The sequence below is a fragment of the Leptopilina boulardi genome, unplaced genomic scaffold (assembly GCF_019393585.1).
Source record: "Leptopilina boulardi isolate dan_hultmark-lab unplaced genomic scaffold, ZJU_Lbou_2.1 LbouV2_366, whole genome shotgun sequence".
NCBI lineage: Eukaryota > Metazoa > Arthropoda > Insecta > Hymenoptera > Figitidae > Leptopilina > Leptopilina boulardi.
In genome coordinates this window covers 13,286-155,952 of record NW_026137936.1, presented here as the reverse complement: position 1 = coordinate 155,952, position 142,667 = coordinate 13,286, and the positions used below count along the sequence as shown (strand labels likewise).

General features: G+C 26.4%; 18 protein-coding genes across 26 annotated transcripts; 9 read left to right on the top strand and 9 right to left on the bottom strand.

Annotated features, from left to right (window-relative positions):
- Positions 1-33,531: 33,531 nt before the first annotated feature.
- LOC127286985 (transient receptor potential cation channel subfamily V member 5-like) lies at positions 33,532-39,252 on the bottom strand. The gene is made up of 8 exons (XM_051313656.1): positions 39,068-39,252; positions 38,561-38,726; positions 38,188-38,449; positions 37,686-37,867; positions 37,361-37,477; positions 34,814-34,939; positions 34,289-34,443; positions 33,532-34,095 (listed from the first exon to the last, which is right to left on the bottom strand). Exons 2-7 carry the CDS (start codon positions 38,693-38,695, stop codon positions 34,291-34,293), a joined length of 975 nt encoding a protein of 324 aa, XP_051169613.1. The 5' UTR covers positions 38,696-38,726; positions 39,068-39,252; the 3' UTR covers positions 33,532-34,095; positions 34,289-34,290.
- LOC127286968 (transient receptor potential cation channel subfamily V member 5-like) lies at positions 39,250-42,647 on the bottom strand. Its single transcript, XM_051313636.1, has 9 exons — positions 42,557-42,647; positions 42,184-42,362; positions 41,810-41,897; positions 41,545-41,721; positions 41,176-41,365; positions 40,609-40,762; positions 39,917-40,171; positions 39,751-39,833; positions 39,250-39,586 (listed from the first exon to the last, which is right to left on the bottom strand). Exons 1-9 carry the CDS (start codon positions 42,645-42,647, stop codon positions 39,250-39,252), a joined length of 1,554 nt encoding a protein of 517 aa, XP_051169593.1.
- Positions 42,234-55,647, bottom strand: LOC127286983 (ras-specific guanine nucleotide-releasing factor RalGPS2-like). Of its 4 annotated transcripts, XR_007843822.1 has the most exons (15): positions 55,471-55,647; positions 54,778-54,935; positions 54,198-54,394; positions 53,872-54,112; positions 53,392-53,555; positions 53,101-53,296; positions 52,610-52,782; positions 52,227-52,424; positions 51,513-51,587; positions 50,265-50,447; positions 49,596-49,781; positions 49,295-49,416; positions 49,039-49,162; positions 42,557-42,693; positions 42,234-42,362 (listed from the first exon to the last, which is right to left on the bottom strand). XR_007843822.1 is itself a non-coding variant. In XM_051313654.1 (14 exons), exons 2-14 carry the CDS (start codon positions 54,850-54,852, stop codon positions 42,878-42,880), a joined length of 1,941 nt encoding a protein of 646 aa, XP_051169611.1. In that variant the 5' UTR covers positions 54,853-54,935; positions 55,471-55,647; the 3' UTR covers positions 42,863-42,877. The 4 variants fall into 4 exon arrangements, 3 of the variants coding, with proteins under 3 accessions (XP_051169611.1, XP_051169610.1, XP_051169612.1); XM_051313654.1 differs by lacking the exons at positions 42,234-42,362; positions 42,557-42,693 and adding an exon at positions 42,863-42,884; XM_051313653.1 differs by lacking the exons at positions 42,234-42,362; positions 42,557-42,693 and adding an exon at positions 44,309-44,453.
- On the top strand, positions 43,686-45,940 carry LOC127286987 (uncharacterized). Its single transcript, XM_051313662.1, has 4 exons — positions 43,686-43,852; positions 44,045-44,160; positions 44,263-44,396; positions 44,638-45,940. The coding sequence occupies exons 2-4, from the start codon at positions 44,052-44,054 to the stop codon at positions 44,806-44,808; spliced, it is 414 nt and encodes a 137-aa protein (XP_051169619.1). The 5' UTR covers positions 43,686-43,852; positions 44,045-44,051; the 3' UTR covers positions 44,809-45,940.
- On the top strand, positions 55,629-60,247 carry LOC127286986 (uncharacterized). 4 transcript variants are annotated; one of them, XM_051313660.1, is made up of 6 exons: positions 55,629-55,764; positions 56,157-56,283; positions 59,064-59,163; positions 59,322-59,432; positions 59,572-59,721; positions 59,977-60,247. In XM_051313660.1, exons 1-6 carry the CDS (start codon positions 55,755-55,757, stop codon positions 60,031-60,033), a joined length of 555 nt encoding a protein of 184 aa, XP_051169617.1. In that variant the 5' UTR covers positions 55,629-55,754; the 3' UTR covers positions 60,034-60,247. The 4 variants fall into 4 exon arrangements, with proteins under 4 accessions (XP_051169617.1, XP_051169615.1, XP_051169616.1 ...); XM_051313658.1 differs by lacking the exon at positions 55,629-55,764 and adding an exon at positions 55,774-55,900 and having other exon boundaries at positions 55,977-56,283; XM_051313659.1 differs by lacking the exon at positions 55,629-55,764 and adding an exon at positions 55,781-55,900 and having other exon boundaries at positions 55,998-56,283.
- A 79-nt stretch (positions 60,248-60,326) lies between these two features.
- Positions 60,327-62,639, top strand: LOC127286980 (odorant receptor Or2-like). The gene is made up of 6 exons (XM_051313650.1): positions 60,327-61,012; positions 61,106-61,512; positions 61,651-61,750; positions 61,935-62,036; positions 62,117-62,275; positions 62,538-62,639. The coding sequence occupies exons 1-6, from the start codon at positions 60,719-60,721 to the stop codon at positions 62,589-62,591; spliced, it is 1,116 nt and encodes a 371-aa protein (XP_051169607.1). The 5' UTR covers positions 60,327-60,718; the 3' UTR covers positions 62,592-62,639.
- Positions 62,493-64,823, bottom strand: LOC127286982 (riboflavin kinase-like). The gene is made up of 4 exons (XM_051313652.1): positions 64,478-64,823; positions 64,102-64,250; positions 63,412-63,514; positions 62,493-63,195 (listed from the first exon to the last, which is right to left on the bottom strand). Exons 1-4 carry the CDS (start codon positions 64,563-64,565, stop codon positions 63,092-63,094), a joined length of 444 nt encoding a protein of 147 aa, XP_051169609.1. The 5' UTR covers positions 64,566-64,823; the 3' UTR covers positions 62,493-63,091.
- A 285-nt stretch (positions 64,824-65,108) lies between these two features.
- LOC127286981 (3-oxoacyl-[acyl-carrier-protein] reductase FabG-like) lies at positions 65,109-66,722 on the bottom strand. The gene is made up of 4 exons (XM_051313651.1): positions 66,519-66,722; positions 65,955-66,286; positions 65,608-65,809; positions 65,109-65,502 (listed from the first exon to the last, which is right to left on the bottom strand). Exons 2-4 carry the CDS (start codon positions 66,269-66,271, stop codon positions 65,260-65,262), a joined length of 762 nt encoding a protein of 253 aa, XP_051169608.1. The 5' UTR covers positions 66,272-66,286; positions 66,519-66,722; the 3' UTR covers positions 65,109-65,259.
- A 243-nt stretch (positions 66,723-66,965) lies between these two features.
- On the top strand, positions 66,966-69,440 carry LOC127286979 (uncharacterized). Its single transcript, XM_051313649.1, has 8 exons — positions 66,966-67,357; positions 67,470-67,559; positions 67,644-67,785; positions 67,896-68,140; positions 68,403-68,572; positions 68,629-68,788; positions 68,871-69,004; positions 69,099-69,440. The coding sequence occupies exons 1-8, from the start codon at positions 67,330-67,332 to the stop codon at positions 69,438-69,440; spliced, it is 1,311 nt and encodes a 436-aa protein (XP_051169606.1). The 5' UTR covers positions 66,966-67,329.
- A 14-nt stretch (positions 69,441-69,454) lies between these two features.
- LOC127286967 (uncharacterized) lies at positions 69,455-71,563 on the top strand. Its single transcript, XM_051313635.1, has one exon. It carries the CDS (start codon positions 69,455-69,457, stop codon positions 71,561-71,563), a length of 2,109 nt encoding a protein of 702 aa, XP_051169592.1.
- Positions 71,564-73,627: 2,064 nt separating this feature from the next.
- On the top strand, positions 73,628-82,175 carry LOC127286978 (uncharacterized). The gene is made up of 19 exons (XM_051313648.1): positions 73,628-73,818; positions 74,171-74,393; positions 74,455-74,620; positions 74,704-74,929; positions 74,994-75,273; positions 75,380-75,645; positions 76,031-76,214; positions 76,372-76,611; positions 76,696-76,786; positions 78,116-78,366; positions 78,473-78,647; positions 78,798-79,069; positions 79,135-79,246; positions 79,316-79,402; positions 79,523-79,657; positions 79,777-80,051; positions 81,542-81,666; positions 81,776-81,934; positions 82,025-82,175. Exons 1-19 carry the CDS (start codon positions 73,788-73,790, stop codon positions 82,132-82,134), a joined length of 3,408 nt encoding a protein of 1,135 aa, XP_051169605.1. The 5' UTR covers positions 73,628-73,787; the 3' UTR covers positions 82,135-82,175.
- A 1,612-nt stretch (positions 82,176-83,787) lies between these two features.
- On the top strand, positions 83,788-90,211 carry LOC127286973 (isovaleryl-CoA dehydrogenase, mitochondrial-like). Of its 2 annotated transcripts, XM_051313644.1 has the most exons (9): positions 83,788-83,940; positions 84,064-84,258; positions 84,872-84,961; positions 87,104-87,325; positions 87,399-87,726; positions 88,719-88,812; positions 88,876-88,966; positions 89,366-89,534; positions 89,834-90,211. In XM_051313644.1, exons 2-9 carry the CDS (start codon positions 84,139-84,141, stop codon positions 89,965-89,967), a joined length of 1,248 nt encoding a protein of 415 aa, XP_051169601.1. In that variant the 5' UTR covers positions 83,788-83,940; positions 84,064-84,138; the 3' UTR covers positions 89,968-90,211. The 2 variants fall into 2 exon arrangements, with proteins under 2 accessions (XP_051169601.1, XP_051169600.1); XM_051313643.1 differs by having other exon boundaries at positions 83,788-84,258.
- A 185-nt stretch (positions 90,212-90,396) lies between these two features.
- On the bottom strand, positions 90,397-94,201 carry LOC127286974 (uncharacterized). The gene is made up of 5 exons (XM_051313645.1): positions 93,736-94,201; positions 92,878-93,384; positions 92,707-92,808; positions 92,410-92,568; positions 90,397-90,515 (listed from the first exon to the last, which is right to left on the bottom strand). The coding sequence occupies exons 1-5, from the start codon at positions 94,015-94,017 to the stop codon at positions 90,429-90,431; spliced, it is 1,137 nt and encodes a 378-aa protein (XP_051169602.1). The 5' UTR covers positions 94,018-94,201; the 3' UTR covers positions 90,397-90,428.
- Positions 94,202-95,641: 1,440 nt separating this feature from the next.
- On the bottom strand, positions 95,642-98,299 carry LOC127286975 (uncharacterized). Its single transcript, XM_051313646.1, has 6 exons — positions 97,873-98,299; positions 97,312-97,718; positions 97,136-97,235; positions 96,475-96,576; positions 96,162-96,320; positions 95,642-95,833 (listed from the first exon to the last, which is right to left on the bottom strand). The coding sequence occupies exons 1-6, from the start codon at positions 98,158-98,160 to the stop codon at positions 95,768-95,770; spliced, it is 1,122 nt and encodes a 373-aa protein (XP_051169603.1). The 5' UTR covers positions 98,161-98,299; the 3' UTR covers positions 95,642-95,767.
- Positions 98,300-98,450: 151 nt separating this feature from the next.
- On the bottom strand, positions 98,451-104,392 carry LOC127286907 (putative odorant receptor 92a). Its single transcript, XM_051313539.1, has 7 exons — positions 104,127-104,392; positions 103,565-103,971; positions 101,629-101,728; positions 101,423-101,524; positions 100,872-101,030; positions 100,726-100,787; positions 98,451-98,466 (listed from the first exon to the last, which is right to left on the bottom strand). The coding sequence occupies exons 1-7, from the start codon at positions 104,301-104,303 to the stop codon at positions 98,451-98,453; spliced, it is 1,023 nt and encodes a 340-aa protein (XP_051169496.1). The 5' UTR covers positions 104,304-104,392.
- Positions 104,393-110,101: 5,709 nt separating this feature from the next.
- LOC127286976 (E3 ubiquitin-protein ligase TM129) lies at positions 110,102-114,402 on the bottom strand. The gene is made up of 6 exons (XM_051313647.1): positions 114,044-114,402; positions 112,921-113,173; positions 111,498-111,687; positions 111,096-111,290; positions 110,802-110,950; positions 110,102-110,667 (listed from the first exon to the last, which is right to left on the bottom strand). Exons 1-6 carry the CDS (start codon positions 114,240-114,242, stop codon positions 110,544-110,546), a joined length of 1,110 nt encoding a protein of 369 aa, XP_051169604.1. The 5' UTR covers positions 114,243-114,402; the 3' UTR covers positions 110,102-110,543.
- An 83-nt stretch (positions 114,403-114,485) lies between these two features.
- LOC127286972 (mitochondrial nicotinamide adenine dinucleotide transporter SLC25A51) lies at positions 114,486-116,274 on the top strand. The gene is made up of 3 exons (XM_051313642.1): positions 114,486-114,724; positions 114,991-115,245; positions 115,335-116,274. The coding sequence occupies exons 2-3, from the start codon at positions 115,024-115,026 to the stop codon at positions 116,043-116,045; spliced, it is 933 nt and encodes a 310-aa protein (XP_051169599.1). The 5' UTR covers positions 114,486-114,724; positions 114,991-115,023; the 3' UTR covers positions 116,046-116,274.
- Positions 116,275-116,602: 328 nt separating this feature from the next.
- Positions 116,603-127,619, top strand: LOC127286971 (gamma-1-syntrophin). Of its 2 annotated transcripts, none has more exons than XM_051313640.1 (10): positions 116,603-117,084; positions 118,306-118,410; positions 119,235-119,430; positions 119,796-119,921; positions 120,234-120,395; positions 121,024-121,208; positions 121,544-121,702; positions 121,850-122,074; positions 123,149-123,352; positions 123,468-127,619. In XM_051313640.1, exons 1-10 carry the CDS (start codon positions 116,995-116,997, stop codon positions 123,573-123,575), a joined length of 1,560 nt encoding a protein of 519 aa, XP_051169597.1. In that variant the 5' UTR covers positions 116,603-116,994; the 3' UTR covers positions 123,576-127,619. The 2 variants fall into 2 exon arrangements, with proteins under 2 accessions (XP_051169597.1, XP_051169596.1); XM_051313639.1 differs by having other exon boundaries at positions 119,232-119,430.
- The last annotated feature ends 15,048 nt before the right edge of the window (positions 127,620-142,667 follow it).

The window sequence follows — 142,667 nt, the reverse complement described above, 5'->3', positions numbered from 1 at the left end:
TAAACGTATACTTATATATCTTTGTCGATTTAGAAAAAATCATTTTTTTATGCTGAAACACGCGATAAAGGACATTTAGTGATAAATTCAGGTTATGTTAAAAAAAAGTAAATATTCTCGTTGTGAAACGAATTTTTTTAGACAACACTCCTTCTCAATGAGCGAAATATTCTAAAATTGAGAATATGTGCTTGGCACCTGTTTTAGAATATTTTAATACAATTTAATGCAGGGTTGCAACGGTCAGGGAAAACCTGGAATTGTTCGGGACCGTGTTATTGAATTTAGTGGCTAAAAGCAAGTTTTTCATAATAGATAATGAATAATTGGGAAAATTATATGAGGGAACAGGGAAACATTATTCAAAGTGGTTGTATTTATAAATTATTTTTAATTTTTTCTCGAATTATTTAATTTTTCTATTATTTAATTTCGTTAATTTGTGTAAATCAACTTTGAGAATTAAAGTTTAAGTATATACGTTTCTTTATAAAAATAATTATTTTATTTATTATTTTTCTAAGTATGTAATAGGGATGGGAATCGAAATGAAGTAATCGAATGTCGATTAATCGATCGAATCTTCTACAACAGTAAAAAGAAGTCGATTAATCGACACTAAAATTCGAATATATTCGACTTTATTCGATTTTTTTAAATCCATAAATAGGTAAAAAATTGCGTTAACGAAAAAATTTTCAATAAATAAATTCATAATTTATCATTAAGAAAGCATTTATTTCAACAAACAATTATAAAATTAAATTATTAACATTTAATAATTTTTTATAATAAATCTGAAAAGTATAAAATTATTTAGTTAATATTCAAAAAAAAAATCTGAAAAAAATTGACTGGTTTTTTTTCATAATTTCTTGTTTCTACTAACCAATTTTAATAATAAAGTGAATGTATCATGATTCCGATAACCTATTATTTTTAAGTTTAAATTTTATTAGTGTATATTTTTCTCGAAAGTTTTTATATGTATTTAAGAATATACTTACCTAAAAATTTTGGAAAACACCACTGTGGTAAAACACGGGTAAAAGCTTTGTTATCATTCACTTGTCTTCTTAGTTTAACCGGTTTAACCATTAAAGTCGTTAATAGACATTTGACGGTCGTTGTAGAATCTGATTGTGGCAGGGACGATTAACCGCTCATGTTGTGAGCCAAAATGTGTTTCCAAAACTTGCCACGCTTTTTTGCCGATTAATCGAATAGAGTATTCGACTACTGTCGATTAGTATATCTTACTAATCGATTTCTATTATTCGATTAATCGACACCTACTATTCGATTTTTGCTTATAATCGATTTCGATTTTACCATTCATACTATGTAATTATTTGTTTGTCCACGATAATAATTTGAAATTAATCTCGAACTCAAAATGAACCTGACCGGATTCAATTTGAAAAAATTTCTCTAAAAACTCAAAATGAGTCAAACCAGATCATTTTGGCTGCACTCATTTTGTGTTCAGTTTTTTTCTGTGACTGCCTTTTTTTCTTTTTTAAAAATTTTTAAAAACTCCAATACATAATTTTTCAATTTAGATACAAAAAATTTTTTTTAATTAATAACCATATAAATGTTTTATTGTTAATATCATTGATTTTTTTATATAAAATAAACTAAAACTTTATTACAAAAATTTTATATTTGGTCAGAGAATTTTGAAATTTTGAAACCGTAATGAGCAAAAAGTTTTGAACGTTCAAATGAACAAATTTTTTTTGTAACTTCTTTAAGTATGAATTTTATTACAAAATATTGTTTTAAATATCTAAAAAGAAGTTATTAATTTAATATTTGTAAAAATTTCCATTTCCATTATAATTTTTAATATTTATAGATTAGAAAAAATATTTTGTTCATTTGAACGTTCAGAACTTTTGGCTCATAACCGTAGCAACTCTGTAATAGATCATGTTAATTTAATTAAGAATATATTTTTATTTTTAATTATTGTATAAAACTATAAACTTTCAAACAGAAAAAGAAATAAAAAATTTTTTCTAAAAAACAAAAAATATGGTTTTTCCAAAGAATTATTTTTTAATTTAATAACGAGTGTATGTCTAGATTAAAATTATTAAAAAAAAATAACATTGCCATACAGTAAAATGATAGACATATGATTAGAAAAGTGTCTAACCTAAAAGGGTGTGAAAATTTCCTAACCTAAAGTAATATCTGTGTGTATATAGATTTTTCATTAAAAATTAATGTGTTTTCTATTTTATAGGACTCGCGAAACTTGGCAATTTGAATTTTTCGAAATTGGAAGCTTACATACTAAAAGCTTTTTGATTTTCATGCTTTTGTAAATGAAAGTGACATGTATAACATCTATTTAAATATGCAAAAACCCTTCTATTTTATTGTATAAAAAATTTCCGAACCTTTTAGCTTTCTCTTTGAATTATACACTTAAATTCAAATGCGTATTGTAGTTATAATCAATTTTTATTTTCTATTCAAAATAATTTGTTAAGTAATCCTATATCAAAAAAAGTGCCGTTAAATTTCAAAAAAAAAAAAAGAAAAAAAAATACATTGCCTTAAAAGCTTTTAACCCTCAAAATTTGTTTGCCGAAAAAAATATTATATTGAAAAAATGAAAAATACTTTTTTCCATACTCAAATATATGTTTTTTAATAAACTATTATTTTTTCGGGAAATTCTTTACAATAAATAATACACTGAATTATAATATTCTATAATTTAGTATAATAGAACTTTGTAAAGAAATTTTTTTTCTCCTTCCTTAATCAGCTGAAATTTTGTTTTTTAAACATTATTGACTCCTACGTTGTCAGATAAAATATTAGTAGGAAGTCATTTTTACTTCTCTTATCCATGTGGATAAATTTAATCTTCCGAGAGGTTAAAGGCAGTAGATATATTCTGCGTTTGCGCAGAATGTTTGTATACAGCTTCTGCGCAGACGCAGAAAATATCTACTACCTTTAAACCTCTTGAAAGATTAAATTTATCCACACGGTGAAAACGGGCTCATAACAAACAAGTATTACTCTCAAATTAAAACGATTTTTTTTTGGGTAAACTTTTTTTTTCTTATTTAAAATAACTAAAAAAAATTCTATACTTTTTATTAAGCTATAATTTTTTTGCAGTGATATTTCTTTTACCCCTAATAAAATAAATTTGTAATAAAAATGAAAAATATCAAAATGTATATATAAAATTATTCTCTCTGTCTGTTTTTGGAAAATTCTAATTAGTGCGAATACATTAGACGGAAAATTTGTACTGTGAAATGCAAATATTAAGTGGAAACGTTAAGGTGACATATTAAATGTATTAATCTTGATGTAGTTGGGTGTATATGGTATATGTATATGTAGAAGAGTATATGTGTATAACATGGAACCCTTCGTGTGAAACTGGTTAGATGTTGTAATCAAGTTGGCGCCCGTGGACGGACGGCAAACGACCTTTTCCTCTCTGTCTCCCATCGGTGCGCCTTGACTCTTGCTCGACCACAGTTTCCCATTAAGTATTCACGTTGATCCCAATTTGCGTGCAAGAAGCGTTCTAGGTGGAAACTGCCAATGTCGCGCCTCTAGCTAAAACCCAAAGAACTCAAGTACTTAAGGCCTCAGTTTCTGAGGACGACTGGATTATCGTCGCTTGGTCGGATTTAATTTTCCACCTTCTGAGTAATGCATGTTTTACTCAATTCACTTCGATTCGACACTATAAATGAATTGTATATAAAATGTCGTTTCAAAATATTTTTATCATTTAGGATTTAGGAAAAAAAAACCATTTTGACCAGTTTAGAAATTAAAGTCTTAAAAAAAATTAAAATTTTCAAAATTGTACTTCTTTCAAAAGTGTTTACTATTTTTTTCCGACAATTTATTTCCACACTTTTCTAATAACACAGGAAAACAAATTCGAGTCAACTTTTGGACCCGCGGAAAAGTAAGAACGTTTTTTAACATATTTTTTAACGCTGAATTCGAATCTGTCGTTAGATTTTCTCTAACACGTCAAATTTCAAAATAAGTGATCCAATGTGGCGGGAAAAAAAAATCAATACCATTAGAATGAAATATATTACTCGATGTGTTTCGTGGTGTCTGATTACAAATATGCAGTCAGATTTAAAAAATTCAAAACGGCGGATCCAATATGGCGGACAAGAAAAAAATCAATTTGATTATTTTGAAACTTGTTACGAGGGGTTTTTTGAGGTCTCTAATTACGAATATTAAGTCAGATTTTACAAATTCAAAATAATAAGTTTCAAACAAATCCGTTTGATTTTTAAGGAAGTTCTCCCCCTCCAACGTCAGTCAAATCAATGCCCATTTAAGTTTTCATTTGTATCACGTAGTACTAGCTCAACGCTTGGCAACGTTGGATTATATTTCCCCCGTTCCGTTTCGTGTCGTCTGCTATTGTTTGATTTATTTTCGTTAAATAATAATAATAATAATTTATTATTTTAAAAATCTTAATTTTTTATAAGCAAATTCAAATTATTATTCATTATTATGAATCTTTGAAGAATATACTATTATATGTATATACTACTTATATTACTTTCAAATTTCGCGCTTTTTCTATACCTAACCTACAAGACGCAACGTTGCCAAGCGTTGTGCTAAGTAATTTCTGATTGTCAAAATACGGTGTTTTTTTAGACAAAATAATTAATTGTGAGTCTCCTAAGCCAGGTCTGATCAATTTTATTAAAAGTAAGTGAACATTGGCTATTAAACTTTATGTATATAAAGTTCCAGTTATATCTTTTCGTCAGATTTTTCACAATTTGAAATTTCAGATCAAAAAATTCAATTTCCCATAAGAACCCGTGTTAAATGTGAAAAGAGAAAATTATTTATATCTTTTGTCAAAATCCACCTAGACCTCTAAAAATTTAACTACATCTTCTTTAAACCATTATCTATCAGTTTATCAAGTTTGATAATTAACTCTTCGTCATTTCTGTTTGCGAGAGAACTTCCTTAATATTTTCGTCCGTCATATAGGGTAAGTCCGGGGGAGTTGGCCACAGTTTTTTTTAAGGCCTGTAAAAATAAGAAGAAAGTGATTTATGTATAAATTTTTATTGCTAATTAAACATTGAACATTTAACTTAAAAATAATAATAGAAATGATAAATTTTTTAAATGTAAACAATCTTAAAATTAATATTTTTAAAAAACACGTTTGGCCAATACTTTAAAATCATTTTTTGGCTTTTCGCTTTATCAGAATTCTTTATTTAAAGTGATTAATGTCTTCTTTTCTTCTTATGACCACATTTCGAACATTTATCATTAAATTCAGTGCAATTTTTATGAAGCCAAAGGTGACAATCATTGATTTGAGAGAGGAACGAAAAAAAAATTAAAAAAAAAAAATGACAAGGGTGGTGACGATTCGATTGGTCGCAATTTTGCTAGTTATACACGCGAGCTTCCACGCCGAGGGACCAAAAAAGGAGTTGAATCCGAGCGTTAACATAGCTGGCATTATCGCGGAATATATTGGTGGGGTGTGTATACTGGTGACGGTAGGGGGAGAGGGATGCTTTTGCTAAGCCATCCCTTCGATCCCAGGTTGAAAACCCCTTTAACCCCGTTTCCCCGCAGCCACAGTACTGGCACCACCATCAGCTCAGTGAGCGAAGCGAGGAGTTGGCGTCCCCAGCTCACTCGCCTCATGCCATATTCATGGTTCATTATCATAGCGAATCATGGCCCATCAGCTTTTGATTGTCCGCCAGCGTTGTTAGTCCTAACTAATACGACTGCAGTAACCGCGCGATGTTCTATACAATCGCCCGAAAAACGTTATTTTCGGATAGATTATGGCACCTCATTTTTCCTTAACGAAAATTCACGCAATTTCTTCTACATATACATATGTACGCAATTATTAAATATTCTCATATGTGTCGCTCTCCGTGAGAAGGGACCTTACTTTAAAAAAAATTTTTTAGGTTATGTTCAGTGATAGGTTTACCTTGATAAAAAGTTTATTTTCAATTATAGGTAAAATCAAAATTAGTTTTTATTGAATTTTTTTTAATGTAATAGAGACTTAAACATAACTGTTTTGTGTTAAGAATTAATTCTCTACGAGTATTTTCACTCTAAAAATGTCGAACATAACCTAAAATTTTTTTTGACGCAAAGTCCTTTCTCTAGTGGAGCGTCACATATATACGCACAAAAAAATTCCAGTGTAATTTTACAACGTGGGACGTTGGAAAAAAGTGACCATGCAGTGCAGTAAAAAAATTGTCAGCACACTGTAAATTTACAAGTCGGAAAACTAAAAGGCTACATAACCTAAAAGTTGGTTTTTTTATAAATTTTTCACTTATTCTATCTTTTTCAATTAAATAAGTTCAATATACCATGTTTTGATATTATGATACATAAGTAAAATAAACTGATAGAAAAAATTTGCTGTGGCAGCAAATAATTTGCTGTCACATCAAATTACGTTAGCTAATATAGAGACAGCGAACAAATTTGCTGTGGGGTCAAAAAAGTTTGCTGTGACAGTAAATTTTTAAAAGTTAAGACTGATATTGTTTATCATAGCACACGAAAAAAAAGTAGAATTTTTACCCCAAAATCGGTATAAAAATTACCTGCAACAAATTTTATCCTAGTTGAGGGCGCCACCGTCTATGTGAATTAGCATTGGTTAAAATTACCAGCAACAAAATTTACTCTGCGTTTTTTCTGTGAGCAAACTTTTTAGTTGTCATAGCAAAGAATTTAGCTATGGTTACTAATATTTGCTATCGGATCAATCAAAATTAGTAACCACAGCTAAATTCTTTGATATGACAACGAAAAAGTTTGCTATGATAAACAATATCAGTCTTAATTTTTAAAAATTTACTGTCACAGCAAACTTTTTTGACCCCACAGCAAATTTGTTCGCTGTGCCTATATTAGCTAACGTAATTTGATGAGACAGCAAATTATTTTGCTGCCACAGCAAATTTTTTTCTATCCGTGTACATCTTACATTACTTTAAAATAAAAAAAGATTTTTATAGAAAATTTTGGTTTTTAAAAATTTTTTGAAAAATTATTCTAAAATTTACATATAATAACCTAAATATCACTAAAATTTTAATGTGAAATTCCACACAGGTGTTGCACCATTGGGAAATTCTATAGAGAAAATGATATATGTGAGTCTTCATTTGGAATTCCATATAAACTTCTATACCAAAATCCCACATGACAATCTAGTTTTGAATTTCATTTAGAAACAACCATGTTGACTTTACAGCATAAATATTTTGTCAAATTCATCTGGAATTCAAAGTAGTACTAGGTTGCTTTTAAATCTCTGAACGTGATTTTCATTGTATAAGTGTTACAATAATAATTAAATGCGTGCTTTTTGAAAATTTCTCTAAACTCAATTACCTTTTATTAACTTATATGTTTCATATTACTTTTTGTTATATGAATAAAAAGAATTTTTTTATTTCATTTTCTAGAATGAGTCAATAACTTTCTGTGTCTGAACAAAAATGGACATTTCCACTTAAAACAGCTACTCCACTTTTCGTCAGATCATTGAATTTTTTTTTCTATTTGATCCCTACAGATATTATTGTTATTATTTTTTTACAATACAAGAATATCGGTATTTTTAAAACTTTTCTGTTTAACCTAATTTATACTTTTTTACTTGATTTCTTTCTACTTATTTTCTGATCATTAACGCTTTTTTCTTTTTGCTTCCTCTGGAGGAAGCTATGTAGTCCTTCAAATTATGAAATTATTAGAAATGCACCAAACAAATTTTTTTCTATTTATAAATGTCATATATAAGTCCCTGATCAATTGTCCGGATGTATGTATGTGTGTGTATATATGTGTGTGTGTGTGTGTGTGTGTGTGTGTGTGTGTGTGTGTGTGTGGATCCATTTTTTTGTGAACACGATAACTTTAATACGTTTTAACGGATTTGGCTAAAATTTGATACGTATATTTGTCACATCAATATCTCAAAATGGACACAATGATTTTAGAAAATACCCACAAAAAAATTTTTTTTGGCATTTTTTCAAAAAAATCGATTTTAATCGAAAAAATTTATTGAAAGCAAAATTAAAGGCAATACATAGTAAAATCGTATTCCTCATATCAAGACGAATCGATTGGTATATATAAAGTTTATATTTCATTGAAATTTAAAGAATAAATTAAAAAATTCAAAATTCAAAAATTCATATTTTAGTTAAAAAAGTTTTTGTGAACACGATATCGTTAATACGTTTTAACGGATTTGGCTAAAATTCGGTATGTACATTTGTCACATTAATATCTCAAAATGAACACAACAATTTTAGAAAGTACCCCCTAAAAAAAAATTTTTTTTTACTTTTTTTCAAAAAATCTATTTTAATAAAAAAAATTGTTTCAAAGCTAAAGCTTATTTACCCATGTTTTATTTTCAAGAAAAATCCTGTTGAAAAATCCTGAGCCGAATTTTTTAATAGTAATATAATTTGATTTTATAATATTATTATTATTTTATTTTTTATTACTATTTTTTAATTTTTATAAATAAAGCATATTTTCCATTTACAATGTGCAGAAAAGGTTAAATGATTATACGTTGACAAACCGATTGTTTTTTTTTTTATCTTCTATCTATATATTTTTTTCAAAATTAAATTGTATTACTTCTTGTTTATTAAAAAATTAGGGTCAAGATTTTTCAAAAGGATTTTTGTTGAAAATAAAACATGGGTAAATAAAATAAAACATTACATTTATTATTACATTATTATTATCTACAATAAATAATTGAATTTTTCAGTGTTTGAATTTATAACAAATTTCTTTTATAAACAAATTCAACAAATTCAAACTAAAAAGATTGAACCGGAATCTGCTGTAACGGAAAAAGCGATTATACCGGAATCAGTCGATAACAGCAATAAAACGGTTGAAAGAGTGGAAAAGGTGGAAAAAGATATATTTTTTGAAATCATTTATCATATTTTAAAAATAATATGTATATAAATTATTAATTTATTGCTTCCTCCAAAAGGAAGCAAATCTTTTGCTTTGCGCAATGAGGAAGCAAAATGTTCATGAAATGAACATAAACTTCTTTTATAAAAAGGGACCCCCATCTTGTTTTCTATTTTATCTATTTTTTCTATTGTTAGAAACTATATATAATAAGATAATTATTGTATTATTTATATAATGATTTTTAAATTGTATTTTTATCAAAATTATTAATAATATAATGACACTATAGTGTCGTAATTATTAAAACCATAGTTCTATTATTATTATTATAAATAATTATAATAAAACATGAAAGTAAAAGGGAAAATTTTGAGAATAAAAGTTTTACAAACACTAAAGAATATGTAAAGATTTTTAAGATAAGATTAAAGTGGTATTTAAAACAGTCGGTGGACGATAATGGAAAGGAATTAATAATCAACAGAAGATAAAGTGTTCATTATAAATTTAATATAGCTGTAATGAATTGTCTTCGTAATAAAGTTTCATTCAAGTTGTTTAAATCGTTTTTACTTTTTTTGCATTATATATATATATATCAATTTTTTTCAACTAATAAATATAATATTGTAAAAAATGTATGCATATTAATCTTTGTTTTAGATATATGTATAGCAAAATAATTGAGAAACTATATTGATATATGAAGTAATTTGTTACGATAACTTAGATTATTATCAAATTAGGACTAAATCATGTCTGCCCTTTCACCAAGTTTCTCAACATTTGCTTCTGTTGAGATGAAGTTATGGCAATTTAGCTCGCCTACATGTGTTGATATGTTCTAATTGGCCAGCTGCAGCTGGGCGTTAATAAACCATCATATTGGTCAAAGGTAAGCAGCACGCGTGTATTTTAGACTACCTTCATGAATTCCATGTAAGCTAAAATGAAGACGTAAATTCAGACCACTTCAGGAAAATAAATGTCTATCAAAAAAAAAAAAAAAAAAAAAAATGTCAAAAATATTCCGCATTATTTTTCATTTTTTTTTTTTTTAAATCTTGTTCCACTTAATAATTTTTATTTTTTTCTGATAAAATAATGCAATATTTTATAATATTTTTAAAAGCAATAGTAATTTCAAATAACTCTTCTATATAATTAATAATGATAGTTTCAAATAATATAGGTGATGCATCAAACATAAATGTTTTGTATTAAAAGTTAATGGCTAAAGTTCTGAATACGTTTAAATAAATGAAATGATTTTTTGGTCTATTATAATTTTCACTCCAAAACTCACAAACATAACATAATTTTTGTTTTCAAATTAGTATAAATTTTCACTAATTTTTATTAAAATATTAATATATTTGGCTTATTTAACTATTTTTCTTTTTAATAAAGTCATCCACTAATTCGTCCATCCCACTAATTCAAATTTAGAAAGTAATTATATGCATATACACACTAAATTAAAAGTATCAAATTAATACCAAAAATATCTAATTATTATAAAAATTTATATATCAATTTGATATTTTCAGTATCAATTTGATACTTTTAAATTACTGTGTAATCGAAAGTGATACTTATTTTCAGCGCTCCTTTACAATAATAATGCTCAAGAATTTAAATTTGATTTTATAAGTAATGTGATTTGTGAAAGACATCCCTAAATCTGGTAAAAACGAGGGCTCAACTAAGCTTTGGCATCCCTTTTTGTGCTTCTGTCAAAGGAATTCATTCAAGATGGATCGACTCTATACTGTAATTTGAATTATATGACAGAAAACACGATCTTCCTGTATATATTTGAAAACGATACAGTATTCTTATTTCAAAGTGAAAATAATTTTTTAGCTTATCTTTTAAAATTCTGTAAAATATTATATTATATTTATATAATAATTATTATTTTATATAGGGTCAGTTGGGGTAAATGGGGACAAAATCGCTATTTTTCAGAAATTACGTAAGTTATTTCTTCCTTTAGAAGGTAATACTTGCGGGTTTATTTTTTTTAAGTTGTTATTTACGTTCCCAGGATTTTTCTAAGAAAGTTTTAAGAAAAAAGTTTCCTTAACCCCTTCGCTGTGAAGCAAAAATCGTGTTTCCGTGCCACCAGTGTGCAAAAAAAAATTTTTTTTTTTTAAATCTTATATTATCATATTGTATGTTTTTATTAACATTAATATTATATTAAATAAAACTATTTTATTTTTAAGATGCTGCTATAGCGGTCATGCACACTGGTGGCACGACTTATTTTTGCCTCTATAGAGGTCAGTAACAGTGAAGGGGTTAAGTATATTACTGTATTAAAGGATGAAAAAAACTTGAACAAAATTTGTAGTAGAAATATATATAATAGTTGAACCAATTGAAATTTTTTATTTTTTTTTTTTATTTCAGTATTTTGTCTCGCATTTGAAATAAAACAGACTTAAAAATTTAACCAAATTTTTTTCTTATTCCTTATAACTCCCATAACAGAAATTAATTTGAATTTTTTATTTTTGTTAATTTGGTTAATAATGACAAGCTGTCTCCATTTACCCTGAGTTTTCAAATTTTTGGGGTAAAAGAGGACAGCTTATCGCATTATTAATCAAATTAACAAAAATAAAAAATTCAAGTGAATTTCTGTTATAGGAGTTATAAGGAATAAGAAAAAATTTTGATATGATTTTTAAGTCTGTTTTCTTTAAAATGCTCGACAAAATACTGAAACTGTTTGACTTTGATTTTCAAGTTTTTATGCATTGAGCGATAACTTTTATTATCTTGCTGCCAATTGTCAAGATAAAAGCTTGAGTGCAATACTCAAAACTTCTAGCAAGTGATCTGAGGTTAAAATATTGACGTTGAACTTAATTTTAAAACTGTAAATTAAGATCCAAAACCTTTTGTCCCCGCATTTACCCCAACTGACCCTATATTATACAATAATATATAAAATATATTATATTATAATTTATAAAAAGTTCTATAATAGATGTTTTCTATTTTAGAATTCTTATTTTGACCCGCAAACATCAGTTACCAATCTATAAACTCATTTCTTTTTTTCTTTCCCCTATATAAACTATATATATAATAAAAGCTAACATATTCTAAAGATATCTTCTTTGCACGGAAAGAAATAGATGGAAAGAATTTATGATCTTAAGATGGTGAAAAGTAGATGTTATCCGGTACTATCATTATGCTACTCGGTACTATCAAAGAAGTTACAAAAAGTATGGTTATGTTACCCACTGCAATCAAGATGTTACTCCGTACAATCTGCATTGTAACTGATAGAATCTAGCTTGCTGTCCGTATATGAGAGATTCTTTTTCAATCGCCCCAGCCCAAAAAGTCAATGTTCTGGAATTGGCTTCATACTTTGGTAAATTGTTGTCCTATATGATAGTAATAAATCCCTAAAATATAAACTAATTAAAAAAATATTTGTAGAAAGTAGATGGGGTTGAAGTTTTGACGTTAAGGGTAACATTGTCATTTTCAAATCCGTATAACTAATATGACAAAAGTTAATCATGGGAAAAAACCTCAGCTTTCCAATGAAAATAAAAAAAAAATCCCGAAGGGGTGAAAATCGAAAAATAAGGATTGGTTTTGAAAAAAGAAGGGGTCAAAATTTTTTTTTTTTATTTCGTAAACATTTTTGAAAAGAACTGAAAAATGCATTAAAATTCATTTTATAGATAAATTAAAATCCATTAACTTTTGTCATAGTTATACGGATTTGAAAATGACAATTGTTACCCTTAACGTCAAAATTTCAACCCCCTCTACTTTCTACAAATATTTTTTTAATGAGTTTATATTTTAGAGATTTATTATTATCATATAGGACAACAATTTACCAAAGTATGAAGCTAATCCCAGAACATTGACTTTTTGGGCTGGGGCGATTGAAAAAGAATCTCTCATATGTAAGATAAAATATGGTACCTGGTACTATCTATAGATAGTACCCCGTACCATCTATTTCTCTCCGTGTGATACTAATTAAAAAAAAATTAGTTTTAAGAAGAAAGAATTTCAATCTCAGTGTCCCTGAAATCAAGTTTACTACTTTTTGCAGTGACAGAATAAAAACTTAATTATTTTAGTAGCAAAATTCATATATTTAATATATCACTTTGAAAAAATTCCGACAGACTAGATAAAATTTTCATTTCCATAAAATAAAAATACTAAACTAATTTTAAACATAAACAAGAAAAAAACGAGAAAGAATAACATAACAGTTACACGAAGAATGAAAAATTGGATTCGGGATTTAACAATGAAAGAACATGTGCTATATAAACGTCAGAAAGAAAAGATGTCAAAGAGTTTATATATAGGTATATAGAGATTGAAGAAAGGAAGCTTATTGTTGATAAAGAGAGAGAGAGAAGAAAAGAGAAATAAAAAGTTGAAGAATGATCGGGAAGTGAAAGTACGAGAGGGTATATATATATATAAGGAAGAGAGGGTGAAAAAGGTAATGGGGATGAAAGTGCGTGACGATAGCAAAACGCATGAGGGCTGTGGGAGGTATACATATAGGAAACTATAAGGTCGCTGCATTGCGTGCTCCTCCATTTTGTCTTAACGCGGTGTATGCGGTTGCTAGGCAACAGCCCTTCATTTATAATTCAGCAGCCAATGCGGGCCACGCGGCCCGCACCCTCGCTTTTGCTCATTCAGCTCACTCTGCTCTCAAACGCTGGAACAACCGTTCCACCTTGTTTTCATAGTAGTCCACACCCGCACACGCACTCACCCACGCACGCATCTCTCTCTCTCTCTCTCTCTCTCTCTTTCACCTTTCCCCACATCCGATTCCACACACTCACAAGAATCATATATGACTCTTTTCGTCCTTTTTAAAACCACTATACCCTTCCTTTATATAGTGTGTCGTTATCGTCTCGTTTCTCATATCCTGGTTCTGCTGTTGCTACTGTGTCTCAATTGCACCAGGCCTATATATATACACCTACTACCTTCTTTCTTTCTTCCTTCCATCACCACCTTCGGCTCTTTTCATGGGGTTAAGTAGAAAGAGGGTCCAATTCAAATGCTGAATAAGGAATAATATTTAATGTTTGTTTCAGTGCCAAACTTCCATCTTTTTAATATTAATATGTACATGACATTGAATGTGCGATGAGATTGAGAAAAACGACGAAAACAATTTGTTGACAGTATCGTTATAAGCTTATGCAATGACTCTCAAGATAGATCTTAAAAATTGACATTTGATATTTGACAAATTGTAGATTTTACATTAACATTTCTGTAAACTTCATTTATTCATTTAAAACATGATGCAAAATTCCTTCAATGTTCATTTTGTAATACAAAAAAGTTAAAATTAAAATTGTACCCTGGTCGAAATAATTTGTGGAAGGCGAGATACATGCTAGCGCCATCAGTGGAATTGTCATGGCAGTTTAAGGCCTGAGCAGAATAGAAACGTAACCGGAATCGCAAACGCAAACGCAACCGGAAGAATGAGTTAGAGAAGGATAGACATATTATTTGTCCTTCTCTAACTCATTATTCCGGTTGCGTTCACGGTTACGTTTCTATTCTGCGTTGGCCTTTAGCTCGCCAATATCTTCTAGCCTTAAATCTTTCTTATGTATAAATTGTATCAACAACTGTCTTTTATAGTGGTTTTTTTCGTCACAAAATATTTTGGCATTGTTTTTTAAAGCAACAATAGCAACGAATTGTGAGTAATTTTATGGTTCTTGGTTATTAATTGACATTCTTATTCATAAAAGAATTTTTAGTATGTGAAAAATTATTGATCAACAGTTACAAAATGTGACTCAATTCTCTCTACGATAAATATTAAAAAATGATTGATTGACAATAAAAAATATTAATGAAATTTTACTAAAATACAATATAAAACATGACTGAAACAATAAAATAATTGAAATACTTTTAGTTATTTTAAACATAACCTCAAAGTAAACTTATTTTTAGTTTTAGTTATTTTTAATAAACAATAATATATAATAATAATAATAATAATAATAAATTATATATATATAATAAAAAAATAACATTTTTAATAAACAATAACGTTAAACGAAACTCAATCACAAAATCTGGAAATACTGAAAGTTTGTTTACATAGAAAAAACCGTGAACTGAAATATTAAGAATATATTCGTGGCGCATATTTGAGAATATTTTTTACTTAAATTTAGTATATATTATTCTTAAAATAAGAATATATACTTAATTTCAGTATAAAATATTCTTAAATATGCGCCACGAATATATTCTTAATTTCAGTTTACGCCCCTGGCGGATTGGGAAAACCGAGTTGTAACCGAATTGGGTTACGATTCGGTTACGTTTCGGTTCATTGTGAAATATTATCGTTAATCGACGAAATATGTAGTAAATAACTATTAGGAATGGTTAATATAAATTTAGAGTGTTTATTTATGCAATAATAATAATAAATTAAGATATAATTAATTAATAATAAGTGTTTTAAGTGTACAGTGCATACAGTTGTTGAATTACCATATATATGTATATTACCATCAGCGGCAGCTGTGATACGCGCGTTAAACCCTAGATGGCGTTAAGGATGACTTTGTGAATGAATTTCTAAAATTAAGCCCTTAAGTGTCAAATTTGTAAGTGAATATATAAGTTTTAAAAAAATAGATGAATTTATTAAAACAACTTTTTTGATTTGTACAAATATAAAAAAAAATTTTTATAACGAACAAAAACTTTTTTTCATTAAAAACTGAAATGAGAAAGATTAATTTTGACACAAAAAAAACTTTTTCTCATTAAAAAAATTTTTGTTCGTTATAAAATTTTTTTTTTATGTTTGTACAAATCAAAAAAGGTGTTTTAATAAATTGATCTATTTTTTTAAAACTTATACATTCACTTACACTTTTGACACTCAAGGGCTTAAGGCCAGGTCCAAGTCGTGTCAGCTGTTCCATTGAAACTTCAAAGGAACAGCTGACTCGACTTGGACCTGGCCTTAATTTTAGAAATTCATTTACAAAGTCATCCTTAACGCCATCTAGGGTTTATCGCGCGTATCACAACTGCCGCTGATGGTAATATACATATATATGGTAATTCAACTGTAGTAAATATTTAATATATAAACACCATTTTCTTGATGTCTTACACTTTTTATTTAAAGTCATCAAATGAAACAACATGTAATTAACTTTTTAATTCGCAAGATAAAGTTTTGACAGGTGAGGTTATGTTCATTCTAGCACTGCAAACAGATTGCGTTGTAGGTGCTAGACTACAAAAGTGGGACAAATGCACCTAGCGCCATATAACAGTTGAAGGGAACGCTAGGATGGCTCCATGCTAACGCCTCGAAATTATTCTACCAGGGTAGAGTAAGCATTTTTTTTTAATTAAAATTTTTCGATTTTTTATACAATTTATTTATAAAAAATATGTACATTTGTAATAACTATCCAAGTATACATTCACAACTCGATTGTCAATAAACCGGCTGTGCTCGGGAGAGGTTTTCTGTAGTTTTCCTCTCCCCTGGCCAAAAGTCCAGGCAAATGCGAGTGCTTCTAATAAAGTCGGTCTACAGCCGCAAAATTTAGAGTCTGTGAGTTACCTTTGTAAGGTTTAATAATGTTGTGAGAAAATTAAAGACCCCTGAGGGGTATACAATGAAATCAATATTATTTATTATTAAAAAATACGGTATATGCACCATTTTTATATATATCCTAAAATATTTGGATACTATACACTGAGAAAAATAATTTCGTAATAATAAGAAAATAATTTAGTTGAGCTTTTTTAGTTGGCGTTACTAAAATATGGTTGTCACAACAGAATAGAAAGTGGCAATAAATCGGGAAGTTTAGTTGGCTCGACCAAAAAATATATTTGAAGCTTTCATGTTTACGAACTAAATAGTTTGGTTCCCAGTACTAAATAGCTGACATACTGTATTGCGCACGCGCTCTTCTCGTAAATATGGCGTCGCTTCCCATTCACGGGATGTCAACATTAACCATATGTCGTTCGCGTCGTGAAGTTTCAGTGTTGAAGTTTTTATGTTTTTCAGACATTTTTTTAAAAAAAAAGTTTGTGTAGTGAAAATAAATAAATAAAACTTGTTACAAGAACGAAAGTTTTTTTCCAGCTTTTATACATTGTGAAAATGATTTAATCTCAAATTGTTAGTAGGATTCGTAGAGTAGTGGTCAGCGTTCTCGACTAGCGTTGCGTAGTCTGAGGGTTCGAGCCCCAGCAGTGTTAGGTTTTTTCCGCGATAGAAATTAATTTAAGTAGGCATAGGTAGGTTATATAAAGAGAAAAGGGTGAAACAAAAAAATAAGTTGGTTGAGAAAACAAAAAAAAATTTTCATTTAACTAAATTTTTTGTTTGCTTAAAAACAATAAGTTAGTTGTGCAAAACAAAAAATTTGGTAGACCGAACAAAATGATTCAACGAAAAAATTTAGTAGCCCGAACCAAACGGATTAGTTGCACATATATCAAATAAAAAATTTGGTAGAGAGAACCAAACTTTGGTAGATGATACTAAACATTTTTCTCAGTGATGACAGAATTCGAAAATTCAAATATAAAAAAGGTTTTTTGGTTTGCTGATAATAAACCCGACATGGTCATGGACCCAGAACGGATAATTCATCATATTCATATCATTTCATCATTTTCGAGAAAATCCGATTAGTTTTAAAATTTTCGTCCTCCATATTGGATCCACCATTTTGAATTTTTAAATTCTGACATCATATTCGTAATCAGCGACCCCAAAAACCCCCGAGTAACAAGTTTCAAGTAAATGCAATTGATTTTTAACTTTCATGTCCGCCATATTGGATCCGCCATTTTGAATTTTTTAAATCTGACATCATATTCGTAATCAGCGACCCCAAAAACCCCTGAGTAAGAATTTTCAAGCTGATTTAGTTACTTCTGCTTGACTCATTATAACCTTTTGATATCAAAACTTTAAACGCTTTTTTCTCAAAACACTATATTTAAAAATGGTAACCAGTAGAACTCAAAAATCGTTTGACCGATTTCAAAAATTCAAGTTGCATTCGATTCAGTGGAAGTTTTTGCAGGTCCTAAACCTCTAATATATTTAAAATATTCAATAATCAGGTTTTTGTGAGTGATTGATTGTCAAAAAAATGGTGTTTTTTCGGTTCCAAAGCTTGCCATTTTTTTAATTTTTGATTTTTTTTAATATCTCGAGGTTTAGGGCCTGTATTAGGTCTTAAACTTTAAAATCACGTTTGATTTTTTTATTTTAGATGATTCTGCGATGAGCTACAGTGGTTACCGTAAAGGACCTTGATTTTGACCAGTGTACATAGCGACCTCTGTAGAAAGAGCATAATAATATTTTTTAAGATCGCAATTTTTTTTTGAATAGTTCTTGACGTATATAGTAACATGTAAAAACTTTTGATCAATTATATTTTAAAACTTATGAGTACACGATCTTTTAAAAATCTTCTATTTTAGGGCAAAAAAATTTAGGAAACCCCTTAAAGTTTAAGTTAACACTGTTAACTTGTTGCAAGTTAGAAAAGTAAAGCTGAAAGATTTCCTTTGTAATTTTACACAAAATTTTATGGTAAACTTAAAAATCTATTTTCATGCACAGATGTTTTCTATGGCAGCTAGGGGTACGCAATACTTTTTAATTACATTTCCCTACAGAGAAGCTATATAATAAAATACATACATCTTGAAAAAACATAATTTTTTTTTAATTTTGAATTTATCAGAAAAAACTTGTTGAAAAATTTATGCATACTAAAAAAAACTTTCGACAAATTTAGCTTTATAAATTTCAGCAAGTTAACACTGTTAACTAAAACTTTGAGGACATTTAAAATTTCTGGGAAGTTAACGGGAAGTCAACAGTGTTAACTTCCGAACTTATGGCCGTTAACTTCCTGCAATTTCGGTGCTATATCTGGGACTGCTCTTGGATTCCGAATTGCATTGCAATTTGTCATAGAATAAATTAACTTTTTTTAAGATTATTAATTTTAGTAATAATATACTAATTAGTAAATTACTAATTTATTGTTATTTATAAAATTGACTTTGATCATAATATGAAAATTGAAAGATTAAATTAATGTTGAAAGTTTAAATTTTTTCGAAATGATAAATTTCTGTTTATTTATGAGATTTCTCACAAGTGCAAAAGAATTTGAGAAGTTAGTATATAAGAGCAGTTCGGAATACACTGAATATAGCGATTGCAATATTATAGTGCGTGCGTGTTTATACTGCGTTAGTTTAAGTTGGTATTAGGATATACATATAAGTTAGCGAGGATTAATTATAAGCGAACGAAGTTAAATGAGAGTGTGAAGAAAACTCCGAACGCAGCTGAATTCAAGGGAGGTTCATACGTCAATTACTTGAAGGAAAATATTTTTTGCTTCTAACTTCATTATTGATTATTGTTATGATCTACTTAAATTACAGAACTGTTCTGTGCGTAACAAGCTTCATTCGCGCAGGCGTCTCGGCTTCTTTATTTTACAGAACTGATCTGTAGCGAATACATTGTAAAAAGAAAGTACTGAAACAGTACCGATTTTAGGTATCAAAATAGAAACAAATGACAATTTCGTACCTGAAGTTGGTATTAAATTAATACCTTTCTTTTTACTGTGTAAGTGCACTGAAAAAAAATTCTGGTTTGGCTATATTTAACATTACTTTCTAGTTATGTTAACCAGAATTCTAGTTGAATTAACTAGAATTATCGTTAAAATAACCAGAATTCTGGTTAACCTAACCAGAATCAAAATGTTAAATATACCCTAACCAGAATTCTGGTTATTCTAACTAGAATTTTGGTTATTCTAACTAGAATTTTTTTTCAGTGTGTACGCTCATGTGTTTCTCCACTTCAGTTCTGTATTTATTTAAAAGGAAATTTTATTTAATCTTTATACTACGTGGCATTTCGTCCGAGCAAAACAGTAGCAGTTCTGTAACTGCTACAATTAGAATTTTCTCCGTGCGTACCAATACAAATGCTTGGTATGATTTACAAATTTTTATCTATAAGAAGTTAAAATTTTGTATACTACTTTTTCCAGAGTATATTACACGAAAATGTTTAAATTTTTAAGATTTTATTTTTATAGCATATATCTTTAAGTTTTTCTTTGATTCAAGTTTATTTATGAAAAGAAAAAAAAAGAGAGAGAGTGGGGGAAAGAGAGCAATATACCGGCGAGGGGTTGTGGTTTTCTTCATCCCTAGACTCGTATTTCGTATATATAAAAGCGGCTTGATCCTTGTCTTGGATTTCTGTGTTTTCCACCCTTATGTGTATCTCTTTTGGAACCGCACTCACCCGACCGGTCAGGTAGATAATTCGATCGACTGCGGCCGACTCGAGCGGGACACAGATTCCGCACGATCCTGATCTTATTATATTGTCGTCGGCGAAAGTCCCTTGGATTTAGTTTGTGCGGATTTCAGCAAATCCAGGCGTGAGCAAAAAGAAAAAACATCAGGGACATTTTCCAAGAAGGATATTGGATAGTATATATATATATATATATAGTTATACATATAGTTGCGAGCGAAAGAGGAAGCATCTTGAATGCGCTTGTCAATTGAAACAGACAAGATCCAAAATAGATTACCGCACTGAAGCAGAATCTTATAATAGAGAAGTCTCGAATTAATGTCTAATAAAATTATCGTCAAGATCATCGCCGCAGTAAAAATCGAAACTCACATTCTTTGATTTGCTATTCACATATTATTACATTAGGATTTTCGTTACGATTTTATTGGTGTGTATTGCAAATAAATATAAAATTATTATGTGGCTTATTCAAAAATTGATTTTGCAATGTATCTATCTTATGCTTGTTTTTATGTGAAAAAAGGAGACACGTATTTTTTAAAAATTGAAAATAATTTTCGAAATTCTGTCAAAATTTTGGTTGTCCCAAAACTAAACTTTAGTGAAGACAATAAAATTCATTTTCTTTCTAATTTTGGTTGTATCAACCAAAGTTTAGAGATTGATGGTAAAATTAATTGTGGTTAGTTTTAATCACTTATCATAAATAGAACCCTATATATATATATATATATATATATATATATATATATATATATATAAATTTTTGAATATGAACGCAAATTGCTTCAAAAGAATAAAATAGAATATTGGTATCTTAAAAAATTTATAATTTGAGACACATTTGATTTTGAAGTCCTGAAAAAAGTTTTTAATTCTCTCAATTCTTTGAGGTTTCAGTGGTTCATTATAGACTTTGTCTTTAAGGGGGGAACACCAGTTGTAACTTTCGAAAAATCGATTTTTTTTGTGCATTTTCTTAAAGTATACATATTTAGAAATGTGTCTGTAAATTTCAAAGTTGATCCGGTGAAAAATAAATGAGATATACAGAACACTGCAGCGGCGCGTCCCGTGGCTTCATACAAGGTGGCCAGCCATACCTGACCCTAACGACAGATGGCCTTTTCCTATGATTTAGAAACGGCAACCACTGCGGAAGAGTTATTATATGGTCCAGGAATCGATGACTCTTTGTAACTTGGAAACAAAATTTCTTCTAAAACAAAAAAAAGTAAGTTGAAACTTTGAATGCGTTTTTCTCAAAATGACATTTTCCAAGTCGGTGACCACGATTACTCGAATACCATTAAACCGATTTATTTAAAATTTAGTGTGCTTCATTTACACATATAAGTCTAGTTCGTGATCGAAGGATTTTTTTTTTATGCAAAACTTTTTTTTATATAGCTGAAAATCGACCGTATTTTTTTAACGAAAATCATACTTTTGACTTTGACAGGTCGCCATTTTGTCAAATTTTTTTTTTTTAAATCCTTCGATCACGAACTACATAATCTTATAATAAATGTAAATCAATTTCATTTTTGTATTTCAGACGAAGTATACTTGCAGAATGCTGGTCACCGCAATTCGCCTTTTTTCTTAAGACGCCACTTCAATGGCTCATATCTCCAAAAGTTTTTGTTAAAAAAATTTTTTTTTTCTTTTAAATTACAGCTTTTTACATGTACTTTTAACTAATAAATAGTATTCTTTAAAAAGATTTATTGTTCTTTTAGAAAATATTCTTGAAAAAAGCATTATTTTTTGAGTTACAACTGGTGTTCCCCCCTTAAAGTTTGGAGCCTTAAAACTTAAATGCTCTCTTAATTTGAACGTTTTAAAGTTGAAACTAGTTTCCAGCCAATGGATCAGTGTTTGTAATGTGAAAAACATTTTATTTCTTTCGACTTTTTTGTAAACAAAAAAAGAATACTGGGTCAATCCATTATATTTCGAATGAAATCATCGCTGACTAATTTTTAAAAATTATAAGACTTTGCAGGAATGATTTTGAAGTTATCAAGATCACGAAATGAAAAGAATTTTATTAAAATTTTAATTATTTATTGCAAAATATGAATTTAAAGTTTATGAGGTGCTGAAAACTGTCAATTTTTTAGCCATTAGAAAATATGCAAAAATACGTAGAATTTACCATAAAAATAAAAAATGTTTTTGTAATTTACTAAAAATGAATAAATTTATCATCAATTGATGTAATTATTTAAATATGTGAAATAATATATAAAATATGATTTTCAAGTTCGCCTGTCAAATAACCTAAATTTGCAAATTTCATCTATTAAATTTGAGAAAGAGAAGTCATTAAATTGAAAAAAACCTTACCAAATATAAAGTACCTGTGACTAACTTTTAGTTTTTCTTAGCACTTTTTTCCTTTTTTCTTCATAAATGTGAAATAAAAAGCAATAAAAATTGGCACTTTGCTTATTTTCACTATTTTCAAATGTAAATAACTTTCTTGGAGAAAACTGAAAAATTACAAAACTTGGGCAATATCTAATTGATCACTAAATACACACACTGGAAAAAAGTTCGCTTTGGTCCCGAAGATACTTTTTGAGATAATTATGTTTAAATTTTTCACAATTTTTATGAGGTTAATGCATGTGATTTTTATAAAATTGAAGTTAGTTCAAAATGTTTAACTAATAAAACCTAACTTCGTCCTTAAAAAACTACATGTATTAACCTGATAAAAATTGTGAAAAGTTTAAACATAATTATCTCAAAAAGTATATTCGGGACCAAAGCGAATTTTTTTCCAGTGTGTGTATTTAGTGATCAATTAGATGTTGCCCAAGTTTTGTAATTTTTCAGTTTTCTCCAAGAAAGTTATTTACATTTGAAAATAGTGAAAATAAGCAAAGTGCCAATTTTTATTGCTTTTTATTTCACATTTATGAAGAAAAAAGGAAAAAAGTGCTAAGAAAAACTAAAAGTTAGTCACAGGTACTTTATATTTGGTAAGGTTTTTTTCAATTTAATGACTTCTCTTTCTCACATTTAATAGATGAAATTTGCAAAGTTAGGTTATTTGACAGGCGAACTTGAAAATCATATTTTATATATTATTTCACATATTTAAATAATTATATCAATTGATAATGATAAATTTATTCATTCTTAGTAAATTACAACAATTTTTTTTTATTTTTATGGTAAAATCTGTTTTTTTTTGCATATTTTTTAATGGCTAAACAATTGACAGTTTTCAGCACCTCATAAACTTTAAATTCATATTTTGCAATAAATAATTAAAATTTTAATAAAATTCTTTTCATTTCGTGATCTTGATAACTTCAAAATCATTCCTGCAAAGTATTATAATTTTTAAAAATTAGTCAGCGACGACTTCAGTCGAAATGTAATGGATTGACCCTACTCTCCTTTATTTTAGAGAAAATTATTAGTATTATTAAGTTTTTCAAGATTAATATCATTTTTCGGCACTTTTTTCAGGGAAAGAAGATAGGGGGAGGGGGGGTTGTTAGAAAAATGTTGTGAAATATGTCAAGGGACACTACTCTCGCCCTCGTTTTGATACATGTACCAACAATATGTTTACATTAGATGGATAATGAATTCACAGTAACCTATATATATATATATATATATATATATTTGTGCGAACAGGTTGCATTGAGAGAATAGTGAGCAACGTGTATTATATACATATATATATATATATATATATATATATATATAGATGGAATCGCACAGATGCTCTTTTGTCAGCAGATGAGCATGAGTTCCGGAGATGAGACTGGATGAGATCAGAGAGATCAGAGGTTGAAAAAGGGGGGCTCAAATAGAGGGGGTTGGAATGGGGTTTGTGCTCTCGACTTATAGTGCACGGAGTCAAGGGAATCCCATGGGTCCCACTGGGGAACCACCATGGGGGGTCTCAACGACAATTCTTACCATTCTATAACGCTCAAAAGCTCGTTGACGCTTGTTTGTATGGATTATAATCATTTGTAGTCATATATACTTTTCCCTATTCGCTAAACTAATGAGACGAATAAAGGCCGAACCCTTGACCGGAAGGAGAAAGAAAGAGAGAAAAAATATATATATATATAAATAAACATGCGAATCATTTGAAATTAATGGAGTTCATGTTTTTTGAAGCAAACACATGTTTCCTCCCCTTCTCCTCTTTTTGTAGCAAATGTTGATGATTTTTAATTTACTTTAGACCTAAAAAATTGTCATCTTAATAATAGTTTTTGAAAATTTTTTATATTTTTTTACTTTTTTATTTACCTTTTTCTACACAATTTCGTCGGAAAATGTTTCTTTCGAGCACTAAACCGACGAATGTGAGTTTTCCAAAAACTACTTATCAAAAATAAAGTATTGTGATCGTTTTATTCATCACCGCTGGATGAAGCTACTTCCATGCGTACAAGAAAGAGTTGATTTGAAAAGTAGATGCGCATTCGTAGAAGTATTTTTTTAAAAACTATTGTTACAGATGATACACAAAGTAACTTTTTTCTACTTAAAAAGTAAAACCTAAACCATCCGAAATTTCTTAGCATCTTTGGCAACTTTTACTTCGGAAATAGAAAAAATTACTTCTGAATTAGTAACTCTCTAAATCTAAATTAATGAAAAGTGAGCTACTAATTTAAATTAGTAAAAATTCTTACTAATGTGAATTAGTCGCTCACTTTTCATGAATTCAAATTTAAAGAGAAAATTTACTCCAGAAATAGAATTTTTTTTTCCTATAATATTTTAGGAAAAAAAATGGCCAGACATTTCGCAGAAATTCCGGATAGTTTAAGATTGACTTTCGTATAAGTATTAGTAAAAATTGGGTCAGTATTTTTTTGGCATAAAATTTTTTCTAACAATATTATGTATATTGTACAACCGACGATATAATGTTGTTTTGTACAACAATTAAAATTCAAAGCGTTAATTTGAGCTATACAATGTGAGAAAATTGGACATGATACAAATATATACAATTGAAATGCTATTGATTAAATTGCTGACAGAAAGAAAATGGTTTATCGAATTTAGTTTCAATTAAAAGTGAGTAAACATTTAGTAATGGTGGTAATGAAACCAGCACCGTAAATAAAGGCAGAGCGCGTTGCCGATATTTACAAACGTGAAAGTCCATTCGTATAAATCGAGTTTACATATATAGATACCTCTTCTATACTGTATAGCATATATACTGGCAGAGAACAGGGTTTTGGCCTCTTGGGATAGGAAAATCCCAGGCGGTTATATCGACCCTCATAATATTTACGACTCGCCACGCAACGTTGCTATACGTTTTCATAGTACTGTAAAGAACGCACAAAACGCGTATAAAATCACACTTGAAATCGAAATATTAGAATTTATATGCAACGGAGATGTTATTCCCAAAGGTCACGTTCCCATTCCAATGTTATTTCGAATAGGTTTCGTTTTGCGATCACCTAGAAAATGGATCTACTTCTTTACTAGCTTTTAAGGGTCCTCGCAAAGGTAGATGCTACATATATATACTGCGTCAAATAATCCAAACTTGGAAATCGAATTTTTCTTCTCAATAGTTTCAAATTTACGGTATAGGTATGTACTTCAGAATATTCACCAAAAAAAAACAAAAAATTATTCTTAATTTTAAAGGAACTGTTTAAGTTTAGATACACGGAAAAAAATTGTAAGACGTGAACGAACGATTTTGGGAATATATTTAATATGAAAAAAGACACAACCAACGCTGGGAATTTAGCTTCACCGCAATAGTCGAATGTTTAGCCAATTCGGCTAAAGTGAACATAAGTTGAATCTCATTCGTCAGCCATATTGAAAATATTTGGAAATTTACCGTTCTTACCAAGAAATATTTCTTAAATCACAAATATCAAGTTTTGTGATCTTTAATTTTAAAACAGTTTTAATTTGAATTTATTTTCAATTGTTTGTAATATGAAATATAAAATTGAATAGATTTAAAAATACGCATTTAATATTACTCTCTACATAATTTGTCATATTTGTCATTTTTCGGTTATGTTGTTCTTTAACTAAAATGCAATATCGCCAGTCCGGTGATATTGCCAATAACGCTCGTTCATTTTCGACTAAATGTTTAGCTGTTTTGGCTAAAACATTCACCGCTTCAGTTGTAGTTTTTTTTCCGTGTAGGAAGACAATGTTAATTTTGTCGGGAAGTTGATTCTTAAAATATTAAATTTGTCTAAATTTTTCTGGCTATGTCTAAAATGTGATTAGAAATGGCTCGTATATGCGAAAATTGTGATATATTTTGTTTAATTAATTATTAAAGTAACATTTTATAGTCACCTTACAATTTTTAAATCGTTATAAAAGTATATTATAATAATAAATTTAAGAAAATATCACAATTTTCGCACATAAGAGCCATTCATTTCAAAAAATGTTTCCTGCCTTTTTCCTTTTCAAAGACCAATCAACTACAAAATATTGGATTCTAATTAATAATTTAAATGTGTCTGAAATTATTAACTACTTGAAACTTATTACTTCCTATACTTCTATAAGAGACTCTAATATTTCTAAATAATTAAACAGCAAACTTTCTCTAGGTTGTTTTACACTTTATAATATATAGTTTACTCTCAGAGAAAAAATTTGATTCAAAGAAATAAGGTCAATAGATTTTACATATTTTCAAGCTAAATATATTCTTGATTTAAAGAAAATTCATTACACAGTAAAAACAAAATCTGAAACCGAATGTAAGCTTACTTTAATTTTTAACTTATTTTAAGCAAGAAACTTTATTTAATAATGAAAATTAGCTTAAAATAAGAGTTAGTGGTTCTCTTACTATAAATAAGCTTATAATTCGACTGATTTTTAATTCACTGGTCTTAAGTAAAAAAAAGACGACAGTGACTTTTTAAAAGTCTTTACTTGAGCTGGGTGTCAGTCCGCCGAGTCTTAAAGTGGTAGTTGTGACGTCACAGGCAAAACGTCTGTTGTGAAAACGCCATAGCATACGCGTACAGTGAAGCGTGGTTGAGAAATGATTTTCTCGTGTTTTAATTTTGGTTTTATTCATTTATAATTCACAAGAATGGGTTTTTTTACTGGGTTTTTAATATCGAATATTCCAGCAAAGCACGCATATCTTTCACCTTTTTCTCAGCTATACTATTTAGAAAAAAAGTCGCTAAATATTACCAAAAGTACAAAACTGTGTGGAACTTGTTGGAAGAGCTTAAATTATTCTAAACTGTTAATTCCTAACTTTATATATATATATATATATTACGTATAATGTTATTTTTTAAATTTAGTTTGCAGAATTGAAAATGAAAATGACAAGATTTTTTTAAATATAAAAGTTCCTCGTCATTTTCATTTAAATAATGCAAATTTATAAATTAGAAAAAATTGTTATAAGTAATATAAATATATATATATATATATATATATATATATATATATCAAAATTCTAATATGCTTTTAAGTCATAATTTAGGATTATTATCACACCAGGTTAACGCTGAAAGACAGTCTGTAAGGAAGCTTAATTTCAGCCCTCTTTTAACATAAGACTAAATGATAGTCTAAAACCTAACTGAATTTCAGTTCTTCAACAAGCTTAGAGCTAAATTTCAGCTCGTATGACATCTTACTTATAGTAAGATAAGGGTATTCTTTTTAAACATTTTTTGAGTACTGATTTTCAGTCAATATGATCTACTTCCGTTTACATCTTGAAAAAAGACAACTTATAAGCTTAAAAGAAGATTTTGTTTTTACTGTGTAATTTTAAAAAAAAAATTAACTTTAAAAAAGTTTTTTTAAAAATTTTTTTAATTTTCAAAAATGTAACTAAAATTTACATTCACTACTGGGTATCGAAAAAACAATAATATACAAAAATTGTATCAGTTTCGTCTGACTAAAATATACTTTTACTACTGTCCAAGCAGCACGGTATATCTCCTGAATATCCCTTGAATACCACCGTGGAATATTCCCATGATCTTCCAGGAAAATTAAAATGTCCGCATCATGGGAATATTCCACAGTGACATTCAGGGTATATTCCAGTGACATTGAGGGTAATATTAAAGAAATATTCCAGTGCTATTGAGGGAATATTTCACGGTTATATTGAATTTTTTTTAAGTGTTGAAATAATAGAAATATGTTATAAATTGTTATTTGAATAAGCAGGAAGATTAAAAACACATTTAAAAAAAAAAATTAAATGTAACCGTGCGGAATATTCTCTCAATATCACTGGAATATTTCCACAATATCACCTGAATATCCCCTTAATGTCACTGGAATATACCCTGAATGGCACTATGGAATATTCCCATGATGCGGACATTTTGATTTTCCTAGAAGATCATGAGAATATTCTACTGTGGTATTCAACGGATATTCAGGGAATATACCGTGCTGCTTGGGTGATACTAAACTTACACAAGACATAGAGCCTCAATGGGGAAAATCGCATCGACTTTGACCTGTCCTTAAAAAATAATTTCGTGAGTTTTAAATTTTCGAACACTCCCGAAACAAAAGAAATTATACTAAAATGACAAAAAAAATGTTTGATACTCTTAACATTTTTTTTGTTCGCAAATTAAGAACTGCGAGCACACTCAAAGCTTTATAAAATTACAAAATCTACACTTACTTTGACAGCAGAACTAAACAGGTCAATACACGAATTGCAACTAATTGAATTATCTTTGAGATTTTCCAAACACATTTCTATAACCTTCGGCATAAGGTATATAATATACCCGGGAAGTAGAGGACAGTAGTCAGGGTTGGACAGTGGTTAAAGATGAGCCATCGCGTTTATTTTGTTTTATCATACTAGCTCCATCTGTATTTGTATGTAAATACAACGTTCAACAAAAAAAAATTTTCTTGTTTCAAAAAAAGACAATTAAGTGCAGAGAAAATATGTCAAAGACAAAGTAAATTGACTAAAATTGTTCATTAAGATATGTGAAAATAATTTAAAGCGTAATTTGTTGTTTGTATCACGCGTTTATTTTGTGTGTGATATGACGCTAAACGACGCGTGAGTCAGGGTTGAGCCACCCAAAATTTTGCAATTATAAAGCGTTCTTGCAATGTAAATTCATTTGTCGACTTAAAGAGGAGTCAAAAACTTCATTTCTATTGGAAAGAAAGGAAATACAAATTTTTGATAATCATTTTTCACTTTTCAGACCAGCTTTGCGATACAAGCGAAAATCTAATCGCAGAAATGTCGACATTTAATAAGGGCTTTTTATTTCAATTTCGGGGTTCCTTTACTCATTTCCAAGTGTATTTGAGCGCCATTCTATCATTTGAAGATTATTATTAATCATTTATCTGCACATTTCATTGATTTTCTACAGTTATAACTATGTCCAACCCTGACTATTCAATCACATGACTTTAAAAATTGATAATGAATTTAAAGAAATTTTTTAATTATTTATATTGTTATATATGAAAAAAGAAAAAAAGGGAGGAAAAATGTTGTCTATACTTTATGTAGGGCAAAAGGTTTAATGAAGAGGTTTTAGTGCACATAAAGAATATGCGTGAACAGAGATCTGTATCAGTGCAAACAAACGCAAATGCACATGTATGACAATATACATCGCATATGTTCACCGTATCATAGACGAGCAACAAGCGTTTATTCCCCTGGCTTTTCCCGTCTCCGCCCATCATCCATCGACGCCCTTGGGGTTGTGTATCCCTTATTCAATGCGCTTTCCAAGCTTTTAAGATACACCCTCTCTCAAAATCTGCTGCTGCTTTAAACAAAAATCAGGGTCACGTCATGTTTCGTTTTGACGTGAAAAAATTCTTTGAAAATTAAAGAAAAAAAAAAAAAAAGTTAACCAACCCTTATTGTCGCTCATGCATATATCAAAAAGAAAAAGTATATTTCTTTTCAAAGAAAAAATTTATTTATTTCAAATAAATTATTATTTAGTTTAAATAAAAAAAAGTTATTTTCTTCAGAAATAAATGTTTTTGTCCAAAATAAAGAAACAAATGTGACGCTCCACGAGAGAAGGGACCTTATGCCAAAAAAATGTTAGGTTCCCGGACAGCACCGAAACTTCCCTGAACCTTTATTGAACCTCGCTTGACGAGGTTCGGGAACTTGAGTCGCGAGGTCCAAACGAGGTTGAGTTGATGTTTAAATGTCCGCGCATAATAAACGTCAGTCACAGAGGTTGGCTGAATATTGGATTTGAATTTCTGTTAAATATTAAAATTAAAGATTCTTGGCATATTGTGAGGGGATATTTAAGGAAATTAAAAATTCAAGACTTGTTAAATGTAATCGTTAAATATTCTGGAAATTTAGAAGGATCATAAATACGGGAAAATAAAAAGAAAGCAAATGAATTTAAAAAACTATTGAAAATTACATTTTCTATGACAAGGGAAAGTGTAAATAAAACAGAAATTAATAGACAATAATAAATACAGTTATATTTAATAGTAATAAATTATTATTACATTAAATTACAAATAGTGTTTAACTCTTTTGGCAAGAAATATTTTCAAATAGAAATGTTGTCTACAATGTGTGGTGAAACAAAAACTCAAATAAATCAACGATTTACTTAAAAAGAAAATTTTGTTTATTGCAAAATTTGTACTATAGACAAAAAAAAAATGCATTTTCGTAATGATTTACTCAGAAAATTCTTTTGGATGAATTTTTTTCGCTCAATAAAATTATTGTTGAGAATATTTACTAGGATTTCTGCCAAAAAAATTCTGATAACTCGTTTTAATAAAATTTGCATTTAATTTTGATTTTAATTTTTTTTTTTAATTTTAATTTTTTATTAACACATGAAATGTGCCTGAAGACTCTCAAAAAGACCTTTAAAAATTTAATTTTTATGTAACTACTAATAAATATAACTGAGCACCTGGAAATAAGAACTCGCCAAGCGTTCGGCTGCACGCTACGAAGCCAGTCAAACATACAAAAATGATGAAAAAATAGCTACAAAGCCAGTCAAACAAACAAAAATGATGAAAAAATAAAATTCGAAATTTTTGATTTTTGAAAAATGCTATCTTGTAGGAAATGAAAAGGCGCATCTTTTTTTCATCTGGATTTTTCTCGTCAAATGAATAGTTTACTTAATAAATGTAAAAAACTAATAAATTTTTATTTCCAAATTTCATTCAATTTTTAAACATAAATCATCGTATCTTCGACAAATATTAATCAATTCCAATGAGATTTTACATACTTCCGCGTTTGGGTCCATAGATGACGATAGTCTAAAAAAAATTTTGAAATTTTTTCAATTGTTGACCAATTTTTAATTATAAACAAATACCTGTCGGTAATCATACTCAGTTATCTTCGCCGACAAAAAGTCTGTGGGCACATTTCATGTGCTAATAAAAAATTAAAATTAAAAAAAAAAATTAAAATTAAATGCAAATTTTATTAAAACGAGTTATCAGAATTTTTTTGGCAGAAATCCTAGTAAATATTCTCAACAATAATTTTATTGAGCGAAAAAAATTCATCCAAAGAATTTTCTGAGTAAATCATTACGAAAATGCATTTTTTTTTTGTCTATAGTACAAATTTTGCAATAAACAAAATTTTCTTTTTAAGTAAATCGTTGATTTATTTGAGTTTTTGTTTCACCACACATTGTAGACAACATTTCTATTTGAAAATATTTCTTGCCAAAAGAGTTAAACACTATTTGTAATTTAATGTAATAATAATTTATTACTATTAAATATAACTGTATTTATGATTGTCTATTAATTTCTGTTTTATTTACACTTTCCCTTGTCATAGAAAATGCAATTTTCAATAGTTTTTTAAATTCATTTGCTTTCTTTTTATTTTCCCGTATTTATACTCCTTCTAAATTTCCAGAATATTTAACGATTACATTTAACAAGTCTTGAATTTTTAATTTCCTTAAATATCCCCTCACAATATGCCAAGAATCTTTAATTTTAATATTTAACATAAATTCAAATCCAATATTCAGCCAACCTCTGTGACTGACCTTTATTATGCGCGGACATTTAAACATTAACTCAACCTCGTTTGGACCTTGTTCAGTCAAGGTTCAGGGAAGTTTCGGTGCTGTCCGCGTTATGTTTGTCATTTTTGAAATGAAAATATATAATCAAAGAGAATCAATTCCCCAAGTAGCACGGAATATTGCTTAAATGTCAAAGTGATTTCAAGCGAGAATATTCTTGTGACATTCAGGCGATATCATAATGTCCGCTTCATGGGGACATTCCACGGTGATATTCCTGTGACATTCGCGTGATATTCGTATGATACTGAGGGAATATTCCCGTGAAATTCATGTAATATTGAGGGGATATCCCTGTGATATTGAGCGGAATATTCCTGTGATATTGAGGGAATATTCCTCTGATATTGAGAGAATATTACAGTGATATTGATGAGATAATTTATAAAATTCTAAAAAAAAATATTTTTTTCTATTTTTTTCCATTTATTTATTTTTTTATTTAAATATTCAAAACAATCAAAACAAAAAACATTTTAGAATTTTATAAATAACAGGAATTTTCTCTCAATATCACAGGGATATTCCCTCAATATCACAGAAATATTCCGCTTAATATCACAGGGATATCCCCTCAATATTACATGAATTTCACCGGGAATATTCCCTCAGTATCATACGAATATCACGCGAATGTCACAGGAATATCACCGTGGAATGTCCCCATGAAGCGGACATTATGATATCGCCTGAATGTCACAAGAATATTCTCGCTTGAAATCACCGTGACATTTAAGCAATATTCCGTGCTACTTGGGTCTTAATAAAAACTAATTTTAATTTTACCTGATTAAAAAGAAACTTTTTTATTAAGGTAAAACTATCACTAAACATAACCTAAATTTTTTTAACTAAAGGTCCCTTCTCCCGTGTAACGTCACAAATAGTTATTTAAGTTATGAAACAATTATATTTTTGTTTAATTCAAATATATGATACATTATATTTCAAATAAAAAATTTATCTATGCGTATATATTCAATTTACAATTATAGAAAACTTAATTAATGAATTTTTTATATGAATGTATAATGTTCTACAAATTAAGTTCGTAAGGTCATGTCATTGTTGTGACTTCACATGTAAATATTCTCTACAGGTTTTTTCGCAAAATACTTGATAGATTGAGCTAAAATTTTGTGGAGAATTGAAAAATAGTATAAGAATTTGTTTTCATGTACTGGAGTATATTAATTTAATTTAATTTTAATTAATTATTAAAATTTTTTTAAATTTAATAATAAATAATTTAAGTGTAATATTGAAATTAAAGTAGAAAAAAATAGTAAACTACCTACTAGAGTTAGTCAAGTTTATAACAGTTATAATCACTTTGAAACCTTAATTTGTTTCATTTTCTTTCAAGAATATACAAGATCGCGAAATTAACCTCTTTCTTTACTATATCATATACTCAAGTTTTGCCATATATACAAGAAATAACTTCGATTGCGTGCTTATAATGATACGTTATTAAATCATTAGAAGAGTCGGCAAAGTTGATGAAGTATCGACACAATGAATATCCTCTTCCCCTTTCTATAATTAAATTAATCATACACAAAAAAAACAATCCCTTTTTACATACCTATATTTATTTTGAAATTAATAAAAACAAAATGCTCAAAAATAGTCTATTCTTTAAGTTTTTAGAGGAATTTTCATTTTTTATTTAAATAAAATAATTATTGTTTGGGGGGCAGTACAAGCTTATATTGGTTCTTGAAATGACCTTCATTCATTGTTTATTTTCATTGTAGAATCTGATTTCAATTTTTCAAATTTTTCTTTTTCTAAATTTTGAAGTCTCTCTTTTTTCTTTTTTGACAGCTTGTCATGAGTTCTCTTCATTTCCAGGATTTCTTTCATTTCTTGTTTATCCGATTCCTGTAAACAAAAAATTTCCAAAATATTCCATAAAATTTGATTTAAAAAATTTTTTTTTTATTCTTATAAAAATTAAATTAAAAAAATAATCACATTACTTTGAATTTTCAATAAATTTCTTGATTTAAAAAAATTCATTATATAATTATCATTGATGTAAAAATTAATTGAAATTTAATAATTAAAATTTAATTTTAAAACATTAATTTATAATTATACACTAATGTAGACAATTTCAGGAATAATATTTCATGAAGTAAAATATTAAATAAATAATGAGAAAGAAATTGTTAAATAATTAAAAATTTTACCTCATGGAAAATATTGAAAAAAAGTCTTGTAATTTTGACGTTATATCGAGGATACTCACAGACTGATGAAGCCTTAAAACTAAAGCTCTTCGTCCATCGGACATTGGTTCTGAATAATCCATTAATTTTTTTAATCTCTCTGCGGGACTGACTCCTCTCTCGACTACCAACACTATTCTCGCCCACTAGAACGTGAAATGAAAATATTTTCATATTTTTTTTAAAGAATACTTATTCATCACATTCGTTATTTAAATTTACAAACAAAAAAATTGGTTTTTAATCAAATAATATAATTAATATCTATTAAATATGTATCGTATCTAAAAAAATTGAACCAAATAAATTTATTAGAATGAAAAGGAATATTTCATGAATGAATTCAATTAAAGATAACTTTTTTAAAATTCAATATTGAGCAATTCCATGGGATGTGATCACAAGAATTTTTGATGATTGGAGCATTTTTATTGAAACCTTGTGAATATGTTTCTTTATTTGTACAGAATAAAAGCCCACAAACAATTTTTCAAAATTTTTTGAGATATCTCTAATTAAAAATTTATGTCATTTTTTTAAAAAAACCATGTAACTTTTTTTCTTGTTATCCAAATGAGATCAATTTTTTTTTCAAATTTCTCAAAAAAAGATGCTATTTGAAGAAAAAAATAGTTTATGAAAAAAAAATTTTTTTTTGCCCGGAAAAAAGTCAAAAAAAAAAATTTTGAATTCATTTTTTGAAAAAACTACTTCTTCGATTTCAAAAATTTTTTTTCTACTTATTGCTTATGATGTTAAGAATAACTTCTCAAATTTTCATATTGAGACAGCAAGAATTTTGCGAGAAAAAAATTAAAACGTCCCGTGTCCAATTTTGGGCCATACAATGAAAAAAGTCGTTTTCTTAAATAAGACCACTAATTTTCAGTATCACATTCGTAATCCCTATGAAATTCTGCATTCAGATATGTTGTATAAGTGCCCAAAATATTGGTCCCAATGTCTGGGATTGGGCTCAACATTTTTTGACAAATAAATAAATAAATTTTAAAAAATCTTATTTTTGGAGGCCCAATGTGCCCAATTTTAAAATTAGCTTCGAATTTCTAATCTTGTGACCTCAAAAACCCCCAAGATAAGATTTTTTAAAATTTATTTATTTATTTGTCAAAAAATGTTGAGCCCAATCCCAGACATTGGGACCAATATTTTGGGCACTTATACAACATATCTGAATGCAGAATTTCATAGGGATTACGAATGTGATACTGAAAATTAGTGGTCTTATTTAAGAAAACGACTTTTTTCATTGTATGGCCCAAAATTGGACACGGGACGTTTTAATTTTTTTCTCGCAAAATTCTTGCTGTTTCATTATGAAAATTTGAGAAGTTATTCTTAACATCATAAGCAATAAGTAGAAAAAAAATTTTTGAAATCGAAGAAGTAGTTTTTTCAAAAAATGAATTCAAATTTTTTTTTTGACTTTTTTCCGGGCAAAAAAAATTTTTTTTTTCATGAACTATTTTTTTCTTAAAATAGCATCTTTTTTTGAGAAATTTGAAAAAAAATTGATCTCATTTGGATAACAAGAAAAAAAGTTACATGGTTTTTTTAAAAAAATGACATAAATTTTTAATTAGAGATATCTCAAAAAATTTTGAAAAATTGTTTGTGGGCTTTTATTCTGTACAAATAAAGAAACATATTCACAAGGTTTCAATAAAAATTCTCCAATCATCAAAAATTCTTGTGATCACATCCCATGGAATTGCTCTATTAAGATCGTGTGATTATTTAATTTGACATGTAAGTATTCTCCGTAGATTTTCTCGCAAAATACTTGATAGATTGAGCTAAAATTTTGTGGAGAACTCAAAAATAGTATAAGAATTTGTTGTCATGTGCCAGAGTATATTAATATTTTGTCGAAAAAAAATTTTTTTTTTTAATTGCATATTTGAGGAAAATTCAATGTGGCGGTAATACGATTTTAATCATTTCTCCAAATATGCAATATTTTAATAATAAATTTTTCATCATAAATATTAATATAGTCAGGCATAAAATCACAAATCACAACAATCAAATAATTTTAAATAATAAATATCAAATATTTTATTATTAAATTCATTTAAAAAATATTTATTTTACCGTAAAACGGGGTTATTTCATTCATTGCGGGTATAAATTCGCTCACCCACTTTTATGCTTTATTTCTGCTTTAAAATAAAGTTTAATACCTTTATTACCAGGTAAAAATGTTAAATTTGTTAATAGAAATACTAAATTTTAGTTTAAATCAAATTTAAAGCAAAAAAATGTGTGAGCGACTTTACCCGCACTGAACGAAATAACCCCGTTTTACGGTACTTTATTTGATTTGATAAATATTTAATTAATTAAATTATGTATTATTATTTATTTTTTTTATCTAAAAATGTTTTTAAATAATAACAAGGAAGATTTATATCATTCCGAGCTGGAAATATTAAAATACGACCGAATGATAAATTCTGAATGAATAAAAATGTTTTTGTTTAAAACAATATATAATAAAGACTCTCATTGTCTTAAAATCTTAAATTAAATTACTTTAATATTACCTGTCTTTGCCATTCATTTCTGGTTTCTGCGATTTTTTGATAAGTATTTCCCATCATGGCAATCAACATATTAACCAATAATATTGCAACAATCCCCATGTATAAAACAAATAGCATCTACAGTAATTAAATTTTCATTAATTAATTAAGAGTTTTGCATTCAATTAATTAATTTCCAAATTTATCAATAGATTATCATTAATAACAAAAAAAAATGTTATTAAAAATTAATTATCAAAAAAAATAATAATAATAATAGAATATTTTACAAATATTTGAAATAAATTTTTTTGACAAATTAAAAAAAAATAAATAAAATGATTACCTTCGCTTCTAAATCGTGCGCTGTTCTTTCAAAAGCCACATAATAATCACCAAAATTTGTCATACTCATTAAAAACATTGCCATTATACTTTCCATTGGCGATGGCATTGGATTTGAAACAGAATCGTCTACACCTTCTGGTGTATTTGGATTATCAAATGACAAAAATATTATATAATAAGCTGTAAATGAAGAATAAACAATTCATTAATCTCAAAATAATTTCCCAATTATTCACAGAAAGATTAGAATAATAAATTTTACTATAAAGCATTTAGAAACTATTCATTATAATATCGAGAATATTAATTTCAATAAAATGTATAATGGAAATTCTATTAATATAAATTTTAATACTGAATTTATTATTAATCGTTATAATTTAGAAATTAAATTTAACTATGTACATCAAATAAAATGTAAAGTAATTACAATGAAATTTGTACGTATTGAATTAAATTAAGTTTCTTTTTTCTAAGGTAAGATATTTTTTTTTATATACCTTGAGAAAACCCCATGACAAAAACAAGATAAATTGAAACGAATCGTAATAAATCTCCCATAATCATTCTGTAAATCATCACGACAAAAGGTCCAACAGTTTTAAATCCTCGGCAAAAGAATAGAAAATAAGGAGCTGTCGTTAACATGACAACAACCGCAAGCATATCCTCAACTTCGTCTTCACAGGCGATCCTCAAAAATGGAAATGTCAGTAAAATGCAACAAGAAAATAGAAACATCACTCGAGACGGTGCCGTCATCTAAAATATATATATATTTTTTATAAATTAAAATTTTTTATTTTTTTTTTTATCATTTTATTTACAAATAATGATTAATTATGGAACAATTTTTTTTTATGAGTGGCTTACGAGATTTTCGATAAACATATTGAGACCAAGAAATCTGGCTTCTCTTAGTGCAGCGCTAATATAGAGAATTGCTCCAATTTCCATACAAATTTCGGCTGTTAAACGAATTTTTGCCACTGTACTTGTCATTTGCATAAGTCGACATTCCTCAGCAAGATCATCCCACCTGAAATCAATTAAGACAATTTTTATTCACTTTTTTTATAAAAATATTTTTAAAATTAGATATTTCAAGTTTGAATTTGAATCTGGTGCCATCTAGATGAAAATAACTCAAAATTCAGTTTCAAAATCAATAAAACTATTATTTTTTTATTCCTGCAATGGTGAAAAGAAATGAAAAAACAAATTTCTATACTAAATTCTGAAATTTAATCAAATTCAATATTATAACTTAATTCCAATTAATTTAATTTTCTTTCTCCCTTTCCAATTAAATTAGATTAAATTTAATTGTTAATAATTTAATTAGAATTTAATTTAATTTCAATTAATATTAATATTTACCAATCATCATCATTTTGATGACAGCTCTCATCGGAACATAATTCCGTGATATTAAATTCCTCTTCACCTGATGTTGTATCGGAAAAATAATTTGGAGTTGTAAAATTCTTATTGCCATCAATGGGAAAATTGTCACGATTTTTCAAAAATGTCGATATTGTCCCCTCCAATGGATCGTGTCGTCAACTTCGCAAAACATCCATAAGATTGGCAGTAATATCAGATGTAATTTGATGTGTAACTTTTGCCATTGACGTTGGCGTTACATTCAATGAGGAATTTATATTGAATAATAAATGTTCCGCTAAATTTTTCGTTATTATCGATGACAATTGAGATGCGCCCCAAGATTCAATTAAAATCGTTGTGGCAGTATGATCGGTCGCATTGGGATTTGATGTTGGTGTACTTGCATTCTCCGAACCCTGATTATCTTTCGACAATGGTCCAGGACGAAGGGTGAGGCCAATAAGGGAAATAATAAAGTAGAAGAAGAACAGAAAGAATTGTCGATAAAATCTAAAAAATTGACAATTTTTAATTAGAAATCAGATTTTTAAAATTAGAGATAAAAAATTTTATCATTTAAAAAAAAAATTATAATTTTTGTCCAGTAATTTTTATAGAAAAAAATCCGAATGTAAAAAATGTATCTAAAGATAAAAATAGAACTTTGATCTTACCTAGATTTTACAAATGTATTCCATTTTGCATTCAAAAGATCAACCAAAACTCCATCCATCAGTTCGAGATGCTCATCTTTGTCCTAAAAAAAAGGAAATAAAAAGTAGAACAAATTTTAGATAAAAATTGATATACACAATAAATTTTGCAAAAAAATTGTCTTACACCAAAAACAACGAGATTCAAAGCAGAATTTTTACTAATATGCCCCGTAGTTGTATCAATTGTATCAATTTGTGAAAGAGGATAAGCAGCACACGTAATACTGCCAATTTGCCAATAAATTTCCCTTTCGATATTAAGAATATGGAAGAACATTTCGATTCTTGCTAATTTGGCAGCTAATGTTAATGGCGTTAAATGTTGATTATTCCTTACAGATAGTGAAGCTCCCACTTCATATGCCATATCAAAAGTCGTCTATTTAAAAAATATTATTTTTTAAAAAATTAAATTAAACAAATTAAATTAAATTCTATTTTCAAGTGAGCTATACAATTTTTATTTGCGTTTCTTATTTTTTCGATTTTTCATTTTAGTTTTTATTTTACTCCAAAATGCATTTTATCGTTTTGCAGTGAAATTTTATTTAACATTTAATTTTTAATTTAATTTTTATAATAAATTATTTAATTCCTTCAAATGAAAGAATTAACTGAATTATAAATTTTCTTTTTTATTCTGAATTTTGATTTTCAATTGAAATAAATCGGATACCTATTCATAAATGCTAAATAAATATTAATAATTAATCTTCAATTAATTATTATTATTAATTATTACTTTAATTCTTATTATTTAAAATATTATTAGGTCTAAATTATAGTGTTTTTAAATTTTTAAATGTTTATTGTTACCATCTTTTGATAAATAAGAAGCATGTGAAGAACGGTGTTTCCATTTGTATCTTGTTTGTCAGGATCAGCACCTCTGGCTAACATCAATCGATAACATTCCTCTTGGCCCAGACAGGCGGCAAAACTCAGTGGATATTCACCCCAGTAAACGTAGCTAGAAAAAATAAAATATTATTAGAATTCGTCAAATTTTAATTTTAAAAAATTAATAAATTCGACAAAAATTTAATTTTCTTCTTTTAAGGAAATTTTATCAACAATCTTTGTAAAAATTTTAATTAATTATTTTAAAAATTATTATTCAATGTTAATTCTATAAATTTACAAAGAAATGTGAATAAATAAATAATAGAAACATAATAAAAAAATAACTATTTATTCAATGAATTTTTTTTTATTTCAAAAATAACTAAATTTATATTTCTTATATGAATTCAATTTACAGAATTAATTTTATCAGAAACTGCTTTTAATTAATTCAATTTTCTTTAATCTCCTTTTATTTTGACATTTATGATCTCTATTTTTGAATGTAAATGTGATAAATTAAATGAAAAATTGAATCACCCTTCGTAATTGGTTTCTGGTGCAACTGAAACCCATTCATGATCCAGACAATCGTTCCTAGAAGCTTTTTGATCCTCAGGACACATAAAATTTCCAAAACATCGTTCATGAAAATCCGCTCCACTATCGAGAAGAAATTTCACTGTAGCTGGATCTTCATTAACTATTGCCATGTGTAACACATTCTCACCTGTTCAATATACATAATTAATTATTACTAATTTTTTTTTATTAATTCTTTTTTATATTTTAATAAAATATTTATATTGTTTTAATCAAATTAAAAAAATATATTCCAATGAAATTAAATAGTTTTTAATAGTTTAATAATAATAATAAAACGCTAAATGGAAAAAAATGATTAATTACCGTAATATTCATCACTAAGATAAATGTCACATATAAGAGTGGGATAAAAACGTAAAAGACGTTTTCCCAAATCGGCATGAATAGCAGTTGCATGCAGCATACACAAATGTAAAATAGTTTCGCCAACTGCACCTCTTTCACTCAAACTCCAACAAACTAATCTATATTTGCTTTTATCTGCGTAATTATAAACAAAAAAAAAACAATAAGAAATGTTTTTTTTAATTGTATTAATATTATATTTTATTGGTTAATTATTAATCACCTATTGTATTCTCGTCAGGATCCTCGTCGCCCATGTCTTTATCCACATCATAATCAGCCGGATTTTCCATAGCTTTTAAAACCGGAAGCTAAAAAAAAATAAAGAAATGAATATAAAAAAAAAAAAAATTCTTTTTAAATAGTTCCAAAAAAAAATGTTTACATACAATAAATATTAAATAACTTTTTTTTTTTATAAAAATGAAAATTTCCAATTTTTTTTATTTTCTTGTTTTTGATGATTATTATATTTATTTTCATATGAAGGAAAACTAAAATCTCCTTTCATTACGATCGACGTAAAAAAAAAAGTAATAAAACGAAAAAAAAGTAAGATAAATAAATAGTAGGTATGATAAATAGAAAAATTTATACCATTTTGTGTTTAGGACGATCCTTATTTCGAAGCATAACTAATTTATCGACGGGAATCCATTTGCCTTTTCCTTTATTGTACAAAAAAGGTTCCACTTTTGTTCGTAATGTGTGATCTAATTCTGCAAATTGCTTCGTCTGTGATGCTCGTTTCATCATGTCCACCAATAATCCACCACCTAATTCAAAAAATAATGTTTTAATTTTTTTTCACATCACATTTCAAAAAAAGAAATATTAAGAAATTTTTACTAATGATAATAATAATGGCAATAATAATAAAAATAAACATATAACAATAATATTAATATATACATATATATATATATATATATATACATAAATATAATAATTATAATTTGTGATAAAATACCTTTTAAATCGACTAATTTGTAAAGCACAATAGATGATGTATCTGTTTGCTTTTTCACAGCACTTGCAACATTACTCTCGGTATTTCCCATTTTCTTGAAAAATAATCAGTGAATTTTTTCCAAATTAATTGAAGTTCTATAAAAAAGAAAATTTGTTATCTCAAATTAAAAACAATTGCAGTAGACTGCAAAATAAAATTGTAATTGTCAAACAAGTTTAGATACATTGTTATATGTCTATATAGATATTGCGTTAATCGTTACTATGGTATTGTTTACACTACCGTCACATTTTTATCAGTGGACCCACTCCTTTTTTTTCAAACCCTAAAAAAAGAAAAAGTATTGGCTTTCAAAAATTATTTTTCACACTTCATAATTTATAAATATTACGTTTGTCTTTATAAATCTCACCTTATTATAGAGAAAAACAATCAATTAAAAATAAAATGTAATTAATAAATAATAATTAAACGAAAAATATTAATTACATATCTATTAATATTAATAAGTATAATATGAAAATTACATTACTGTAAAATAAACGAAATTATATTCATTTTTTGTTTGTTTAATAACATTCGTTATAACCATTTTTTCTTTAATGAACATTGTTAATTAAATTATTAATAATTATTATTAAAATTAATAATTAGGTGTTAATTATTATATTTAATTTTAAAAATAATTAACAATGCTGTTTCAATACTCATTAAAATCAATAAAATTATAATCTATAAATTATTTAATAATTAAATTAAAATCTTATGAAGACAAGGAAATTGTCTATATAAGTTTTCTGTGAAAAACTTTCGTCAATAATATAATTCTTATAATCTCAAATAATGTGTAAAATAATGTTTGCCATTAATGATTTCAAATAAAAATTGGATAAGAAAATATAATAACAAAATAAAAACAGGATATCCTCGATATAATCTAATTGAAAAGATATATATTACAATTTTGAAAAAATTCTATCAATGACAGATTTATGGCTTTATAAAATAGATTCTAGATCAAATCCATTGATCCTTTTCACAATTAATCATAATTTCACGATAGTGTCAACAAGGGATTTAGATTTGATCTACTACATACTATTAAACGTGAAATAAAAACAGATTATAGCATAGTCACACTTTACTGTTTTTACAAAACGTTTCAATATTGGTGAACAAAAAGAAAAATTGTTCTCACACGATCTTAAATTGAGGAAACTTTGAAATAAATATTTAATAGTTTATATTTTGTTGAGGTTTAATTCCTTAAATGAAAAAATAAACACGAATTTGGTAATTATTATTATGTGTAATTTAACTAATTAATTAAATATATTAAATTATAATTTAACAAATTAATTAATCCTTGCTATCAGCAACAAATTAAATTAACTTTATTTTTTTTTTTTAATTTTTAATTAATTTTGAATAATAATTTTTTTAACTTTACATTGTGTAAATATTTTAAAAAAAAATTTTTTTCAGTTACAAGATGAAACTAAAAATACTATTCTTGTTATGTCTAGTACATTGTGTATTTGCCTTTGATAATAAATTAGATTCACCGGCAAAAAGATTTTTATCTTCTCTGTCAACATCTGGTAAGTTTGAAATATATAATTAAAAAAGATTTCTTTTCCCTACAAATACTGCAAAATAAAAAAAAATTGATTTATTTTACATTCGAGTACAATAATTTTTAGATAAAGAAGATTATTTGATATTTGCTCTTGCAAAAGGATACTCTACATTTAATTCCAATAATCACAATAAAACCGTCAAGAATTTGATTTCTCGAAGCATAAATAATTATCCAGAAACCATTAACAAATTCGAGGTATATTTTTAAATTAATTTAACTGATTAAGTTTCTTTTCCACAAAGTAAAATAATCCTGCAAAAAAATATTGAATTTTAATTTTTAATTATATTAATTGCAATAATAAATTACATAATATAATGAAATAATTTACCTAATAATTTTATAATATTATGTAATAATAGTGTTTTAACGTAAACAATTTATTATTTTTTTAAAATAAATACTTGAATTCTAATGAAATAAATTTTGCTTGTAGAGTCTGCAGGTGCCTGAGAATTTTGACAATAATTTCTACTTTTACGCGAAAGACAATTTTTCTCTTTCTCGACAAAATATAAAAACGCTCATTCAATCTCGTAAAATTTGCTTCAATCGCAGAAAATGTATAAGTATAGATGATATAGGAAATATGTGTTGTCCATTCTGACAAACAATATGATAAATTTAAAATAATTATTTTAAGATAATTAATAATAATAATATTAAAATATATCTTTTGTATAAAAAAAAAGTACGAGAAATGAAAAGTATTTTGAATGTTAAAAATCTGCGTCAAAATAAAGCTGTGATTACCATCTTTAAAAAAATAAAATGTAAATTAAAACTCATAAATAAAAAGTGTGACCTTATTTTATTTACATTTACACAAAAATTATAACTGAAGGACTATATTATATATTATTTAACTAGAAAACTATTATTCATTTTCCATTTCATTATTCTTTATTATAACATGGTATGAAATGATTTGCTTTTACAGAGTATGGCATAGATAATGTTTTTGTTTTTTTAAATTTTCAGATGAAAACAATATTTTTACCATACTGAGGCAGCTTGTACACAATTAAAGACTACTTTTTTTCTGTATATATAACATTTTAAACGAAAGCCTTTTATATCTTCAAATTTGTTAATTTTCAATTTTTTTTTTCAAACACTGTATTATTATTTTTTTATACAATTGGGAATTTTCCCAATCTTCCTTTTTTCAATTCTGTAGTTATTTTTATGTATTTGTTTTTTTTTTTTTTATTTTTCTGTAATAAAATTGTGAATTTAAAAAAATTTACATTATACCAAAAAAAAAGAAGATTTTTTAATTCGAAAAAATAATCGAAAGATTTTTTTCCAGAAAAATCCTTACTAAATAAATTAATTTGAGCGATAATTCCTCGTGATTTTTTTTTCTTTTTTAATGTAATTAATCATCATTCTTGAAGTTATAAAAGACTTAGTGAACATTTACTGCATCAAACGGAGTGCCACAACCATTTTTTATTGTTGTTGACATACATTATACAAAGTACAGCCTTTCTATAGTAACACTATTTTTTTTATGTGATTAAAAAAGCTGGACGCAACCGTCAGAATTAGGTATGTTTATTTTTGGTATCATTTTCTGTAAAATCAGTCGCATAAATTAACAACTATTTACAAATTGAGACAAAGCTTAGTGAAAGTTCTGCCAACTGTTTTTTCGCGCTTATTAAAGAATAAATAAAACAAGCAGAAATAAAAAAAAACTGTTTGTTTCTAATCAGTCAGCAGACTTATTTAAACGCACAAAGTAGCTATCAAGAAGTTTTTTTTATGAAATTTTAATTCCTATTATTTTTTACAAAATAACTGTATGATTAAACAAAAAAAAAATGTTTTTTTTTGTTCTCAACGCCCTTAGAATTCAACTACCTTGTGTGTCTAAATGTGCTCAGTCTTTTTTTGGTCATGAGAAATTTTTCAAATTTTCACTTTATCTCTTATACAAAATTGCATCAGTAAGCAAACACAATGCAATTACAATATATATATATATATATATATATATATTAAATCGATTAATTTGATTAATTAATCGTAATAAACTTATTGATTGTAATAATCAGTTTACAATTAATTTAATGACGTATCTAAATAATCACACTTAATTTAATTCTTAATCAGATTTTTCACAGATAATTGACGCGTAAAATTTTAGAAAAAACTTTTTTAAAGTAGTTCACCTGTGATATTTTTGAAGCTGGTTTTTATTTATTATTAATTTTTTTTGTAATAATTCATTAATAATTAATAATGTAATTAATTTGTAATAATTAATGCCAACGATTTTGCGAGGTCAATATTATTTACGTTATTTTCAAAAATAATTGAATAAATTTTAATTTGAAACGAATATAGGGATAACAAAAATTATTGTAAATTAATATTTTTTTTATAAGTTTTGAAATTTATTAACTATCACAGGTAAAGCTTTCTTTAATCAAGTCAATACAATAATTAAACGCAAAATATTTGTTTTTTGAGCTCAAAAATAAAAATAAAATGTTACATTCGTCAATTTAGTTCGAAATATATATTATATATTATTAAATATTAATTTAGACTTATGATCGCTTAAAAAGTGTTTGTATATATAGTTAACGACTATTATCATTAAAATTAGTTAACTATATTTGCGAGCAAGTTTAGTCTTGTAGGCGAAGAATTTTTCGCTATTCCCCTCGGCTTATATGTTATTAAATGCAAAAAAGAAAAAAATAATTGTGATAATATTACAGTGAATATAATAATTCAAACGTGCACCCATGATACAAGTATATATATATGTGTATACATATATATGAGTATATCACATTCTGACGAATGCTTAGTCTTATTCGCGTGAAGCTGATATGATTGGTTTTTCAAGACTTTTTGTCTTTTTAAATTCTCTCGAATTTTGAAACATTCTAAATTAAAATTTTTTTTTAAATCTAAAGACATGAAAATTTTAAGCACAAAAAAGTGATCGTATTTACAAAAAAAAATCGTTTACTCGAACGTTGAGAATTTTTTTATTCTAATCGTCAATGGAATTTTCTATCTCAAATTAAATTTTTTAATTCCTTTGTAGATTAATTTTTAAATTATAATATTAAAATTGAATAAAAAATTTATAATTAAAATCAATTAATTGAATATTCTAAAATATGATTGTCATCAATTTAGTCATTAATTAATTTTTACCGACTTTCACTATTATCCGGAATTAAAAAAAAAAAAGACGATTTAAAAATCTTATAAAAAAAAAAACAAAAATTCCATTCACAAATTAAAAATAACTTTTTTTCTACTATAAGAATTGAAGTGACCATTTTTTTGTCTCCACTTCCATGTCAAATTATTATTGAAAAACTTAACCGCAATAAACAAATTTAATTTACCACAAATCAGTCAATTTTTAAAAACAAAACATTGAGATTAAAAATACTCACAAATAATAATTGATCAATTATATTATTTTACAATTTAAGAAAATAAATTTCGAACAATTTTTAAATAAATATCATCTCGTAGATATAAGAATGCAATAGGAGATCTTTAAGATCGCAACAAATAATTTCTAAATTTCAAGAATCATATTGTAACTATTGAATATGATCCAGATGATGAGTGAGTATTTTCGCCTTTGTTTTTAAACAAAGTTAATGAAAAATTTCATCTCTTTGGATTAAATTTTCATTCACAAATATCTATATTATAAATATAATTAACTTGTTATGCGAAAATAAAAAAACATAAGTAGTAACCAAAAATTTTGTTACAAAAAAAGATTCAATTCATACAAAAATATAAATATTTGAACGAAATTAACTAATTCAAAAATTAATTAATTTTTGACAAAAATTTAAATAAAAATAAGTTATTAGCATAGAATTGTAATTTTATAAAACCATGCATACTTCTTTATTTATTTTTTTTTTTTTTATCATTATATTACGAATTCTTTAGGCAAGAGTCAGTTTGTGGCACCATTTTGAAAATTACGTACAAACTTAAACATATTTCGATATTTTTTAAATTGTCAGCAATATCTAAAAAAAAAAATTTCTATATATTCTAACTTTGAAAAAAAAAATTAAGCGTTAGTGCTAGGCTTCTTTTTTTCTATACAATTTAATATTATTTCACTCTGAACATCTATCGCAATTCTATAACATGATAAGCAATTATTTCTTTAATTATCATTGGAAAAATAACATTAACTAATTAATATTCAATAACTTAAAATTTCAAATTTTAATACTTTTTTCTTTAATATTTGTATTTAGAAAAAAGAGAAATTTAATTACTAATTTAAAAAAAAAAACTTAACTTTCAAAAACTGAAACTTAAAAAAATACTAATTAAATGTTGACATAAATAAATTGTACCAAAAATTACATTTATTATTATCTAATGATTGAGAATTGATTAGAATCTGACAAAAAATATCTGACAAAAAAACTATTTAACTTTCAAAAATGTATAGATATATGTATAATATTGCATTTTGTAAAATGGTAATTCCTAGAAGTAGAAAAATTTGTCGAATATGAAAATTCTATAGAGAGCCATTTAAATTCTAAGTTTAAGATTATTGCCTTAAGATTCGAAGGATGAGTTTCGCAAAAGTGAAAAAAAAAGAATGAAAAGATAAATTTGCCAGTATATCAATATTTATATAATCTTTGATATGCATCATTCTTCGTTTAAGACGCATTTCAAATGCGTTCAGGAATTTAGATTTGAAGTTGATACGTGGAAGACAGAAGTATACAGTGACATGAATCATTATGAGTAATTCACTTGCAAATGATACCCTATAATGAAATTTATTTATTTATTTCGTCAAACTTACTCGAACGACATGAGATTCACTGGTATTGGCTTTTTTTCTGTCGCACCGCGAACAGTAGCCCGCAATTCCTTCAGCCATTGATCCGCGAGCTCCCTCGATGAAGCCCGAAATTTATAAACATTTCCTGTCAATTTACAAAATTTTATTAAGATTTAATTCTATTTAAATTTTAAATAAATAATAAAAGCCAATAAAAGTGTGAAATTAAAAAATAATTTTAAACAAAAGGAAATTACTATAACTTTATATGATTTACCTTTCAAAGGATCTGTCAACAAAAATGTATCGGGATGAATACAACTATTTGACGGTTCCACAATCCATCCAAAAATCGAAACCATTTTATAGGGTTCTCTCTTGAAGTCACATCTGTCATTTCTAACATTAAAAAAATATATTTATTTCAAAATTTGCTTTTTTTTTAATTTACGAATTCAGAATTTTAAGAGAAATATTATTATAGATATTTAAAATGACTTTAACAGTATAAATATTAAAAGACTCATTGACTATTTAAAAGTAAAATTAAGAAATTTAAAAATTAATTTTCTATATACCCCTTAAAACATTTGGAGGAAAAGTAAACGATCGTAGATGCCCACAATTGCACCCAATATCTTTGCCACGTTGAAACTGCTGGCTTTCTACCGTCTCGTAAAATAACTTTTCTCCTTAATAGACCTTGCATTGAACAACAAGGTTCCGCAGATCCATCTAATTCGCACGGTAATACTGTAAGTGTGCTATAAATAAAATTAAAAAATGTTTATTTACTTATTTATTCAATTTTTACTATATAAAAAAAAAAATATATATTAAGAAAATCAAAATTCCGATAGGCCAAAAAATTATAATATTGCCGTACCTATCTACTTTTTCAAAATAGGACAGGAAAATAATATTATTTGAATTTTTAATTTGAAAGCGTAAAAAAAATTGAACACAATAAAAAATGCAGTGTTAAAAATTGAACTCATGAAAATTTGAAAACAGTGAAAAAAACTTGATTTTAAAAATTTGAAAGTTATAGATTTGCACAAAAAAGAAAAAAATTGAAATAAGAATTAAATAAGAATAAGAATTCTCACTATACATCCAAGGATATTGATTTTGATGATTAAAAAAAAAACCGAATGATTTTTTATTACTCGGTTTTCTTTTCTTTTTTTTTTTTTACTCTAAAACAAATTATTTTCTATAATTTAATAATAAAATTTTATTCATACCTAGTTCTCGAGAGTAAGCTGCAATCTTCATTTACAGCATCTGTGGGAGATCCAGGGGAATTTTGATCCAAATCAAGAATTTGCGATAATAAATGTGGTTCCTCCAAAACGGAATCATCTAGAAGATGTCGAACTGTCAATTGACTTGGATCCAAGGGTAGAGCAGTTGGTTTTCCAAAAATACTAAAATCATTGCAATAGAAAATTGTCATAAATTTTGAAAATAAAATGAACAAATTGTAATTTTATCCTCCATGCGCTATGCTTCCTGACGGAATATATTTTTTTTTTGTTCTTGCAAGGATTAAGGGAATGCTAAATAACTAAAACCTCGAGAAACATTTACTATTAGAAATTAGATGATAATTATGTTTAGTCCTAATTGAAAATTTTTATAATAATTTGTTAACATAACATTAACTTTTTCTTTCAGTTTCGAGATTGATATAATAATTGTCATTTTAACAATACAGCCAAGCTTTTGTTTCAATGTAGAGAGAAAGCACTAAAACATTGAGTATAGAAAGTGTATAAGAAAATGTACTTATTATAAATTTAAGAACAATCTTTTTTCTTTTTTTTAAAAAAAAAAAGGTTAATATTTTTAAAAAATATATTAGAACGAGATTTAAAAAGAATGTATTAAAAATAGCCTATTAATTGTTTATTAAATCTGTATAAGAAAATATATTTTAAATAAATTTCTTTACTATTGCTTCTTCATAAATAAAGTATTTTATCTTTCCAAAAAGGTAAAAACTATTTTAAATATATGAAACAATCAATTTTCATAAGTTTCTAAAAATAATTGAAAACATGCGATGTTTTTAAATACAATATTTAAAAAAGTCTACAATGTACATCGATAACTATTTTTATTATCTAATAAAATGATTGAAACATAAACATTATAAATAATTAAATTAATAAACATATCGTTTAATTATTAATTAATAATTATTTAATAAACATATCAAGTCTACTAACGAAATGAAATTTAACGAATACAAAATAAAAAAGGAAAAATAAATACAATTGTCTTTGTTTCTGATCATGCGACAATAAAATTATTTCACGGCTCCCAAGTGTGTATGTTTATGTATGTAAATGAATAATCGACTGAAAAAGAAAAATTAAATTAATTACATGCAAACGATTCTACGTTCACATGATGCTATTCTTCAAGCATCTATTTTTTTTTTTTATTTAATTTCACATAAGAGTCCTATTCTCGAATCTGGGACTCACCCAGAAGATGTCATGTTTGATCCATATTTCCCTCCTTGTTTATGGAAGTTGCGAGGTAGACTCGTACTACGAAATCTAACAAGTTCACAAACAATAGTTCATGATCATGGAAAATTAATTTTCTTTAGGAAAAATTTTCATTGTTTATTTTCTTTTGGAAAAGACTATACGATATCATTTTTTTAAGATAATAATTTCCTTTTTAAGTAGATCGTATTTTAGTGATACAACTTAAAAATTCTAAATATAAAATTATTTTTCAAATGTTATGATATATTTTATTGACGCACAATAGGGAAAAAAGAGAAAACGAAGTTTAACGGTTTGTAGTAATTTTTTTCTAAAAACCCTCTTTCTTAAATTTGGAAGAAGTTTTATCTATTTAAATATCTATTTAAAAGACTAATTTATTCTAATTAACCGAGAAAAAAAATAAAAAATAAGTCTCTACAGATCTTTTCTAAATTTAATACAAAGTATTTTAAAATTACTTAAATCCATTAAAATTTTAAGGCTGTAAATTATTTTTAATCTCGTTTCCTTAATTTCCTCCACTGTGGTGATATTTTAAATATTTATCAATATGAGCAAAAAGAAAACAACTTTTCGCAAAGCTAAATTTTGCTTGATAAAAAAAACAAAATGTCTATTTATCGATAAATTTGAAACGTAAAACATGTTATATTGAGAAAAGATATAAAGTATTGAACTTACTTTGTGCCAAGACTCCTACATTTTCGATGACCAGGTACAAATTTTGTTGCAGCAGAAGCTGCATGTAATCGAAGAGATCCAGCGCATCCTCTTGCTGGTGATAAGGAAAGAGCTGCAACTCCTGTTACATCACCCACAGATTCCTTACTGCTACTTGATGATGGAACTGGAGAATTTGGTTCCAGCTTCATTGATAATCTGCAAAAAAAAGTGAATAAATTAAATATTATAAATATAATTTTAAACATTTTCTTTGAAATTAAATTTATGTTTATAAATTTTTTAAAAAAATACATTAACTTATTTTTAAATAAATTAATATTTATTTTTACAATAAATAATTTTTATTTATAATTAATTTCTAAATAAATTAATTAACTTACTTAAAATGGTCATCTTCTAAAAATTTTTGTAATTCCTCAATATAACGAACACTATTCACATATTGTTGAACATCAGGAAGGGGAATTATTCCTGGATATTCACTAGCTTGAAATATAGCGACTCGCGTTAAAACTGCATCGAACTTTAATATTCTTTGACAATTATCTCCATTCTGAAAAAAAAGAAGATTAAATACATACAAACACTATTCTTCACAATAAACTTGTTTCTAAATTGCAAAAAATTTCAAAGATCATAAAATTAAATTTGATTTTTTTTTAAATTAACTACTTTTATAATCTAGTAATGAAAAGTAAAAATAAAAATTCTTTGTTAAAATATGTTTGCATGTAAAAAATAAACCTTAAAAACATTTGTGTTGCATCTTAAAAAAAAACATATAAAAATATAAAAATTTGTATTATTAACGAAATACTAGACATTGTTGTTTTTTTTCAAATAATTTCATATTACGCAAAGAAATACATACCCTTGAAGTAGGATGAGCCATGTCAATATAAACGAGATCCGTGAGAAATAAACCCAAATAAGGAATACAGGGTAATTTAATTGAATCCATATGAACACGTAAATTCATCCAGTTATTTTTGTCACTAAATACTTCGGCTAATTTATCAAAAGTCACTTTATCTTTCTTTGAAATACACGCCCAAGTTTTGTTTAATCTATAATTATAAAAAAATTAATCTTTATTTGAGCAAAAAATCTACTTTTTAAACAAAAGATAAAAAAAATTCCTCCAATATTGATTTATAAATACCTGTATATTGAAGCACTTTGTAAAGCAGATGTTATTGCAAATAAGGAATGCAGATTATTTAACTCATAAAGCCGTTTCGCAACTCGTATAAAGTGAGCTAAGATTTCTCCTCTTTGCTTTGGCGTTGGAGCATTTAGTATTTCTTGAACAGTCCAGAAACTCACCTAAAATTATTAATTTCATTAATTGAAAATAATTAAGTTATAAGAGAATATTGTTAAAATAAAAAAAAAAAATAATAAAAACTACCAATACATGAATTCAAATAATTTAAGAATTAACTAAAATAATTATTAAAAATGAATTCAAGTTTAATTAAAAAATTAAGTAATACAGAAAATTAATTAAAATAATAGACAATTAAGTTATTTAATTAATTAATTAATTGAAAATAATTGATAGAAAATTGTCTTATTTAATTGAATTAAAATAAAAATAAGTGGCAAATTATTTTCTTTAAATTATATATGACATACTGACATGATTAAATCTTCTTGTAAATGAGACGACATTTGGAGCGACAATTAGTTTGTTCTTTTTATTCCAAGAGCAACTCGACAATTCTTCTGGCCTAATGGATTTAAAAATACTTAGATCTAATAGAGTTAATTGAGAGGCCAAGTCTTCTGGTTGAACATTTAGGGCGACTAAATTTTTAATCGAGGCTGAATTGCTGTTACATCTTCCTGGTAATGAATTTGACTTGCAACTCACCGAATTGCTAAATAAAATATAAATACATATGAAATTATTTCAATAGTCGTATAGTATGTATAAATATATAAAATTAAATTATATTTTTGTACCCAAAATTATCGTAGCCATTTTGAGCAGAGAGAGGCGTTAACTCTGAATATTTTCTGTAAGCCTTGAATTTGTCGCGATGATCTTTACGCTCTTTAAAAACTTTGTCGATATTATTTACATTATTTGGTAACAATGGGCCATTTAGAGAATGTGTATCATGAGTAAAATATTTATCCGGATAATTCAAGTTTCCATACTGCAGAACAAAAAAAAATATAATTATATACTCATTATAATATTATTAAAAATTGTAATTTAAAACATTTAATTATTTTTTTTTAAATTCAAACCAAAAATTATATTAACACTAATAAAAATCGTATATGATTAATATTATGCAATTAAACGATTTAAAATAATCTATATTCTTTTTTACAATTATAACATGTGTGACATAAAGTAGAGTATCAAAATAAAAATAAAGAGATATAGATGTTCGAAAATTAACTTCATGATGAAAGATGATGATTAGTGTTAATTAAGGTTTCTTGAACTATATCTATAACATGCTCTTAATTATTCTAAATATAGTTGAAATTACTGAAATTTAAAAATTAGAAATAAATTAATTATACTCACTTGGGCGATTCGTACAGTGGAAACCGAATCATTTGAAAGATCACGAGACATAGATGTGTAACGCATTTCAGCCATTAAGTCACTCGTCGCAGTAAAAACAATTCATCTTTCTCCGATCAAAGAAGCGTAATTCTCAATATTATAAGATTTAATTCCATCTAATGGTGAAATAAAATTTAAAACTATTAATTCTTCATGACTAATTTTAACTGTAAAGAAATAATTAACTATTAAAAAAAACCACTTAATATAGATGATACAGTTAGATAATGAAAAGAAAGTACATATGATTAAAAAAAATGAAATAATATTTTTAAAAAATACATACTTAATAACGTTAGTGTAATAATCATTAAATTATTAAAATGAATGAGAAACATTTTTAATACAAATGATTAAAAAAAATTCCACTGAATGTAAAAATAATCAAAAGTGAATTATTTAATATGAATGATTAAAATAACAAAAATATGTATACATTTTTTATATTCAAAACACATTTGCATTGGCTGTGAATTATAGGTTAGAGTTTCTCTTTGACGTTTAAACTTCAATAAATCAATAAAACACAATAGAAATGGAGCAAATAACGAGAAAATGAGTATTAAAAAAATATCAGCAAAATCAATCTAATAATTAAAATTTCAAAAACTATTTAATAAATTTAGAATAAAAGCACTGTCAGTATACTACCATTTAGTGCATGATTCTGCCACTTATGATAACCCTGCAATTATTTCGCAAGGTCAATGACGTATTGCAATAAACATCTGCGAAATTGTTTCTTTTGGCGCCTCTTGCAACTAATCTACAATAATCAAAAATAGTTTAAAATAAATACTAAACACCAAATCATTATAATCACCAACACGGGAAAAAGAGAAACGTTGGATTAATACCGAATTCCGATTGGCTGAACAGGTTTTCGGTGTTGATTCAATAGACGCGACCTCTGTAGTACAAAGCATGTTGTTTTAATGCCAACTAGTAAGTAGAATTGATTCCAAAAGTTGCCGTTATACTATTAAAGCTTTCGAATATTCCCTTTAAAAGAAATTGTCTTTTATTTTTGTACGATTATTTTAAAATTTGACAGGTATTATTGGATTACCTCGATAAAACTGTAAGAAATGTTAATAGTCCAGATGAAATATTATTTCGTAATTATGTAAAAGATTCTATTCCATTGGCTGTTTCAGTATATACACTTTATAATATAGTTGCAGTTGGATTTACTCATATGCAATTATACAATCCAACTCTTATTCTTCCAAAAGAATTATGGTATCCACTTCCACTTGAGCCATTCAAGAGGAAGATACTTGAACTTACACAACAATTTATCTATATTTTTCATTCTGGTGTATTACATGTTGCAGAAGGTTTAATTTTTATGTCAATGCATATTGCCAGAGCAAAATTAAATGTTCTTACTAATGAATTTCCACATGTTAGTAATGAATTGCAGTTGAGAAGATGTATCCAACTTCATCAAGAAGTAATATGGTTAATATAGAATAATGCAAATTTTATAATTGTAGGGTCAACCGGGGTAAATCCGAACGCTTTTAGTAAGTTTCAACAATAACATAAGTTTTTTCTTTAAAAAAAAAAAAAATACTTCCGGTATTCTGGTGCATGAAGTTGTTACTTTACTTCCATAGAACAATTTTATGGGGTAGCAAAAATTTTTGATAAATTACAATCGCAGGAAACTTAGCCTTCGTACTTACCTCGATACTTTGCAACTTTCCTAAAATACCGGGGTAAATACGAACGCCACTGTATTTCAGAAAAATCTTAGGGAAAATGAATTTAAAGTATTGCAATTGTTAAACTTATATAAAAACTCAAAAAAATACGATAATAAACCTATTATGTAATAATGCATCATATATAAATACAAAAATCAAACAGGTTAAAAATTAAAATGCATTACATAATTAAAACCTTCAATAACTATATCAAATCATAACGGATTTTTGCAAAACTTGGTACAGAAAGTATTTTGGAGTGATTGAATGTAAATACAAAAATAAAAGTCAAATGTTTTAAATTCAAAATGGCGGACTTTCCTAAAACTTATTTTTAAAAATGATCAAATTTGCTAACTCCAAATTCGTAATCAGCGACCCTGAAACCCCCCGAGTAACAATTTTCGAGCGAATCCAATGAATTTTTTAATTCTCGTCCGCCATTTTGAATTTTGAAAAACTGACTTCAAATTGGTAATTAGCGACCCCAAAAACCGTAGAATACCAAATTTTATTAAGATCCTAAAAAACTTTTTTCAACAAACCATTTGGCAAAAAAATTGAAACACTCCTTCGAGAGAACAGAGATTAAGTTTCTGCTTATTAATTACTAACGAGGATACGTATAGAAAGAAAAACTTTTTTCTATGTACTTTTATAATGTTAAAATAATAGTGTAATGAAATAAAAACAATTTTGTGTGGCTCTGATGTAAAAAAAAATTATTGAAAATACCGTTCGGATTTACCCCGGTTTTCCAATTTTCCTGGGTAAATACGAACGGTCTGATATTATTAATAAAATTTTACAGAAGGCAAAAATGAAAAATAGTTTCTGTTCTAGTATTCATAACAAACAATTATAAATAATAAAATAAATTTTTAGCTTCTTTTTCTTCAAATACGAGACAAAATACTGAAAGAGTGTCATCTTTGATTTTCAATCTTTTTTGCAATACTCGTTATCTTTGTTTATGCTGTTGCTAATTAACAAACGAAAAATGGGATAATACTTAGAATCTCTTGAAGAGGATCTGAGGTAAAAATTCTCATATCGAACTTATTTTTAAAAATTTTAATTAAGCTGAAATAATTAGCGTTCGGATTTACCCCGGCTGACCCTAATAGATATTATAAAAAACTAACTAATTTTTTTTTTAACTTAAGAGCATTTGAACCTTCGTGACGTCACAAATCATGGCGCATGACACGCAAACTTCTCAGGTATGTGAAAAGCCCAATTTTGAATATTTTTTAAAAAAACCTTTTGGAAAATGTTCAGAATAACATAGACTCTGTCTGTTATGTGCTGAAAATTCAAAATTTTGCGTTTAAAACGTTTTTTAAACAATGTTAAGGTCACAAATCATGGCGCATGACACGCAAACTTCTCAGGTATGTGAAAAACACAATTTTGAATATTTTTTAAAAAAACCTTTTGGAAAATGTTTAGAATAACATAGACTCTGTCTGTTATGTGCGGAAAATTCAAAATTTTGCGTATAAAACGTTTTTTAAACAATGTTTAAGTTGGTTGTCACAAGTAAGGAAAAATACACGAATTGCTTATATGTAGCCATTGTTTAAAAAACGTTTTAAACGCAAAATTTTGAATTTTTCGCACATAACAGACATAGTCTATGTTTCTCTGAACATTTTCCAAAAGGTTTTTTTAAAAAATATTCAAAATTGTGCTTTTCACATACCTGAGAAGTTTGCGTGTCATGCGCCATGATTTGTGACGTCACGAAGGTTCAAATGCTCTTAACACAATTAACTAATCAATAAATTAATTTAGCACAAATGACTCTTTAAAATCTACTGGAAATTTTTATAGGATCCCATATAGGATTCCATAGAGATTTGGTATAGGAATAATTGGGGACGCATGATTATGTTCTAAAAATCATTAGTTAGAATTTTCATTGTATGGAATTTCATTTGTCATAATTATATTTTTGAGCTGAATTTTTTATTTGTTCGAATTAGTATTTTATAGAATTTTCATCAAAATGATTTTCTATATTACAGAATTTTTATATAACCGAAAATTTACTTCACAGAATTTTTATTTGTTCGAATTTTCATTTAACATAATAGGCTCTACCCAATAAAAGTTCTTTAAAATGCCTATTATGTTAAATGAAAATTCGAGCAAATAAAAATTCTGTGAAGTAAATTTTCGGTTATATAAAAATTCTGTAATATAGAAAATCATTTTAATTAAAATTCTTGCAAAATACTAATTCGAATAAATAAAAATTCGGCTCAAAAATAATTATATGACAAATGAAAATTCTAACTAATAATTTTTAGAACATAATCATGCTTCCCAATATTTGTAATTAAGAATTTATGATTTTAAATAAATTTCCATATAGATTTCTATATGAAATATGGAATTTAGTATTTATTTTTATAAAGAAATACAATCTATATGGAATTCTATTTTCAGTAGAGAAATGGCTTTCATAATCATTTATTTTTCTTCTAATTATTTCCTTTAAAAAATTATCATATGAACCGTTTTTAGGTTTGTCAATTTATTGAATAGTACTTCACGTTACCTTATTCTTAAACAAACTCTGGCAGTTTTTTTATATTTGACATTGGGATTTTTTCAACTTCTTCACGTAAGTGAAATTATTAATATTTTTTTTCCACTCATTGTTTAATCAATTTAATAAATTATATTTACGGATATAAAAATGCGAAATAATAAATAAAACTTGGTTTCGTTAATATGCTATAGTAAAATATATTATGAGGAATTATTTATTATTTTTTTTAGCAAAAAGATGTTGTGAATCCTTTTTTAATTCATCAATTTTTATTGGTGATAATAGTTGTAAACTATAGAGTTTATTTTGGAACACAATGTGCGGATGCTGTAACTTTAGTGGTAAGTATTATAAAATACGTGAGGAACATTTCATTACTATACCAATATGTGAAATTGGCTTGATAATAATAATTAATAAAACCATAAACAATATTTAAAAAAAAAATTTTTTTTTTTAAGTAAATATTTTTCATTCAAGGGAGAAAACTTACGATTCTCGATACCATGGGCAGGACAGTCTTTAAGATCATCAAAATCAATGTGCATAGTCATTCAAAGATGTCAAAAACCACTGATTATATCAGTATCTGGTATTATTGCCCAATATTCCTGTTGGTACTATGGCAGCGTAAGCGAAATTTTAATTACTATATTATCCGGATTAATAAAATTTAAATTTATTTCTCCATCGCATATAAAAATTTACAATATATGAAGTTTCTAATAGGCGTATAATTCTTTTAATATTATGTTTTCTAACTTTTTTATCTTTTAAAAAATAATAAATATATACAAATAAGATAAAAATATATTTACTATATATTTTATTACTGCAATAATATTTTTAAATATTTTTTTAATAATTCTTAAATTTTTTTTTCAGTTTCTGTACAGGACATTTTCATACTTTCTAACTTTAAAAGCTGTATTAGGACTTTAAAAATGAACTTTTGAATTATAACTATTGAAATTGTAATAAATTGTTATTTATCAAAATATAGTTCTACGTACAAAAATAAGAAATAAATAACAGAAAAAAATTATAGCTATACATATATTTTTATATAGTAAATGTAAAATATTTCCATTCTTAAATCAAATTGTACAAAGAAAAGGAAAAAGAAAATCTTGTTATTTTAATAAATTATTGTGATTTATAATTTGCCACTTTTTTTATCATTATATTAAACATTTTTCTATAAAAGTAAATTAATTGTACGAATAAACGCTACTAAAAATTAGAAAAAAAGTTAAATTTTTTTTTTATAGAATATATAACGAAACTGTTTTGCGAACGTCTTGGGAAAATTATTATTATTAATGATACTAAAGAGCTTTTCGCTTTTGATATATCTAATTTTAATTATACGATTCTACATATATGAGAAATAAGCGCAGATATCTGAAAATTCATTAATTATTAAATTCTAATTATCGTGGACTTTAGTTCGTCAAAATCGAATTTACTCTATATTATTTCCATTCTCTAGAATCGTAGCCACATTAAGAAATCATTTTTATTCTGTTAATTAAACTGAAACTCCTTATAATTTAAATATAAAGTTTCAAAAATAATATTAAAAAATATAATGGAAATAGTAAATAAATAAAATTAATAAATAAAAATGAAAGTAAACAAAAAAACTAATGTTTTGTTTCGATTTTTAAATATTTATGGAAGATTAAGTTCAACTTGGCCACCGTCTCTTAACGATAGGAGACAACAAAAAATAATCTATGAATTTTGTTGGTGGTTCACTTTAATTAATGTAATTAGTCTATTGATACCATTAATAATGGGAGTTTTTCATTTTCGAAACAATTTCGATATATTGGCTCAAGCCGCTTCTGAATTAACAGCACTTATGGAAGTTTTCTTCAACATGTTAATATGCAAATTACAAGGCAAACGTTTACAAGTAATTATAATAAAGCTATAAATTTTTTGTACTTGAAAAAATTCGCCCTAACATGATTTTAAGGATGATTGAAAAAATTTTAATTTTTTATAGAAAATTCTTCATAATATCCATATCTTCAAAAAAGAAGCAAATGAATTGGAAAAAAATATTATTGACAAATATACAGAAAGATATTTTAATTTTCATATATTTCTTGGCACATCTTTCTTTTTAACTGGTATCGCTTTTTCCTGTTGTCCAATTGTAACATCTGCATTATTGCCAGCCGATGCTTGGTATCCATTTTCATTAGAATATTTATTAATAAGAATAATTCTTTATGCAACACAAGTGCTTGCAATAGCACAAACTGCTCTATGTGTTTGTGTAGATTTTACAGTTGCAATGATTTTTTGGTACTTATCAGTCCGTTTAGAACTTCTTCAACGGGAATTCAAAAGTACTTCCACTAATCTCGACTACAAACATTGTATCATTAGGCATCAAGAATTAATAGCGTGAGTATTTATATTTTCTTTTTGTCTCCTCATTTCTTCATCAGGAATTAATTATGAATTTTAAAAAATTGTTTGCACTCTAATTTTGTCACAAGCATAAATTTCCTATACTAATTTTGACAGAAATAACATTTTTAGATTTTTCGACGAAGCTTCTAAACTTATCCGATTGTTAATAATTAAAAGTACTTTTACAATGACTCTAACTATAATTTTTTCTGCCTTTGAATTACTTGGTGTAAGTAAACATGAGTAACCATAATTTTTATATGGGCAAATATCAAGAAACTTTTATATCATTTTGTATATTAAAGGATATGAATGCTAAAAATTCCAAAAATTTGCTCATTATAAATTAACTAATTTAAAAATATTTTTCTTAAAAATAAATAATAATTGTACATTTTGTATTAACTAAATAGCATATATCTCTGACTGTAATATCAAAATCTATAATGATGGTGGTTGGTGCAAGTTTAAGACTCTTCCTAACTTCATGGGCTGCTGATGATTTAAAGGATCAAGTAAGTTTTTATAGATTCTTCAATAATTGATAAGATAATTATTATTAATATTATTTAGAATTGAAAATTAATTATTAAAGAGTGAAAAAATAGCTGACTCTATATATGAATCGTCCTGGATTAATAAATCTTCTGAAATACGAAAGTACCTGTCTATTGTAATTATTCGAAGTCAAAAACCATTTGTAATATCTGCTACAGGAATAATTGACACATTTTCTTTGGAATACTATTCATTTGTATGTTCAATCAATTTAATAATTATTATTTTTAAATAATTGATTAAATCATAAATTATATTAATAATTGAGACTTTGGATCTTAAAAGGGCCAACACTAGAATTTGCATCACAATTTTTTTTTGCAATCAAAATTTTAATACTATAGAGGCCAAAATTTGTAATGTAAATTCGAACATTGGCTCTTTTAAGATCCAGAGGCTTTATTCCAATTAAAAAAAGTTAATCATATATTTATAATTTATTTGTTTTCTTGTTTCAGTTCCTCGCAACATCAGCTAATTATTTTTTTAGAGCAAGAGCTGTTATGTCTTAAAATAATAATTATATGCCCTAAAATTTATTTCGTATTAAATTTAATTACAAGAGAATAATTAAAACTCAAATGTTATTAAACATTGATTTCTCATAACCTAATGTACTTTTGATAATACTTTATGATCTTTATATAATATAAAGAAGTAATATTATTTTTTATCTTATCTTTTATTTCTTTTTCAATTCGTTTTTCTGTTCGGATTCTAAAGCTTATTTGTTTGTTAAAAGATCGTTGTTAAAATATATTCCTATTTTTTTTTTAATTATAAAATAAAATGTCTTCCCGTCCACCTTGTCCTGAGATGAATCATTCTCCAACAGGAATATAAGAAATATTTAAATATTAACTTTTTGTTTTCATTTTTATATTTTAATTTGAGTTATAAAATTTTTACTTTTTTCTATTAGAAAATTATCTTCTTTCTGTATATATATACATTTAATATCTGTTTTGTTTTTTAAATAGATTAAAAATCTTATTTGTTACTTTATACAGTACTATTCTTGAAAAAATGTATGATTCTTGTATTCACACATTTTTGGTTCATCGAGCTTCTTTTTGGCGATTTCAATATCGTTTTGTATTTCACTTATTAAGTCATCTGTAAAAAAAAAGGTCGAATAATTAATATGTAATATAATTTAATTCTAAAAAATTCGAAAATTGATACTTTTCGATGGCATTACAAAATTATTAATATTAATAAGTAATAAATTTAAGAAGTATAATATCCTTTAATTAACTGTATATAAGGATTTAATAATAGTTAATAATATAGTCAGAATGAACCTGAAGAAAAATAAATTTATTTTCTTACCAACAGATGAGAAATCTTTCTCGGGTCTTATATAACCCGTGATAATAATTTTAAGACTCTTGTCATAAAAATCACTTGGAAAATCATGAATCAAATGGACTTCCTAGAAAAAATAAATTCTTTCAATGTTTAGAAAAAATGTAGAAAAATGCTTAATAATAATAATTAAAAAAAAAAATTGAAATCATTAAATTTATATTGACCAAAATAGTTGCCGAATATGTAATTTCAAAAAATTATGATATTTTGCAAAAAATATTCTGTATTTTTTTAGAATACATAACAAAAGATTTTTATTAAAGTTCATATTTATTTCATGTAAAATATAAATTTTAAGTAGTAAAAATATGGAAAATTGTCCATTTTTTATTCAGTAAAAAAAGAGAATTTGTCTTGAAAGTATAAAAAACATATCTTATCTTATTATTTTATATCTTTAAAAATTCTAAAATCAATTAAAAATAATAAATTTACTGATTTTGAAATCAATATCTAATTTAAGTTTCAACTTTTAAAAAAATAATTCTATGTTTTTTAAAAAAGTTTTCCACTGTCAAAGAGTATAAATTATAAATTCTAATTATAAGTTCAAATCTTACAATCAGACAAAATTTACAATTTCCAAAAATAATTCGAAAATTTATGTTTTGAAATATACAATTTTTTTAAGACAATATAAATAAATCCTACCATGGATTTTTTTTCATTTTTGTAAAATGGATTCCAGCCAATGCTCATAACCATTTTGTAAATCGATTTTTCTAATAATGCCCATCCATAGTAAATTCCAGTTCCAAATTCTTTGGGTAATGCATCAACAACATCCTCTGGAAGATTTGCTAAAATATAAAGGAAAAAAAAAATCCATAAATAACTCGTTAAGAAATAATTTAGTTTATTTAATTTTAATAAGTAAAAAAAAAATATGTTTAAATAAAATAAATATTTTCACTATAATATAACAAAAGCTAAATAATTATTGATAAAAACTATTATTTTAAGTGAAAATTTAGATGAGAAATTTTTAAATAATGTGAAATTAAATTTGAAAAAACTGGTAAATTACCTGTTGGAATTCCTAGAGATTTGGATCCTCTTCCAAAACCTTTAATAACTATTCCCGTTGTACAATAAGGTAAAAATTTACTAAACATTGTTCTTATTTTATATATCTGAAGGTTTTTTTTTAAAAAAAATAGAATGCGTTAAATACTGATAAATTCCAATAATTTAGAACAATAATGATAAGAGATCATTTGGACTGTTCATTATTGTATATATAGATAATCTATTTCAATAATCTTTGGTATGCTCAGCATCACGTCATTAAAATTATATATATAATTTTTTAATGACGTTTAACATGATATAATAAAAACTTTTACAGCTCTGCCTCTGCATTTTAATTTTTAGGTTATATTATCGGTAAATGTATAGGTTGACTTTATCATAATGAAGATTTCAAATTTCGACTTTGAAATCACATTTCTACTGACAAAATACCGATATTTAAAAAATTTGTTAAAAAAAATTACTTTTAATTATGTTTATTGTTAAATTTTCATTATTTTAGTGATCTAAAAAATTTAAAAATATGAAATTGTACTTTTGTTTGTGTTTATTTATAATATCCATAAAAGTCTATATGAAAAATAGTAAGTTTCTTCAAAAAAAAAAAAAAAGAAAAAAGTATAAAATACCTCTGATAATATTATTATTAATTATTAAATCTACTACATTTCGTATATTTAAAAATCTCGAAATTGTTCGATATGATTAAAAAAATATAAACGATATTTCTAATTGAAGTCACAAATTTCTTATTTTTTCTTGTTTAAAGACAGGTATTTAGCGAGGGCACATAACGTGTCTTCCACCATCTACTGGCAAATTTTCACCAGTGATAAAACTAGCATCGTCACTAGCTAAAAATGCAATTGATTTTGCCACCTCGGACACGTCTCCAGGACGACCTAAAGCATGGGTGGCTTTAGCTTTTTCAAAGAAATTTTTCAATTCTTCATCGGACATACCACTTCTTTTGTGTAATTGTGTTATTGTCACTCCAGGATTTACAGAATTCACACGTACCTAAGACGAGAAAAAATTAAATGAATGAATAAAGTAATACTGAAAGGTAATTTTTTTTATACTGATTTGTTTTAAAAAAAATTTTTTTTTTTGAATTATTATCACCTGTTTTGATGCAAGTTCCAGAGCCACACATCTTGTTAATTGATCAACAGCCGATTTACTCATACAATATGATAAAACACCTGGAAATGATCTTATACCATTAACACTCGAAACGTTAACAATGTTTCCCTTGGTTTTTATTAAATAAGGAACAGCTAACATTGTCAGTTGATATATTGAACGGACATTCGTGTTGAAAACTCTGAAAGTCATTTTTAAAAATTATCATTTACAATAATAATAATTTATTTAATTAATAATAAAGTAGTATGTTATTACATTTAATTAAATAAAATTAAATTAAAAAAAATGAATTCTATTTAAACATAATTAAAAATTTTTAATACCTATCATATTGTTCCAAACTCGTGTTTTCAATGCTACCGCTTTCCAATGTTCCGGCATTGTTAATTAAAACATCTAATTTGCCATAATGTTTGATTGTAGAATCTAAGATATTTTTAACATCATTTTCATTTGTTATCTCACCAGTGATAATGAATGGCTTTGGTTCTTTACATTTATTTGCGACATCTTGCAAATTGTTAAGATTACGTCCTGTTAATGCCAATGATGCTCCTAATTCTGACAAATAAATTGCTGTTGCTGACCCAATTCCAGAACTGGCACCAGTTATTAAAACAACTTTTCCCAAAAATTTCATCTTTAAAATTTTTGTCTAAAATATTAATAAATAGGAGGTAATATATAAATTCTTAAACAAAACGAAATTATTGTATTTTCAAAAGTGGCAAACGACCTTGAATATTTATACTTTCTATTAAAGCAACAGATTTTTAGGTTTAAGCAAAAAATCAACCAAAAATCATATTTAAAAAGAAATGTAATAACTTTTTATATAGCTTATATTTATAGCGTTTTATTTATTAAAAAATATTTTATGTACTTACTATTTTTGCCTTGTATTATTTCCTACGATATTGGAATGTATTCTGAATATTGTTACTTAACAAAATTGATGGATAATCTTTGAAATACTTAACAATTTCCTGTCTTCCAGGAAAATAAAACAAAAATAAAAAAAAAGTACAAAAAAATGTAAACCACGTGAAGTTATCATCGATCTCATTCAATCAGGTTGCAATACATAACCTTCCTAACTTTGTAAAAATACTAAAAATCTTAAAAATACATTTTTATTTATTACCATATTAAATAATTACATTTTAATAATTGGCATTCAATTAATTAATATTATTTCTATAAAACTTAAAATTAAATTTTATTATAAAAAAACACCACTAAATTTTTTCCTTTAATAAATATTTTGATTTCAAAAAATGACGCGCAATTGAATTGCCAATCAGACGAGGTTTTATGAGCGTGCGCAGTTAAAACACCCCTCCCGTCAAAACAATTACTGAAAAGTTGCACACAGTTGCACATTCACGGGAAAAAGAGAAACGTTGGTTTAACGTTCTGGGTCTACGTCACTGCGTTGGCATTGAATTAACATCGGCTCTCCTGTTAAATCAACATACTACGATCCAGCTGCATTAGCAGAAATATTTCGGCTTGCGCAGGCGCAGTGTATTCATGAGCACATGTTTAATTTCAATGTCGATCTCGTTTATCGGTCGCGATTCCCAATATATACCCTAAGAATTTAATATATATTTTGGTTAATATATTAGAAGTAGAATAAAATTTATGAAAAAAGGCGAGTACATTTTTAATTTTCGGGTCAAATAAACGACCAAAATGAGTTTGCAGTTACAGAAAAGTGCAGGTAATTTTTTGTAGGTTATGTTTCCCAGATTTGTCATTGTATTCATCGTCGTAATAATTTACGAATTTTCGAAAAACGATATTCGTTTTGCGGATTTTTTTTTTTGACATAGATAATAGTTCGCAATCAATTGAAAATACTGATTTTACAAGAAGTCGAAGTGATTCTACATCGAATTCAATAAGTCGAGAAGAGTTGCTAAGTAAGATTTTTTATCTGAGTTTTTCCCTGTCAAATTTTTTCATAATTTACTCGCAATTTATCTTTTATTATTGTGTTAAAATAGAATCCGAGTTTTGGAAAAAAGTGTTTCATCGTCTACCTGGAAGAAAGGCGTTAATTTTACAGGAAACAAATCAACCTCAATGGCGTGATTATCTTGTTGACGCTATCATACAAGTCGAATTGGAAGCAAATGCAAATTACACGTATGTATATAGTCACATGTTTTTCTTATAAATGAATATAAAAAAATATTTAAAGTTTTAAAAATTAGACCAAATTTCTATTTCCTATACCACGAATTATTATTTTTTAGTATTTCGAGACAACGATTCGAGCATATAAAAAGCGACGTTTTATTGATAATTCCGACTGAGTCTACTGTTGAAGGACGCGAAAATGGATGTGACGGTGGACTTTGGTATACTCCATCCAATGGGTTAATAAAAACTCGCGGAAAACTATATAATAAATATATAAATGAAAGAAGAGATTTAATTAACTGTGGACTCATTAATGTGAATAAAAATACCAGTGTGGACGAACAAAACATTGATAATGGTATGTTTACGAGTTTTAAATACTAAAATTACATTTAAACATGTTGCTTTCTAATTAAACATTTATAAATTTTGTTTTTATTGTATTTTGAAATTTATAATTGAATATCTTTAATATAACTTTAAACTAAAATAAAATTAAAAATTTTAACTCGATTGATTTAAAATGTAATAAATGAATTCCCTAATATTTTAACATAAAAATAATGAATTTCCGAGTAAGGTTCGATTTTAATAATTATAATTTATACAATATATTTCAGACGGAATCGAAAAATTGGAATTTTTTAAGCACACGGTTGAGCCGTTTGACACTGTGCTGGTAAAATGGAACGCGACATATGAAATTAGAAAACGTGTTGCGAAAAATTGGACCATTCCTGAGAAGTTTTTGAATTTCAAGGCCCTTTCTCAGCCTAGAGGTTATTTGCTGGTATGTCTTCCTGTAAAACATTGGTGGCAATTGTAAAATTAATTTATTTCTTTTAGCTTGAACAAGATTTCTTCCTAAAACATCCTATTGACAATGACATTCTTTACTCCAAGTGGCCAACGATATCTTCGAAAATAATCGCTCTTTCAACTTGCAGAAAGAAAGAAGCAAAAGTTAAGAAATTCCTAAAAGAAAATGAAAATCTGTTGAAAGCAGGTATGTATTAATAATAAATATTTATATTAGTTTCTTTTAGTTATTATGATAATAGCTTTAATTATTGCTTTATTTAATTCAGATTGTCGAGAAATTGCTGCACTGCTTCTGTTGCCAATTTTAATTGGACCCAGTACGGCAAAAGTAAAATTTAACGGAAAGCATTGGAAACCAAAATTAGAGGATTCAAAAGATACGTTTCTTAAAGTCGTAAAGGTAATTTTTTTCGTTTTATTATTAGTATTATTATTTTTAAAAATTGTTACTAACATAAACAAAATCTCTGATTATTAAAAATGTTAAATTTCAGTCCGAAGAGGAGGTGCAAAATTTTTTGACTGAAAAAAGAGAATTTTATAAACAGTGCAACTCAAATTTAGGACCCCTCGCTTTCATTGTCGGATCTCTTCCTGAAATCTCACATTGTTACGTTGCCGTAGATAAAACGCTTTATCATTGTAGTACGCCTCTTAATGCTATCGACGTTTGCTTTAAAATATCTGCAGCTCTCGGATGTGAGTATCCTTTAGAAGGTCGTTATCCTTGGATTTTTTTGGAAAAAGCTGTATATGGACTGTCTACAACAGTAATTTCTCCCAATGCGGTCACAGCTTTAATTACCGATTTAAGTAGTGCAACTTCAGAACAATAAAATAATTGCGCAATATGGCTTCGTTGATCGAAAATGAATTTACCAAAGAAAAAGCAAATTTTGCGCACTCTTTGTATGGGCAAACTGATATTCCACGAAATGCTATACAAAAAATTGTTACCATGTTTGCTCTATTTATTACAAATGTCTTTATTTCTTATTTAAAAGATCAGTTCAAAATTGTATGTGACACCAGTGCTACGAAGAGTTTGCAGTTTGATGAAATTTGTAAAGTTTTAGATGATAATTCAAACCCTCTTCAAGATATTATATCAGAATACAGAAGATTCAAACTTTTTTCGAAATTTAAATTGTCTATCAATCCTATTGAGTTCATTTTGGGAAAAAAATTTGAAACTACTGAAAAAGAAGGTTCTACAGTTACTTCGTTTGTATCAGCCAAAGCTCATTGGATTCCTTTAAAAGAAACCCTTGTGAGAGTTTTCAGCAACTTTGAATTTTTACAATTAGTAAAAGGTTACGTAAAACAATTATTAGAAGATACCACCGTTTTAAGCAACTTTATTCAAGGACAATATTGGCGTGAGAAATTAAAACATTACAATGATAAATTTGTTTTGCCATTAATTCTATATCATGATGATTTTGAATCTGGAAATGCTCTCGGCTCGCATCATGGAACAAATTCAATTGGAGTTCTTTATGCCTTTATTCCTTGTCTACCTCCTCAATTTGCTGCTCTTCTTGATCATATTTACACTGTTTTGGTGTTTCGATCTCACGATAGGAAAACATTTGGCAATTATAATACTTTTCGACATGCGATTGATGAAATAAACGAAATAACTGCGAATGGGATAGAAGTGGAACACGAAGGGAAAAAAGAAAAAATCTACTTTGAATTAGGATTGATTACTGGCGACAACTTAGGACTAAATAGCATATTCGAATTCGTTGAAAGTTTTTCGGCAAACTTTTGTTGTAGACTGTGTAAAATGGCGAAAAGTTCTTTAAATGTTAGTTGGAAAGAAGATGAATCATTGCTCAGATCAAAGGAGAATTATGAAGCAGATCTTAAGGCCGACAATTATTCTGAAACTGGGATTCATGATAGTTGTGTTTTTAATGCAATCAACGGTTTTCATATTTGTGTAAATACGGTCGTGGATGCTCTTCATGATATTGCAGAAGGTGTTTGTTTTTATACTATGCAAGGGATTATTGATAAATGTATTTCAGAAAGTTGGTTGACATTACAAGAAATTAATCGAAGGCTAACTACATTCGATTTTTCTGCTTGCGGAGAATCTAACAAACCACCTCCATTAAAAAATGGAAAGATCAAAATGTCCGCCGCTGAAATGATTTGTTTTTGCCGTTATTTTGGTGTTTTGTTTGGTGATTTAATACCTGATAATGATGAGCATTGGTCTCTATATTTAAAACTCCGCGAAATTGTAGAGATTGTTACCTCGCACAGAATTTTACATGGACATGTTAGTTACCTAAAAAACCTTATTGAAGAGCATAATTATCTTTTTTTGAAAAAAATTGGTCCATTGAAGCCGAAGATGCATTTTATATTGCATTACCATCGAATCATTCGTAATTTTGGACCACTGACACAATATTGGACCATGCGTTACGAATCTAAGCATCGCCATTTGAAGCGTACAACTAATAATCTAGCTGGATCAGTCAATATTACAAAATCTATAGCTATTTCACAATGCTTCAAAATCAGTCAACATGCTTCTAGTATTGATGTATCAAGTGAAAAATTAGGTTCTAAAGCTCATCGTTCATTACAATTATTAATACCACAACAATACGTTCTTCAGGATACCGAATACTTTAATTGGGTTATTATAAAAGGTACGAAATACGCATTGGGAAAAGTTGTTTTACTTGAAATGATTGAGGATGAGTTGCCAAAGTTTGGAAAAATTAAAGTAATTTTCAAATTTAACGGTGTAATAATGTTTGCTTTTCAACCTTTGATCACTAAATGTTTCTATGAGAAGTATAATGCCTACGAGGTCGTCGAAGATAACTGTTCGAATGAGAATCACATTGTATCTTCCGAAAATTTCAATTGTTCAGAAATATTTCCATTCTTTTACCAAAATGGACAACAGTATGTTTTGTATCGTCACGTATGAATTTATATCGTCTTTTGAGATTCAGTTAAACTAATTTGAAAAATGTGACTTAATAAAAAAATCATTCTTTTGTACCTCTTTAATTCATTTTAAACCCTCATCTCCAATAAAATTCAATATTTAAGAAATTAACATCAGAACCAATAAATTATTAAATAATTTATTTAAATTCTAAAGAATATTAATTTTAAATTTAATTACTTTATATACCACTTTATTTTGTTATTTTTAATTTGTCATTTTATCTATTATTTTAATTTTATTTTGAAAAATGCTTAAAATTTTTAAAAATGTGAAGAAATAACGTCAATTAATTTAAACATGACTTATAAACTTTTGTTATTTAAGTACTCCGTGTTATATGTTTTTTTAATGTTTAAAAAATATTGTAATTAAATTAATTATTTTATTAATTCAACTTTTAGATTTTTTAAATTATTATTTATTATTTTATTTATATTTATTTACTTTTTTTTATTTATTGTTTTTAATATTTTTTTACTATATTATTTCATAATTTTAGTTTTATAATTAAAGCAAGAAAAAGAATTCTATTATAATATATTTATAATTATAAATATATTGTAAAAGAATTTGTTTTTTATTATTATTTTATTAATAGAATTATGCCCGAATATATTCGAGCATATAGTTTTCTTAAATAAAGCAGTAACTTTTCGCTATACAAATATAAATTTTTCCGACGCGTGTAATTCAACTAACCATGGTATGTTGATTCAACGGCGTTTGGTAAGTTGAATCAACATACTGTAGCCTAACGGCAACTTTTGGAATCAATTCTACTTACTAGTTGGCATTAAAACAACATGCTTTGTACTACAGAGGTCGCGTCTATTGAATCAACACCGAAAACCTGTTCAGCCAATCGGAATTCGGTATTAATCCAACGTTTCTCTTTTTCCCGTGTAGTATGTTGATTTAACAGGAGAGCCGATGTTAATTCAATGCCAACGCAGTGACGTAGACCCAGAACGTTAAACCAACGTTTCTCTTTTTCCCGTGTTCTTATTGAAAATAAAAATTTTTTAATTATCATCTACTAGTTTCTGGAAATGATTAATTTTATTATTTAATAATATAATTAGTACTACAATATAATAAGAAACAATTATAACTCACTAAATTCATTTAGATTTTTAGTTTTTTATCATAAAATTTGTAATTTATTAATAACAATTTATAAAGTAATATTTACAGATTAACTAAATTTATTGTTAATAATTTATTTATGAAATGTACAGCAGGTGCAAGTAGAAAGGAACGAATTGAATATTTTTTTGTAATTTTTCACCATGGTATGTTTTTCTTTTTGAAAAAGTATTAAGCAAATTTTAAAATATTGGCCTTTTCTTATTAAGGTCAAATTCACCCCGTTGTATACGGAAGTTGATATTTTTCTTATATATAAAAACAATATTTAATATTGCGGAAGTAAGAAACGGAAATATTCAATATATCTACGAATAAATGGAGAAATAATAAATAAATAATAAATTGTAGAGAATATTAAATGTTTAAATTAAAGTCGACGATGAAATAAACTTTAATATTTTATATAAATTCTTAACATATTGTATTTCTCATCACATGATAGTGGATAATTATCTTAAAATGTAAAAAACATTTCTATTTTAAACGCGCGATCTTTACTGTATACTCAGTAATTTTTAATGCGATCAATTATTTTCCCAAGGAAATTAAATTTCTGCTTTCTCTTATAATTTTTTTTTTTTTTTTATTTAATGAGGGTGAACTTAGAAATATATATTAATGAAATTTTATATAGAAATTAAATTAAATTAATATTCCTAAAATATAATTTTCCTAGGTTCAGCTAAAATTGTGCCTTTTTTCAGTTTCCTAATTATTATCATTTAGTTGCATTCCTCTAGATTTTTCATTTTTTTTTTTTTTTTTTTTGATAATGGAAAAAATGGTTTATGTTAAACTGCAATATTAATTTCCATCTTTAAAAATGAGGTTCATCGTTCTCTATTTCTCTTCTCTCCCACTCCTAGTTTCTCTTGAAAGAAATAAGAAAGTTTCTTCTTACCTTGATTCACAGAAGTCTATAGTATCATTCGGTATGGATTTTGGTGTAGGCTGATTTTTAAGTTAAAAAAGTTCCAAAAAAGAAATTTTATTTCTATAAAAAATAAAAAAAAAATGCTGTGATATTTCTGGTCCAATAAAAATTTACAATATGTATTTTATATTGATATTAACAATATGTGGTAAGTGAAAGTAAAATTAAAATACTAAAAAAATTCGTGGACACACATCTGTCATATTTAATAAATTTCCAAATTTATTAATATTTTCATTTATAATTAGGTAAAGTGCGAAAAAAAAAATAATTTACCGAAAGATTCTTACAGAAAATTGGTTTAAATAATTTTTTCTGCTATTTTGTTTTTATTGGAAATCATATTTTCATATTGTTTTTAATTATTTAGAATTTTCTATATAATTTCTACTGTTTATTTCTTTTCAAGAATGAATTTCTTTTCAAAATAAATTTTCAATAAATAAATTTATATTACAATAAATTAGATTTGAAAAATTTACTTAAAACATTTTTTATAGCCGCAACCGGAGATGCATTACGGTTAGCGGCATACATTTCTTCAGGGGGTCTTCATGGGGAAATTCATTTTCAACCGGGAAATGTTGAAAATGTGAAAATTCGTTTTTCTCTTAAAACAACACTTCAATATCCAGATCAGTTGTGGGAATGGTATATCACTGAATTTCCGGTCGATTATACCGGTACCAATGATCGTTGTGGTGAACAAAATCTAGGAAAAAGGTATTTATATTTACATTATAAATAATAATAATTAACAATTATAAATATGTTTTAATTTTAGTGTAATAGACTTAACTGAATTATTGGGTCCATTACAAATGCCTGGTAATGAAACAAATTCAATTGAAGTACCTGGACTTAGTTTCACTGGAGAAAAAGGACTTTGGGGTAAAGGTTTAATTCTAAAAGAAGCCTATAGTCCTCGAATTATTTGCGCTTCTATAACGGTATAAAAATTTTAATCAATTAAATATATAAATGAGAATTTAATTTTTGCCTAGCAAAAATAATTCAATTTTTAATTGAATAGGTAATGAATAAAAATTCAGAAAAAGTTGCTGAGGCACGTTTTCATGGACCCATTGCTGGATCTATATGGTTTCGTTGGTTGGGTGGACAGACTGGTGAAAATTTAACTGAAACAATAATTAATACAAATTTACATCGCGTTGATCAATTAACATCAACTGCACTCGATTTTACGGAACATCATTGGAAAATTTATGTCACAGATATTTTTGAACCTGGCAGTAAAGGTAGGATATTACAAGAGAATCAATATATTAAATATTATTTTAATATTTTTTTTTTTAATTACAGATAAAAGTAATTGCAATATTCTTCAAACAATTTTTGATCCAGACAACATAGGAGTGAATAAATCAATTGGCGATATTGATGTACGATTGGGAAAAATTAAAATTGCTAAAGATATTTTTAAACGAAAGAAAACTTTTTACAGAGATTCAAAACTCGATCTGCTACCAAATTATTTTATAGGATCACATCGATTATTATATTTGGTCATTTTTCAATCGACACACAGTGATTCTTTTTTAGCTTGTGCCAAAATTCAATATCGCAAACCAATTGTGGCCAAGTATGTAAAATACAGAAAAATATTTCTTCTTTTTTATAGTAAACAAAAAATTATTATCATTTAAATGAAATGAATATTAATGTATTTATTTTTAATTACATTAAAGGGCAATTATCAACTCACAAGGTATTAAAGGAGAGGTTACATTCAAGCAAGATTCTCCATTTGTACCAACTTGGTTGAATATCTCATTGAATCCAATAAATGATTTGGAAACAAGATTGAGATACGAGACGAAAATTGCAGCTTATAAAATTCATGAATTACCTGAAGAACCTGCAAAATTTTTAGAACAAGTTGGTGAATCTTGTACAACCACTAAGAAAATGTATGATCCAATGAATATTGACAAAAACGCTGTTCCACCACCTGGTAAAATTATCTTTAGACCTTTATTAAAATAATTTTTTTTTTCTATATAGTTCGGTTAAAGTACGTTTTATGTTTAGCTACTTTGAATTAATTTAATTACATTAAATTTATTCAAGTTTAATGATAATAAAGTAACACTCGAATGTACACTAAGAAAAATATGCTCTTGAATCAACAGCATTTCTGACAAAGGCATAAAAATTATTGATTCAAAAGCATATATATGCTATAGAATTTGTAAAATATTATACAGATTCTATAGCATATGCTTCAGAATTAATGAGTTTTATGCCTTTAGCCGAAATGATGTTGATTCAATAGCATATTTTTCTCAGTGTAGACGATTATTTAATGCTTCTGATACTGATTTTTAAATAACGATCAGGTTTTGGGACTCAAGATCAATACTGCATTGGTGATTTATCAGGCAAACTTCAAGGTAGAAAAGAAGGATCAATGCATTTTGACATTCTTGAGGGAAGTGCCAAATTAAGCGGACTTTATTGGGATACTAATCTTCCTCTTTCTGGATCACATAGTGTTATACATCGATCACTTGTTCTTCATAAGTACGTCTATTTTATTATAACTTTCAGTTGATAATTTCATTAATCTTTCTCATCTATTCTTTAAACAAATTCCCTGTTTTCTACTTCTTTAATTCTCAACCTTCTATATCCTTTATCAACAATCTTAATACCTAATTCCTATATATAATTTATTCAGATACAATGAGACTGACAATAAAAGTATAATTCCTTGGATCTGTTCGACTATTCTTCTTCAATCATTGAAAAATTCTGGTCCACTCTCATTGACAACAGCTCAAGTGATATTTCGATATCCCTTAGTTGGGAGAATCATTTTTCGTCAACCAACTGATGAACCCGAAATGGATACTACAATTTTGATAGAAAATCTAGTTCACGCTGATGGTACATCTTTGAATAATTCCGCTGATCACAGGTATTTTATTAAAAAAAAAAATAATATTTCTACAGAAATTGTTTTTTCAATTGTAAATTAATTTAATCTTTTAAAATTATTTAGATGGATGATTCATGATTTACCACCAGGTAAAGATTATTACAATTGGACAGGTAGATGTCTTAGTGTTGGTGCACCCTTCAATCCACATAAGGTTGTTGAAATTATTTAATTTTATCACAATTTGATCAAAATCAATTTGAAATTATTATATATGGACAGGTCCACGCCATTTCAATATATCATAGAGTTTGAACTCTTCGATTTTTTTCAAAAAAAACTACTTCCTTTTACAAAAATTTTAAACCTAGTCCGATCGTGAGGAAACAATTTTTTCAATATTTTCAACAAAATTTTAAATTATGGAAATTTTGAATTTTTTGAAAATATCTCCTGTTTTGTTTTATACTACGTACTTTTATGTATTTTGATACGCTGATTACGAAAATCATTGTGACAATAGACAAAAATTTAATTTCCATGTTGAAAACCATAAATTTTAGGACTTTTTTATGGTTTTTACCATAAAAAGCAAATTTTTGGCTATTGTCACAATGATTTTCGTAATCAGCGCATCAAAATACATAAAAGTACGTAGTATAAAACAAAATCGGAGATATTTTCAAAAAATTCAAAATTTCGAAAATTAAAAAAAATTTTGAAAACATTGAAAAATTTGTTTCCCCACGATCGGACTAGGCTTAAAATTTTTTTAAAAGGAAGTAGTTTATTTTGAAAATTTTTTGAAAAAAATCAAAGTATACAAATATTTTTAAAAACAAGATTTTAACCTAAATTTTAATTTTATAATTTTTTGCATGAAATTTTTGAAAAGTTGAGTTAAAAAAACACATTTTGGAAAAAAAAACTTTTACAATTGATGCATTTTTATCGATGCTGAAGTACGCAATGTCAACGATTAGAAATAAATTTTTATTTAACACGGAAAATTATAAAATTCTTTAAATAAAAAATTAGTTTTTTTATAATTTATTGATTAATAAAAACAACAAGAAATATTTTTTTAGGCAAAAAGTTATAGAATTGTTCATTTTAAAAAATTATTTTTTTAAAACGTTTATCATAAAAACGTTGCATACTTCAGCTTCGTCATTTTTAAGGAAATTCTGAGAATTCAAAAAAAAAAAAAAAAAATGATTAAAATTCTCTAATTTTGAAAAATTCATATCTCGTAAGGCGTCTTGATGAAAGAAATTTGAAAAAAATCATGAATCTCTTTTTTGGAGGGTACAAAATGGTAAAAAAAATTTGAGCCAAATCAAAGAGGTCAAAATCGACGATATATTGGTTTGGCATGGACCTTCCCATATATACTGACAACTGTTAAATCAGCAGTGAAATTTTAATTTAATAATTTTTCAAAACTGATTCTACAATAAATTTAAAGAAGTAAAAATATTAATACTTAAAACTTTTTAAAATAATTATTATAAATTTAGTAAATTATAATTGATAATTTTAGATAGAATGGGGTTTGAATCAACCAAATCAATGTTCCGCTAGTGAGATAACTCTTTGTAAATTAGGAGATTTAACAAGACACGGAAACTTGGACATTGCAGGAAGAAAGAGTGTCGCATCTCAATTAACAAGAAAATTATTTACTGATAGTGCTATTTATTTATCAGGACCAAATAGTATTATAGGAAAAAGTTTAGTTATTTATGATGATCATGGACCAAAGGCAAGAGGAGAAAGACTTGCTTGTTCGATGTAAATAGAAAGCAAAACATAATTTTTCTTTTTTTAATTAAAATTTTTAAAAATCGTATAATACACTTTAAAGACAGAAATTAAATACAATTTTTCATTTTTACAGAATCAGTAGAGTATATAGAAGAAAAGCTGTGGTTAAAAATTGGTTTAGTAATAGTGAGCCTAAGACTGCAGGAGGAAAATTAGAATTTATACAACAAAATGAATATGATTTAACGGACGTTGAAGTAAATTTAGAAGGTTTATCAAAAATAATGAGTGGATATCATATTCATATGGTGGGTAACGAGTTTTTTAATTTTTGTTTTTTTACGCATTTTATGGGTTTAGCAGATTTTACACTTCTTTCGTAAAACAATAACTAATAATAATATTAATAATAATAATAATTGATACTTCGAATTTTTAAACTCTATAAATTTTTTTAGACGCCTATTGAAATGGATTTGGAATTTCCCTGTGAAGAGTCATCCCTTTACGGTCACTGGAATCCTTTAAAAGTCGATCCTAAAAATATACCTCTCTCGGAAACTGGTACAACTGATCATTATGAAATGGGAGATTTAAGTGGAAAATTCGGCACTTTAGATAATAGAAATAAATACATTACTACTTATAATGATACAATGTTACCATTATTTGGTCCAAGAAATATTTTAGGTCGGAGTGTAGTAATTCACAAAAAGGAGAAAAATTTGAGGTATTTATTTTTATATGAATATTAAAGCAAGCAAAATCATTTATTTTATAATTTTCTTGTATCAGATGGTCTTGTGCTACAATTGAAAGAGGATATGCTCCTTCGGAAGCACGAGAATTGAGAGCTATTGCATCTTTTCATCATCCACAAGGTTTCGCATATGGTTATATAAGAATGGTAAAAATTAAATTTTTTTAGTTATTTCACTTATTTAAGAAGTTATTTAACTCTTTTAGTTTTATTTAGACTCAACTTATATACAGAGATAATAGTCAAAGTGAAACGACTATTGAAGTTAAATTAAGACATCCTGGTGAGAATGATCGAAATATTGTGAGTAAATTCTGCTAAAAATTTATTTAATAAATATTAATTTTATGCTTTTTTTTTAAATTTTAATATGTTTCATATGTTAATTAAATTTAAATATTTATTTATAATTTATATTTCTAGACAAGAAATCATAATTGGGCAATTTATGTGAATCCCGTTGGAGTTGATGCATCTGTGAAAATAAAAGACACTAGATGTGTGGCCGCTGGTTACATATGGAATCCATATTTTACTCAACTAGCAGATCCATTAAATGTAAGAACTGATTTTTTAATTTATATTGTAAAAATAATCTAATTTTGAAATTAAAATTTCGATACTGAAATATCTATACAAATTCACCTAGAAATGACGTTAGCCATTCTCCTTTTCAGGAAGATTTATATAGACAAGAATGCGGTGCCGATCTACCATTGAGATGTTATGTAGGAGATATTTCCGCTCGTTTGGGACCAATTGATATAGGACTTGAAAGGCGTGTTTTCACTGATTCAAACTTTCCTTTAGAAGGCACTGTTTCAGCTATGGGAAAGTCGATTGTTATTATGGAAAAAGATTTTGGAAGCACTCGTTTTGCATGTGCAAATATTGAACCAGATCATGACATTGTCAAATATATTAATATAAAGAGACCACCACGTTTTGTTGTGTAAGTTATCTAATCATCTTCGTTCATTAAGGGCAAGTCCAACATGTGAAATGTAAACAAACATGAAATGTAAACAAACCATGCACATTTTTTCGCACTTCTCATTTGTGTAGAAAATAAAAATTTGTCGTTTTCTTTATGAAAATGGTAAATCAATGTATTAAACTAGGTAACTATACTTCTTTTAACAACTTTTCTGAACAAATAAGTATAATTATAATAAAATGAAAAGTACACTGAATTAGCAATTTTTTCAAGGTTTCGAAAAAAACCATTTGAGTATATCTGAGGCACGGACGTTGAGCACCTAGGTGGGAGACAGAGTGGAGCCATTGGATGGACACATCTTGGAAAGGGTAAAATTATGAAATTTTACCCCTTCTCTCACTTTCTCCCACCTAGGTCCTCAACGTCCGTGCTTTAGATATACTCGAATGCTTCAATTTTTCGTAACCTTGAAAAAATTGATATTTCAGTGTACTTTTCATTTCATTATAATTATACTTATTTGTTCATATAATTAGTTAAATTAAGTATAGTTACCTAGTATAATATATCAATTTACCATTTTCACAAAGAAATTAACAAATTTTTATTTTCTATTCAAATGAAAAATGCCAAAAAATGGGCATGATTTGTTTAGATTTTGAACAGTTTTTTCGCACTTCTAATTTCAATAGAAAATAAAAATTTGTTATTTTCTTTGTGAAAATGGTGAATTAATATATTATACTAGGTAACTATACTTCTTTTAACAACTTTTCTGAACAAATAAGTATAATTATAATAAAATGAAAAGTACACTGAATTAGTAATTTTCTCATATTTTTTCGCAGTTCTCATTTGAATAAAAAGTAAAAATTTGTCGTTTTCTTTGTAAAAATGGTAAATTTATATATTAGACTAGGTAACTATACTTAATTTAACTAATTATATGAACAAATAAGTATAATTATAATGAAATGAAAAGTACACTGAAATATCAATTTTTTCAAGGTTACGAAAAATTGAAGCATTCGAGTATATCTGAAGCACGGACGTTGAGGACCTAGGTGGGAGAAAGTGAGAGAAGGGGTAAAATTTCATAATTTTACCCTTTCCAAGATGTGTCCGTCCAATGGCTCCACTCTGTCTCCCACCTAGGTGCTCAACGTCCGTGCCTCAGATATACTCAAATGGTTTTTTTTTTCGAAACCTTGAAAAAATTGCTAATTCAGTGTACTTTTCATTTCATTATAATTGTACTTATTTTTTCATATAATTAGTTAAATAAAGTATAGTTACCAAGTTTAATACATTAATTTACCATTTTCATAAAAAAACGCCAAATTTTTATTTTTTACACAAATGAGAAATGCGAAAAAATGAGCATGGTTTGTTTACATTTCACATGTTGGACATACCCTTAAAATGTTTAAAATTGATATCTACATTTTTTCAAGTAATGAAAATATAATTTTTTTTTTTAAATTATTTTAATTTTCAATTAGAGCTCAATTTTTGGAAACTGTGAGAGAAGTGATGGGAGTTCCTGACTGGATGCTTTCTGTCGATAGTAGAAAAACAAAAATACTCCACAATGGAGGATGTATACAATTTTTATTACACTTTAGAGGTGATTATTATTTATAATGTATTTAACATTGTTTATTATCTTTTTAGTGGATACACTATTTACTTAATTTAAATAATTATTCTTTTAATTTCGTATTTTATTTTCCTAGGCCCTATTGCAAATAAATTAGATCAAGACTTTGGTAAATTAATATCAACTGGCAAATTGGAAACTGCTAGTTTGTACATTCCAGGATATGTGCCGAAAAAGAGAAAGGGTTCTTTTGGTTATAAACAGTGTGGATTTCGTGATCCTAATGAAAAAAAAAGTATTTCACTAAACTTTTACTTTATTATATATGAATATAATATTAGATAATAAATAAAAAAAAACTTTTAATATTTTTTTTATTTTTCAGATACCAATTATTTCTTCCAAAGTGATGCTTCTACGGTACGATCGCGCTTAGTTATAATTTTTATTAGTTCGTTACTAACGTGCGTACAGTTTAAAACAATTATCTTATAACAGTTTCATATTTTTATAAATATACATTTTTACATTACTAATGCCTTTCTTATTATTTAATCATTTTCTTTGTTTTTCTATTTTTAAAATTAACTGAAAATTTAAAACTTTTAAGTTCAATTAAATTTTTTATAAATTCTTGAATATATTTTTTGCTTTTCACTTTTTTGAAAAATATAAAAAAGTAGTACATGCATATATCTACCTATATTACAAAAAGATATCGCCGCCAACGCCGCCGCTGTTCCAAGACTCTGAATATAGCTTCGCGCGCCAACCTCTACCCCCCTCCTCTCTTCCCCTCCTTTTCCCCTCCCCCACCCTAAATTTAAAGGTTAAGATCGTTTCAAGACTTTGAATATAGCCGCAAGTCCCCCCTCCCTTCTCTTCAACCCCCCTTCTCTGGACTTGCGACTATATTCAGAGTCTTGGAACAGCGGCGGCGGCGTTGGCGGCGATATCTTTTTGTAATATAGGTAGATATATACAGGTTGTTCCAAAAGTATGGAAACTTGCAAATATTTCGAAAAGTACGAATTTTTGTAAAAAATGTTCAAGACAAAAGTTGTTCCAAACAAAAAGATGTACATTTCTGAAACCAAAAAATTGGGCCCGGAGCCCAATGTTGGGACCTACAATGAAAAAAGTGGTTTTCTTAAATCGGACCACTAATTTTCAGTATCAAATTCGTAATCCCCATGAAATTCTACGTTCAGACATGTGGTATAAGTGCCCAAAATATTGGTCCCAATTCAAGATATTGGGTCCAAAATTTATCAACAGATAAATAAATTTTAAAAAATCGTATCTTGGAGGGATTTTGAGATCACAGGATTAGAAATTGGAAACTAATTTTCAAATTGGGCATAGAGCCCAATGTAAGAAACCGCCGCCCAATGTGATGCCCACAGTAAAAAAAATTAGTTGTCTTAAATAAAACCCATTAATTTTCAGTATCCAATTCGTAATCGTTATGAAATTCTGGGTTTAGACTTGTAGTACAAAAGCCAAAAAATATTGGGCCCTCACATTGGGCTGCAGAATCTTACATTGGGCTCTATGCTCAATTTCTAATCCTGTGATCTCAAAATCCCTCCAAGATACGATTTTTTAAAATTTATTTATCTGTTGATAAATTTTGGACCCAATATCTTGAATTGGGACCAATATTTTGGGCACTTATACCACATGTCTGAACGTAGAATTTCATGGGGATTACGAATTTGATACTGAAAATTAGTGGTCCGATTTAAGAAAACCACTTTTTTCATTGTAGGTCCCAACATTGGGCTCCGGGCCCAATTTTTTGGTTTCAAAAATGTACATCTTTTTGTTTGGAACAACTTTTGTCTTGAACATTTTTTACAAAAATTCGTACTTTTCGAGATATTTGCAAGTTTCCATACTTTTGGAACACCCTGTATACATATAAAATATAAAAATAAATAAAAAGTTTGAATAAAATCGGAAAAACCTGTCCATAAAATATCAATAGATTTAGTAATTTTTACCTATGAATTATAGGAACGTGACACAAAATTATTATTGAAAAAAATGTATGATAAATATGATAGGACTCAATGAAGCGCATTTTTTGATAATAGAAATACAGAAGAAAGAGAATACGCAAGAATGGGAGATAGTGAAAAGGAGGGAGAATTTGAATAGCGGGAGAATAGCATTAGTCCACGCATTAGTCCCATTAGTTCGCGCTCCACATGCCATGTGGCAACATAATTTTTTATAACGTTTTACGTCAAAAACTCGACTAAATTGCTGTGATTGAAGGAGGAAGTGTGCGTAAAAGTACGATTTTCCCTCCTTTTCAGCACTAGTGCTTAAAAGAGTGCAATTTAGTTGAGTTTTTAACCTAAGGTGTTATATAAAAAATCTTTTTCTCATTTCGCAACTTGTTTTCATTATAAAAAGTTCAGAAAAACTAAAAAAAACTAAAAAAACCATTTATTACTGATTATTCTAATATAATAGAGTGATTCGACAAAAATGATTTTACGTGTTCAATCTGGTGTGTTAAAAACAATTGTTCGGAGCAATGTTCGTTCATTATCTCAGTTTTACAGCATCAATGATAATGCATTTGGATTTAATGAACAACAAAAGGAGGTCTATTTTTTAAAATCAAAAACTATTTTTTTATTATAATTAAAAATGAAATAAAGATCTTTCATTAAAATATGTAAAATTTAATTTACAATTTTTAACCTGATGTTAATTTAATTTAAAACATAATTAAATTTTTTTTTAATAAAATTTATTTTATTCAAGTATGTAATCGAAATTATTGGTTTAAATACATAGTTTATTTAATTCAAATAAAAATTATTTGGTGCAAGTAAATATTTATTTGATAATAGTCAAGCAATCGATTATTTAAATTCAATAAATTTTATTTTCAGTGATTTTTAATAAAATTAATTATAACTGATTTATTGGAAGTCGATAAAACAGTTAAATGACGTGATAATTCACTGATTCAAAAAAATAATTTTTATAAATTCTAAAAATTTTTTCTAAAAATTTTTAAAAGAAAAACTTTTATTTTTATTAATTAAATAAGTCAAACAAACTTTCAGTTTTTTTAACTTGGTAAAAGTCTCACATTTTTTCACTTAAAAAAATTTACGGAATATAGAATTCTGAAAAATTTGTTAAATAGTTTTACTTTAAGAAATGAGTTTAAAATCTTATATCCAATTTTGTTTTATTAAATTTTTAGTTGCGAAACTTGACTTTCAACTTTGCACAGAAGGAACTCACTCCAAAAGCCGCGGAAATGGACAAAACAAATAATTTTGATGATATGAGGGTATGTACATGAAGTAATAAATTTTTTTAGTATAAATTAAAAAAAAAAATTTAAACGGTCGTATACATAGTTAAAATTTATTGAATAATCCCTGGCAGACCGCGCAAATCGAATATGCTAACTGAATTCGGTTTAATATTCAGTTTGACGTCAAAAGTAACATAAAGATCAGTAAAAAGTGGTAAAAACAATGACTGTAAATATTTTACCTTGTCAGATAAAGAATAGTAAAAGTTAAGGAAAAAAATTGTTTCTTTTATGGAAAATTTTATTTTTCCAAAAAAATATAAATGGATATCTTCCTATTTGTTAAAAATTGTAAAACGCAAGGACAAGTTCAACTTTTTATCAAAAGTTTTTGTTATTCTAAAAAAAAACTCCAAGTAACTATCTATCATATTTATTATATTTTTTTCGTTATCTACACGTGAAAATTTATTTATTTTAAAATACTTAAACTTGTCGTATTTTACCTTGTCAGATAAAGAATTATGTAAAAATGAAGGAAAAAATAGTTTTTCTATGAAAAATTTTATTTTGCGAAAAAATGTATGAAACTCGATTTTTATTTCGACTCGCAATATAATTTTTCTTGCATTTTATTCGTAAAAATACACCTGAATACTGTCTAGATAGCACGTAAGCTTGCAGCAACCTTGCGACAAGCTTCAAATGTCCCACCTGACCGAACCTTACACTGCAATCTTTCGGTAAGCTTACCATGCAAGCGTGGGTCAGGTGGGACATTTGAAACTTGCATTAGGCTTGCCGCAGGGTTGCTGCAAGCTTTCGTGCCATCTGGGTGAATTTTATCTTCCTAGGTTAAAAATTGTAAAACTCAAGGCGAAGTTCTACTTTTTTTTGAAAAAGTTTTCGTTATTCTAAAAAAAACTCAAATAAAGTAACTACCTCACGGTGCGCCAGAAAGAGGTTTAAATAAAAATTATTATGATTCTTAGATGAATAAAAAACATTTATCAATAGGTTTTAAAATCAGTTTACGTGTCCAATTTTAAAAAAAATTGAGTCTTAATATAAAAATAGTATTTTATGGGGAACCAAGATTTATTTAATGTATATATTTGTATAGATAATATAGATGTTTTAGATTTGTGTTCATATAATTTTATTAACATTGAAGATATTTTCTTGTTTCGTTTTTATATTTATGCATTAAGAGTGTCGAACGGTATCTGAAATTCTTTTGCAAGAAGAGAGTTTTAATTATATCACTCTGAAGGTGAAATAATATTGATTTTAAAATACTTTTTTCTCGAAACACGGACACTTTTTACAAAATCATACAAAATACTTATCTTATAAGTTTCCTAAATCCAAAAGACTGTACGAATCCATAGAAAAACGCAATTGCAAAACGAAAAGTAGGAAAGTAATCTAATTAAAGCTGCGACTTTGTGCTCCCTGCATGCTTCTGCCATCTGACGGCGGCAGGAGGTAATGTACCTGTCATTATAATATTTTCTTACTTTTTGTTTTGCAATCGCATTTTTGTATGGATTCGTGCAATCTTTCGGATTTAGGAAATTTATAAGAAAAGAATCTTTGGCTACTTTTGTAAAAAGTGCCCGTCTTTCGAGAAAAAAGTATTTTAAAATTAATGTTTATTAATAAATTTTGATTCCCCATGAAACACTGTTTTTTTATAAAAACGCAATTTTTCTTAAATCGGGCACGTAAACTGATTTTAAAACCTATTGAGAAATGTTTTTTATTCATATAAGAATCATAATTAAAAATAATTTTTAAGGGACAACTCATTTTTATTTAAACCTCCTTCCGGCGCGCCATGACCTATCATATTTGTTATTATATTTTTTCTGTAAACTATATTATTATTAAACGCTAATTAAAGTCACCCCTATTAAAAATCTCAGTACGAGATTTTGTACAAGAAAATGTTCAAGAACTTGTTCCTATTTATATCTATTTATTACTAAACAATAATTGGTTTTACCATTTTTTACTGATTTTTTGAGATTTTTGCCCTACAAACCGAATGTCAACCGAATTCGGTCAGCATCCGGTTTCGGTGATCCGCCAGGGAAGTTATATAATAAAATAAATAAATAAATGCGAATAAATATATATATATATATATATATTTTTTTTTTTTATTTAAAGCCATTTTGGAAGGAAATGGGTAAACTGGGTTTTCATGGAATAACTGCGAAACCGGAATATGGCGGAACTGGAGGAACTTATTTAGATCACGTGATTGTTACAGAAGAAATTGCTAGGGCCTGCGCGGGTGTGGGTCTTAGCTATGGAGCTCATTCAAATTTATGTTTGAATCAAATTCATAGACACGGTACTGAAGAACAGAAACACAAATATTTACCAAAGGTAATTGAGTCCCGTACAGAAAAAAAGGTTGTTATGTTTGTTAGTGTTTTAAATATTTTACTATCTTCTAAAGCTCTGTAGTGGTGAACATGTGGGAGCTTTGGCAATGTCAGAAGCGGGTTCAGGCTCAGATGTGGTTTCAATGAAATTAAAGGCTGAGAAAAAGGGTGATTACTACATTTTAAATGGAAACAAATTTTGGATTACAAATGGACCAGACGCTGACACTCTAGTTGTTTATGCAAAAACTGACATGAATTGTGCAAAACCACAGCATGGAATTACGACTTTTATTGTGGAAAAAGGAACTCCTGGTTTTAGCACTGGACAAAAACTCGATAAATTAGGAATGAGGGGTCCAAAAACCTCGGAATTAATTTTTGAGGATTGTAAAATTCCTGGTGAGTTAATGCATTTTTTTCTCTTTTAATAAAATAAAAGATTCAAAATTATTCAAACGAAATTGAATTAAATTGAAATTGAAATTATTTCAAATTATTTGTTATACATATTCTAAAAACGTTTATGTTTGCTCAAATAACGTGCTGAAAATATTTCCCTCAAGAATAGTGATTTAAGGGGGGGGGGGGGGGGTAAGGTTAATTCCATGAAAAAAATGCATATTTTTACGAATTTTTTTTGGCTATACAGAAAGAGTTAATATATTTATTAAATTTTTATATAATAGTACAACATTTGAACAGTATTTCACCAAAGTTTCATTGCAAAATATTGAGAATTGATCGAGTGACAGTACATTTCCTCTGGCTCCCAAAAAAAAGTTATTTTGCGATGTTCACTGTAACTCGCAATAGAATCATCTAAAACAAAAGAATCAAAATGGATTTGTTAAAGGAGATATTTTTCTAGGGATACCTGGGAAGGTTTTTTTTTTTATTTTTGAATATTTTGTATCACTTTGAAGCCAAAACCCGGCTGATTTTTTATAGAGAAAATCGGGTTTTTGGCTTCAAAGTGCTACAAAAAATTCAAAAATAAAAAAAAAAAACCCTCCCAGGGATCCCTAGAAAAACATCTCCTTTAACAAATCCATTTTGATTCTTTTGTTTTAGATGATTCTATTGCGAGTTACAGTGAACACCGCAAAATAACTTTTTTTTTGGGAGCCAGAGGAAATGTACTGTCACTCGATCAATTCTCAATATTTTGCAATATGAAACTTTGGTGAAATACTGTTCAAATGTTGTACTATTATATAAAAATTTAATAAATATATTAACTCTTTCTGTATAGCCAAAAAAAATTCGTAAAAATATGCATTTTTTTCATGAAAATACCTTACCCCCCCCCCCTTAAGAATTCGAAAAAAATAAAAATATAATCAATTTATTGAAATTGTCAAAAGATTTTGTTTGTAAAATTATTTTTTTAGCTAGTAATATTTTGGGTCAATTAAATAAAGGAGTTTATGTTTTGATGAGTGGATTGGACTTGGAACGACTTATTTTATCAGCTATTTCTATCGGGTAAGATGATAAATTATTTTTAATTTAGTTGAAAACAAATTTAATGAAGCTTCTTTGTTCTAGAATTATGCAAGCATGTTGTGATGTTGCGTTTAATTATGCACACGAGCGAAAACAATTTGGTAAACCAATTGCAGAATTTCAAATGATTCAGGTACATAATTTGCAAATATATAAAATCATATTTACAAGAATAAAAGATGGATCGCAATCTATGAATGTGTGACGAATTCGTTGCACATTCGTTACACATTCGTATTTTATGGAAATAATTTGAAAAATTAATGAAAATTGGTGAAAAAAATTACTAATTTAATAATTGTACAACTTAATTTAACCCAAAAAGTGCAAAAACCAATCATTTAATAGTTCATTTATTATATTCAATACCATTTATCATCAATTTTCATTAATTTTTAACATTATTTCCACAAACTACGAATGTTCTACAAATGTGCAACAAGTTCGTCGCATATTTATAGTTTGCGACCCGGCAGGAATCCTGAATATATGAAATTCAAACAAATGAACTTAAAAAAATTACTATTTTCAGGAAAAACTTGCAAATATGCATATGGCTTTGTCCACCAGTAGAAGTTATACATATACTGTTGCAAGGGCATGTGATGCAGGTTATGTTGATCGAAAAGATTGTGCTGCAGTTATCACATATGGGTCCGAATATTCAACAAAAGTAGCTCTTGATGCTATACAAATTTTAGGTTATTAATTATTATATCAAATAAATTTATATTGAATATTATACTTTGAACAGGAGAAATTATAAATAGAATATAATCTTTTTTTTTCCATACTGGAAAAATTTTGGTTCAGTAGCTGTCCTAAACGAAAAATTTCTACATTCAATAAGCTATTTATACTTACAATATTTACCAATGGTAAATACTCATGATGAGTTTTATATAAGTGAAGTTAACTGAATATACAAATTTTCGACAAGGATTGCTGCTGCACCAAAATTTTTTCAGTGGCTTAAAAAAATAATTTTAAATATTTTCAGGTGGAAATGGATATATTAATGATTTCCCAACAGGAAGATATTTAAGAGATGCAAAATTATTAGAAATTGGTGCGGGTACATCGGAAATCCGAAGAATGGTTATCAGCCGTGCAATAGCTGAAAATTATATGTAATTAATTGTTATTTAGGTACTAAATTTATATTTTTGGATTTTTGGATAGGTTCAAACGTATTTTGAGCGGTATTGCTTAGAATTCGCTTAACTTCGTTTAGAGTGAAAATTGATCGATAAATTGTTAAAAAAAAATTTTTTACTGTATTTTTTTTATCAAAAGCAAAACTCTTATTTGTTAAACGAAAATATTGGTCAAAAAATGCTTTCCCAGTTAAAATAAATGAAACAAAATTTTATCAATATTTATTACTATATAATAACTTGAAGAGCTACAATATTCAGTTTACATATAATAGAAATATATGCCGATACAAAAAAGCTAAATAATCAATTGACAAATTCTATAAAGAACATTTTTTACAAATAATTTCTTTAAGATGTGAGAATTCTTAAAATTCTTTATACTATATATCAGTCTTATGTGAATCTATCCAAAGACTAGGTATTATCCCTGAAAATTTATTGCATGGATTTAAAATCGGGTTTCTCATTCATATTCACTAAAATTTTGACGGCAACAAGATAAGATGCTACATTAGAAAGATACTGCAATAATCGAAAAATAATTTATTTTTATTTAATTTAAATTAGGTAAGGTAAATGCACTAGTAATCGTCATCTTAAGCCGCATTGACAACTTTAATTGTGTATTAAACAATGTTAAACGATATTTCCAAACTAATAATTAATATTTAAGAATAAATTAAAGTCTAAAGAAGCATAATTAACTCTTGTTTTTTTAAAATAGTATTATTGTTAATAATTATTTATAAATAAAGTTCGTAACATGCAAATGTTACGGCAAGGATGAAAATTAATTGCCTTAGTGATCGTCAAGTAAAAGCATTAGTAATCGGCAGTAATATTAAGATATAAAAACAAACTTTTTAAATTGATTTTCTTATATATTATAGTATAATTATAGCAATTCACAGTTAGAAAAATCTGTATTAAAATTAATATATTGTATATATGAAGCAAATATGCAATACTAGAAATGAAATTTAATATACATTTACATTCAATTTAAGGTTATGTGACTGTTAGGTATGTAATGTTAATTTTCAGTAACTTTTCTGCGATTTTTATGCCTTTTATTATATTTATTTAACAATATATCAATATTTTCGTACTTCATAACCATTCTTTATCATATTTTAATTTCCTCCACAAAATTTCATCTTAGTCCATTCAGCATTTTACGAGATAAGTTACGGACAAATTAAAATTACAGACCTAACAGTCACATGACCTTAATATACTATACTTTTCTATAATAAATAAATAAGTATAAAATTTTTAAAAAATAAATAAAATAAATAATTTGAAAAAAAGAAAAAAATTATAAAAAATATGAAATTATAAACAAATTTTTAATATAATAAAACATATTTAACATTAACAAAAATATTTTTCTTAATTTAATTTTTAATTAAATTTAATAATACTTCTTTTTAAATTAATTAACTAAGAAATACTACACAAAACCTACATGTTTTAGTTTTCGACAGCTTCCTGCTTTAGTTATCGTCATAAAAGAAAATATAAAATAACTTTCATTTCATCCAATTTTCAGTTGACGATAACTAAAATCTATTAATATTATAATATACAAAATTTATTTTTACATTGAAAACAAAGGTTTTTAACATCACTCAATAAAAAAGTCAGTTGTTTATGTACTTAAAAATTTTTAGTTATCGTCATCTCTGACGATTACTGACACACGATGAATTTAGAGTTTTAGTTATCGTTTTCCTTAATAATAAAATAAAAATTTAAATATTAATTTATTTTTTTCAATCCATCAATAGTAGTTTCATTACTTTATGATAAAAACATAAGCTTAACTTTCAATTCACTTTACACTACTAAGTTAAGCAGAAGCTGCCTAAGCAGAACTTTAAGAAATGCCGAAGATCTATTCAGTACGTGGCCTTGTCACGAAAAAATATATTTTTTTAATTAAAAATTTACTATTTACAGGACGAATTTGTATCCTTTCGATAACAAAAGGTTTTATTTTATTAAAACACAATTAATAACACAAGAAAGTTACACCGATCTTATTTTTTACAATATAATGTACTAGCTGCCGATAACTAATGCACTGACGATTACTGGTGCATTTACCTTACTTATTTTTTTAATCATTTCAAAAATAATTATTTAGATTGGGTTTGTGGGAATTTTTGGGACAAAGAAAATTTGAAGAAAATCAGTTACATTTAGTTACTTTTTCCACTCTTCCAATAATTTGAAAAAAAAATAATCTACATATTACAATAATGGAAGAGAAAAGTATCTATCATCATTTGTTTTGATACATAAAAATAATAGTTAATATTGTTTTCTGCAATGACTCATAATTATTTGCAACTAACTAAATTTCTAATAATAATACTACTAATTATACATTCAAAATGATAAAAATATTTACGTTCGCATAATAGGATAAAGACAAAGTTGGCATAATTCCTCCTATTTTCATTGTTACTGGCTTCTGTGATCTTCTAATAACAATCATTCTTAATTTTACTGATTTTGGCGAAAGTCCAATCCATGATGAATTATAAATTTCCATTCCAATGTTGCATGACTAATAATAAAAGAATCATAAATGTCAACTATTAATTTGAAATTTTTTTTGGATTTATGATAAATGTCTAAATATATTTATAAATTAATTAATTTGAAGAATATTAGATGATTATTTCTTAAGCATATTTTTTATTACCATAAAGATTACATATTCAGCTGACCAGGACGATACGAATAATAATCCACATCCAGCACAAACAATAACTACAGATTGTATTTTTATGATTATTGCTTCTGGCTAGCGTAAACGTAATATATTAATTCTTTACATATTAAAAAAATTAAATCATACTCTCTGTATACTTACTGTAAAAATATGTATACCACCAAAAATCATTCCGGCCGTTGCAACCGATATGGTTGTAAAAATGAGAAAACAAACAGTTTTCATAATTTCATCTGCAAAACTCAATAATTTTTGGTGCTTTTTAATACATAAACAAAATTCTTTTTCATCTTTGGCAAATCTAAAATCTTGAGATAACAAATCAAATCTTGCTGCAACGAACCATAAAAGATATCCCACTAAACATTCAATGCTCATAGCAGCTGAAACTTGAAAGCCACATAATGTTTGATGTGCATAAATAATATATTTAATTGATTTTGAATCTAATGAAAAAGGATATTTGGCATCGGTTGGAAAACGTGATGACATGTATAAGGGGCCTAGTATAACTACCAAGGATCCCATATAATTGGAAATTGTGAAAAAGGTATGTAACATTCCATACTTATTTGTATAATTTTGCATTGTTTCTCTTTCTCTTTTATTTGTTTGACTTAAAAAATGTGATATTTCCTTTAAAATATACTGGAAAAATGAAAATATTTATAAATAATTCTTTGTTTTATAAAGGATAACATTTTTTATTAGTGACACCATACCACTTCTCAGATTATAATATATAAAATACACTGAAAAAAAAATTTATTTTATTCAAATACTCGATTACTTGAGTATTATCAAATAAATATTTACTTGAACCAAATAATTTTTATTTGAATCAATAATTTCTGTATTTGAAACAAATACCATATTTAACTGATTCAAATAATAATTATTTGATATACAAATAAATATTTATTTGATAATAGTCAAGTAGTCGAGTATTTGAATCAAATAAATTTTTTTTTCAATGTACAATATAATTAATTAAGCAACCTGCAAACGATAGCGATGAATTCTGCAGATGACGATTTTACTTGCAAGAAGAGAAACTCCACAAGAAATAAACATGGAATTTAACATTACAAGTGAATTTCCACGATCTTGATAAACTGAACATAAAAGTGGAATTAGTAGGCAAAATGCAGAAATAAATGCCAATAATGATAGGACATCACGAATAAAAATTTCTAATTTGCTCGCATTTAATAATGGTGGCCAACAACAAGTTAGCAGAATACTAAATTTTGAGAATAACAAAGAAGTTTCTGGCGACATTTAGAATTTCATTATAAATAATTAATTTTTTAAAAGTAATTATACAATCACAATAATGGACAAATATTAAAGCACAATTATCATAATCATTGTATATTATAAAATATTTTCCTATCCTTTTTTTTTCTTTTGAAAGAAAAAGTATTCTACAATTTTAATTAATGGAACAATAATAATAAAATAAATATATATATTTAAAAATGTTTTATGTAAGAAAATACAAGTTGAAAAGATAAAACTAAACTGAATGGGAAGATCAATAATAATGAAAGGGTAAATGTGTTTCTATCATTGTGTAACAATTTATCAGTGAAATATAATTTCTAGAAAATGGTGAATATAAAATTCACTAAATATAAAACATTCGTTTCCTGTTTTCTTGAAAGATAATTATACCTTGTATGATGCGTGCGATCTCCCCTTGTTCGTTATTGAATAATAAATAATGAAAGCTAGTTAAGCCTTCTAAAGAAATTTTTTTTTTTACAAAACTCGTGTTAAAATATAATGTTTAAGAAATTACTGAAAAATGATAGATTGTTATTTGTATTTTTTACTATCTTAAATTCATTTTGGTCAACAAATTTAAAAAAAGGTTTCGATATAGGATTCGAATGGCAAAGAAGCAAAGTTAGAATAGTAATATAACTTTATTTTGATTCTGATGTTTTTTGTGAGTAAGAAATTTGGATAAAAATTTAAATACGGAAATATTTATTTAAAACGAGAGGCAAATAACTTGTGAATTAAGGTTTACACTTGTGTTGAATATCTTGAATTACATGAATTAACTGAAGTATTGTGAATTATCATTTTGAATTACTTTGAATTATCTTTAACTAAATTACGTATATAAATTATTTGAAGTATCGTGAATTATTTTGAACTTTGAAGTAGGTGTACACCAAATTTTTTAGTTATACTTGTTTTGCGGATTCCAATCCGCTAGAATATAATGGTTTGCAAATGCTGCAAAATGCGGTTTTACCTTGATTTTCTCAATGGGCAAATATTCTTGAATAAATCTTTACCAGAGGAATCGTCGGACTACCTAATTTTTTAGTTATATTTACCCATCGATTTAAAAATGTTAATTAATAATGCCCCTTTAAAATAAACCTGATTTATATTTAGATAGTTTGCTGTTTATAAAATAGTTGCACTTTTACTATAAATATCTTTAAAAATAATTTTTATTCAAAAATAAATTTGTAATTAATAATATTAATTTTTACATGTATGCTACTGAAAACTTTAATTTTTTAAGTTTTTAAAACAGTTATTCACTCCATCAAGTTAGGAGTAGCTTATAGTAATTTAGAGTCTTTATCTGCAGTAAAAAGATAGTGTGGGGTCGCTCTTTTTAAGAAAAGAAAATCATATTTTTCAGAATCTATTAATTACACAAACAATTTTTTAGAAAATTTTATTTAAGATTAAAAATAATAATTATGATCACAGAAAATTAAAAGGCATTAAAATAAATTGCAATGCTTATTATTTTAATCCAATTTTGCTTATTTTAATACCAAAATGGATTATTTTAAGCAAAATTGGATTAAAATAATAAGCGTTGCAGCTTGTTTTAATGCCTTTTAATTTTCTTTGATATTGCAACTTTTTGGAAGGTATATTTTAATTTAAAATTTCAGTAATTTTAACCTGTAAAACACAGATATTTTTCTACACTCGTAGGTATTACATTTACACGAATGGAATTACTAAAATTAATTAATATTTTTAATTTACATTATGTCATTGCTTTCATTATTACAATTCTTAGTGTTGCGAGGTATGAAAAAACTTTGGAAACAAACTGTAAAAAAATAGTTTGTAAAATTAAAAGTATAGAAACTATTAAGATTTAATGAAAATGAGCTTTACATACACGAATTTTGAAATAATAGTGAGATTTAAGTTAATGAAATGATCATGAATTGTAAAAATGATCCCATGTTCCTTCTCAAGAATCCAGTAATTATGAGAATACGCAAATATGGTATTAAAAAAATCTAAATGTCGAAAATAAGCAATTAATGCGAAATAAATATTTGTCTGCTCTAATGCATATTTTTAATTAAATGCTTATGTAATTCTTGAACGGTTCTAAAATGATATTTAGAATAATATATTTTTGTACTTACTTGAAAAAAATAAGGTAGAGATAAAGTTGGAAGTATACCTGCAATATTTACTGTAATTGGTTTTTGTGACATTTTAAAAATAAGAATCCAACATTTCAAAAGCTTTGGTGGTAAACCAATCCAAGAAGAATCAAAAGCAGCAGTTCCTATTTCAGAAGTCTAAAAAAGCATAAATTAACGTAAGTTTTATAACTTACAAGTTTTTTTTTATATAAATACGAATACAAATTTTTTAAGGAGCAAAAGAAAATGTTTTAATTAGTACCCAATCTTAATTAAACTAATAGGATTATGTAAATAATATATATAATACTGTTAATATCAGATGTTCGGCAGGCCAAGCGGTTAAAAAAACAAGGACTCCAGCGGAACATACAAGAAATGCAAATTGAGCTTTAATCATCAGAGATTCCGGCTGGAAATATATTAAGGTAATTTCAAGTGAAAATGATTTGTATGATGAATTACGCGCGGAATTTGTTCAAATTTTTCACAAAATTTCGATTGAAATTTCCGTTGCGTTTTGAAATGTTTTTTCGTACGAGTTGAGTGCGAATTTTCAAATGGAAATATCCTTTTCAAAAACCTGGAAAATAATGAATGATGGTTTTTTTTGAGGTCTCAAAATTCGAATTTAATGTTTATTATTGAATATCTATTATGGTTAAAAAGATGAAAAAATGTTCATACGGATTTCCGCATGAAAAATCCAGCCGATTTTGGTGCAAAAATAAGAAAAGTTTCATTTAAGATTCGTAATTCGTATAAAATTTCGTACGAAAAAACGTTTCAAAACGCTATATGAATTCCAATCAAAATTTCGCCGGAAATCTGTATGAATTTCGCATGAAAATCCGAAAGTCATACGAATCATATATTTCCGTCTAAGATGTAGCATTTATTATTATATAAAAGTTGCACATTTCTAAATTATTATTTATGTATCTTTTCTATTAAGATATAGCAAAACTTACGGTAAAAAATAGAACACTAGCAAACACAATACCAATTGTTGCTGTAAACACTGTTGAAAATACTACGCCTCGTATTGCTATTCTTAGAGTTTTTGCATAGCTATACAATATATATGTAACGTAAATTATACAAATTTAAATAACTATAAATTTTAGAATGTTAAAAAAGTATTTACATGAGCAGATGTTGATGTTGACGTATTCGTAAATAAACATCGCTTTCACTTTGAATATTTTGAAAATTTTTGGCTAAAATTCTAAATCTTGCTGCAGTAAACCAAAGTAGGGAAGCACACAAACAATCGATTGCCATTCCTGATACAACTTGAAAGGTAACACTACTTTGATGAATATAAATAATGAACCTTCTGAACCTTGAATTTATTAAAAAAGGATATTTGGCATCAGTTGGTAGAGGCGTTGACAATAAGAAAGGGCCAATGACAAAAATTAACGCGGTCAAGAAACCAGAAAAGGACAATGACAAATGTAAAACAGCATGCTTTTTTAAATAGTAATCAATAACTTTTCTCTCCGCTCTATTGGCTTCTTTTAAAAATTTTAACAATTCTTGAAGCAGAATCTAAAATAAAAGTAATCTAATACTACTTTTTTGTAATACATATTCTAAAGTAATAATTGCAGTAGTATTAAGATAATACTGAAGCAATATTTTAACTTACAGTAAGATATTTATTGAAAAACAGAAAAGGTGAATTTGACAAAAAGAGTTAAACCTTAAAACGATGGCGTTGAAATCTGCAAACGAAAATCTTCATGGCGACTTGTAACACGGGACAGGCAAGACAAATTGATTTTGTCATAATTAATCGATTACTCCAATCTTGATATACAGAGGAACATAATGGAAACAGTAAAAAGAGACTCGATAAAAAAGAAAGACAACACAAAGTATCGTACAACAATAATTTTAATTTTGAAACTTGATTCAAAGGTGGCCAACATAATGTCAAGCATGTACCAATTTTTGTAAATTGTAAAAGAAATTCAGGTGAAATTTTCATTTTAAATAATACTATTTTGTTTATGAAAGAAAAATTCTTTATAAGATTTAACAACAGAAATTGGATATTTTAAATATACTATTACAATGATTATAATTTTTAAATGTTGGATAAATAAATTATTATATAGTGGAATCTAAACGAGGAAATAAACAGACTGTTCGACTTATTATAAATTATCTAGAATATTGTGAATTGCAGAGAATAAAAAATAATTTCCCCAGGAAGTATTGAAAATAATTGAACGAGGAAGTAGTTAATCTCGTTAGTAATAAATTTATAATAAATTGTTACGTTCCACTCCATCTAAAGATAATTATGCCTTAGGTAACAGAGAAATTCACCCTTACTTTATAAGCTCTTAAATAAATTAAGATGCACTTGCACAATTCCCTGCCGCTGGAATCCTCTTAATTTTTTTTTCAAATTAAAATAAGAATAATTTTAAAGTTAGCCTGTTAACGAAATAAAAACTTGGTTCAGTATTTCCGCGAATAAACTATGAATGTATAAATAGATTTCAAAAAAATTCCCTATACAAAAAATGTATGTACTCGTATAGAATAATTTTTTATAACATTAAGAAAAGTTAATATCATCCTTGAATATTTCTACTCGAAATTATTTATTAAAATTTCTAATAATTAAAACAATTTTGATAATTTTAATTTAATTTTTATGTTTGGATATACACTGAAAAAAAAATTCTGGTTAGCCTATATTTAACATTACTTTCTAGTTATGTTAACCAGAATTCTAGTTGAATTAACTAGAATTCTCGTTAAAATAACCACAATTCTGGTTAACCTAACCAGAATCAAAATGTTAAATATACCCTAACCAGAATTCTGGTTATTCTAACTAGAATTTTTTTTCAGTGTTATTATAACAATAAAAAATAGTATAGTATGCTGTTATAACGAGGATATAATCATGTACTTTTCCACATAGGGTCAAAATTCGCTGGCAATAGATTGTCGCTTTGAGGAGCGCCAAAAATTCAAAAACTCCTGATGGAATAGGATTATTATTGTTACAACATTATGATGTTTTATATTTATAATTTTATTTTTTAAACAAAATTCAGTAGGGGAGACCGTGGTTACTTGGCGCACTTTTCACTCTTTGTTATGTGTAACTCACTCATTTTTGCTTTCTTTAAAAAGTAATTGTACAGAAAACTTTTTGTAATATCTCAGATTTAATTTAAAAAAAAAGAAAGTTGCAATATATTTAATACTTTTCTTTTTATACCACTTTATTTAAAGCAAATTATCAACAAATATTTATAAAAGACCCTGCGAATATTTAAAAACTCTCTCTTAATTTGAATCAGTAAAATTTCACTGGTGAAATAGCTAGAAGTCGGTTACTGAATCATTTAGTGAAATTTTCACTGAAAATCAGTCATATATCACTGATTTCCAGTGAAAATTTTACTAAATGAATCAGTCAATCTGTTTTACCCATTACCGATAATACAGATTGACTGATTCATTTAGTGAAATTTTCACTGGAAATCAGTGATATATGACTGATTTTCAGTGAAAATTTCACTAAATGATTCAGTAACCGACTTCTAGCTATTTCACCAGTGAAATTTCACTAATTCAAATTAAGAGAGCTCATTATACGGTAAAATTTTTTGAAAAGGTTTGTAATTGGTGCTTATTAATGTACTTATTATTTTGTATAAACTTACAGTTCATCAAGTACTTTAACTTGAATGATAAGAAAAATTAATTTAACGTAATACTTTTGAATAAACTCAAGTGCGCCAAGCAACCCCCGCACCAAACATTAATAGCTCTTTCAAATGATATATCCCAGATAACATGTAAACAACCTTGCAGCAACCTTGCGGCAATATTGCCAACCTTGCATGGCAAACTTGCCGCAAGCTTACTGCAAGGTTCAAATGTCCTACCTAACCCAAGCTTGCAGGGTAAGCTTACCGAAAGATTGCAGTGTAAGGTTGCTGCAAAATTACAGTGTAAGGTTACTGCAAGATTGCACAATAAGATTATCGTAAGATTGCTCAGTAAGCTTGCACGGTAAGCTTGTAGCAAAGTTGGTATGCAAAGTTGCCAAATAACCTTGCTTTAAACCTAAACATTTTTTAAAAATGTTTTGTCTAATTTATATAATTATGTAAATTTTATCATATAAATTAGACGAAACATTAAAAAAAAAATTTAGGTTTAAAGCAAGATTATTTGGCAACATTTCACCAACCTTGCTACAAGCTTATCGTGCAAGCTTACTGAGCAATCTTGCGATAATCATATTGTGCAATCTTGCAGTAATCTTACACTGCAATCTTTCAGTAAGCTTACCATGCAAGCTTGAGTCTGGTGGGAGATTTGTAGTGCTTGCGATAAGCATCGCAATTTTTGCATGCGCATAATTTGTATGGTGAGGTTTTGAACATAACTCATCATGGTAAAAGAATTAACTAGATCAACTCTAGGTATTCATTTTTAAAGAAACGTGTAGGTATGTTGTACATTTTATACACATTTAATTACATTAGTCAAGTTATATAACATTTTTAATATACTTTACACAATTTCTTTCATTATTATAATTCTTAGTGTTGCGAGATATGAAAAAACTTTGGAAACAAACTGAAAGAAAAATAATTTACAAAGTCAAGGAAAAATTTATCTAGTTGCAATTACTATACTAATGAAAAATTACATTATACATACCTGAAAAAAATAAGGCAGAGATAAAGTTGGAAGTATACCTGCAATATTTATTGTAATTGGTTTTTGTGACATTTTAAGAATGAGAATCCAGCATTTCAAAAGTTTTGGTGGTAAACCAATCCAAGAAGAATTGAATGCAGCTGTTCCTATTTTGGAAGTCTAAAAAAATATAATTTAAAAATTTTTATAACATACATCATTTTTGTGTATAAGTTCAAATGCAATAAACATGTTTACGATTATAGACTCCTAATCTATTTTTAAAGACATTGCTTTTATTTAAAATTGTAATCAAGCAACAACAAATTATCGTTTCAGCAGTTTAGAGAAGGACTTCAAGTTTGAGCGTGAAAATATAGTTATTAGGCATTTCAAGTTAGATTTTAAAAAATTATTTCAAGATAATGATACAACCTTAGCTTGAACTACCTAATTATGTATTAGAATTTTCAAAAAGGTAAAACAAATTTTTTAAACAATAAGTAAATACATCAAGAAAATTATTTTTGCAATTGTAATTAAATTATAATTATTTAAACAATATACAATACTGTTATTATGAGATGGTCAGCAGGCCAAGCAGTTAAGAAAACAAGCGTTCCAGCAGAACATACAATAAATGCAAATTGAGCTTTAATCATCAATGATGCTGGCTGGTAATATGTAAAAATGTAACGTTGCATTTATTATTTGAGAATAACAAGATTTAAAATTATTTTTTTATAAATATTATCGGCAGAAATATGTCAAAACTTACGGTAAAAAAAGGAACACTGGCAAAAACTATAGCAGTTGTTGCTGTAAGTAGTGTAGAAAATACCAGACCTCGTATTGCTATCCTCAGAGTTTTTGCATAGCTATGCAATATTTATAGTAATTTGTAAATACATGAATGTGTTTATTAATTTTGTTGAAATTTTTTTTAAATCCTACTTCAAAAATTAAGTAATGATTTTAGAATTGAACGAACACTCCGAGTCAAAGTCAAAAAAAACCTGGACTCATTTTATTTGAGTATATATAATTAAGAATTCAATATCAAAATGAATTAATGAAAAGTTGTGAATTTCGTTTTTATCCATTATCCTTAACTTCGGAATAAATGAATGAATTGAAAATTGTTAATTTCACATTGTTCAAATTAATTCTAACGTGGTTAATTTTTAGTTATATTTGCACAAAGCCTTCCAGAGTCTGCTTCCATTTCGGAAATAGTAGAAATAGTCAACCGGGGTAAATCCGAACGCTTTTAGTAAGTTTCAACAATAACATAAGTTTTTTCTTTAAAAAAAAAATACTTCCGGTATTCTGGTACATGAAGTTGTTACTTTACTTCCATAGAACAATTTTATGGGGTAGCAAAAATTTTTGATAAATTACAATCGCAGGAAACTTAGCGTTCGTACTTACCTCGATACTTTGCAACTTTCCTAAAATACCGGGGTAAATACGAACGCCACTGTATTTCAGAAAAATCTTAGGGAAAATAAATTTAAAGTATTGCAATTGTTAAACTTATATAAAAACTCAAAAAAATACGATAATAAACCTATTATGTAATAATGCATCATATATAAATACAAAAATCAAACAGGTTAAAAATTAAAATGCATTACACAATTAAACCCTTCAATAACTTTATCAAATCATAACGGATTTTTGCAAAACTTGGTACAGAAAGTATTTTGGAGTGATTGAATGTAAATACAAAAATAAAAGTCAAATTTTTTAAATTCAAAATGGCGGACTTTCCTAAAACTTATTTTTAAAAATGATCAAAAATTCGTAATCAGCGACCCTGAAACCCCCCGAGTAACAATTTTCGAGCGAATCCAATGAATTTTTTAATTCTCGTCCGCCATTTTGAATTTTGAAAAACTGACTTCAAATTGGTAATTAGCGACCCCAAAAACCGTAGAATACCAAATTTTATTAAGATCCTGAAAAACTTTTTTCAACAAACCATTTGGCAAAAAAATTGAAACACTCCTTCGAGAGAACAGAGATTAAGTTTCTGCTTATTAATTACTAACGAGGATACGTATAGAAAGAAAAACTTTTTTCTATGTGCTTTTATAATGTTAAAATAATAGTGTAATGAAATAAAAACAATTTTGTGTGGCTCTGATGTAAAAAAAACATTATTGAAAATACCGTTCGGATTTACCCCGGTTTTCCAATTTTCCTGGGTAAATACGAACGGTCTGATATTATTAATAAAATTTTACAGAAGGCAAAAATGAAAAATAGTTTCTGTTCTAGTATTCATAACCAACAATTATAAATAATAAAATAAATTTTTAGCTTCTTTTTCTTCAAATACGAGATAAAATACTGAAAGAGTGTCATCTTTGATTTTCAATCTTTTTTGCAATACTCGTTATCTTTGTTTATGCTGTTGCTAATTAACAAACGAAAAATGGGATAATACTTAGAATCTCTTCAAGAGGATCTGAGGTAAAAATTCTCATATCGAACTTATTTTTAAAAATTTTAATTAAGCTGAAATAATTAGCGTTCGGATTTACCCCGGCTGACTCTACCTATATTTTATTATATCATTTTTATTACAGTTTGAAATAAATACCACGTAGGAATAATTTTGAGTCCAAGTTTTTTCTGTGGCGAATAGAAGTAATTATTTCAATTTAAAAAACTATAAAAATTTTTGAATTTTTAAAACTATTCTTTACATGAGTAGATATTGATGTTGACGTATTCGTAAATAAACATCGCTTTCACTTTGAATATTTTTAAAATCTTGAGATAAAATTTCAAATCTTGCTGCAGTAAACCAAAGGAGGGAAGCACACAAACAATCGATTACCATTGTTGATGCAACTTGAAAGGCAACAATACTTTGATGCAGATAAATAATAAATCTTCTGAAGCTCGAATTTATTAAGAAAGGATATTTAGCATCAGTTGGTAGAGGTGTTGATAATAAAAATGGACCAATGACAAAAATTAACGCAGTTAAGAAACCAGTAATAGATAGTGATAAATTTAAAAAAACATGCTTTTTGACATAATAATCAATAACTTTTCTCTCCGGTTTATTGGCTTCTTTTAAAAATTTTATCAATTCTTGAAGCAAGATCTGGAAAAAATTTAATATTAGCATATGTAATACTGTCTTCTGTAATATGAATGCTAATCGCACAAGTATTAAGGTAATACTGAAGCAATGTTTTAACTTACAATAAGACATTTATTGAAAAACAGAAAAGTTGAATTTGCCTAAAAGAGTAAAACCTTAAAACGATGGCGTTGAAATCTGCAAATGAGAATCTTCATGGCAACTAATAGCACGGGACAAGCAAGACAAATTGATTTTGTCATAATTAATCTGTCACTCCAATCTTGGTAAACAGAGTTACATAATGGAATAAGTAAACAGAGAGCCGATAGAAAAGAAAGACAACACAACATATCGTATAGTAACAATTTTAATTTTGAAACTTGATTTAAGGGTGGCCAACATAATGTCAAGCATGTTCCAATTTTTGCAAATTGTAAAAGAAATTCAGGTGAAATTTTCATTTTAAACAAAACTAATTTTTATAGTCGAAACCTAAATTTTTCAAATTTGAACAAATAATTGTCTTTTTTGTTATAAAAGGAAAAGTTCTTTATAAGATTTAACGCAAAAGACTATTTTAAATTCTAAAGAAGTTGAAAATTTTTAATAGGTACTAATAATATTTAAATGCTGTTAAATACCTAAATTATTATACTGTAATCTGAACGAGGAAATAAACACGCTATTCGACTTATAAATTATCCAGTACATTGAGAATTTCAGAAAATAAAAAATAATTTTCCAGGAAGTATTGAAAATTAAACGAGGAAATAGAGAATCTAATTAGTAATAAATTTATAATAAATTGTTACGTTCTACTCCATCTAAAGATAATTATGCCTTAGGTAATAGAGAAATTCACCCTTTCTTTATAAGCTCTTATAAATAAATTACGATACACTTGCACAATTTTCTATCTGTAATACTCTTAAGCCCGCTTTTAAATTAAAGTGAGAATATAATTTCAAAGTTAAGTGATTAAGCGTAATACAGACATGGTCTCAATATGTCCGCAGACTAAATATTAAATAAAATTAGACTACCATATGACTATATAGAATAATAATTATATGAATTTTAACACTTTTTCTCTGAATTTTTCTCTGAATTTTTATCGACTCTGAAATTCTAACATCTGTTAATTGTAATTCAAGAACTGTTGTGACATGAAATTTTTAATAATAAAGAAATAGTTAATTTTTCACAGCTCTTAATTTCAACTACCTCAAAACCTAGTTTCCTTTATCTGTCACATTTGGGCTACGTTTATGATTGTATTTGTAGATGGGCAAATCCACGAAACTTTTAACTTTTATGACACCTGAATCAAACACTTAAAAGTCTATATTATTTTTAATTAAAACTTAATATATAATTTTTTCTTGCTAAATTATAAACAAAGTAACATTTCTGTACAATATTAGAAGAAAATATTAATTTGTCAATTAGTTTTATAGGTTAAAAAGTGAAAAAACACTGAACACAAAAACGCCGCTTAAGTATTTTGAGTGAAACAAATTTTATTAAGTTAAGAATATGCTGAAAACACTTTTTTGGAGTCTTTACCCCCTCTTTTCTCAAAATCCTGACGTGCTAAGCAAATTTGGGTGCCAGAATCGTGTTCAGAGGACGAAAATACTTTGGAAACCACTCCGATATCAAAAATAAAAAAAGTTGAATTTTTCAATTTTATATGTAATTTATTAACATTAAAGAGTTTAAAGAGTTAAACATTGATGGCGTGAGCTAAAAATGAATCACGCATATGAATTTGTAGTGCTAAAATGTACTTAAACGTGTATACAAAGTGACATCAATGTGCCTGCAAATTAAAAAAAGAAATTTTCTTTTCTTGAAAGTTAAAAGTTTCGTGGATTTGCCCAGATATATTTAAATAATGAATTTTTTCCTGACCTGAAGATTTTGCATCTTCCGCTGCCTGTTACGTGGACGGTTTACACTTTCTTATCATATTGCACTTTACACAAGAAACAGCTTGGCCTGGCAATTTTCTGCAAAAAGTGATCATCAATCTTCTTCTGATTGGGCAACAAATACAACTAATCTTTAGATGTCTCAATTTCCCTAGCTTGTTCTCTTCCTCCGGTTCGGTAACTACAATCGCGAGTTTCATCTTTCGACTATTTGGTTCCAAGACCCATCACCTTTTTGCTTCCTGACTTCTCGAGCTCTTTGGGGCTATCCATAAAGCATGTGATGCTTTAGGGGGTAGGGTTAGCAAAATATTACACTACATGTTAATCGTAAATGGAAAAAAGCATTCCAAGGGGTAGGGGGTGTGTGTGTGTTCAAATTTCGAAAAAATGTATCACATGCTTTATGGATGACCCCTTTTGTATACCTTACACCGTTTTTGCAATACCTCTATTGTCTTGTTGTGGTCTCTAACGAAATTAAATAATAGAATTTTTAGGTTAAGAATCTTGTTGACGTCACTGACGCCTCCATTAAAAAAAATAATTTATAATTACAATCACTTTGAAATGTTTCCCTGTTCCCTTATATATTTCTCCCAATTATTCATTATCTAGTATGAAAAAACTTGCTTTTAGCCACTAAATCCAATGCGACGCACTAATCACATTCAACGAATAATTTTATAGTTTTTCTATAATACAGGTTCATTTTGAGTAACGTGAAGTTGTCTGTTAACTCATTTTGATGCAGATCTCATAATGAGATGCAGCAAAAATGAGTTCGGTTTTTTTCTGTGTATTTTGCTCTACTTTTTTTATCTCCCATCTTTGAGACAGTATGTACTGTAGGCAATTTTCTATGAACCTTCGATCGCACTGCCCGTCCATAGTTCGTGCTGAATTGAGGGCACACAAGATTCAAATTCTGTGGTGAATCTAGAATTTATAGTAAACAGAAACAATTTGTTAATAATTATTATTTAAATGTGCAACGCCATCTGAAAAAAGGGACCTAAGAAGCAAATGAATTATAGGTTATGCTTACGACAGTTATACTTAATTGAACTAAAAAGTTTATTTTTGTTTTTGTAAATGTGAAATCAGTTTTTATTGTAATATTTTGGATGTGATGAAGACCTTAATATCATTAGTTTGCATTACGAGTTAAACGTCTTTACGAGTATTTTCACTTTAAAATTTTAAAACGTAACCTTATAATTTTTTGCTTCGTCTCTTTTCTTCAGATCGCGTCACAAATATAAATATAATTCTTTCTTGTAATTGGTGGCCTATTCTTATTTAAACTAACACCTTTATTTCAGCCTGATCAAAAATTATGCTTCAGTACATACTGATATTTTGTACTAGGTCGTCACGTGGTTTTTAACCACGTGACCTGAATCAGTTGAATGATTCATTGATTTCTAGTAAATTCATTCATATATATAATTCAAGATGGCCGCCATTGATGTTTTAAAGGAAATTCTAGGAATTTACGCCATTGTTAGTATGATTACTATATTTTTACACACACACGTCAAATATAAAATTTTAGTGTTTTATTTTATCATAACATCAGGAGCAAGCAATGAATATCTTATACAATGGTAAGTTCTTTATAATTTTAAAATAAAAATAAATTTAAAAATACACATAATGCATATATAATACATTATATGTATATATGTATATACCAACAAAATTCAGCTAGAAACATAACCTAAAAATAGTATTTAAAATCGATATTTATTCATAATTATGCGCATATTCAATATTTTAAAAGTCAAGTTCAAATATATAATTTAGTTTTATATTTTAACCTTTTATTTTTCTTTGTTTTACAAAACTAAACTTTACTATGACATTATCATCAGTAGTGCAAATTCTCTAACAATGTGAGTTACAAGTTTTTAATTAAAAATCTCAGTTTAAAAAGAAATTAAAGACAATATTTTAATCTTAAATTTTAGTTTAGAATCATTTTTATTTTCTTCCTACTTATATGTTTTTATTCGTTTTGATATATTAATCATTGTTCGGTTTGTATTTAGATAAATTTACAAGAAAGAACCAAGCAAAAATGACACTAAAACTATTTAAAAAATCTAACTGGATTTATATAGAGACCAATGTTAATGAAAAAGGTCTTGTGTGAAAATTAATAATTTTTGCAAAACTAATTTTTTAAACGATCAATTAATGTCGTTTATTAATTTGTAAAAGAAATACCAAAGAAGAAACTCAATTTCACGGAATCGTCGAAAGAAGTTTTGCAAGGTAAGAAAAAATATTAAATACTTAAATATTGGAAATCAAATTGTACAATAAAACAGCGGCACATTGAAACAAACATGATTTATCTTACACATTTAAATTGAAAGGTATGATACAAAAGAAAGAACAAATAAATATTTATAAAATTCAATACTCTATGTTGATACAACAAAACGTAATCTATCAATAATAATAATAATTAAAGAACCTAAAAATGACATTTAATAAAAAACCATACAAGAAAAGACACCTTTTAAGCCATTTTGTAACTTAATATTTTGACCTACATATGGGTTCTTTTTAGGACGACAAAAGTAATTTTGAAAGCATATTTACTTAAGAATAAGAAATTTTAATTTATCTTTAGAATATAATACAAAACTTTAGAATTTTAAACATTATCTAATACTAATTTTCTAATAGTGGAAAAATAAGAGCTGTACAAACATACTCGATGTAGATTATTACCCATTATTATAATTTTGTAGAATGTGTTTCAAAATAGTACTAAAAGACTTTCTGATAGAACCCATATTTAATAATTTTTTATTTATTTCTTATTTTAATATTAGCCAGTAAATGTCTTTCCCTCTTACATGAAGCCATTTTTCACCTGCCGAAATGAAAAGTTTTTATATAAAGTGATGATACTTGTACATTTTGGACGCTAAATATTTTGTTAGCAATTAGATTAATATTATCTACTGTTTTATATTTTATTTACATTTTATTATCTAACTTGTTACCTGTCTTTCCGTTTTTTTTAAATGCATAAAGAAATTAGTTTTTAAAAATTTTAATATATTTAAAGTGTTTTTTATAATTTATTTAATTAAAAACGATTTTATCAGAGATTACAGGTTTAACATAAAAATCTAGAATTTCATCTTTTCCGTGGTATAAATTGTTTGTATTATCCAATCATAAAATACAGACTTTATGATAAGTGCATTAAATGATGAAGCACACGTAATGATAACAATATTGTTCGCATGTAAGATCTTTTCAGTGTTATCAGTTGATTAGTTTTTTACAATTTGTGATACAGGACAGACCAGTTTAGTATTTTTTTTTTTTTTTAATTTCTTAAAAATAATATTGGTTTTAGTTAATTTGTGAATGTTATCAAAGAAACGAAAGTAAGTAAAGTAGATTATAATTGTCAAATTTTTGCAAAAACATTCGCGAAATGTTTTTCATTAAAAAATTCATAAGAAATTGATTTCTATTTTTCTGTTTCAAACTTTTTATTGGTGGATTTTATTGACTTTCTGACAATGGAGATGAAAAAATTTATCCTATCGAGGGTAAACTTTCAATTTTGAAACAAATAAATTATTATTTAGTTATATATATTTTTAAATTTCACAATTACATTCAAGATTTTCAATAAATATTCATTATAAATAAAATTAATATATTATTTACAATTTTAGGATTCTAGTATGGCTGCAAAAAAATTTTTTGCCGAACTTTTTGGTAGTAAAAGCCAAGTTCAAGTAACAACTGAAGTGAATGATGAAAAGCGTCGTGTTTCGATTTCGCATTCGGGACGCTTTCGTCAAAGAAATAAGCGACGAAAGGAATTGCAAAAAGACACATTTTCACCACATAATCCAATTTCAATTGATTGTGGTAAAGAAATAGAACGAAACTTTCAACAAAGCGAAAATATTTAGCAAATCAAGTAAGAAATTGTTTTCAAAATTACAATACCGAACAGAATTATCATTCTACAAAAAAATCGTGTAAAAATGATACTATTTTTGTTTTGTAAATTGACAATTCTTACCGATATTGTAAATTAAATAAATATTAATATATAATTTAATAATTATTTTACTATATTCTATTTTATTTATTTCAGTGAAAAGCAGTAAAGGGCGAAAAAAAATTATTTTTTCGAAAATTTGTATAAAAATTTCGTGCATTATATCGACAGTATAAAAGTTATTTATTTTCATTATATTTCACTTATATCAAACAATAAATACTTGACTTAAAATATTTTTACACGCATAAAATTTATAATTTTTACATTTTTGAAAAATGAATTTTTATATTATTTACAGTAAATCACGTATACAATGTTAGTTACTCAAGATATATTTATATATATTTAAGTATTATATTTATTATTAGTGAAACAGTCAACAAAGTATCGTTTTTTTAAACTCTTATTTATATTCTTTAAATTTTCTCTTTTAATTTATTTTATAATTGAAAAGAAAGATTTATAATAAAATAGAATACAATATTTTTTTAACAAAATGTCCTTATTGATTAATTTTTAGAAATCCAAAAATATTTCTTTACAATTCGGCAAATTTAATTTCATACCTACATATTTTAAAAAAAAAAAACATACCTTTTTTTTCTTTACGAATTATTAATTTTAACTAAACACACGTCAAGAAGACAGAATTTCGCTCGACAAACTGGACAAGTACATTTTGAGGATAACCACGTTTCTGTTGCATTTTCATTTTGCCTTGAAGCAAACCTAAGAAAAATTAAAAAATGTAATGTACAAAAATAAATATTCGTATAGTGAAACATTCAATTATATATAGAATATTAAAAAATAATAAATTATATATTAAGTATTTTAATAAATTTTTATAAATTTATATTCACCATTTTGCCATGCATTCTATACACCACATTGGTCGACAGTAACATGTAACACACGCGTCAGGACCAAATTCTTCACTAATATTGTTACATGATTTATTAAGTTTCACGTTTGAAGTCGTTTGCATACAACCAATACATTGTTCCAATTCCTATTGATCGGACCGTTACAAAATTATTTATTGAAAATATTGAGGAAAGTTTACAAATTCGTGAATAAACTTTTGTTTTTTGATTTTGTAAACCCCTTTGATAAAAATATTAATATAACCGACAGATTTTAACAAAATTTTTTACCTGGTTTGTTTCGTATAATGGATTTTTTGCAACTTCTTCTTTAAATGTGTCAATAAACCTGTCCAAAACTGTTCTGTGAAATGTGACATTATCCAAAACAGTAATTGGCCTCAAAATTTTATCTTGTAAATCCTTGAAATCCAAAGCATTTAGTCGTATATTGAAAGACTGAGCACCATTTCTTGTTGGTTTTACCTGTTTAATAATTATTTTTTTTTCTTTAAAATATTTATTTATTTTCCAAAAATTTTCAATTTTTTTTTATTTTAAAGATTTTTTTGTATTATTAATTTCATAAATTTCAATAAGAATCGTGCGATAATTAAGCTAATGAATAGATAAATATTTTAATGTATAAATTTAAAAGTTTTAAAGAAACTGTATAAATTTAAAAAAATATACCTCAATATTAACAAATTGTACTTCGCCTCTAGTCGTTGGTGACATAACATGGGTATCACTTTTATTAACAATTAAAGCCGTATCGCTTTGATGTGCAATTTGCAATTTGTACGGTGAAACTTTAATAATCCAATTGTCAGTTGCAACAATGCGCGTAACACTATTTGTATCAATCACTATTTTGTCTACTCTGAAATTAATATATTTATTTACATAGTAAATATAATAATATGAATATGAAAAATGTGTATAAGAAAATATTTAGGGTCAGTTGGGGTAAATGGGGACAAATTCGCTATTTTTCACAAATTACGTAAGTTTCTTCCTTTAAAAGGTAATATTTGAGGGTTTATTTTTTTTAAGTTGTTATTTACATTTCCAAGATTAATTTTATGCAGCAGAAAAAAATTTAGATATGCTTTAAACGCATGAAACTGACTGTCCCAATTTACCCAAAAATTTAGAAAATTTCATAAAATTTGGGGTAAATGGGGACAGCATATTTTCTAAGAAAGTTTAAAAAAAAAGTTTTCTTAAATATATTACTGTATTAAGGGATGAAAAAACTTGAAAAAAATTTGTAGTAGATATATAATAGTTGAACCAATTGAAATTTTTTTATTTTTTTTTTTTATTTCAGTATTTTGTCTCGCATTTGAAAAAAACAGACTTAAAAATCATACCAAATTTTTTTCTTTTTCTTTATGACTCCCAATTCACTTGAATTTTTGATTTTTATCAATTTGGTTAATAATGATAAGCTGTCCCCATTTACCCTGAGTTTTCAAATTTTTGGGATAAATGGGGACAACTTGTCATTATTAACCAAATTGATAAAAATCAAAAATTCAAGTGAATTTCTATTATAGGAGTCATAAGGAATAAGAAAAAAAATTGGTATGATTTTTAAGTCTATTTTCTTTGAAATGCTCGACAAAATACTGAAACAGTTTGACTTTGATTTTCAAGTTTTTTTTGCATTGAGCGATAACTTTTTTTTATCTTGCTGCCAATTGTCAAGATAAAAGCTTGGATGAGCCAAAAGTTCTCAACGTTCAAATGAACAAAATATTTTTTTCAATCTATAAATTATTAAAAATTATAATGTCAATGTTAAATAAAACAGTAAATTAAACAATTATTAAATTAATAACTTCTTTTTAGATACTTAAAACAATATTTTGTAATAAAATTCGTGCTTAAAGAAGTTGTAAAAAAAATTTTGTTCATTTGAACGTTCAAAACTTTTGACTCATAAGCTTGGCAATACTCAAAACCTCTTGCAGGTGATCTGAGGTTAAAATATTGACGTTGAACTTAATTTTAAAACTGTAAATAAGGCTCCAAAACCTCTTGTCCCCATTTACCCCAACTGGCCCTACAAGTTTATAATACGCTTATAATTATTAATATAATTTTGTACCTTCTATATTCAATGTTAATATCTGATGCAACAGACATCCAATTTGTAGTATTATTATTGCAATAAACTGATAGACATTCGGCAATTGGATGTGTAGACCAATTATTTTTCGACCATGCTATAACTTTGAATAAAGCGTAAATTGGTCCAATTAATGAGCATGCAGCTAATGTTGGCCATAAAGGATTTTCCTTTCCCAGCAAAATTTGTGCTGCTTCTACATTTCCAAATAGAACGATTCCAAGTGTATACCCTTTAAAATTTTTAATTTATTAGTTTTCTAAATCAAAAAGTTCAAATACAAAAAATTACTAAAAAATCTTTTTAAATAATAATAATTAATCTAAATTAAATTAAATTTAAGATTGAATTTATTCGGAATGGGCAAAGTGGGTATGTGAAAGAAACTCCATTACCAGCGCATTTCAAGTGTACTTAATGATGCTGAAGTCCGCAACGTTTTTATAAACAAAAACGAAAAAATAAGTGGATGATATTTATTATTTCGGCTTAAAATTAAAGTTATTCGGGGGTAACTGGCTTCTATAAAAAGATTGATTTCTTGAAAGTTTGTGAAAATAAAAATTAAAAATAAATTGACTTGAAAAAATAATTCTATTTCAAATTTTTCGTTTTTGAAAACATTGCGGACTTCAGGCTCATTGTACTAAATAATTAATAATAAACGTGTGTTTCACAATACCTCAATCTCCTCTTTCTAAATTGTTAAACATGAGATATTACAAATAAAATAAAAACAATGGAAAACATAAAAAAATTAATATCTAACGCAAGTTTATTTGTAAAAATTTATAGATTTATTTTTATTCTAATTCAAAAAAGTTTTTAAAACAAATTATTTAAGGACGTTTATATCTGGGAATGCAGAAATTCAAAAAAAAAATATATTAAATTGATGTTTAAAAAATTCAATTATTATCCGATTTAAATGAATAATTGCTTTTTTTTTAGAAAATAATTTTCAACACGTTCATCGTTGGGATTTTTAAGTAAGTGCACCGTTTTATAAATATGGTTATTTTTTTTATGTGAAAATTATTTTTATAATAATTGTATAAATGTCCTTAATACGAAAAAAAAAAAAAAAATGTGTCACTCTTACCAAATGGAAGCATAGAATGTACAAATAATGTTGCTATACTTCTTTTTATATGATATTGCACAAAAAATTCATTTTCATTGCCTAACCAACTTGAAAAAATATCTTTTATTGTTATTCCAGCTGACACAAATTCAATTGGTGGATAAATAAAACACGCTGAGATTAATAAATAAAATACAGTAAAAACATAAAAAGTCATGATCCAGATATAGGAAAAATAAATTTTAATAATAATTTTTTAAATTGACTGCAAAAAATGAAAATAAACAAATATATATAATATATCAAAATATAAGAACAGCTAGGTTATGTTTGAAGTAAACGTCAAAATTTGTTGACGCGAACAACACTCGATACCTACCGTCCGACTTAGAAAATTCGATTCTTTAAACTCGAAAAAAGAATCGATTTTCGGTTCGATTTCGAGTGTAGTCATCCCCTAGCTAGCAATCAGCTGTTTATCCAAATTTAAAGATAAATAGTATCAATTGTTTGGGTAAAAACAGTTTTATCGTGTTGAAAAATTATCAGTAAATTTATCTCAATAAATCATGAAAAAAATATACTGTGACAACTGATAGTTAATGAATTTAAAATATGTTCTTTGATGTAATTTAAAAATTTGATGAAACTGGAAGAGTCTTAAAAATGTGACATTGTTACAATTTGGACATTGCACAGGTTAGAATAATTATATAATAATTATCTTGTTTTGTTCTGAATACATATTATTTATTTTAAAAATTCTTTACAATTATTTATATATCAATTGCTACATGAGTATATAAATAATCGAATTTATAGTAGAAATTGTAATTAATAATTAATTATTAAATTGCATTTAAATAAAAATTCGTGGTTTAACTTATAAAATATTTAAATAAATAATTTATTTTTTATGATACTGTCAAATAGTTAATTTATATATCGTGTTTTAATGTTTTTAGCATTAAAAAAAAATATATATATATATATTCAATATGGATTGGAAAAGATGTGAAGAGACATGGACTTTTCCAAAAGTTGAAGCAGCTGATAATTTAAAAATTGAGACAGATGATTTACCCCAAAAAGAAGAAATTGAAATTAGTTCAATTCTTAAACCAAATTCAAACGATGTTCGTGAATTTGTTTGTGGATGGGGATCGGCTGTTATTAATATTACAGTTACTTATCCTATAAATAAAATTATTTTTAGACAGGTAAAATATTTTACATTAATGAGATAAATAAAAATTATTATTTAAATTTACATATATATTCTATTTAGTGAGTAATAATTTATTTTAAGATTTTGGATGGTGTACCTGCAAATGCTGCTATACGTCAATTATCACAAGAAGGTTTTAGTCTTTTATATCGAGGGATACTGCCTCCTCTTTGTCAAAAAACTCTTTCATTGAGCATAATGTTTAGTGTTTATGAAGGTACAAAAGAAAGAATTAGTATATTGACAGGAAATAAAGTATTTGCAAAAATTTTAGCAGCCAATATTGCTGGAGCAACTGAAGCAACTTTAATGCCATTAGAAAGAGTACAAACTCTATTGCAAGATTATCGTTATCATAATAAATTTAAAAATACAACTCATGCTTTTAATTATATATTAACAAAATATGGTGTTCGTGAGTGTTATCGTGGACTTGTTCCCATTATTTATAGAAATGGACTTTCAAATCTCACATTTTTTACGCTAAGAGATAAATCAAAAGAATTAATGGGTGATAGACAATCAATTTTAAAAAATTTTATTTCTGGTGCTGTTATTGGTGGTTTCACGAGCACAGTGTTCTATCCCTTTAATGTAATAAAAATTCACATGCAAACAAAAATAGGTGGTAATTTTGATAAATTTACTATAACTGTACGTGAATTGTATATTGCTCGAAATCGTAGTATAACGAGTTTTTATAAAGGTGTTCATTTAAATTACATGAGATCATTCATTAGTTGGGGCGTTATAAATGCAGCTTATGACTTTTTAAAGAAAATAGTCTTTTGACGAAAACAACAACTTTAGATAATTGTTCAGCTATTATTAAAAAATGTTATGTAGAGAAAATTTATTATTGATTAATTTTACAAGTTATGCCCTATTGTTATTAAAAAAAAAATAATTATTTTTGTACCAACACTTTTAATTATGCCATAATTGTTATTAAAAATGTTATGACTCTTTACGAGGTAAATGTGAGATAATTTTATTCTTTTGTTAATAAAATTAATGTTATTAAGCTTGTGCTTGAAATTACATTAGTTTGATCATTTAGAAATTAATTTTTGAAATCTAGTTAAAAAAAAAATATAATATTACTAAAAATAATGTCTGATGAGAGAAATATATGTATAAAAATATAATTTATTTAAAAATGTAGTGTCAAAAGAATATATAAATTTTTTTTCTTTTTAAAACAAATTCCTACTATCTGTTTTTAATCTATATTCAAAAATAAAAGGGTTACTTTAAGTTGTAAATTTTAATAATTTTTTTAAACAAATAAAATTCTTTAAATTATTTTCTTTTATTGAATTTTAGAATTTTTGTTTCTTCAAGTGATGAAAATTTTTTAAAATACCTCACTTTTTGTGAAACCGCTCGTCACGCTATCTAGAGTTCTATTATACAAGTTCAGTTGAGTTCATTTTACGACGATTCTCCGACGTGAACGCAGGGAACGTGGTTTAAAAATCCGGGATTCGTACAAGTTCAACAGAATAGTTGTCAAATGTGAATAAATATTTAAATGTCTCCTAACACTGTGGAAAATCATTGTCTGTCAAAATTTTGATTGACACTAGAATTGTCTCAAGACTTTAGGAATAAATTTTTTTGTCATTCGTGAGTTCAACGTACGATTATAACAAAAAGAAAAAAAAAATGTGGCACCTCCAATGCTCGAGTAATTGGTTACATTTGAGTTTTGACAGCTTGTGCTATTTGTGGCCAATGGATGAATTGTGGAATCAGTAAATTAATTATGAGAATTAACTCAACGAAAATGAGTACTCCGATTGAGGAGAAGATTGATCAGAAGTTAAAGGTGAGAATATACTTGTGAATGAAATGTCCCATCTAATTTTTTATCTTTATCTAACACGATCTTTGCAATCAATACAAGTTGGGGGATAGAATGTGTTCGTGACATGCCTGTTCAAAAATTATTACTACATTACATCGACAGAACAATTATATACCTGATGGAAATTACTAGTTACATATATATGTATGAATGCCAATTTAAAAGTCGATTTTGTGAATTTGATCCCTATAGAACTTGCTTTAAAACGTTTAGGGTTAAATATATTATGACTTTTTAAGTTCTTAATTGATAAATTGATTTTATTTTTTGAATCTTTGCGAAAAAAATGTTTCGTAAACTTAAATAAATCATGTTATTATATGCAAATAAAAGTAAGTGTTAATGCTTTTTTTGAACTGCAATGCCATGCGCGTCAATCTTTTCTCAATCGAACATCGACCTTAATTTATGACCGTTAATTGTCCCTAATTTATATTTCATATTTTCTATTAAATTTCCACTTTTTTTTTTAGAAGAATCAAAATTTTCGATGTTTACTTAAAACAATGTGACTTTTGTTCTTTTCACTCATCACCTTGTTATACACAATGTTTAACGATTTTATAAATCCTTTATTAAACGTGCCTATTTTTAATTCAATGAACAGAAATGAAAGGACGCGATACATTTCTTTTTTTGTTTTTATTTGTTTAGCAAATTTTATGAAATTAGAATAATAATATTATTATTTTTTAAGCAAAATTATTATAATATAATTCGAATTTTAATAAAATTTAATTAATTTACCCTTTGAGAAAGGGCGATCTATATTAAAGTATTTATATACCAGAATTATAATTCTCAAAGGGCTAGTTAAACATTATATAAAGTAAAGTAGAAAATTAATGTCAATAAATTAAATTTAATTTAAATTATAATGTAATTAAATTTTATGTGCTCCAAAATAATTTAGAAATTTTGATAATGGAAAATTGGTTTATAAAATTTTTAAATACCATTTAAAAAATGTGAAATTACAATTAATAGTAATTTTTGATATATATAAAAAAATTTTCATTAAGAAAAAAATAAATAAAATATTAAATTAAAATTTTTTTTTTAATTTACAAGAAAATCGAGATAATGAATTTTTTAAGCGGACACAACAAAAATTTTAAGCAACAACAATGTATAAAATTATTTATTTATTAATTAGAAAATTGTTTTCTTTTTAAATCAAAGGTGCGGACGGGAATGGTGGCAGTTAGCGATGGCAAAAGTAAACCAATTCCAATGCGATTATATCTATCAATGGAAATTCTGAAACTTCAAAGAGAAGATTTAGAGGTAATATGATTTTTCGATATTTTTTTTTTTATATTTTATTTGTATTAATATTAATTGTTTTTATATTTTATGTACATTTATATTTTTTGCTATTATTGTTATATTTTTTTAAAAATATTTTTTCAATATATTACATTTTTTTAACTTTGACTATTTACTACACATTCCGATATTATTTATTCTCGGCGCAAGTAAGTAATCGATATTAAAGTCTGTGCGGATAGATATCATTTTGATGGCATTTGAATAAATTCATATATTACGGAATAAAATGCTTTAATTATAACTCCAAGCTGTCTTGAAATTCAATTATCGACAAATTCACTTAGCTCACTGTCATTTTGAATTAAAATCGTTAGAGATCTAAAATTAAATTCCAACAAATATTGGAAAACTGTGCATTTGTGCACTTCATTTGCCGTCTTCCAATTATAAGTAACATTAACCATATTAAATAATAGCTTGTTAAGATCGTTAAAATTGACGTTATCTTGTTTATAAATATATGTGAATCGTGAGAATTAAACTCATAATGCTATAATTTACTTCTTTCTCACCAAAAAAAAAAAAAAAAAAATTCATAGAAACATTAGATGCAATAACATTTTTTTTATCATACAATAAGTTAATTTTATAATAATTAAACATTATATGATTTGCTCGAATAATTCCCAACCATATGAATATTAATTTTTAATTTTCTTTTTAAGATTCGAGAAGTTTTTAATTTTAATAGAAAATTAAGGGACATATGTGTAAATTTGAAAAATTCGAAATAAATTTACCTAAAAAAAATAATATTAAAATTTAATGGTTTCTAGCAGGCAACGAATCATAATAAACCTCCTGTGGATGCAAAAGAGCGAATGGTTCAGATAACGAGGCAAAAAGTTGGAGGCTTAGGATTGAGTATAAAAGGAGGAGCTGAGCACAAGCTTCCTGTTTTGATATCACGAATTTATAAAGGACAAGCAGCTGATCAATGTGGTCAACTTTTCGTTGGAGACGCTATTATAAAAGGTTTAATCATTATCTTTCATGTTAACAAATGACAAAAGAAATAAAAAAAAAATTTGTTTTAAATATAAAAAGAAAATAAAATTTTTTATTTAATTGAAATTGGATTTCTTTAAATTGAAATTGAATTTCTTAAAATTAAAAATTTGTTTTAATTAATTATTTATTGTTATTTTATTTATTATTATTGCTCGATGGAAAAAAAACTTGCCATTTTAAATATTAATAAACAATAAATTTTTGTTCTTTACATTACATATATGATTATTGAATATTTTAATATTGATTAATTCAATGAGTCGAATTATCAACTAATGCTTTGTCTTTGATTGAACTATAATCTTTTTATTTGCACAATTATCGAACAGTGAATGGAGAATACATCACAGCCTGCAATCATGACGATGCCGTGAATATACTTCGAAATGCTGGCGACTTGGTTGTTTTGACAGTGAAACATTATCGAGCAGCGAAGCCATTTTTACAGAAAAATGGTAATTAATTATTACCTTCTTGTTATTGCAATTTTGCAAATTTTTAATTTCTTGATTTCATTTTCATTTTTCAATTTACAAAATTTATTTTTCTTTTGAAATTTTATCGTAGTTTGTCATAATTTTTTTTTAAAATTATTTTCTTTAATAATTTTTTTAAAATTATTGATAGATTATTTAAATAATTATTTTTCTTAGAAAATAATGAATTCTTATAACAAATTATTAATAAAATTCAAAAAATATATATATATTGAATATCACAATTTGTTCTAAATTGTATTAAAAATATACTAATTTTCCCACATATAGAAAAGGAGGAAAAATTAGATAATGCCACAAATGGTACTGCAGAGGATGGATGGGTTTCACCGAGTAAACAACCAGGAAGCCCTAGATGCAGTCACAGTAGACATGGTTCGAATGCATCTGCAAGTTCCACCCACGCAAAAAAGTGGGTCGATCTAATAACAGGTATGGATCTCCACTTTTAGCAACAAAGCGTTTAAATAAAACAAATATATTCATTTTAACGACTCGCAACAATATCTTTGTATGACACATTTATTCATTGAATATACATATATAGTTTTGCGCTATAAACTTTTAAATGACTAGTGGACATATATTGAAAAGTTAGTGATTGCTCCAGAAACCTATCTACATTTTTTATTAAAGCACATTGAACTATTCTTACAATGGGTTATAAGTAGCAGTATAAGACGTTTAAAGAATACGTAATTATTTTATAGTCCGATATGACACAAAGTTAAGAATTAATTGATTTAATTTAATTTTTTTTTTATATATAAATTTATATTTTAATTTAGAATTTGTCTTTAAAATATTTTCTTAAATTTTTGTTCTTTTTCAACTAGTTTTGACTATAAAATTATAGTGTGTAATTCATTCAAATCCAATATATTTTACTCATGAATAATTTTACATGCTAATTTCAAAATCTCAGTTTATTGATTATTGGTAGGTAGGATAGAGTTATATTGCTCTGACTGAAAATTGTAATTTTTCAAAACAAAAATAAATATCCAACCTATGAGAGAATGTTGAAAAGTTTTGTCTAGAAATGATAATTTTGTTTCAGTTCCATTGATGATGGCATATGTTACTAGATATATATTTGGTACTGATAAATTGAGGCGGAATGCTTTCGAAGTAAGAGGATTAAATGGAGCCAGAACTGGAATAATACATTGCGACGATAGTGCCATTCTTAGTCAATGGTTGAAATTTATTACAGATAATATTACAGGACTGACACATTTTCAAGTGAGTATTTTTTTTTTTTTATTTTCTCACGTCGGTTATTCGTAGGCAATTAAAAATTATACTTTTTTGCTTAATTATTAAAATAATAATTTTTATTGTTTTTTTTAATAATAAGTTTTAATATATATTTTTAATTTTTGTAACAATCATTATTATTAATGTTTTTTAAAATAATTTTTTGAAGAAAAAAATATGTAAAAATACATTTTTTTCTACAATAACGATGAAAAAGTTAATTTAACTATTAACGATAATGATATTAATTTTATTATTAATTTCAAAAATTGAAATAAAAGATAAATTATTGATGTCATTTTTTTTTTTTAATTTTCTAGATGAAGTTATACAATCGAAACTTTGGAGTAGGCGAGCGAATTGAATATATGGGCTGGGTAAATGAGGCCATCAGCAATAGCAATCAACCATGGCAAAGTTACAGGCCAAGGTTTTTAGCTCTTAAAGGACCGGACTTGTTACTTTTCGAAACACCGCCCGTACGTATTAAATTATGATTAGATTGGAATTTATTCTATAATAGTACTTTTTTTTAAGTGAAATTTATTATTTTCAATATGTTTAAAGTTAATATAAAATTTCTAAAATTGCCCTTAATAAATGTTTTTTTTTTAAATTGTAAACAGTGCAACATAGGAGACTGGTCAAGATGTGCATTAACTTTTAAAGTATATCAGACAATGTTTCGTGTGATGCGAGAATCGGAAAATGTTGACGAGCGTCAACATTGTTTTTTAGCGCAGAGTCCTGGAAAGTCTCCAAGGTATCTTAGCGTGGAAACGAGGCAGGAATTATTGCGAGTTGAAGCTGCATGGCATACTGCCGTTTGTTCTGCAGTCACACATCTTAAAGTTAGTTTCTTTATTTATTAATTAAAAAAAGAAAAAAATTTACTACATACTTTTGTTTCCTCATGGAGGAAGCTTTGTAGTCCTTTCGTTTATAAAAATTTTCAAAGTGGCGGAAACAAATTTTTTTTCTATATAGAAACATGTTATATGAGATCCTGATCAATTGTCCGGATGTATGTGTGTGTGTGTGTGTGGATCCCTTTTTTGTTTAGACGATAACTTTAACAGGTTTGAATGAATTTAGATAAAATTTTGTAGGCTCATTTATCATATTAATATCTGAAAACTGACCAAAGGATTTTAAAAAATACCAAAAAAAAAAATTTTATCGTCTTTTTTCCAAAAATCATTTTTAAACGAAAAAATTTTTAAATAGAAAAATTTGAGCTTATATATAATAAAATCGTATTCCTTACGTCAAGACAAATCGATCGGTATATATAAAGTATAGTTTTAATTTAAATTTAAAGAATTATTGAAAGTTAAAAAATCAAAAATTCACATTTTGGGAATAAAATTTTGTGATTTTTAAAATTGAAGTTTATATATGAAATAATTGTATTCCTTGCATGAAAACGAATCGATTATATATATATATATATAAATATACATTTGAGGTAAATTTAATAAATTAATGAAAGTTAAAAAATAGAAAATTCACATTTTAGCTGAAAAATTTTGTATTTATTTAAATTCAAGTTTAAATATAAAATAATTGTGTTCCTTGCATTGAAACGAATCGATATAATTGTAAATAATAATTCATTAATATTTAGAAATTTTGGCTAAAAAGTGAATTTTTTATTTTTTAACTTCCATTAATTTTTTAAATTTAACTCAAATGTATATTTACTCAAATGTTTATATTATTATATTATTTTTGTATGTTTATTTCAATATTAATGCTTTCTCCACGAGAAAGCAAATTTTTTTGCTGATCGTAAAGAGGAAGCAAAATGTTCATGTAATGAACATCTGAATTTACAACTTGTTTTTATTGTATTTGTAAGTTTTAAAATATTTAATTTTAAATAATAAAAAAAACAGTTATTAAGAGCAAAGTTTCTGTTTTAGAGCAAAACATTTCCAGTGAATTTCAATGGAAAATCAGCAGGATTGACGTTGGAGTGGTCTCAAGGTTTTTCGCTCGCTTTTGATGGCATGACGGACAATGTTTGGAGGTATAAATTTTCTCAACTTCGTGGGTCCAGTGATGATGGCAAAAGTAGATTAAAATTACATTTTCAAGAACATGACAGTAACGCTATTGAAACTAAGGTAAATATATATAGAATTTTTTTTTTTTGATTTAACAATAAATTTCATGAGAATTATATTATTATACAACAATACATTGTAACATTGAGTTTAAAGCATTCATTAATTTTTTCAGGAATTGGAATGCTCCCAGTTACAGAATTTATTATTCTGCATGCACGCTTTTCTAACGGCAAAAGTAGCTGCAGTCGATCCAACTTTTTTAACGTCGACAACACCGTAAGGTTTTTATTATTAATGCAGTAAGTACGACTGAACTCAATTGACTCAATTTTTTCGAAAGAAATCGTTAAGTTTTTGCAAAAAAAAGACAAAACTAATGAACCCAAGGAAGTTCTAGTCAATATTCCAAAAAAAATATATTATTTTAATTTCAATTTTTTGACTATATTTTTTATTGAAAAAAATAGTTTTGTTATCTTATTTTCATTTTTTACTACTAATTTACCAAAAAGAAAATAATTCTACTCTACAAGTTTGTACAAACTGGAGTATTTTAAATAATTATTTAAATTTATAGAAATATTTATTTCTAGACTGAGTATAATTTAGGATTCCATATTAAGAAGCATATTTTACTATTATGTTGTAATTTTATAATTATCATTTGTATGTATAAAAATTTCTTTTGAAATTGTGGAATTGCTTAGGAAAAAAATAAACAATTATCTAGTTTAGGAGAGAGAAAATTACATAGATCAATAAAAAAAAAAAAAATCTCACTTTTTAAGTCGTAAATATATTGTAAGAAAGATTAAAAGTGTAAATTAGTTTTTCGTTTTTTTTCAAATTTCTATTTTCCATAGACGTATACATTATTATAATAATTGTTATCGCGCATTTACCTGTTGCACTCGTTCATGGTTTTTAAGTAACGAAAAAAAAAAAATTGTAAGAGGGATACAAAACGAAAAAAAAATGTTAATAAATTTTTTTTTTATTAAACATATCGAGTGCCTTGAAAACCGTGAATACAGCGTAACTGTATTTTAATGAAAATGCAACAAATTTTCAAACGGTTCTTTTTTTAAAAACTATAATTTATAATTGAAAATAATAATTTGTATAATAATTTATAATTGTTATTTGCGCAATTTTTAATGTTAAACTTTTTTTTTAAATCAATGACAAATGATATAACTTTAATGCCAGTATTACTATGTCAATAAAAATTTCAATCATATAGACATAGTTATGTCATGTAATAAGAAATATTGTGTACTTCGACCATGGTGGCTATACCTTCGAGTAATAAAAATTTCTTCTAACGTTTTAAAATAACGTTTTTTGAAATTAAATAGTTATTATAATATAGTGATTTTATCGAGACGGTGGTATTTAGAATATTATAGAATTCCATTTACTCTCGATATATTTAATGAATCTCGATATGCTTTCATAGACATCTAGATATATATAAATTATATAAATTATATATATATACATATATTTTTCAAATATTAAGTTTATATTAAAGAAGAAAACTGTTATGAAATATGTAATTATTTTTTTTACTATATGCAGGATTTAGAATTTGTGCTTTCAATGATCACTCGTTTATATATAGAGAATCTGCAATTTATTTGCCACGATATATTTATATTAATATTATCTTAAATTATATTATATTGAAAAAGAGATAAGCTTCTATGATTAATGTTAGAATTATGATATTATTGTTTAAATTATCCAAGTCTATAATTTTTCAACAAAAAGAGTTCGACAGTATATAAATTTTTATATATATATAAAATAAAAGAAAGAGAAAGGAATAGTTTAGTTTACCTGTTGCAGTCTCTATCAAAAATTCAAAACTTAATACTATAAAATTTAATTTAGTAAAATTATCTGACATTAATGGCAAAATATCTTGATTTATTTATTTATTATTATATGTATATTAATAATAATTATTTATAAATTTATTGATATTAAAATAATAAACGAAAAAATGAATTTCGTAAAAATCTATTGAAACAATTTTTGATAGAGACTGTCGAAAAAAAACTACCTGAAAATGAGTTAATAGTATAATCAGTATAATTGACCAACGATTGAACTTTATATAAAGCATTTTCATAAAATTGTTTTCACATAAATTATATTAATTTTTGTTAGTATCACCTTTTTAACATTATTGTTTTTAATGTAATAGCATTTGAAATAGAAAACAAAAAAATACGATTCTCGGTTTACTCGTAGAAAGTGCCTAAACTTTATCTTAGAGTAATGACCGTTTATTGTATAAATAATTCTTTTATGAAACGATTTATTGCAAATTCAGTGGACGCCAGGATGTTACCATGGTCAGAATAATAATAAAAATAATATAGAATAAAATACAATCTCTAAACGAAAATTCATCCTCAATAAATATAGGTATATATATATATTGCGTCTTTGAATTGTTAAAAAGAAAGAATTAAAATATTTTAATTTTTTTTTAAACATAAATGTTAAAATGTAGTCTACGATTATAATTAATATCCAATGGTGAATTTTTGAAAAAGAGAAACGCTAAAACGAACTTTTAATAGGCGTACAATTTTTGAGATTATTAGTGAATGATGATGAAAAATGTGAAAAGAATGCATGTATTGTAATATCAAATGCTTGAAATTTTGAAAGCGTAGAAAATTAAATAATCTACACGATTGAATTTAATTACAGAAACATTTTTTTTTATTATTATTATGTAATAATTCTAATACCAAAGCCTAGATATATAATATATATATATTAAATGCAGATTGTCACGAAAATCACAATTTTTCTCAATGTGCACACAACTTTATTTTTCGTCAAAGAATAATATGTTAAACCCTGTAATTAAATTTAGATCGCAATTAAGGACTGCACAATTATTATATTGTATAGGTAGCTTATGAAAATTATATAAAAAAAAGCCGAACAAATTTATCGCAACTGAAAATTATATATATAAAATTAACTATAAACATTAGCTAAACGAAAATTCACAAATTATCCACTGCAGAGTGAGTATTTCTTTCTTTTTCAAGTTTTATTTGCAAAATTTCAAATTTTTTTTCAATACAAATATAAAATTCAGTCAAAAAATGAAATGAAAGTACAAATACTTTTCTTTATATATAAATATCTATTTATAATCTTTGCATTATTATCAGTAAAATATGTATAAAATATTTTTATTCCTCATTCTTAATTAAAATACAATTAAAGATTTTGTTTAATTAATTATAATTTTATATTTATAATAATAATAATAATAATAATATTATTTATGAAACTTTTTAAATAAAAATAAAAATTAGTCAATTAATTACACTAAATGGAATTTGAAGATATTGAATTCATTGCTGAAGAAAAAATTCATTTATAAAATGGCAGAGACGATGATAAGTGAAACTTATGACGAGTCAATTATTTAAAAACAGAAAATCTATTCTATAAATTGTTTATTAATAAAACGAATATAATAAAAGATTTCTGTCATTGTTAAAACGATTTTTATATATTAAAATTGTCATTCACTCTCTAGTGGATATAAAAATCATATATATATATATATATATATATATATATATATATATATTATATATATATGAAGAAATTTTATCTTGAACGCTTAATTATGTTGCAAATTACTTTTTGTGAAAATAATTAGTGAAAAACTCAACATAAAATTCTGCTAGTTATTTTCATAAAGAGTTTGATTTTATCCAGAATTAAAATCTACAATACGTTATACTCGTATTTAAACATAAAACAGAAAATTTGTTTCAATAAAAAAAAAAATCGTAATAAGAAATATAATTGTTTACCTTCTATTAATTATTGATTTTAATGTTATTCAAAAACTTAGAAATTTTCTTTTTTTTTTTTTTATTGAAACAAAATATTCTGATTGTGTACATAATGAAAAAAAAATCATTTGTTAATTCTTTGTGGACAAATTTTCTGCGCGATGCTACAAAACGCACCTAATATTGCCAAACTTTCAACGCTCGATATTCCTTGTGATTTGAAAAATTATTGTTTCTATTATTCCATCATTTCTTTTAAATATGAAAATATACTTGAAATTTATTAATATAGTATATAGAAAAGAACGATTAATATTATATCAAATGTTTATTTTAAAAAAAAAAAAATAAAAAAAATAAAAACGCAGGGAATTTTTGGGCTGGCGAAAAGTTTGGAGGATATCTTCGAGATATAGTTTATCTGTTATAATGTCTATCCCCCAATTGACAATATGTTTTAAAATATATAGTCGTTACAGGTTTTTGAAGAGTTCATTTATTTATTTCAAATTTTCCCAAAAACAATTAAACAAAAGGAAATAAATATTAATAATAATAATAGAAAAAAATGAAAAAATGCCAGATATTCTTTTTTATATGAATTGTTTTCTTTTATTAAAAAAAAAAATTAATGATTGTATAATTAAAAAAGAAAACATTACGACTTTTGTTGAAGCTGTGTAAATTGTTTTACTATTTTTAATTTGGAACCAGTCAAAGATATACATCTCGCTAAGACCATTTCCGGTTGTGAGAAGGGAAAACACGATTCTCATTTAATGGGGAGAAAAGCAAGGCTTCCTTCCTGAATTAAAGCACTTTGGAAAAACATCTGTTTATGCAAGAGATATAAATTTGATTTAATTAAAAATTTTTAAAAAGAAAACATTTTTTTTCAAATATGAAAAATTTCATTATACAGAATTGTAAAATTTTATTTTCTTTTATTTTATTTTTACGTTACTCTACAAAAATATTTATGTAACAAAAAAAAATCTATAAATTGCGGATTTCATTACATTTTTAATTAAAAAAAAAAAAAAAATTATTAAAAATATATTTATAATTTATTTATTAATAATATTATATATAATATATTTATTATATAAATATATAAAAAAAAATTTAATTGATATTGAAATAATCGATTACTTGAATATTAGAAAATAAATATTTATTTCTATTAAATAATTGAATGGTAAATTTCGAAAAAAGTTCAATTCTGAAAAGTGTAAGAGTCATTTTCACTGTCCATTGTTATGCGAAAATGACACTTACGCTTTTTCGAAATTTACCATTCAATTATTATTTGAGTTAACAAATTCTTATACTATTTTAGAGTTTTTTTTACAAAATTTTAACCTATTAAATATTTTGCGAAAAATATTTAAATGTGAAATCAATTATCACATAACCTTAAGGCCAGGTCCAAGTCGAGTCAGCTGTTCCTTTGAAGTTTCAATGGAACAGCTGACACGACTTGGACCTGGCCTTAAGAATGAGTATTAAGTAGTAGTGAATATTTTTAGTCAGACAAATATTAAATTTAAAATACCCAATGTCAATCTAAAATAGACTTTTACTCCTTGAAAAGGAGTATTATATATATTTTTTATATTATTATTTATAATAATAAATATTTTTATTATTTTTATATTATTATTATTTAAATTTACATTATATATTACACAGGCACACAAAAAATAAAAAGTGGTTTGGCCGAGACACTACACTAGTCTATTTCCATGTATTTTTTCCCGCTGAATCCGAATCCGAAGTCAGAATTGTCAGATTGTTTTTTATTTTTGAGGTAAACTCAAAAAAAAAAAAAAAAATGCTCAGAAAGAAAAATAAAATCAAAAAGTGAAAAAAAGTTTGAATGACACTGAGCTATAGTGTAATTCCATGTATTTTTTGCCAGTGAATCCGAATCCAAAGTCAGAATTGTTAGATTCGCTCAAAGTTTTGAGATAATTGCAAAAAACCCAAATAACAAAAAACTCAAAAAAAAACTTAAAATCAGTTTTTTTTGGAATTATCGTCAAAAATTTGAGCCAATCTGTGAATTCTGACTTCAAATTCGGATTCAGCAGGAAAAAATACAATGAAATACACTATCGTAGTGTTTCGGCAAAAAGAATTATCTGTGCCCCTAATATGAAACTGAATTTACCAACGTTGATTCAACGAAAAAATAAAATTTAAGGATTCCAATTCCCATCAATGAAATTTGATTATTTTCAGCCCTCTGAAACTTGAAATAAAAAAAAAAACAATATTTATCATTGTTTTGTCCGGGATTTTTCGAAAATTTCGAAATTTCAAGTAATTTTGATATTTCCTCGACTCGGAAGTAACTTTTCTCGTTTGATAATTATTTGTTTCAACGTTACAAGCACTTTAAAAAAAAGAAAAAATTGCTTCCAACTCGGGGAAAACAGTGATTTTGATTTTTTTCTCACCACTTTTCCGAAAAACCTGAAATTTCAAAAACATTTCTATTTCCCCGACTTGAAAGCAAATTTTCTTTTTTTTTAAAAGGCTTCTAGCATTAAAATAAATAATTATTAAACGCGAAAAATTGCTTCCGATGCGAAGAAATAGCAATTTACTTGAAATTTCGAGATTTTCGAAAAATCCGTGACAAAACAATGATGATAAATATTGTTTTTCCCGCCTCGGAAGCAATTTTTCTGTTTTGTTTCTTCATGGAGGAAGCTTTGTAGTCCTTTCGTTTATAAAAATTTTCAAAGTGTCGGAAATAAATTTTTTTTCTATATAGAAACATGTTATATGAGATCCTGATCAATTGTCCGGATGTATGTGTGTGTGTGTGTGTGTGGATCCCTTTTTTGTTTAGACGATAACTTTAACAGGTTTGAATGAATTTAGATAAAATTTTGTAGGCTCATTTATCATATTAATATCTCAAATCTGACCAAAGGATTTTAAAAAATACCAAAAAAAAAAATTTTATCGTCTTTTTTCCAAAATTTTTTTTTAATCGAAAAAAATTTTAAATAGAAAAATTTAAGGTTATATATCATAAAATCGTATTCCTTACGTCAAGACGAATCGATCGATATATATAAAGTATAGTTTCAATTTAAATTTAAAGAAGTAATGAAAGTTAAAAAATCAAAAATACACATTTTGGCAATAAAATTTTGTGATTTTTTAAATTGAAGTTTATATATGAAATAATTGTATTCCTTGCATGAAAACAAATCGTTTGGTATATATATAAAATTTACATTTGAGGTAAATTTAATAAATTATGAACCAAAAGTTTTGAACGTTCAAATGAACGAAATATTTTTTTCAATCTATAAATTATTAAAAATTATGATATTATTGTAAAATAAAAGAGTAAATTAAACAATTATTAAATTAAATAACTTCTTTTTAGATTTTTAAAACAATATTTTGTAAGAAAATTTGTACTTAAAGAAGTTGCAAAAAAATTTCGTTCATTTGAACGTTCAAAACTTTTGGCTCATAATAAATTAATGAAAGTTAAAAAAAAATTCCCATTTCAAATGAAAAATTTTGTATTGCATTGAAACAAACCGACATAATTGTAAATAATTATAAATTATATATTATTTTTCATTAATTATTAGAAATTTCAGCTAAAATGTGAATTTTTGATTTTTTAACTTCCATTAATTCTTTAAATTTAACTCAAATCTGTAGGTACTCAAATGTTTATATTATTATATTATTTTTGTATGTTTATTTCAATGTTAATGCTTTCTCCACGAGGATGCAAAATGTTCATGTAATGAACAACTTGTTTTAAAATGCTTCTAGCATTGAAACAAATAATTATCAAACAAGAAAAATTGCTTCCAAGTCGAGGAAATATCAAAATTACTTGAAATTTCGAAATTTTCGGAAAATCCGGGACAAAACAATGATAAATATAGTTTTTTTTGTTTTTTATTTCAGGTTTCAGAGGGTTGAAAATGAGAAGAGTAATCAAATTTTATTGATGGGAATTAGAATCCTTAAATTCTATTTTTTCGTTGAATCAACGTTGGTAACTTCAGTTTCATTCCTAAATCAGGATTTTTATCAGTTTTTGTCGATTAGCTCAAAGAAATTTTTTTTTTCCGAAACAGTACGATAGTGCATTTTCATGTATTTTTTCACGCTGAATCCGAATTCGAAAAAAATTCGAAAATATATTAACATAAAATAAGAATTCGTTAATTTTGCTTCTAAGTTACTCTAAATACATTGCATACACACTCACACACATATGTAAGTGCTGTGATCAAGAATATTATCAAACAAGAATATCACGCTTCGTGAGAATTCAACAGATTTGAGTATTCAAACCGCAGAGGTAGCTATAGAAATAGAGAAACAGAATCGTGAGAAAATTTGATATAAACAGGAGTAGATTGTATATTACAGAATAGATAGTAAGTTGAGAGGTATAAATTTAATTGTAAATTATACATAATATTCATCAGAAAGTTATTCAAAAAAAATAATTTTGAAAATTTAAACCACATTACAATAAAGAATATAACTAAAAATTTTAATTTCTTTATTGACTAAAAATAATTGCAATTATAATATACTGAAAATAGAATAAATGAAATAAAAGAAGGTGATTAAAATCGTCTATTGAAAACATAAAAATAAAGAAAGTTTTATATTTGTCTGACTCAAATTGTAAACAACTACTTACTGTTATAAAAATGTTCAGAATATAATAAATCTTTCAAAAAATGATTTTCCATTTAAAAATTAGATGATACATTTTCCAAGTGATAATAATAATTAATAATAATAAATGTACATAATTCTATATTTTTATAATAGAAATAACTACGAAAAATTTAATATTCTTAAATCAAAAGAAATTATTAGATACATTTTATTTATTATTTTTTATTTATGATTCGTTGTTGCCAAAAATTAAATTTATTACAACGAATTGAATAATGTTACATTGCATTAATAAATTAGTTGCAGTTATTTAAATTTTAGAAGATATATATTAAAATTTATTTTGTATTAAAAAAATTAAAAGTAATAATAATTTCTTTAAATTTTATAATTTTCAGAATAGAAATTTACATTTTCCTGACTTTAATCATTAAAGAGATAGACCATTTCAATTTCGTTGTGAATGAATAATAAGTAAATTTTATTTTCAACATAAATAATAAAATTAGGTATAAATGAAACATTAGTAGATTTATATTACTTTTTCAAATTCAAAACAAAATACCTATGTATTTTTAAAATTTTAATGATTTATGTTCAAATTATTTTCTAAATTCAATTATTTTAAAAATTCATTTGTTTTTAAATTAATTTAAATTTTATTTAAAACTAAAAATGTCCAGAAACTGGTTTTTATAAATAAAAGTTTTCTATGTAGGAAACTTAAAAAAAAGTAGAGAATGAATAGTTAAAATTTAGAGAAAAAGATAAAATAATCGAAAAGTACGATCCATTTTTAAATAAATTTTAAAAATTCAAATGACTAAATGATTGAATAATAATTAATGAATTTACTTTTTTAGACGATTTATTTGTATTGTCAATAAATTAATAGTATAAATTAATTTTAAAACATTGTTTAAATATTCGTTGAAAATGAAAAACAGTGTAAAAATACATATAAAGAATATTTCAGTTATTAATAATTCTTTAGTTAATATTATCGAAAAATAGCTTTTTTAATTAATTTTTCAAAATATATAAAATTGAGAAAATTTAAAAATATTATGTTTTTAATTTACAAGAGTAATATAAAGATTGTAACCGATTATTTGAATCAAATAAATTTATTTTTTTTAGTGTAAGAAGCAAGAGATTTGATATTTGGTCATTTAACAATTTCTGTAATAATTGCATATTTTTTTCTATTATAAAAATATTGAGGAGGGTTATATAAAATATAAGAAATACAAATATTAAAGTTTCTTTTTTTTGTATCAATAACGGAAATCTTTGCAGCAGATTAATTCCAGTAATTTTAGCCAGATCTACTTTTCTCCGTAAAAGCTTTTGTAAATCGAAGGAACATTGGTGAAGTTAATTGGCCACTCGTTATTTTTTGCTTTCTCTTATGACATATTGGTTATTGACGATGATATCGGAAAACAATCAGAATAACGAATTCCATTCCTGGATATTCTTATCATCTTTCCACACATACTCTCACTTTCTCTCCTCTCATTCGCAGTGTGTAAACTCAACTCCAAAGATCAACGACATATATGATATTGGGGTCAATTCACATTATATTTCCTTTTTCTTATTTCATTTCACCAAAGAAGACGCGTGTAATAACTTTTTTCATCTGTCTTTTTTTTCTTTTTATAAAAATAAATTATTTTTTTCCAATCCACCAACGACTTTTTAAAGTTTTTTATATTCCCAATTCAATAACGAGTGCATATTTTATATTGACTGCATTGTTAAATACAAAAAAAAAAAAAATTTGTCCTACTTTTAGTTTTTAAAGAAGAGTTTTCAAAATATTTCGATAATTTATTTTTCAATTTTTCATTTTAAAAGTTTTTTTATTTAATATAAAAAAAACATTTTCAAAAAAAGTATATATTGAAAATAATATTTTTGCAGATGAAAAATTGTATACCTTTGAATATGATAATAACATTTTAGGAATTATTGATCTTTGGAACAAATACAATAATCATCGTGATGAGATTTGCGAGTTGAAGGTTCTTTCGAGGTCAAAAACGTGGCAAATTTAGATATAAGTTATTAGCGTTATTATTTATGGTAATCCGCTCATTACTAAAATCATTGATAATTATAGTTAAGTGCCGCATCCTCTGCTATATTTTTTTTAAATAATAATATTCCTTTATTAAGGGGGCAACCCTAGTTGTATCGCCCAAAAATTGACCATTTTCTGGAATTAAATTAAAAAAACACTAACATTTAAAAAAAAAAAAAAAATTCTTGTCTAAAAGTACACAATTTAAACTAAAAATTTCGATATTAAATTTTTAAAAACATTCAAAAATTGAGGCGTGATGCGCGATCTGGTTTCCGGTGACTAAGATTATAAATAGATGGTTCATCTCAAACACAAAATTCAAACGAATTTAGTTAAAATAGAAGATAATCTAGTCTTTAATCGAAGGATAAAAAAATTCTTTTTTGACAAAATGGCAACGGTTTAAACTCAACTTTTCCATTTTCATAAAAAAAAAAAAACGATGGTTTTTCAGATGGTAAAAAAGTGAGTTTTTCATAAAAAAAAAAATTCTTCGATTAAAGACTAGGTTTTTATGTATAAAAGAAGCCCATAAAATTTGAGCATAATCGGTTCTGTAATTTTTGAGAAATCTTAGTCACCGATTTTCAAAACGCTATTTCGAGAAAAACGAGTTTAAAGTTTTAACTTATTTTTTCACCACGACACTAATTTTTTTCCAGCCTACAGGGAGTCATCAATCAACTTAGAATTTCAGAGACATATTTCTGAGAACCTTAACTTTGAAAAAATGCAAAAAAAAAAATATCAATTTTTTGAAAGTTACAACTAGGGTTCCCCCTTAAAAAAGACCGAATTTATTTCAAATCAGGCAGGCTAAACATCGTCGTAGATTGCAATCATTGTTTTCTCTAAAATGTCTTTTAAAAACTTTTTAGACGACACGTATTTTTTTGTTTGGCTGAAATTGTTTTTTTTTTTAAGGAACAACGAATTTAATTTTCCAAGTCGGAATCGTCGTTTATCTTAAAATTCATATAGTAACTTTTTATCTAATCGGGATATTTAATTTTTTCCTTTTTTACCTATGAAAGCTATAGCTTTCATTCTTCTTTAAAAATCTAGTAAAAAAATTAAAAAATAAAATAGAGGCCATTTTACTAAAAAATCTTTGAATTCAATTTAATTAAAAATCCCCACCCTTCTTCTTTATTTCAATTTTTTTTTCTAAATTTTTTTCATAGTAAAGAATATTTTCAATAAGAATTTAACTTGTGCCCGATACTGGTAGAGAATTTTTTTTTTTATTTTCGAAAGGAATTTACAATTTTTCTGAAAAAAAGAACATTTACCTCTTCAAATGTTAATTAAATTTCTCATCAATATATTATGTATAGAAAGCAAACAAATGTTCTACGTCTCTACATAAAACAAGTAGGGTATCCTTTATGTTCATTTCATGAATATTTTGCTTCCTCATTCTATGACGCAAAAAATTTGCATCCTCATGGAGGAAGCATTAACACTGAAATTAATATACATAAAAAAATTGTGTTTGATTAAATTCAAGTTTAAACATAAAATTATTGTATTCCTTGCATTATAATAAATCGATTAGTATGTATGATATATATTTAAATTATTATTATTATTTCAATTGAAAGAGTTAATGAAAGTTTAAAAAAAGGAATACAATTATTATATATTTGAACCTGAATTTAAATAAACACAAACTTTCTTTGTTAAAATGTAAATTTTTTATTTTTTAACTTTCATTAATTGTTTTCATTTAACGCAAATGTATACTTTATACATACCACAGAATACACCGAAAAGTGTAGAAAAAAATTGACACCCAGATCCGAGTAGAGGAAGACACTTTTATGACCAAAAACGCATCCAAAATCATAAAAAACTTACCAAAAAAATTCAATTTTTCTTAGGCAGACGATTTTATTGCATATTCTTGCACAAAATACACCGAAAAGTGTAGAAAAAAATTGACACCCTGATCCGAGTAGAGGAAGACCCTTTTTATGACCAAAAACGCATCCAAAAGCATAAAAAACTTTCCAAAAAATTTTAATTTTTCTTAGGCAGACGATTTTATTGCATATTATTGCACAAAATACACCTAAAAGTGTAGAAAAAAATTGACACCCAGATCCGAGTAGAGGAAGACCCTTTTTATGACCAAAAACGCATCTCAAAACATAAAAAACTTACCAAAAAAAATTCAATTTTTCTTAGGCAGACGATTTTATTGCATATTCTTGCACAAAATACACCGAAAAGTGTAGAAAAAAATTGACACCCTGATCCGAGTAGAGGAAGACCCTTTTTATGACCAAAAACGCATCTCAAAACATAAAAAACTTTCCAAAAAATTTTAATTTTTCTTAGGCAGACGATTTTATTGCATATTCATGCACAAAATACACCTAAAAGAGTAGAAAAAAAATGGACACCCAGATTCGAGTAGAGGAAGACTCTTTTTATGACCAAAAACGCATCCCAAAACATAAAAAACTTACAAAAAAAATTCAATTTTCCTTAGGCAGACGATTTTATTGCATATTATTGCACAAAATACACCTAAAAGTGTAGAAAAAAATTGACACCCAGATCCGAGTAGAGGAAGACCCTTTTTATGACCAAAAACGCATCCAAAACATAAAAAACTTACCAAAAAAATTCAATTTTTCTTAGGCAGACGATTTTATTGCATATTCTTGCACAAAATACACCGAAAAGTGTAGAAAAAAATTGACACCCAGATCCGAGTAGAGGAAGACCCTTTTTATGACCAAAAACGCATCCAAAACATAAAAAACTTACCAAAAAAATTCAATTTTTCTTAGGCAGACGATTTTATTGCATATTATTGCACAAAATACACCGAAAAGTGTAGAAAAAAATTGACACCCAGATCCGAGTAGAGGAAGACTCTTTTTATGACCAAAAACGCATCCCAAAACATAAAAAACTTACCAAAAAAATTCAATTTTTCTTAGGCAGACGATTTTATTGCATATTATTGCACAAAATACACCGAAAAGTGTAGAAAAAAATTGACACCCAGATCCGAGTAGAGGAAGACCCTTTTTATGACCAAAAACGCATCCAAAACATAAAAAACTTACCAAAAAAATTCAATTTTTCTTAGGCAGACGATTTTATTGCATATTCTTGCACAAAATACACCGAAAAGTGTAGAAAAAAATTGACACCCAGATCCGAGTAGAGGAAGACCCTTTTTATGACCAAAAACGCATCCAAAAGCATAAAAAACTTTCCAAAAAAATTTAATTTTTCTTAGGCAGACGATTTTATTGCATATTCTTGCACAAAATACACCGAAAAGTGTAGAAAAAAATTGACACCCAGATCCGAGTAGAGGAAGACCCTTTTTATGACCAAAAACGCATCCAAAACATAAAAAACTTACCAAAAAAAATTCAATTTTTCTTAGGCAGACGATTTTATTGCATATTATTGCACAAAATACACCGAAAAGTGTAGAAAAAAATTGACACCTAGATTCAAGTAGAGGAAGACTCTTTTTATGACCAAAAACGCATCCAAAAGCATAAAAAACTTTCCAAAAAATTTTAATTTTTCTTAGGCAGACGATTTTATTGCATATTCTTGCACAAAATACACCGAAAAGTGTAGAAAAAAATTGACACCCAGATCCGAGTAGAGGAAGACCCTTTTTATGACCAAAAACGCATCCAAAAGCATAAAAAACTTTCCAAAAAATTTCAATTTTTCTTAGGCAGACGATTTTATTGCATATTATTGCACAAAATACACCTAAAAGTGTAGAAAAAAATTGACACCCAGATCCGAGTAGAGGAAGACCCTTTTTATGACCAAAAACGCATCCAAAACATAAAAAACTTACCAAAAAAATTCAATTTTTCTTAGGCAGACGATTTTATTGCATATTCTTGCACAAAATACACCGAAAAGTGTAGAAAAAAATTGACACCCAGATCCGAGTAGAGGAAGACCCTTTTTATGACCAAAAACGCATCCCAAAACATAAAAAACTTTCCAAAAAATTTCAATTTTTCTTAGGCAGACGATTTTATTGCATATTCTTGCACAAAATACACCGAAAAGTGTAGAAAAAAATTGACACCCAGATCCGAGTAGAGGAAGACCCTTTTTATGACCAAAAACGCATCCAAAAGCATAAAAAACTTTCCAAAAAATTTCAATTTTTCTTAGGCAGACGATTTTATTGCATATTCATGCACAAAATACACCTAAAAGTGTAGAAAAAAATTGACACCCAGATCCGAGTAGAGGAAGACTCTTTTTATGACCAAAAACGCATCCAAAACATAAAAAACTTACAAAAAAAATTCAATTTTTCTTAGGCAGACGATTTTATTGCATATTATTGCACAAAATACACCTAAAAGTGTAGAAAAAAATTGACACCCAGATCCGAGTAGAGGAAGACCCTTTTTATGACCAAAAACGCATCCAAAACATAAAAAACTTACCAAAAAAATTCAATTTTTCTTAGGCAGACGATTTTATTGCATATTCTTGCACAAAATACACCGAAAAGTGTAGAAAAAAATTGACACCCTGATCCGAGTAGAGGAAGACCCTTTTTATGACCAAAAACGCATCCCAAAACATAAAAAACTTACAAAAAAAATTTAATTTTTCTTAGGCAGACGATTTTATTGCATATTATTGCACAAAATACACCTAAAAGTGTAGAAAAAAATTGACACCCAGATCCGAGTAGAGGAAGACTCTTTTTATGACCAAAAACGCATCCCAAAACATAAAAAACTTACAAAAAAAATTCAATTTTTCTTAGGCAGACGATTTTATTGCATATTATTGCACAAAATACACCTAAAAGTGTAGAAAAAAATTGACACCCAGATCCGAGTAGAGGAAGACCCTTTTTATGACCAAAAACGCATCCAAAACATAAAAAACTTACCAAAAAAATTCAATTTTTCTTAGGCAGACGATTTTATTGCATATTCTTGCACAAAATACACCGAAAAGTGTAGAAAAAAATTGACACCCAGATCCGAGTAGAGGAAGACCCTTTTTATGACCAAAAACGCATCCAAAACATAAAAAACTTACCAAAAAAATTCAATTTTTCTTAGGCAGACGATTTTATTGCATATTATTGCACAAAATACACCTAAAAGTGTAGAAAAAAATTGACACCTAGATTCAAGTAGAGGAAGACTCTTTTTATGACCAAAAACGCATCCAAAAGCATAAAAAACTTTCCAAAAAATTTTAATTTTTCTTAGGCAGACGATTTTATTGCATATTCTTGCACAAAATACACCGAAAAGTGTAGAAAAAAATTGACACCCAGATCCGAGTAGAGGAAGACCCTTTTTATGACCAAAAACGCATCCAAAAGCATAAAAAACTTTCCAAAAAATTTTAATTTTTCTTAGGCAGACGATTTTATTGCATATTCATGCACAAAATACACCTAAAAGTGTAGAAAAAAATTGACACCCAGATCCGAGTAGAGGAAGACTCTTTTTATGACCAAAAACGCATCCAAAACATAAAAAACTTACAAAAAAAATTCAATTTTTCTTAGGCAGACGATTTTATTGCATATTATTGCACAAAATACACCTAAAAGTGTAGAAAAAAATTGACACCCAGATCCGAGTAGAGGAAGACCCTTTTTATGACCAAAAACGCATCCAAAACATAAAAAACTTACCAAAAAAATTCAATTTTTCTTAGGCAGACGATTTTATTGCATATTCTTGCACAAAATACACCGAAAAGTGTAGAAAAAAATTGACACCCAGATCCGAGTAGAGGAAGACCCTTTTTATGACCAAAAACGCATCCAAAAGCATAAAAAACTTTCCAAAAAAATTCAATTTTTCTTAGGCAGACGATTTTATTGCATATTCTTGCACAAAATACACCGAAAAGTGTAGAAAAAAATTGACACCCAGATCCGAGTAGAGGAAGACCCTTTTTATGACCAAAAACGCATCCAAAACATAAAAAACTTACCAAAAAAATTCAATTTTTCTTAGGCAGACGATTTTATTGCATATTATTGCACAAAATACACCTAAAAGTGTAGAAAAAAATTGACACCCAGATCCGAGTAGAGGAAGACTCTTTTTATGACCAAAAACGCATCCAAAAGCATAAAAAACTTTCCAAAAAATTTCAATTTTTCTTAGGCAGACGATTTTATTGCATATTCTTGCACAAAATACACCGAAAAGTGTAGAAAAAAATTGACACCCAGATCCGAGTAGAGGAAGACCCTTTTTATGACCAAAAACGCATCCAAAAGCATAAAAAACTTTCCAAAAAAATTCAATTTTTCTTAGGCAGACGATTTTATTGCATATTATTGCACAAAATACACCTAAAAGTGTAGAAAAAAATTGACACCCAGATCCGAGTAGAGGAAGACCCTTTTTATGACCAAAAACGCATCCAAAACATAAAAAACTTACCAAAAAAATTCAATTTTTCTTAGGCAGACGATTTTATTGCATATTCTTGCACAAAATACACCGAAAAGTGTAGAAAAAAATTGACACCCAGATCCGAGTAGAGGAAGACCCTTTTTATGACCAAAAACGCATCCAAAACATAAAAAACTTTCCAAAAAAATTTAATTTTTCTTAGGCAGACGATTTTATTGCATATTCTTGCACAAAATACACCGAAAAGTGTAGAAAAAAATTGACACCCAGATCCGAGTAGAGGAGGACGCTTTTTATGACCAAAAACGCATCCAAAAGCATAAAAAACTTTCCAAAAAATTTAATTTTTCTTAGGCAGACGATTTTATTGCATATTATTGCACAAAATACACCTAAAAGTGTAGAAAAAAATTGACACCCAGATCCGAGTAGAGGAAGACCCTTTTTATGACCAAAAACGCATCCAAAACATAAAAAACTTACCAAAAAAATTCAATTTTTCTTAGGCAGACGATTTTATTGCATATTCTTGCACAAAATACACCGAAAAGTGTAGAAAAAAATTGACACCCAGATCCGAGTAGAGGAAGACCCTTTTTATGACCAAAAACGCATCCAAAACATAAAAAACTTACAAAAAAAATTTAATTTTTCTTAGGCAGACGATTTTATTGCATATTATTGCACAAAATACACCTAAAAGTGTAGAAAAAAATTGACACCCAGATCCGAGTAGAGGAAGACTCTTTTTATGACCAAAAACGCATCCCAAAACATAAAAAACTTTCCAAAAAAATTCAATTTTTCTTAGGCAGACGATTTTATTGCATATTATTGCACAAAATACACCTAAAAGTGTAGAAAAAAATTGACACCCAGATCCGAGTAGAGGAAGACCCTTTTTATGACCAAAAACGCATCCAAAACATAAAAAACTTACCAAAAAAATTCAATTTTTCTTAGGCAGACGATTTTATTGCATATTCTTGCACAAAATACACCGAAAAGTGTAGAAAAAAATTGACACCCAGATCCGAGTAGAGGAAGACCCTTTTTATGACCAAAAACGCATCCAAAACATAAAAAACTTACCAAAAAAATTCAATTTTTCTTAGGCAGACGATTTTATTGCATATTATTGCACAAAATACACCGAAAAGTGTAGAAAAAAATTGACACCCAGATCCGAGTAGAGGAAGACCTTTTTATGACCAAAAACGCATCCAAAAGCATAAAAAACTTTCCAAAAAAATTCAATTTTTCTTAGGCAGACGATTTTATTGCATATTCTTGCACAAAATACACCGAAAAGTGTAGAAAAAAATTGACACCCAGATCCGAGTAGAGGAAGACCCTTTTTATGACCAAAAACGCATCCAAAAGCATAAAAAACTTTCCAAAAAAATTCAATTTTTCTTAGGCAGACGATTTTATTGCATATTCATGCACAAAATACACCGAAAAGTGTAGAAAAAAATTGACACCCAGATCCGAGTAGAGGAAGACCTTTTTATGACCAAAAACGCATCCAAAACATAAAAAACTTACCAAAAAAATTCAATTTTTCTTAGGCAGACGATTTTATTGCATATTATTGCACAAAATACACCGAAAAGTGTAGAAAAAAATTGACACCCAGATCCGAGTAGAGGAAGACCCTTTTTATGACCAAAAACGCATCCAAAACATAAAAAACTTACCAAAAAAATTCAATTTTTCTTAGGCAGACGATTTTATTGCATATTCTTGCACAAAATACACCGAAAAGTGTAGAAAAAAATTGACACCCAGATCCGAGTAGAGGAAGACCCTTTTTATGACCAAAAACGCATCCAAAACATAAAAAACTTACCAAAAAAATTCAATTTTTCTTAGGCAGACGATTTTATTGCATATTATTGCACAAAATACACCTAAAAGTGTAGAAAAAAATTGACACCCAGATCCGAGTAGAGGAAGACACTTTTTATGACCAAAAACGCATCCAAAAGCATAAAAAACTTTCCAAAAAAATTCAATTTTTCTTAGGCAGACGATTTTATTGCATATTCTTGCACAAAATACACCGAAAAGTGTAGAAAAAAATTGACACCCAGATCCGAGTAGAGGAAGACCCTTTTTATGACCAAAAACGCATCCAAAAGCATAAAAAACTTTCCAAAAAAATTCAATTTTTCTTAGGCAGACGATTTTATTGCATATTCATGCACAAAATACACCTAAAAGTGTAGAAAAAAATTGACACCCAGATCCGAGTAGAGGAAGACCTTTTTATGACCAAAAACGCATCCAAAACATAAAAAACTTACCAAAAAAATTCAATTTTTCTTAGGCAGACGATT

Coding starts and splice junctions, on each gene's coding strand:
- LOC127286985 (XM_051313656.1), bottom strand. CDS start 38,695: ATGCAAATGACAAGTACAGTGGCAAAAATTCGTTTAACAGCCGAAATT. Junction 38,450..38,560: donor ATATGTTTATCGAAAATCTC/GTAAGCCACTCA, acceptor TATATATTTTAG/ATGACGGCACCGTCTCGAGT. Junction 37,868..38,187: donor TGTCATGGGGTTTTCTCAAG/GTATATAAAAAA, acceptor CTTCATTTACAG/CTTATTATATAATATTTTTG.
- LOC127286968 (XM_051313636.1), bottom strand. CDS start 42,647: ATGGGAAATACCGAGAGTAATGTTGCAAGTGCTGTGAAAAAGCAAACA. Junction 42,363..42,556: donor CAAATTAGTCGATTTAAAAG/GTATTTTATCAC, acceptor TTTTTGAATTAG/GTGGTGGATTATTGGTGGAC. Junction 40,763..41,175: donor CCAGAAACCAATTACGAAGG/GTGATTCAATTT, acceptor TATTTTTTCTAG/CTACGTTTACTGGGGTGAAT.
- LOC127286987 (XM_051313662.1), top strand. CDS start 44,052: ATGAAACTAAAAATACTATTCTTGTTATGTCTAGTACATTGTGTATTT. Junction 44,161..44,262: donor ATCTTCTCTGTCAACATCTG/GTAAGTTTGAAA, acceptor AATAATTTTTAG/ATAAAGAAGATTATTTGATA. Junction 44,397..44,637: donor AAACCATTAACAAATTCGAG/GTATATTTTTAA, acceptor TTTTGCTTGTAG/AGTCTGCAGGTGCCTGAGAA.
- LOC127286983 (XM_051313653.1), bottom strand. CDS start 54,852: ATGGCTGAAATGCGTTACACATCTATGTCTCGTGATCTTTCAAATGAT. Junction 52,783..53,100: donor TGGCTCATCCTACTTCAAGG/GTATGTATTTCT, acceptor CTTTTTTTTCAG/AATGGAGATAATTGTCAAAG. Junction 52,425..52,609: donor TTAGAAGATGACCATTTTAA/GTAAGTTAATTA, acceptor TTTTTTTTGCAG/ATTATCAATGAAGCTGGAAC.
- LOC127286986 (XM_051313658.1), top strand. CDS start 56,018: ATGCAATTATACAATCCAACTCTTATTCTTCCAAAAGAATTATGGTAT. Junction 59,164..59,321: donor GATTTTTTCAACTTCTTCAC/GTAAGTGAAATT, acceptor TATTTTTTTTAG/CAAAAAGATGTTGTGAATCC. Junction 59,433..59,571: donor CGGATGCTGTAACTTTAGTG/GTAAGTATTATA, acceptor TTTTCATTCAAG/GGAGAAAACTTACGATTCTC.
- LOC127286980 (XM_051313650.1), top strand. CDS start 60,719: ATGAAAGTAAACAAAAAAACTAATGTTTTGTTTCGATTTTTAAATATT. Junction 61,751..61,934: donor CTGCCTTTGAATTACTTGGT/GTAAGTAAACAT, acceptor TTAACTAAATAG/CATATATCTCTGACTGTAAT. Junction 62,276..62,537: donor CTTTGGAATACTATTCATTT/GTATGTTCAATC, acceptor TTCTTGTTTCAG/TTCCTCGCAACATCAGCTAA.
- LOC127286982 (XM_051313652.1), bottom strand. CDS start 64,565: ATGTTTAGTAAATTTTTACCTTATTGTACAACGGGAATAGTTATTAAA. Junction 63,515..64,101: donor AAAATGAAAAAAAATCCATG/GTAGGATTTATT, acceptor TATTTTTTCTAG/GAAGTCCATTTGATTCATGA. Junction 63,196..63,411: donor GAAAGATTTCTCATCTGTTG/GTAAGAAAATAA, acceptor TTTTTTTTACAG/ATGACTTAATAAGTGAAATA.
- LOC127286981 (XM_051313651.1), bottom strand. CDS start 66,271: ATGAAATTTTTGGGAAAAGTTGTTTTAATAACTGGTGCCAGTTCTGGA. Junction 65,810..65,954: donor AGTTTGGAACAATATGATAG/GTATTAAAAATT, acceptor AATGACTTTCAG/AGTTTTCAACACGAATGTCC. Junction 65,503..65,607: donor TGGAACTTGCATCAAAACAG/GTGATAATAATT, acceptor TTCTCGTCTTAG/GTACGTGTGAATTCTGTAAA.
- LOC127286979 (XM_051313649.1), top strand. CDS start 67,330: ATGAGTTTGCAGTTACAGAAAAGTGCAG. Junction 68,789..68,870: donor TGAAAATCTGTTGAAAGCAG/GTATGTATTAAT, acceptor TATTTAATTCAG/ATTGTCGAGAAATTGCTGCA. Junction 69,005..69,098: donor CGTTTCTTAAAGTCGTAAAG/GTAATTTTTTTC, acceptor GTTAAATTTCAG/TCCGAAGAGGAGGTGCAAAA.
- LOC127286967 (XM_051313635.1), top strand. CDS start 69,455: ATGGCTTCGTTGATCGAAAATGAATTTACCAAAGAAAAAGCAAATTTT.
- LOC127286978 (XM_051313648.1), top strand. CDS start 73,788: ATGTATTTTATATTGATATTAACAATATGTG. Junction 78,648..78,797: donor GTGGATATCATATTCATATG/GTGGGTAACGAG, acceptor AAATTTTTTTAG/ACGCCTATTGAAATGGATTT. Junction 80,052..81,541: donor AGACCACCACGTTTTGTTGT/GTAAGTTATCTA, acceptor ATTTTCAATTAG/AGCTCAATTTTTGGAAACTG.
- LOC127286973 (XM_051313644.1), top strand. CDS start 84,139: ATGATTTTACGTGTTCAATCTGGTGTGTTAAAAACAATTGTTCGGAGC. Junction 84,259..84,871: donor TTAATGAACAACAAAAGGAG/GTCTATTTTTTA, acceptor TTAAATTTTTAG/TTGCGAAACTTGACTTTCAA. Junction 84,962..87,103: donor ATAATTTTGATGATATGAGG/GTATGTACATGA, acceptor TTTTATTTAAAG/CCATTTTGGAAGGAAATGGG.
- LOC127286974 (XM_051313645.1), bottom strand. CDS start 94,017: ATGTCGCCAGAAACTTCTTTGTTATTCTCAAAATTTAGTATTCTGCTA. Junction 92,809..92,877: donor GTGGTATACATATTTTTACA/GTAAGTATACAG, acceptor CGTTTACGCTAG/CCAGAAGCAATAATCATAAA. Junction 92,569..92,706: donor CTGAATATGTAATCTTTATG/GTAATAAAAAAT, acceptor TTTTATTATTAG/TCATGCAACATTGGAATGGA.
- LOC127286975 (XM_051313646.1), bottom strand. CDS start 98,160: ATGAAAATTTCACCTGAATTTCTTTTACAATTTACAAAAATTGGTACA. Junction 97,236..97,311: donor CAACATCAACATCTGCTCAT/GTAAATACTTTT, acceptor TATATTGTATAG/CTATGCAAAAACTCTAAGAA. Junction 96,577..97,135: donor CTAGTGTTCTATTTTTTACC/GTAAGTTTTGCT, acceptor ATATATTTCCAG/CCGGAATCTCTGATGATTAA.
- LOC127286907 (XM_051313539.1), bottom strand. CDS start 104,303: ATGTTGTGTTGTCTTTCTTTTCTATCGGCTCTCTGTTTACTTATTCCA. Junction 101,729..103,564: donor CAACATCAATATCTACTCAT/GTAAAGAATAGT, acceptor AATATTGCATAG/CTATGCAAAAACTCTGAGGA. Junction 101,525..101,628: donor CCAGTGTTCCTTTTTTTACC/GTAAGTTTTGAC, acceptor ACATATTACCAG/CCAGCATCATTGATGATTAA.
- LOC127286976 (XM_051313647.1), bottom strand. CDS start 114,242: ATGACTTTTTATGTTTTTACTGTATTTTATTTATTAATCTCAGCGTGT. Junction 111,688..112,920: donor ATTAACATTGAATATAGAAG/GTACAAAATTAT, acceptor TATTAATTTCAG/AGTAGACAAAATAGTGATTG. Junction 110,668..110,801: donor ATAGAATGCATGGCAAAATG/GTGAATATAAAT, acceptor AATTTTTCTTAG/GTTTGCTTCAAGGCAAAATG.
- LOC127286972 (XM_051313642.1), top strand. CDS start 115,024: ATGGATTGGAAAAGATGTGAAGAGACATGGACTTTTCCAAAAGTTGAA. Junction 115,246..115,334: donor ATAAAATTATTTTTAGACAG/GTAAAATATTTT, acceptor ATTTATTTTAAG/ATTTTGGATGGTGTACCTGC.
- LOC127286971 (XM_051313639.1), top strand. CDS start 116,995: ATGAATTGTGGAATCAGTAAATTAATTATGAGAATTAACTCAACGAAA. Junction 117,085..118,305: donor AGATTGATCAGAAGTTAAAG/GTGAGAATATAC, acceptor TTTAAATCAAAG/GTGCGGACGGGAATGGTGGC. Junction 122,075..123,148: donor CTGCAGTCACACATCTTAAA/GTTAGTTTCTTT, acceptor TTTCTGTTTTAG/AGCAAAACATTTCCAGTGAA.